The sequence below is a fragment of the Haliotis cracherodii genome, unplaced genomic scaffold, assembly GCF_022045235.1.
Source record: "Haliotis cracherodii isolate W230 unplaced genomic scaffold, xgHalCrac1.p SCAF_10, whole genome shotgun sequence".
Taxonomy (NCBI): Eukaryota; Metazoa; Mollusca; class Gastropoda; order Lepetellida; family Haliotidae; genus Haliotis; species Haliotis cracherodii.
In genome coordinates, this window is record NW_027266265.1 from 4,702,753 (window position 1) to 4,843,651 (window position 140,899).

A 140,899-nucleotide genomic window follows, 5' to 3' on the forward strand; every position below is an offset into this window, starting at 1 on the left:
GTGTTTTTATATTACTTTGTCTCCGAATCCGAAGACTCATTTCACAAAGTTGCACTTTGATAGAATAATTCTTCCCTTGGAACCTGTCAGCATGAGGATGAGGGCTGTAGGATGAGGGCTGTAGGATGTGGGCTGTAGGATGAGGGCCCACTGGAGCTGGGTGATTTAAGAACTCAACGAAACGTTTAGAAATTGTCACGAGAAAGATCTTTCTTGGACCCAAGCTGATATATTAAATGTACTATAAACATTACAAACATATGAATTTATCTTGGGCGTGTTCTTACTTAGATTTTGATTTGAAGTTCTAAAATGTCTTTTCACACATTTTAACCATATTGTGTATTTGATAATGTTAAAACTTAAAATGTGCAAAGATGAGAAAGACAATAGTCTAGATGCCAGCCGTTGGAATATGTCCGATAAGTTATATACCAATATTTCAAAGTTTTCAGCGATTTTGATATTTCTAGTGGATCAAAAAGGGCCATTATCCTACCGCTTCCTCCAAATAAAAACACGTGCTTGTTGAACAGTCGGAATCGCACAATGGACACAGTTAACAGCAAAGAATTCTTATGATTATGGAAAGCATTTTGTGGCTTTGATTTATTTGTAAGTAATACAAGAGGCGGGCGGCCTCCCTTATGACGCAAGAACGGTTTTGACCCAGGCGTTGTATTTGGCCAAGTTCGTGTAGACACCGTTGGTTCCCGCCAAGTTGCACACCTTAGGCCCGTATGATGTGATTCCGCATTGAACCCATTTGCTGCCGTATTGACAAAATAGAGGCCCGCCCGAGTCACCCTGTTGGGATGAAAATATGGATAATAGACAGGAGCATTTCAAAATGTAGCCATGTCAGTTCTATACATTAAACAATGGGTCATGACACAGTTCATTTCGTTCGCCATAACTGCTTAACATGAGAATAAGAATAACAACGATATAAATGATAATTACAGTGGTACGTCGATTATGAAGATGTTCATTTTGTTGTTGCTGCTGCTGCTGCTGCTGATGATGATGATGATGATGATGATGATGATGAAGAAGACAAGATATTATCTATTTTGAATTAAACCATATGTTCAAGTGGTGAACAATTGAATGGCCTTTGCATGTGTTTATGACGCTTGCCCCAGTTTGGGCAGAATGCGATTACCTTTTCGCGAACACCTGGTACCATCACTATAAGATTCATAAAACATGTTCACTTTATAGTCGGAATCGTACAATGGACCTTGGTTTTTGCAGAGATTTTCTATAATAGTGAAACACGTTTTGTAGTGAATAACTCATCACATATGTAGTGAGTGAGTGAGTGAGTGAGTTGGGTTTAACGCCACTTTTAACAGTATTCCGGTTATATCACGGCGTGTCAGCTTAATGTGGGGGGAAAACCCCAAGTGATGCAGTTCTCAGACGTTTACAGCTTCGGTAAAACCCACGAGCACGGGTATGGTGCTGACAAACCTAGAAACATAATCGGGGCGAACTGGGATTCGAACCCACAATTATAGGTTTCTGGCGTGTCCAGGGACGCAACTCTGCACAGCGAATTGCGGCGCCTCAGACGACTGGGCCACCCGTGCCTCCCCCCCCCCACCCCCCCCAATCACATATGCACAGAGTAAATGTTGACTTAACTTTTCTTTTATATGTGTGTATCATACTCACGTTGCAGGTATCGGAATTTCCAGTGGCACAGATCTGAGTGTTGGCGTCACTCATAGCGGGTAGTTTGGTAGGACACTTGGAGCCAGCGTAGGCCCTGACTGTGGCATCGCGGGGTGCATTGGGGAAAATCACTGTATAACAAATAATAATAATAATAATGATAATATTGATAATAATATCACACATTTAAAAATATAACTACTGTTCACTCCCTACATTTTGTGAATTCTAACCTTGGTGTCCGCGCGGTGATATTGCTGCAAAATTGCTATGAGAGCGGCACACAACACATACTCACACATTCACTCAACTATACTCAGTCGCCCGCTGGTGTGTTTGAATCCCGTACTGAACCCAATGCTAATCTTTCGTCTGTCAACACCGCTCGATGCTCGAACATTTAAATACCAAACTGCTTGCACATTATTCGGGAAACATGTGGCAATTGCTATCCAAAACGTATTCAATTAAATGTTATGGTCACCAAATGACTTAGTTATCTGGGTTTTTTTCACAATGATTCGGATACCTTAAAAAGGGGAAGGGGTTGCCGGGTAGCCTAGTGGTTAAAGCGTTCGCTCGACACGCCGAAGACCCGGGTTCGATTCCCGACATGGGTACAAGGTGTGAAGCCCATTTCTGCTGTCCCCCGCCGTGATATTGCTGAAATATTGCTAAAAGAGTCGTAAAACCATACTCACTCACTCAAAAAGGGGATGCGCACCTCTGCACCGAATCTGTTTGTTTGTTTGTTTAACGCCACACAAACAATATTCCAGCTACATGACGTCGGCCTGTAAATAGCCGAATCTGGACAAGACAATCTAGTGATTGACATCATGAGCATCAATCTACACAATTGGGATACCATGACATGCATCAAGCAAGTCAGCGAGCCTGACCACCCGATCCCGTTAGTCGCCTCTCACGACAAGCATAGTCGCCTTTTACGGCATGGGTTGCTGAAGACCTATTCTGGGTACGATTGCGGGTTTCACCTAAATGAATATGGTCTACGACATGCGTCATTTTCATGGCTCACCTCTAATTGTAGATGACAGGGTAAGGTTGAAAGATCCTTCCAAGCGGTGTTAAACTCGCTCAGTCACTCACTCACTCACTCACTCAGTCACTCACTCAGGCGTGCACTTCAAAACTCTTACGAGTATTATCCACGATCTTCTTGGCTCCCCATCCAGCTACAACGCACTTTCGGTTGGATATAGTCTTGCACTGCTTCCATCGAGGGAGGCAAACAGGTTCTGCGTTAGTCACGCCAGCGATGGGCTGAGTCAGCGTCAGAATGGAGATGTCGTTGACTGAGGGAAACAAGGTGACCAAAGTCGCCATTATGCCAATACAACGATATACTTTAATATAGACTTACGGCAGTCTTAGCGCTAAGATGATCATAGCTACCATACTTTAATATAGACTTACGATAGTCTTAGCGATAAGACGAACGTAACTACCATTCTTTAAAATAGACTTACGGCAGTGGTAGTGTAAGATGATCTTAATTGCTATACTTTCATACCGACTTACGGCAGTCGTAGCGCTAAGATGATCGTAACTACCATACTTTAATATAGACTTACGGCAGTCTTAGCGATAAGATGATATTAACTACCATACTTTATATAGACTTACGGCAGTCGTAGCGATAAGATGATATTAACTACCATTCTTTAATATAGACTTACGGCAGTCGTAGCGATAAGATGATCTTAACTACATTTCTTTAATATAGACTTACGGCAGTCTTAGCGATAAGATGATCTTAACTACCATACTTTATATAGACTTACGGCAGTCGTAGCGATAAGATGATCTTAACTACATTTCTTTAATATAGACTTACGGCAGTCGTAGCGATAAGATGATCGTAACTACCATACTTTATATAGACTTACGGCAGTCGTAGCGATAAGATGATCTTAACTACCATACTTTATATAGACTTACGGCAGTCGTAGCGATAAGATGATCGTAACTACCATACTTTATATAGACTTACGGCAGTCTTAGCGATAAGATGATCGTAACTACCATACTTTATATAGACTTACGGCAGTCTTAGCGATAAGATGATCGTAACTACCATACTTTATATAGACTTACGGCAGTCTTAGCGATAAGATGATCGTAACTACCATACTTTATATAGACTTACGGCAGTCTTAGCGATAAGATGATCGTAACTACCATACTTTATATAGACTTACGGCAGTCTTAGCGATAAGATGATCGTAACTACCATTCTTTATATAGACTTACGGCAGTTTTAGCGCTATGATGATCGTAACTAACATATTTTAATATCGACTGACGGCAGCCGTAACCATAAGTTAATCTTAACTGCCATACTTTAATATAGACAAAAGATGTTACATTCCAAACCAACACACTCACTGACTTTCCTTGAGTCGTATTTTGGGTGGTTTGTGACCTTCTCTACCTGATATACCTTCTCCCCATCAACCTGAGTGATGTCAAACTCGGCCACACCCACAGACAGGTCACTCGCTGTTGAACCTCTGGCAAAATACAAACCGTTACACAGTTACACAAAAATAGGGTCAATTATGCACAATTATGCATGTGTGTGTGTGTGTGTGTGTGTGTGTGTGTGTGTGTGTGTGTGTGTGTGTGTGTGTGTGTGTGTGTGTGTGTGTGTGTGTGTGTTTGTATGTATGTACATGTAGGTATATGTGTTGGCATGTGTGTGGGTAGGTGTGTAGGCATGTGTGGGTAGGTGTGTTGACATGCGTGTAGGCTTTTGTACAGGTATGTATGTAGGCATGAGTGAGAATATGTGTAGCCACGTGTGTAGGCATGTATGTATGTATTTGAGTAGGCATGTGTGAATATGTGTGTAGGCATGTGCGTGTAGGTATGTGTGAGTATGTGTGTAGGCATGTGCGTGAGTATGTGTGTAGGCGTGTCTGGTAGGCATTTGTGTAGGTATGTGTGTAGGCATGTGTGAGTATGTGTTTAGGCATGTGTGAGTATGTCTGTATGCATGTGCGTGAGTATGTGTGTAGGCGTGTCTGGTAGGCATTTGTGTAGGTATGTGTATAGGCATGTGTGAGTATATGTGTAGGCATGTGCGTGTAGGTATGTGTATGTGTGTAGGCATGTATGTGAGTATGTGTGTAGGCGTGTCTGGTAGGCATTTATGTAGGTATGTGTGTAGACATGTGTGAGTATGTGTGTAGGCATGTATGTGAGTATGTGTGTAGGCGTGTGTGAGTATGTGTGAAGGCGTGTGTGAGTATGTGTGTAGGCATGTATGTGGGCAGGTGCTGATGCTTACTCTGTGCAGTGAGCTGCCGTCAGGATGTGTGTTGGGTCAATGATGCTGGCTGTGCAGATGACCCCACCCCTCCTCATGAGGGTGGCCAGGAACTTGTACTCCCCCTTGGCCACCGTCTGCCCATTGATGACCCGGAGTGACACCAGGGTGGTTCTCAACTGTCTGGACACGGTCGGGTCAAACTTGCTTCCACACTTCCCTTGAAACAAAGGTAAACCTCTTTCTCTGCATTTGAATAGTCTCAAGTGAAAGACTGATGTGTTTCTTACATAGCATTGTCCATATACCGTACTAAACATAAATGTTGCCCTAGGTTAGTGACGACTTGGAGCGACTGCATGTACCATCATGTAGTGGTGTAACCGCTACTTCATTACTACCTTATTTTATTTGAGTTTCGTCAAATCGCATTTACACTGAATCGTTTTTGAACACACTCCTGAAATATAATCATTTTTTAGGTAGTTTGGTATGCTGAATGTTTGTGGGCAGTTCTAACACAGAGAAGTATTTAAATACTAGGGAATGTCTGGGAATGTCAACCATCGTGAAATGTACAATGCTGAATGTATAATGTTATAGTATACTGTTGAATGTATAATGTTGAATGTATGGTGTTGAATGTATAATGTTATAGTATACTGTTGAATGTATACTGTTGAATGTATAATGTTGAACGTATAATGTTGAATATATGGTGTTGAATGTATAATGTTATAGTATACTGTTGAATGTATACTGTTGAATGTATAATGTTGAATTTATAATGTTCCATTCATTACTCCCACACATCAGTTGTAAATAAGCATTTCACAAAAGTAACCAAACCGTTGTAACTGGGCTTCTTTGTTGTAGTGTCGGGCTTGGGATTAGCGGTTGATGTACTGCTAGGCACTGCTTCCGTTGTCGGCGTTGTCTGCAAGCCCAGTACAACAGTCTCGCCCGAACCGTCCTGTGTGATGTTGGCTCCTGTGCAGGCCTGCGTAATGAGGGTCTGCAGATAATGGAACCCGTCGATGTTGCCAAGTGATGTCGCTGTATCCAGGAGGCTCCGACAGAAAGTTGACTGCTCACCCTCGAGCCCGAGCTGTATGATTGCTGGAAAGGGTTACAAAAAATCTTGAAACGGGCTAAGGTCCAAGAATGTCTCTTGTACAATGTCGTTTCCAACATGAATGAAGTAGGGAGATGCGTTCCTGGTATCATCAACTTTTGATAGTGATTCATGCGTGAGTGAGTGAGTATGGTTTTCCGCCGCTTTTAGCAATATTCCAGCAATATCACGGCAGGGGACACCAGAAATGGGCTTCACATATTGTACCCATGTGGGAAATCGAACCCGGATCGTCGGCGTGACGAGCGAACGCTTTAACCACTAGGCTACCCGATCGCCCCCTTAGTGATATGCTTGTTTCATCCGGAATTCGCACAATGTACTCTGCTTATAGGTAATGTTTCTTAGAATTATGGATGTTGGAACACACATCCCCAACGTTTCTATTAACGGTGCCCGAACGAAGCCAAGATGAACGGTAAGTTTTCATCCGACCCCAATGCAATTCAGTTCGAGGAAATTACATTCAGTCACAATCATTATTTTATTATCATTGCAATTCATGCGTAGTGCCTCCTTGCGTGTCATCGAACCTCGACACCGGGAACCGTTGTTCGTAATACCAATCACTGGATTTTCTGGTTCAGACTCGATTATTTATAGGCCATCGTCATACAACTAGACAAATATACACACCAACAAATAAAATCAAACAAAGCATCTATCAGATGACGCCAACACTGCCCATTTACATAAAGTAATTTTAGCACTATTCTAATCCCACTTTCTAATCCTTCTTTCATATACTTGCAAAAACCAGCTACATGGATACGGTCTGTGGCATCTGAGCACAATTATATCACATAGCCAAAAGGAGCTCTCACACTTTGCCGAGGTGGTTGCCGAGCTTAACTCGGTAAGGACTCGGGAGGAGCCTACATATATACGAGTATCATAAGAGTACGCTAAGAGTGTGTTACGAGCCTTATATGGGTCCGATAGGAGTCAAATAGGAGTCTAATAGGAGTCTATTAAGAGTTGCATACGAGCACCTCGATACGAACTGTACGAGTTTGGTACAACTTTGGTACGACTTTGGTACGAGGTGGCTCAAGCTGCTAAATAATTCGGCGGGAATTCGTCACATGATTTAACGGAGGCTCGTATAGTTCGTATAGCTCATATTAGACCCGGTCAACTCGGCAATAAATTGTGCAGACGATCCTCATACGAGTTCTGTACGAGCACCACGAGGTAGCCCACGAGGGTACTACGAGTAGGGCAAGTATGTTACGAGTTTCTTACGGGTTTCTTAGGAGTTGGCTGGCGGCCCGAGTGTTTTGAGCAGTTCTCTCTCGTAGATCAGTACGAGGTATCCCGAGTTACCCCGAGTTTAATACGACCTTGCTACGAGCTCCATACGAGTACCCCCGAGTCAGCTCGGGTCCATACTCGGGACGCAACTCGGCAAAGTGTGAGAGCCCCTTAACGAACTACTGACGTACAGGGTAGCACATTTCACTTACTTCTCTTGGTATAACCCTCTAGAGCTTGCATTACATCCTGACTGCCGTATGCCCTCAAAGTGTTGATGGCGTTCCAGAAGTCTGCAGCCTTGCCATCCCAGACCTGTAACTCACGCCGCAGTTGACGGAGTAAATCTGAGGCCACCTCCTCAAACGTCTTTTCGCTGTTGGTGACGTCGTCGTAGTAGGCTGTGATGGTTGTGTTGAAGAACGCCTTCAGGACGTTGTTCAGCTTGGCCACGTCGCTACCAAACTGTATCGTCAGCCTTTTCAGGTACACGGAGTCAATATATTGGGAGACTGTAAAGACATCCTTGTTGCCGAGGACGTGGTTGTAGACCGCCTCCACTATGGGGATAGGGAGCGAGGAGAGGCTCTCGAGGACACGAGTGGCTACACGGTCGGAGCTGGAGTACAGGTCGAGTTACAAAGAGTCATCTTCCCGAAGCTCAGGTGTTAACTGACTATAAAAATCCTACCCTTGCCGAACTAGGCTGGAATTATGGAGATATATTTGGGCTGGACAATCGAGTCTTTTGCAAAGTCCAATCAAATTCGCGCAACTAAATCGACATCCGGTTCGTAAACTGCCGTGCAGATTTCGGTCGATTGCAGGATTTGCAAAGCATGTGTACCGACAACAAATCGTCAACTGATATTTTCCAAATCGTTTATTGTTTTTAATCAAAGTGCTCATGTGATTTGATGCACTTTGTGATGTAAGACCCTTTTTATTACAATATAGATCTTGATTATCGATCAGATCGTCTTAACTGAGCGACGCCATTTTATTTGAAGCAAATGCAAGTGACATGAGAGGTAGAATCTGATTGGTCAATAGAAGGGACATAGAAAGGAAGTAACTCTTCATAGCCACTGGTGGCGATACGATCGAGCCCAGAAATTCCAGCCCAGTTCGGCAAGGGTGGAAACTGGACTTTTACAGCCAGTTCACTACAGCAAAGAGTAGGTTCAAACCAAAGATTAAATCACTGGAAACAGTGAACATTCTGTCAATTCTGACATAGTGCCTCCCGAATCAGTACTAGTATTAACATCTCCATATGTATAATAAAATCATTATTGCAGAATCCTGCTTTGTTAATCAGAACCTTTGTCAATTGTGACGATTTCCCTGAGACGGATACCGTTCAGATTGCCAGAGATTGAGTTGTGCATTGTACGAAATTGTTACGGAAGTTATTGTTAGTTTTCACATGAAATTGTCTTTTAATATAATGATCGTCAAGCTCTGAGGTGTGATTCTAATATGACTGATAGACTTCAGTGTTCCTTAACAGATTGGAAAAGCAGCTCCTCGTTATCAACAACTGTCTACGTGAGCAGCAACAATCTACATGAGCAATAACTATTTACTTGAGCAACAACTATCTACTTGGGCAACAACTATCTACGTGAGCAACAACTATCTACTTGGGCAACAACTATCTACATGAGCAATAACTATCTACTTGAGCAACAACTATCTACTTGAGCAACAACTGTCTACTTCAGCAACAACTATCTACGTGAGCAACAACTATCTACTTGAGCAACAACTGTCTACTTCAGCAACAACTATCTACGTGAGCAGCAACAATCTACATGAGCAATAACTATTTACTTGAGCAACAACTATCTACTTGGGCAACAACTATCTACGTGAGCAACAACTTTCTACTTCAGCAACAACTGTCTACTTCAGCAACAACTATCTACTTGAGCAACAACTATCTACTTGAGCAACAACTGTCTACTTCAGCAACAACTATCTACGTGAGCAACAACTATCTACTTGAGCAATAACTATCTACATGAGCAACAACTATCTACGTGAGCAACAACTATCTACTTCAGCAACAACTGTCTACATAACAACAGGCTCAATCACTGGATTGTCTTGTCTAGACACGATTATTTACAGACTGGCGTTATATAGATGGAATGTTGCTGAGCGCAGCGTCAAACAGCGAAAAAAACAAGCAAACACGAGAAACAACTTTCAACAAGTACAACCTTAGACAAAAGCAACACCTATAGACAAGATCCTTGGTTATCAGCCAACAACTGTGTCGCAGAAAGGTGTTACTCACACGCATGACGCATCTGCCCCGCAGGCTTGTAGGGCAGTTTCAGCGCTCGCTCTGTACAGCTGCACTGCGTCAAATGCTTGGAAATCATCAAATGTTGCATATGCAGTCGCAATGACTGTTGCAAGTATAACTATGCACATACGGGCCATCGTTGCAAAGTGAAGTAACTGTATGCCGTCTTCAGCTTTTAAAGTAAATACAACAATATGCACAAATAATGGGTCATTTGCCTGTTAGAATCCAACAATTGCCATATGAGAGGCAGCTGTGTGCATGTTTGGATAGGGGGTCGAGATCGTTCAACGTGTTTACTTGCAAATCCTAAATCCATACTTTTTAAAAAAGTTTTTGTTTCTGCCATTGTTGGTTTACAATAAGACATGTGTCTGAGATACAAAGTTGTATACCTATCTTGCTTTGCCATTTTACAGGTTTGCATTATTTACTTGTTGTAATGATTTGTTGTGAGAGAGAATGTTTGAAGTGACACCGCTTTGAACAGTATTTCAGTTATATCACATTGTGTCAGCTTAATGTGGGAGAAAGTCCGATGTGATCCATATTTTAAACGTTTGCCACTGGCAGAGGTATGGTGTTGACAAACTACAATCATAATAGGGGTGTAATGGGATTCAAACCCACGATCATAGGATCCCGGCACAGCAAAGGAACAGAACTCTGCCCAGGGACTTGTTGACTCTTATGTCGAATTGGCCACCTGTGACTACAGCGATGTGATGCGGTTGGTAAGGTGTGAGTTACTTAAAGCTAATTATCTTGGAAGATGTGCAATGGCAGTGGATACAAAAAATGCTGATCACAAATACATAAACATTGGAAACAATTGTCAAAAGGATTCTGTGAAATATGTAAATACGTGGTTTGTACTTCACTAGAATAGTGCAACCGACACAGCAATTACATGCAAATGAAAGACATCTGAGCAAATACAACTGATCGATCTAGTTCCAGTGCGCGATGGATCGTGGATAATCCAGTCACCAAATACGCTGCGCAGAGTTATGTTGATTAGGGGTGACAGGATCCTAAGATCTTGGTTTTGAATCTCTCTTCGCCATGATTATGTTCTTTCTTTGTCAGCATTTTATGCGTATCCCCGTTCTCCTTGCTTTCAAAAAAGTCATCAACATGTGAGATCTAGATCTCTTCGACATAAGCTGACACGTCGTGAAATGCTGATAAAATCGTCGTTAAACCAAACTCATTCACTCACTCCCGGGAAGCACGGGTGTCCCAGTCGTCTAAGGCGCCGCGATTCGCTGTGCAGAGTTGCGTCCCTGGACACGCCAGAAACCTATGATTGTGGTTCGAATCCCAGTTCGCCCCGATTATGTTTCTAGGTTTGTCAGCACCATACCCCTGCTCGTAGGTTTCAGCAAGGTGGAAAATATATAGAGAATCTCAAAAGGGTGTCTTTTGATATCAATTATATCAACGATTGTTGATATATTTGATATCAAAAGACACGAGAATGAGATTTTATTAACTTTTGCAGTTTGCAGACTGTAATAAGCAGTGTCTTAAGTGTAAAACGTACTGCTAACAGCTTCAGTAGCAGAGCCATTAGTGATGTCATTTGATTGTGACGTCATGGTAACAATGAGATCAAATTGGTCTGCAAACTTCAATTTCATTGCAGCGATATATACAATCTGTATATCTCCTGTAGGAGCCAGTTTGGGAAACTAAAAAATGTGAGGGAGGCATCGTCTTGAGTTTTCCTTTCAGATTAAGCTGGCACACCGTAATATAACCGATCAAATGTTCCAAGCAGCGTCAAACTCAACTCACTTATTCTCAAAATGTTCATCTGAGAATAGTGCGCTGTTTAATACTCACATGCATTCTTGCACTGAGCCACAACCTTGTAGGTCGTGTTTCGCCACGTCCAGGTAGCAGGACACATGTTTAAAAGCGTCGTAGTCGCTGGACCCACACATCACAGGAACCATTGTCTGCGCCATTACTGTAAGCAACGCTATCACACACACCATCACCATGTTGAAGGTTGACACGGAAATGAAGGTAAATGCGAATTTAAGTCCGTAATCTTACAAAATGTCTGACAAAATTACAGACATACCACTCCTTACTGATGCTGTAAGACCTAAACATAACGGATCCATAGATATATAAACAAGTGCTGTACAAGGTGTATACAAAACGTGATTCTCCTCCACACACGAACATAATGATCTCCGGAAAGCTTAATCTTTTTATATTCTCAGATAAAACACTCTCGTTTCATGTCAAAGCGTATTGTCTGCTTAACAAATATATAACGTCAGCGCCCGACAATAATCAGTCTCGATTACCTACAGAAACAGGTTTCAGTGGGTGGCAGCATGGTTTGTGCTTGGTGTATATATCACCGGGATTAATAAGTAATGGCGTACAGTTGGAGTGTTGGAGTCTTTGACAGTCGTGCATCTACAACCGTCTTTAAGTCAATTTACTGTAATCGTCATCAAAAGGTTTGTTTGTTGTTGTCTTTTTGTTTTTTAAAATTTATTTTACATTAGGTGCCACGATTTTACAACAGCTTGTTCAAAGGAATGACGAACATGTTACGGTAAATTGAAGACTGTCTGTCCCGAGTGAATGAGTGTTAGGTCTATGTTCCACCTCTACTCTACACGATGAAGGTAATTGTGAATACAATAGACCGTGTACGTTCTACGTTCCAGCTATACCATGACTGTGATAGATAATACAATGGACAATGTAAGTTCCTCGCTCCAGCTATACCATGACTGTGATGGATAATACAATGGGCAATGTAAGTTCCTCGCTCCAGCTATACCATGACTGTGATGGATAATACAATGGACAATGTAAGTTCCTCGCTCCAGCTATACCATGACTATGATAGATAATACAATGGACAATGTAAGTTACTCGCTGCAGCTATTCCATGACTGTGATAGATAATACAATGGATAATGTAAGTTCCTCGCTCCAGCTATACCATAACTGTGATAGATAACACAATGGACAATGTAAGTTCCTCGCTCCAGTTATACATGTACCATTACTGTGATAGATAATACAATAGACAATGGAAGTTCCTCGCTCCAGCTATTCCATGACTGTGATAGATAATTCAATAGACAATGTAAGTACCTCGCTCCAGTTATACTATGACTGTGATAGGTAATACAATAGACAATGGAAGTTCCTCGCTCCAGCTATACTATGACTGTGATAGATAATACAATGGACAGTTTAAGCTCTATGCTCTAGCTATATAAAAATGTAATAGTGAAATTACAATGGACAGTTTAAGCTCTATGATCTACCTATATAAGAATGTTATAGTGAATACAATTGACAGTATAAGTTCTACGCTCCAGCTATACAAGAATGTAATAGTGAATACAATGGACAATGTAACCTCTATGCTTTAGCTATACCATGATTGTATAAGTGAATACAATGGACAGTGTAAGTTCTACGCTCTAGCTATACCACGAATGTCATAGTGAATACAATGGAGAATTGCACGCTCTATGCTTAAGCTTTACCATGACTGTGATTATATAGAATGGACAGTGTAAGTTCTACGCTCCAGCTATACAACGAATGTAATAGTGAATACAATGGACAGTGTATGCTCTATGCTCTAGCTATACCGCGAATGTAATAGTGAATACAATGGACATTGTATACCCAGTGCTTCTGTCTGGGCAACATGAGAGTTGTGTACTGAAGCATTGTCTTGCAGGAGACGGACACCCTTGGTCAGCATGCCACGCCACTTAAGCTTGATAGCGTCCCGCAATTTTCGCAGCAGTGAAGCATAATAAGCTCCTGTAATTGTGGTACCCTTTGCCAAGAAATCCATCATCACTACTCCGTGCTGGTCCCAAAACACCGTGAGCATGACCTTGCCTGCAGAGGGTTGGACACGTGCCTTCTTTGTAGGGGGGGGGGGGGGGGGGGTGACTCCACATGCTTCCATTGCATCGACTGAAATTTAGTCTTAGGACCATAGTGATGGACCCATGTTTCATCCTGTGTGATAAATCTGTCAAAAAAGTTTGCCTGATTTTTTTGGCACATGTCCACAGACCCTACACTGATCTTGACATCTTGTGCTAACTGGCGAACAGTTATACGTCGGGCTGCCAAAATGGCGGTCTCCACTTGATGGATAGTGAATGGGGGCGACCAGGAATGGCAGCTGTTTCCACAGATGTCCGACCACAATTGAACTGGCGATGCCAGTGTTTAACAACGTCATATGATGGGGCATCTTCCACATAAGTTGCTTTCATTTCATCGAAAGTTTCTTTTGGTGTGACGACCTTTCAAATATAAAAACCTAATCACTGCTCGGTATTCTACTGGCTCCATTGTCAAACCCTACCCGATCATAACACCTGTAAAAGTGGTAAGATTAATAGTTCGGTGCTGCAAATTCAGACATAACCCATAGATACATGTATCATTACACATGTGAAATTTCAACCAGATATGATTACCCTAAGTGGTTTAGGGGAATTCTTTAATGAACACCCTCGTATATATACATAAATGTGCAATAATCGTGAACGCTACTTTAAACCCAATGTCACCTAACTATACCTAGGGTTTTGTCTAAGTTTGCGGGAAGGATCAGCTGAACGTTTTTCCTGGAAAAGACACGTCCGTGTGATCTCCGGAGATTTGGTGTTTACCGTATTGTCCCATACTGCTGAGGTGAGTTTCAACAAAGTCGAAGTCATCTGCTCATAAAACAAATACTCGTACTGAATACAAGTTGATTTAATCAAGCGATTCTCGCTGCTATTCCCATATGTCCTGGCATGTTATGCGACGAGATATGAAATCAGACCCATTCTTGTACGTTTTTGTATGATTTGAAATCTGTATTACAATCGTGTCATTCTTCAGCAAATATATTCGTGACCAGCGTTAAACGTTGAGTCAGCCAAATCAATGGAAGTCAGACCGACACAGTATACATGTCCAGCCTACGTTTTAAACTGGATTCATATTACTCTGCAGAGTTGTAGGAAATTGTGACCCTAGATGGACCAGGCTTACGTAGGATAATGAAAAAACCGACATCCTTGTTACGTATTTAATACTTCATCACATTTCTACCTTACGTTGTGATTGATACACATATTTTTACGATGGACAAGTTGTTTCTAGGGTTTTTTCTGTCTATTTTGTATCAGAGAGGTGTAATGCAGAGAGGACATTAGTCAACCTTGCAATGCCACAACATTCCACCAAGCGCTTTTAATTAGCGAGTCATCAGTAACGGGAATTGCTGAAATGAATACGTTTCGAAAGTCATTCCACTCGATCTCAACCCACAGGGAAACACCCTGAACTATTCTCGCCTTGAACAAAAAATCATCTTCATTCCCTAAATTTCATATATTTCTCAGTTTTTATATTACAATTGTTATAAATAATGATACTCAGCTTCAGTTAGACAACATTCTCAACCGTAATTTCATGTTGGTGCCCCGATCAATTAAATATATCCCCCGATTCATGTTGTGGATCAGAAACCTATGATTGTGGGTTCAAATCCCGGTTCGCCCCGATTATGTTTCTAGGTTTGTCAGCACCATATCCGTGCTCGTGGGTCTAACCGAAGTGGTAAACGTGTGAGACCTGCATCACTTTGGGCTTTCCTCTCACATTAAGCTGACACGCCGTGATATAAAACGTTGTTAAACACCACTCACTCACTTACTCACTCACTCACGAACGAACGAACGAACGAGCGAGTGAGAATCTTAAATGCAATTGTGTACCTGAAAGGAAATAGTTACATACTTGCAAATCTTGCATTATTATTCACACAGGCCTAATTGTTTCATTTAATCTTCGGAAACGCAACGACGTGCTTTGATAATCTGCCGGGCAAACGAAAGTGTACCCCAATGTAGGATGGTGACTAAAACTGAAACAAACGTGACATGGTTGTTCGATGGAGCTGTATTTCCTACGGGTATCATAGTTGTGTTTTGAACCTTACGTTTGCAGTGCTTCGGCGACTGCTGTCATCCTAGTAACGTTTTGAAAACGTTTGTAATTTTGGGGTCAAATGCAGTGTTCAAGTGTATTCTTTTGTCTGCCGGGCAGTGTATATTTTGTATTGTGTCGTTCAACCTTATTGTGTTCCCACAGCTGGTAACACAAAGGGAGCTGTTCAGTGCTTTTGTATTCATAGCGCTTAGTCATATGTTGTGAGTCAGTATGTGGGTTGGATTTATTTTGCTTTAAACAGAATACCAGTTTTAATAAAAACTATGCAGGACTGGTTATTACAGTAGAATGAGTGAGTCAGTATGGTTTTACGCCGCTTTTAGTACTCCAAAATATAATTTGATTTAGAATTTATAAAAGAAAACAAATTCGCATAATGCACTGCTGGTGGGTATCGTAGACATCTTATCTTTAAAAATCAATAAATATGCTTTTGGGGCACAGATTTAAACATGGTAGAGTCTTTTGGTTGCAAGTGTATTTCTTACTCTGTCTTCATTGAACCAATTGATTTTGACACAAAAGTACCGCGCCACAGATTTTAACTTTCCAATAGTCAAATTTTCCTTAATATTCAAGCAGCTCCAGCATTTGGTGTCTACATTTCACAACTTTGAAATGCATTCGAGTATACTCTTTCTGCGACCATCATAGACAGCAGGCTCCAAAGTTGTTTGATCAAGCTTACAACATTCAAGGCCTCAGTTAATCTGTCAACAACTTTTATGTTGTATGATTATACTTATGCTCCGTGTTATTTATGTCAACAATTTCCTTGCATGTGTTTGTGACGGGTGCCATCGGTGGGGCAGGATAGACTCACCTTTTCGCGAACACCTGTATCATCACCATGTGAAAGTCTGTGACTGAGTATGGTTTTACGCCGCTTTTAGCAATATTCCAGCAATATCACGGCGGGGGACACCAGAAATGGGCTTCACACATTGTACCCATGTCGGGAATCGAACCCAGGTCTTCGGCGTGACGAGCGAACACTTTAACCACTAGGCTACCCGACCGCCCCCTATGTGAAAGTGATTTATAAACATATGCTTATAACATAGTAGGAATCGTACAGGTATGGCAGCAAATATTGTTGCGTTTATGCTTCCATAAACCGACGCGGATTTACTTAATGTGCACAGCTAGTTTTACGTTCTTACTCCTCAAACGCAAAAATTAAGTCGAGTCTTAAGCTTTGGAGGGACAATCGTTGAACAGACAGAACAACGACTCCATCTTTATTGAGAAGCTGGTCACATGAGCCGCATGACAGTTCCCGGATGTTCAGCTGGCAAGAATTGACTGGATCCACCTGTTGTAGGCGGGTACCTTCGTGTAGATGGCCTGGGTATTCTTGGTGTTACACAGCCTGGTACCGTAGGACGTAATACCGCACTGTACCCATCTCCCGCCGAACTTGCACACCAGCGGACCGCCAGAATCGCCCTGAAGTGTAATATTTATCATCAGTCATTATATTTATTGAACATAATAATGTAGCCTTACACAAGTCTCGAAGGCATAATTATTAGTTAATATCATAATTATGAACACACAATGCCCATCCGTCAAAACTCGCCCCTTTTCCGTAACCTGCAAGACGATTCGTCCCCCTATCGATGAAGTTATGTGCGAAAATAGACAAACCAATCAGAATACGTGCATGACTTTAAAGAATCTCGCAGGAATTTCTTTTTACTTTACATATGTCTTACATTTAAAAATATACCCAAAACACAGTTAAAATGTGTTCAATCACAGTGTATAATATTGTAAGTACCCGAGGTGATTTCAATAGCATCCGGAATATATATGACATTGGGGAAATATACGTGAATTGCGCCACGAGTTGACAATTCCTTTAGCTATTCCCGTCTGCGGTTAGACGGAACCCAGTCGCAAAAATAGCCATGAAAGGGGTACGGGTCGCTATTCGGCTTGTCCCGGAATAACACGAGTTGTTAACGAATGACTCAACGCCATTTAGACAGTGGTCAAATGGGATAATATTTGGGATAACACTTTCTTAGGAAGTACAGATTCTCGTATGTTTTTGGGTAGAGTCCCATCCGGGATTCGAACCCGCATCCTCAGAGTGAGGCGCCTGAACGCCAGCACAGAAAGTCAGCGAATCTAACCCACTCAGCCACCGAGGCTTCCACAAAATGAAAGTCCGACAACTGGTAGTCTAGATCATATACTTTGTGTACCAACTCTGACAAGTGTAAATTGGCACGGCTCCCATAGCCGAAAGCTATGAACACACAATGCCATTTAGGCAGAGGTCAGATTAACAAACGTTGTATTTGTGATAACACTTTCTTAGTGAAGTACAGATTGTAGTACATTTTGTGGTTTCGAATCTGGGTTCGAATTCCGGATGGGACTCAACCCAAAAAAGTATTAGAATCTGTACTTCACTAAGAAAGTTGTAATATAATTTCTAGATTATATAAATAATAATAACAAGTTGTCCTATGAGAGACTGGAGTCCTTAGACTAGATACTGTCCACATATCTAGACTTGCCTATTAGGAGGATAGAATTACTACACATCCATGGACTTTCCTTTCAGTGCAGCCTTGGAGCAAGGTTAATAATAGTGATGAGGTAATTGTTTCATTTGTAATTTCAGACAATGATAATTTTATACAGAAGCACCATCATAAATTAATTATGTTGAGAATGTGGTTTAACTGAAGCTGAGTATCTTTTTTGTAACCATTGTTCAGTTACGTTTTCGGGCTTCAAAATACAGCATCAAAGTTGACTGCTTTAACAGATTAAAATACAGCTTGAAAATAAATACAACACACATATTTCATACAGTACATTCGTAATACCTTCGATATGTGCTGCATTTGAACTAGCCCCTGCATTCGTTCTGTACGTGCATGTAATTAGAATTAATTAATGCGCGATCTTTAATTGTGCACTGCAGAAAGTAGGGCAGTAAACTGTCAATTCATTACAGATAACCTACAGATGAAATACTAGAGTGACGTCATAGCTGAATTTTAAGAGATGCGTTATGACATTCCTGTTGAACGACAGCTTCTTTGAACACAATGGCAGCGAAACACCACACGTCTTGTAAATTGCGCTGTCTGTATCTCAACGTAATTAGGCAATATGATTCAAGCAGTCTCAGTCGCCAAGAATGTCTTATGATGTTAAATGACACACTGAGATTTAAGTTGGCGAATATGTGGATCCTCTGTTAGTGTCGAGGGCCTCGGAATACAAAGATACCGGAGAATCCTGGTGGTTAAAACATCCCTGGACATGGCAAGACCCGGGTTCCATTTACAACTATACATTGAGTGAAGTCTCCTAGCATAATATGACTTGGGTGCTACTAAACATTCATTCACACAAGTTATTCAATTTTTAGTATTACAGAGTTCCATTTGAGACATAACTATTCAAGGTGAGGTACAACAGGGTTTAACGTCACGTCGAAGGTTACTGCACTTAAATAGCGACGTGCATGCACGTGTGTGTGTGTGGCTGCTTGTACCAGTCCGAACTAATGCCGGCTTTATAGTGCCAGCCCACTGAGATACCATGCCGCAGTTTAACATGAATACTCCACTCAGACACAGTTTTCTGACTCCGAGCCGACAGTCCTTGTTTAAGCCCCTTAATGCCTAGCGTCAGGCAGCGTTGCAAGTACCATCTTTTAACGTCTTTTGGCATGACGGCCGAGAATCGAACCCCGGACCTTCCGCTCTCCAGGTACACTTTCTGTCCACTCGATCACGGATGCAGTCACAACTGTTCGAGCCATCATCATGATAGAGAAGATACACTCACCTCACAGGTGTCGGACGCCCCAACAGCACAGATCTGAGTCTTCTTGTCACTGGGGGAAGCAGCTTGGAGGGGACAAGCCGTCCCATCATACACCTGGACAGTAGCGTCGAAGGGGGAGCTAGGATACGTATCTGGAGACAAGTCAGGAACATACCTGTATCCTTTTTCTTTTGGGATTTGTTTGTTGTCATGCTACACATCTATTTGTGTTTAAATAATGAACATTACTTTAATCTGCATACATATGGTTTCTGTTATCTAGCCATGCAGCTTGTACGTGCATATTATATAGGCGTTGTTACATCTATAGAAGTCTAATGGGGTCAGATTTAACATAAAGACTAGGCTTTGAAAAGAAGTATATGCGCCTATGTGGAAGTCGTGGGTGGCATCTGATCATCATCAGGGTTCAGGAGATATCTGTGACAGTAGCACAATAACACAACCCTGTTACCTCATCATAACGTAAACACAAGCCTGTTATCTCATCACAACGTCAATACATGTCTCTGACCTCATCATAACGTCAACACAAGCCTGTTACCTCATCACAACGTCAACACAAATCTGTTACCTCATCATAACGTAAACACAAGCCTGTTATCTCATCACAACGTCAACAAAAGTATGTTACCTCATCTTAACGTAAACACAAGTCTGTTACTGCTTCACAACGTCAACACATGTCTCTGACCTCATCATAACGTCAACACAAGTCTGTTACCTCATCACAACGTCAGCACATACCTGTTACCTCATCATAACGCCAACACATGTCTGTTACCTCATAATAACCTCAACACGTCTGTTTCCTTATCCCTACGCCTACACAAGCCTGTTCCCTCATCATAAGGTCAACACATGTCTGTTTCCTTATCACAACGCCTACACAAGCCGGTTATCTCATCATAACGTCAACACATGTCTGTTACCTTATCACAACGTCAATACAAGTCTGTTGCATCATCCATAAGGTCAACATAAGTCTGTTTCCTCGTCACAACGTCAACACAAGCCTGTTATCTCATCATAACGTCAACACAAGCTTGTTACCTTATCACAACGTCAACACAAGCCTGTTTCCTCATCATAACGTCAACACAAGCTTGTTATCTCATCATAACGTCAACACAAGTCTGTTACCTCATCACAACATCAACGCAAGTATGTTGCCTCATCATAACGTCAACACAAGTCTGTTACCTCATCACAACGTCAACACAAGCCTGTTATCTCATCACAACGTCAACACAAGCTTGTTACCTCATCACAACGTCAACACAAGCTTGTTACCTCATCACAACATCAACACAAGTATGTTGCCTCATCATAACGTCAACACAAGTCTGTTGCCTCATCATAACGTCATAACATGTCTGTTACCTTATCCCAACGTCAACACAAGCCTGTCGCCTCATCAAAAGTCAACACAAGCCTGTTACCTCACCATAACATCAACACATGTCTGTTACCTCATCATAAGGTCAACACAAGTCTGTTTCCTCATAACAACGTCAACACAAGTCTGTTGCCTCATCACAACGTCAACACAAGTCTGTTACCTCATCATAAGGTCAACACAAGTGTGTTACCTCATCATAAGGTCAACACAAGCCTGTTTCCTCGTCACAACGTCAACACAAGCTTGTTACCTCATCACAACGTCAACACAAGCTTGTTACCTCATCACAACGTCAACACAAGCCTGTTGCCTCATCACAACGTCAACACAAGCTTGTTACCTCATCACAACGTCAACACAAGCTTGTTGCCTCATCATAACGACAACACAAGTATGTTGCCTCATCACAACGTCAACACAAGCCTGTTACCTCATCACAATGTCAGCACATACCTGTTACCTCATCATAACGCCAACACATGTCTGTTACCTCATAATAACCTCAACACGTCTGTTTCCTTATCACAACGCCTACACAAGCCGGTTATCTTATCATAACGTCAACACATGTCTGTTACCTTATCACAACGTCAATACAAGTCTGTTGCATCATCCATAAGGTCAACATAAGTCTGTTTCCTCGTCACAACGTCAACACAAGCCTGTTATCTCATCATAACGTCAACACAAGCTTGTTACCTCATCACAACGTCAACACAAGCCTGTTGCCTCATCACAACGTCAACACAAGCCTGTTGCCTCATCACAACGTCAACACAAGTCCGTTACCTCATCATAACGTCAACACAAGTCTGTTTCCTCATCATAACGACAACACAAGTATGTTACCTCATCATAACGTCAACACATCTGTTTCCTCATCATAACGTCATAACATGTCTGTTACCTTATCCCAACGTCAACACAAGCATGTTGCCTCATCATAACGTCAACTCATGTCTCTGACCTCATCATAACGTCAACACAAGTCTGTTTTCTCGTCACAACGTCAACACAAGCCTGTTACCTCATTATAACGTCAACAGAAGGCTGGTAATTCAACAGAATGTCTACACAAGCCCGTTATCTTATCATATCGTCAACACAAGCCTGTCACCCTATCAGTTTAGTATTTCACTGACATAACTGTCTGTAACTTTTGAATTAGTAATGATGTACTCGTGACATATATCACCAGCCGGGTCCACCTATATGTGTCACTAGCCGGATCGACCTCTGTAGGTTGAAAGGGACCTATAAGTCTCACCCGGAATCCCCGGGGTAACAAATCAGAGAAGTGACATACTTGAACCCCCCTGCTGTGAGATGGCTCCCCACCCTGCGACAACACAGTTCCTATTGCTAAGGTTCCCGCACTGCCCGTTGACTGGGAGACACACGGGTTCGGCGTTCTTGATACCGGTGATAGGCGTCTTCAGCGTCAGGATAGCGATGTCGTTCACTGAAGGCATAACCATTTAAGAATATTTACTCCATTTGACGGCGGTTTGCAAAGCGCAAACCTTATACACGGATGTTGATTTAAGCCGCAGCACAATTAAAGCTAATTAAAGTGAATGTGGGTATGCTGGACCTAACAAACCAATGGCTGATGGTATGAGCAACGTTATCGCTATCGGGTCACATTGACCCACAGTCTGGTAACACTGACCCACAGTCGGGTAACACTGGCTCACAGTTTGGTAACACTGGCTTACAGTTTGGTTACACTGACCCACAGTCAAGTAACAACGACCCATAGTCAAGTAACAATGACCCACAGTCGGGTAACACTGACCCACAGTCGGGTAATACTGACCCACAGTCGGGGAACACTGACCAGAGTTTGGTAACACTGACCCAGAGGCGGGTAACACTGGCTCACAGTCGGGTAACACTGGCCCACAGTCAGGTAACACTGGCTCACAGTTTGGTAACACTGACCCACAGTTGGGTAACACTGACCCACAGCCGGGGAACACTGACCCACAGTCGGGTAACACTGACCCACAGTCTGGTAACACTGACCACAGTTTGGTAACACTGACCCACAGTCGGGTAACACTGGCCCACGATCGGGTAACACTGGCCGACAGTCGGGTAACACTGGCTCACAGTCTGGTAACACTGACCCACATTCTGGTCACAATGACCCATAGTCCACTGACCCACAGTCGGGTAACACTGACCCACAGCCTGGTAACACTGGCCCACAGTCGGGTAACACTGGCCCACAGTCGGGTAACACTGACGCACAGTCGGGTCACACTGACCCACAGTCAAGTAACACTGACCCATAGTCAAGTAACAATGACCCACAGTCGGGTAACACTGGCCCACAGTCGGGTAATACTGACCCACAGTCGGGGAACACTGACCAGAGTTTGGTAACACTGACCCAGAGGCGGGTAACACTGGCTCACAGTCGGGTAACACTGGCCCACAGTCAGGTAACACTGGCTCACAGTTTGGTAACACTGACCCACAGTTGGGTAACACTGACCCACAGCCGGGGAACACTGACCCACAGTCGGGTAACACTGACCCACAGTCTGGTAACACTGACCACAGTTTGGTAACACTGACCCACAGTCGGGTAACACTGGCCCACGATCGGGTAACACTGGCCGACAGTCGGGTAACACTGGCTCACAGTCTGGTAACACTGACCCACAGTCTGGTCACAATGACCCATAGTCCACTGACCCACAGTCGGGTAACACTGACCCACAGCCTGGTAACACTGGCCCACAGTCGGGTAACACTGGCCCACAGTCGGGTAACACTGACGCACAGTCGGGTAATACTGACCCACAGTCGGGGAACACTGACCAGAGTTTGGTAACACTGACCCAGAGGCGGGTAACACTGGCTCACAGTCGGGTAACACTGGCCCACGATCGGGTAACACTGACCCACAGCCTGGTAACACTGGCCCACAGTCGGGTAACACTGGCCCACAGTCGGGTAACACTGACGCACAGTCGGGTCACACTGACCCACAGTCAAGTAACACTGACCCACAGCCTGGTAACACTGGCCCACAGTCGAGTAACACTGACCCACAGTCAAGTAACACTGACCCACACTCGGATAACACTGGCCCACAGCCTGGTAACACTGACCCACAGTTTGGTAACACTGACCCACGATCGGGTAAAACTGACCACGGTCGGGTCACACATTCGATTCATCTGGGGTCATACAAAATAAACACAATGCTTAGACAAGGTACAAGACTTTAGGGGAGGGAAACTATATTTGTTTCAGTTGATTTCATCAGTTAACCAATTAAAACTTCAAGTATTTTCAATAAACAAGTGAATTTGTCTGGAACAGAAATGAGAATCCCTCCTGGGAAATTTCAAGTCGCAACGTGTAGAGCCTGCATGAGCGGATCGAGAAGGGATTCTGGTGAGTGCACCCTCCCCTTTTTAAAGTATACTTGCCATGTTGACGTTACATAAAAACACACAACTATATTGTTTGGTGACAAATCTTCAATAAAAATAATTTATTGATTAACCTTTGGCTAAATAAACACAAACGGTTTCGGGAATGATTTCCATTCATTTTATTAACTTTTAGGTGCACCCCACTACTTTTACCTGACATTTGTTCATCCTTGAACTTACCGACTCTGTTATCGTTGTGTTGAACTTACCGATTCTGTTATCGTTGTGTTGAACTTACCGATTCTGTTATCGTTGTGTTGAACTTACCGATTCTGTTATCGTTGTGTTGAACTTATCGATTCTGTTATCGTTGAGTTGAACTTACCGATTCTGTTATCGTTGTGTTGAACTTACCGATTCTGTTATCGTTGAGTTGAACTTACCGATTCTGTTATCGTTGTGTTGAACTTATCGATTCTGGTATCGTTGTGTTGAACTTACCGATTCTGTTATCGTTGAGTTGAACTTACCGATTCTGTTATCGTTGTGTTGAACTTTTCGATTCTGTTATCGTTGTGTTGAACTTACCGATTCTGTTATCGTTGTGTTGAACTTACCGACTGTGGTGTCGCTGTGTTGAACTTATCGATTCTGTTATCGTTGTGTTGAACTTACCGATTCTGTTATCGTTGTGTTGAACTTACCGATTCTGTTATCGTTGTGTTGAACTTACCGATTCTGTTATCGTTGTGTTGAACTTACCGATTCTGTTATCGTTGTGTTGAACTTATCGACTCTGTTATCGTTGTGTTGAACTTACCGATTCTGTTATCGTTGTGTTGAACTTACCGATTCTGTTATCGTTGTGTTGAACTTACCGATTCTGTTATCGTTGTGTTGAACTTACCGATTCTGTTATCGTTGTGTTGAACTTACCGATTCTGTTATCGTTGTGTTGAACTTACCGATTCTGTTATCGTTGTGTTGAACTTACCGATTTTGTTATCGTTGTGTTGAACTTGCCGATTCTGTTATCGTTGTGTTGAACTTATCGATTCTGTTATCGTTGTGTTAAACTTACCGATTCTGTTATCGTTGTGTTGAACTTACCGATTCTGTTATCGTTGTGTTGAACTTACCGATTCTGTTATCGTTGTGTTGAACTTACCGATTCTGTTATCGTTGTGTTGAACTTATCGACTCTGTTATCGTTGTGTTGAACTTACCGACTCTGTTATCGTTGTGTTGAACTTACGACTGTGGTGTCGCAGTGTTGAACTTACCGATTCTGTTATCGTTGTGTTGAACTTACGACTGTGGTGTCGCTGTGTTGAACTTACCGATTCTGTTATCGTTGTGTTGAACTTACCGATTCTGTTATCGTTGTGTTGAACTTATCGACTCTGTTATCGTTGTGTTGAACTTATCGACTGTGGTGTCGCTGTGTTGAACTTACCGACTGTGGTATCGTTGTTTTGAACTTCAGGATTGAATTATCGTTGTGTTGAACTTACCGACTGTGATATCGTTGTGCTGAACTTACCAAGGGTGTTATCGTTGTACCTGGGGTGCTGGGTAACCTTCCTCACATCGATGATCCTCTCGCCGTCCTTCTTGGTGGAATCATGTTCTGCTATTCCCACTGACAGATCTCTTGCCCTCAAACCGCTGAAGACACGAAGTTAGTTACACATAAGTGTACATTTGGTTGGGTTAACAGAGTTTATTACCATCGTGCTTTTGTATACATAATAACATAATAAGTATTATGCAAAAACGCTAAAAAAACAAACACATATACAACACAAGAAACCCAAACATCAGAATACATTTTCTAAAAAATAGCAAATGGTTGAATTTTCCTGTTACTGTTTGGGAATAAGAAATAGGTTATATTTATTTTATTCTTGATGTAGTACATGTTAATATGTGGTCAATGTGCTACAATCTGTATAAAGTACTGTTATACGACCGCTCCATGACGTACATAGTGCAGTGAGCTGCCGTCAAGACGTGTGTCGGGTCTATGATTGTGGCGGTACACACAACCTCCCCTAGGTACAAGAACGACACAAGGAACTGGTACTCTCCCTTTGCCACTTTTTCTCCATTGATGACTCTCAGAGCCGTTGCGGCTCCGTTGCTAAAGACAGTGCCACATGTTCCTGAAAATACACAGCTGTACTATTAGCCCGGGTAAAGCTCTGTGTGTGTGTGAACAAAGAAAGTTCAGGAACGATAAAGGATAAATTACAGATATCGATTGCATACTCCTATGATAAATGGTAAATGACACACCGAGTAGCAAAAGAAACTATACCTCTCAGTTGATTTTATCACAAGTTTGATATTCAGTTGAAATATCTTAAGTTAGCGATATTATATCCAAAAAAGGAATTGTACTGGTGCTTAGTCAGCATTCAAAGAATACTTCTACATTGTTGTATTTTTTTATAATTTGATATCATTTGGTTTAAAAAATTGAAAGATAAAAAGCAGTTCGCATTTTATATAACCTATAACTGCTGATGGATATCTTTAGTCTGTCTTACAGACCCTGATACAAATATATATCAAATACAGCCCATGCAAGTCTATAATGTTTGGCAAGTCTAGATCACTGCAGTATCAGGATGAAGAGAGTCACTGGGCTCCTTTTATTATGTTTTTATTAAGATAACTGAACAACTGTTTTTTTATGTAAGATGTGTTCATTTCAGAGACTAGATGTTAGTCTAGGATATCTTAGACATGTTATGTTTGAAAATCAATACATTTGCTCTTTTCGGCACAAATTTCCAACATTTCAAACATCGGTCATTTCTTACCCAAGTCTTCATTGAACCAATATATTTTTACACAAACATACTAAACCACAGATTGCATTTTACAAACTGATGCAGGAATGAGTGATGGTTAAACAGACATAATCAAATTTAACGATGATTCTTTCAATTTTCAGTTGCATTAAAAACAAACTCGGTATAGTTTCCTTTGCCCTCGCCTTATAAAGTACAAACAGTTTGGATAATGACAATGTCCACGTCGATGACGTGTTGCTGGCGTCTGCTCGTCTGCAATCACTAACAACGTACCAGCGACTACCGTTACTCTAACGAACAACTGTAAATGGTCTAGCCTCTCCGTCTTGATGCAATTCAACAACGCCAGAGAATACCCAGTCTCGATTATTAACGAAAGAGATTTCGTTTGACGTAAAGTCTCAGTGGCGATGAAGTTATATGAATGAATCACTGAAAATAAGTGATGACACCAGGTGTTAGCGAAGTGTGTAAGTTGTACTGCTGTCCAGGTAACATCCATGATACAAATTGCTTTAAAAAGTAAGAGTTATCGTTTACTTTTAACGATACCCACTGCAATCAATGATGTAAATTGTTGTTAAATTAGTGAAAGAATATATATCTTACTAATTGACTATCAAACAACATAAAAAACATATTAATCTAAATTTTGGCCAACGATTTGAAGCCAACTGTTATTTTCTGATGGGGTACATTTCGTGCGCCCAATGAACCCTAACGTCTCTCTGTGCTTACGCGTGGAAGGTTTCGCAGTTGTTGTAGTCGTCGTCGTCGTCGTCGTTCTTGTCGTTGTCGTTGGTTTCTGTGTTGATGGCGTTGTGTCTTGGTCGGGCAAGATGACGATGCCTGAACATGCCTGGGAGATAAGCAGCTGCAGTAGCGGGGCTTGGTCGATGTCTGGTACAGCGTCTGCCATGTCCAGTAGACTCTCGCAGTACGAGGACGATGTACTGGTACCGAGCTGTATGGTCGCTGAAACAAACAGTGAACATACAGGGATGAACCAGTTGGTTCTCTCTGCTTTCAACTTAATGTGTGTGTTTTGTGTGTGTATGTGTGTGTGTGTGTGTGCGTGCGTGCGTGCGTGCGTGTGTGTGTGTGTGCGTGCGTGCGTGTGTGTGTGTGTGTGTGTGTGTGTGTGTGTGTGTGTGTGTGTGTGTGTGTGTGTGTGTGACGTAGCCCGCCTACACATGTTTGTAATAGAGCTGATTGCGGTGTACCACAAGAAACATTGAACAAACTAGACGACCTATTCACCTTTCTAATGTCTTTCTCATAAGAAACCCCACTCAGACACAGAATACTGACTCCAAGCCGACCAGTCCTCGTTTTATCCTCTTACTGCCGAACGACTGTCAGGGAGACAACAAGTGCCCTCGATTATCATGTAACATTAAAAATTTGTAATTTCTATAGCGCTAAACGTCGTGTAGATTCAGATATTGCCTCAGACTTTCCATGATCAATGTTGCGATTTCTCTGGAATATGTTTATCATTTTCCTAGTAGAACAGCATCATCGGTGCAGGGGTTGCATATCGTACTTTTCTTAAAACGTTTCCCAAAGATTCATCGTGAATATTTTCACGCTACCCAACTTCGGACTCAGAGCCTTCAAAAAATCATTTGAAAATGATCCGGTATCCGCTTTGTCGATACTGGTTTCGTTCGCTGGCGGCATGAATCCGTCAAAAGAAGACCTTTATTTACGGTGTCAGGCTCTATCGTTTTGGACTGATCGCTGTGTCTATCGGTAATATACGGTAAATTTACATGGCGTCATCATAGGCAAGGATTCATCTCAAGAATTACGTCATATAACAACTGAACTGAAACACGGATATGACAACACTGCAAACATGACGTCATGTAACAATGAGATTCCGCTCCGGGTTAGAGTCCCCCCATAGATCTGAGTCCTACGTGTATAACAAAGAAGGTATATGCAGTTTAGAGTGAGTGAGTGAATGAGTATGGGTTCATGCCGTTTTTAGCAATATTCCAGAAATATCAATAAATAAAATCGACAAAACCCTTTCTATATTCATAAGAAATATCTGCTGAAATCAGAGTCCATTGTACGATTCCGACTACATCATGAGCATGTGTTAATGAATCACTACCAAATAGTGATGATACCAGGTGTTAGCGAAAACGTAAGCGTATGGTGCCAAATCGGTGACACCCGTCACAAACACATGCAAAGGTAAGTCAATATTCTACCTGCAAAAAACACGAGAACATATGGTACAAAGTCAAAATAAGGAATTACATCGGACATGATTTTTGTCATTGATGCGTCAGGTTTGGAATGTCCTCCACATGTCTACCAGAAACTACCTGAAAGCTTAACTGAGGCCATGAATGTTGTAACCTTGATCAAACAACGTTTGAGCAACAATCGTATGACAGTTTTTGAAATCTTGGTAGAAAGAGCATGTCCGAGAGTACCTCAAATGTTGTGAAATGTAGACACCAAAGGCTGGAGCTGCAAGAATTTTGCTTGACAAAGAGGGAAAGTTAACTATGGGAATGTTGAAGACATCCCTCTCGAATACAGTCTTGTGGAAAGTGTTTTGTCATTATGAATCTTTATGCATAGATGTGAATATGAAACAGATGCATGAGACGGTCCTACTGGTATCCTTTATTTCTGGTTTTGGTTGGTAAATCAGAAATGGGCTTCACACATTGTACCCATGTGGGAAATCGAACCCAGCGATTCGGCGTGACGAGCGAACGCTTTTATCACCAGGCTACCCCAACGCCCCGCTTTGGTAATAAGATATGGCTTACATATCATGGCCTGATATTTACAAATGATGAATATAATCATGCAAACGTAATTAAACCCCCTTTCAAAATTATATTTCTGACAAATATCGGCAGCGTAGCGTTACTCGAGCTTAACTCGTTACTCACCTCGTTTGAACCTCGACTGTAAATGCGGACTAATTGCATTGCCAGCTAGTGGCAATAACGCCAATAGGACGAGGCAGAGGCTTGTCATCTTGCCGAGAGTCTACAGGTGAGTGTTAAAGACAGGAACATGGAACATGTGTGTATATACCTTACCTCGCGGTGAGTCACATGTGAAGACCATTTATTGGTTCAGTTACACAACAAACAGACCTTGTCATACCATCCTTTTTTGTGAAATTGTACGAGGTCAATAGCCTGTCGACTTAATTACTGCATGTTGTTCAAAGTATGAACAATCTTATGTTTCTCTGTCCAAGAACCTGATAAACATGACGTGCCTTTTCACTTTTGTGGAACCGACCATGTTTTTCGTAAATGTTAATTAAAAGAAAATTCCGTATTCATCTATCTTCGTGTATTCGAATGGTTGTAGGGGCTGTTGGGTAGTCTAGTGGTTAAAACGTTCGCTCGTCACGCCGAAGACCCGGGTACGATTCCCGACATGGATACAATGTGTGAAGCCCATTCCTGGTGTCCCCCGCCGTGATATTGTTGGCATATTGCTAAAAGCGGCTTTAAACAATACTAACCCACTCACTCACTCAAATAATTGTGGGGCAGATATGACGTCAGTCTTGTAACCATGGTCGTGATCATATTTTGATAAAAACTCATTTTAGTTTGTCAAATGTGTGAATACAATATGACATTTATGACTGAAATTCATCAAGAAAAACAGTCATATGCCATGACAAACTTCTGGATATTTGGGAGGAGCTCGTCCTGACAGTGTTTCCCTTGCAGTTTAGGATGTTCACCAACAAATCCGAGTGTGGCAACCCACATATATGTTCCAATAACAATCATCATTATGGTTAAGACAGACTACATGTATGTGCCTCAGGTATGAAGTAAAACAACACTCTCCAATTACAAAATGCACGTAGTATTATATGGCAGTGTATTTTACTGTTAAACAATTATTGTAACTGAATAACTTTGTAACTGTTGAGATCCGGTAGAGGTTCATTGCGTTGTATTTGGACAGTGACTAGTTGTCAGGAATGTAGTACTTTTTTGATATAATCAGTTTTGAGGAAGTTACTATATTAAGATGCGTGTGTGATGTGTAAACTTCCGGAATACCGTGATAGACTGTGATAAAGCGTTATAGAAACATATGTGATGGTACTGTGTGGAAATTTCTAGTAGCTTGTTAGACAGTATATAAAGGGACAAGAGCGTTCCTCTCGTATCTCTCACACATTTCGTTATATCAAGACCAGCTTTCGTGTGAAGATCACCCCGGATTCCCTGCCTGGAGCCATCTCGGAAGCTTGACAACCGTCGCCGCGGGGGTGAACATAATATTATCCCTTACTTTATCACCACTTTTTTTTTTGTATTTGAAACTGACCACTGCCATCATTTTATGTATTGCCATTGAGTATTGTACTACCACTCTATTGTGTACTGCCATTGTAATTGATGTGCAGTAATTTGTGTTGAATTGTTTTTTGTAATACATTTGTTGGTTGTCTTTTAGTCTCACACTAAGTTATTTTACATACAGATTTCTGTGTTAGCACATCATTTCAATTCTACAATCGACACGTAACAAAGGCTATATCTATGTAGGTAATGGTCAACAAGTAGGCTCATTTGTGTCGTCTTCATTTATACAGAGGAGCAAAAGAAACTATACATCTCAGTTGTTTTTATCATGTTTGATTTTCAATTGAAACTATCTTATATAAAAAGATAAACTGTACTGGTGCTTTGTCAGCATTCAAAGAATATCCCTACATGGTTATATTTAAAAATATATAAATTGATTTAAAACCTTAAAATTAGATCAGATTCGTTTAATACACAACTGCTGATTTTGTATGATATTATCTCTGAAAAAAATCAATATGTTTTTTTTCGGCACAAATTTACAACATCTCAAACATGGGAGTGGTCATGTGGTTGCAAATTCATTTCTTAGCCTAATCTTCATTGAACCAATTTATCCTTCTACAAACTTTTGCAGGAATGAGTGATGGTTATATGGACCTAATCAAATTTAACAATAGTTCTTTCAATTTTTAATTACATAAAAAACAAACTCGGTGTGTATACGGTGAAACACCGTCACCTCGGACGTAAAGTCGTGACGTCGTACTTTGCCGTTCAGATAGATACCAGATCATACCTCAATTTCTCTTTGGGTCGCCTATATACAATTAAAGGTAAATCACACTGGTTTTCTTATTTCTTATTTTCTTATACGAGGCGGTCTCACTGGTTTCTTTTATTTCTGGTTCATAGGGGTAGATACGTGGATGGGAATTGGCTATTTAACCATTATTGAGCGATATCAGATCACCGATGTACCTTAAGCTTAAGTTAAACTTCTTGGTCGAATTAACATGTTTTGATTTTGCCAATCCGAGAAGAGATTCCAATTCTTATGAATGACGAAACAGACCAGCAATTTGTGTCCTTTGTGATGCCTACTTCCTGCCTTAATGTCTCAAATATCACATAGATGTTATCAATGAGAAATGTTTTCAGATGACATTAATTTTGCTTCCATTTTTAACAAATTATCCTGGGCCTCTGAAGATAGATATTTAACTTTATTTATGGTCATCACGTTTCGAAACAATGAATGAAGTTTTTCCTTAGGTTTGCCGATAAGTTTGCTTGTTTGTTTGTTGTTTAACGCCGCTCTCAGCATTATTCCAGCTAAAGGCGAAAGTCTGTAAATAATCGAGTCTGGACCAGACAATCCGGTGATTGGCATCATGAACATCGATCTACGCAATTAGATATGATGACATGCGTCAACCAAGTCCGCGAGCCTAATCACCCGATCCCTTTAGTCGTCTCTAACGACAAGTACAGTTGCCTGTCACGGCGAATATGGGTTGTTGAAGACCTATTCCTTCCCGGATCTTCACGGGTCTTGTCGTTAACGGTAGTGGTGTACAAAGTTTTGACAAAACTGGTTCTTTAATTGATAGTCATTCTTCATACACCTCAAGACACACAACAATATCCACGATACCACTAAGTTTTACCCTCGTGAATACTCAAGCATGATTTGTCAATATACAGTAAACTACGGTTATAACGAACACGCTTATAACGAACTGACGGATATAACGTACTTACTTTTTTGGTCCCGACTTTTTGCTGTGGTTATGCTGTATATATGCATATAACGAACTACAGGTATGACGAACTAACATTAGTAGTCCCTTTAAGTTCGTTATAACCGTAGTTTACTGTAAACATATGCCATTAACGAGTGAGTGAGTGAGTATGGTTTTACGCCGCTTTAAACAATATCACGGCGTGGGACACTGGAAATGGGCTCCGCATATTGTACACATGTGGGGAGGCAAACCCGGGCTTTCTGCTTGACGAGCTAATCTCATCAAGGAGGTTTCCGTAAAAATGATCGTTTATGGAACTAAAATCGAAATTGGAAATATTGTTAGATAATGACCGTTGTTGTTATTCCTACTGGAAAGGGTATTTGGCGTTCCCGAACAAACAATTGAAGCAAAACAAGTACGGTTTGCGAGTCACACAATCCACACATGCAGGTGTACTGTTCCCAGGTGTGTGGGTTTGTAAAACCACATCTCCCACAAATGACATTTCAACATGGCGAACATCTGTCATTGGTCCTCCTGTCCTATGGCAAACAAAGCGGACTGAGGCGTTGTTGATACTGTGTGTATACCAACACTTGCATCACAGAACTATGTTCACAGGATCCTGACTCACCTGTTTGATTTCTATTCCAGCTTGATAAAGATTTTTGTTTCGTTATTTCTGGAGAAGAATTAGATTGTCTGTATTTGATTGTCCTGACAAGAAGTATGCGATGACTGCTTACATTTTCAGCTGCGTGCACATACCTACGAAGAGAATGTCATTTGCCTTCATGGTAATACTATCTCATTATCAGCGCAATGTATTTATTTGTACAGAACAGGAACATGTAAATTTTTTCGCTTTTTTTTAGTTTCACAGACAGAAAATGTCAAATAAGTTTTCAAGTATGTTTGGTAGTATATTGTGTTGACATGAACACTGCTGCCGTTTCTACTGTTACTGTGGCAACTATCACTACTACAACTACTTCCTCTTTTGCTGCTATTAATGCTGGTGCTACTACGACGACTACCTCTTCTTCTACTGCTGCTACTACTACTTCTGCTACGATTACCGTATTGCTACTACTACTTTGGCTAAAGCTACTACTACTACTTCGGCTAAAGCTACTACTACTATATCTTCTTCTATTGCTCATGATGTTACCAATACTGCTGCTACAACTATATACTACTGCTACTACTACTGCTACTATTACTCCAACTACTATATACTACCACTACTACTTATACTAATACTTATACTCCTCCTCTTCCTCCCCCTACTACTACTACTACTACTACTACTACTACTACTACTACTACTACTACAACAACAAACAAACATTGTTGTAACTCAGATAATCCTCACACTAGGCACTCACAAACGTATTTTATCCCGCCGCGCTCACACAGTCAAAACACATACACACAGTCCACACCCATAAAGATACAGACACAGACATAGACAGACACACACACTCACAAACGCACACACAAATGAAAAAAACAACACACAAACAAGCAAACGCAGTCAAGATACGCTGGTGTACAGAAAGTTTATTCTCTTTATTTTCTGATGTCTTTATATGGGTGTCAATGTCCCGTCAGATATACTTATAACCACACAGACCATGTCTACGACGCTACCACTGGGGATGCACGCAGGTGATGAAGCTGTCTGGATGCGCATCAGGCTCTCGCCTTCATAAAGCATCCCCGCTCAGTGTGATATGACGCTACATCCTCCAGTGGCAGTGTGATATGACGCTACATCCTCCAGTGGCAGTGTGATATGACGCTACATCCTCCAGTGGCAGTGTGATATGACGCTACATCCTCCAGTGGTAGTGTGATATGATGCTACATCCTCCAGTGGTAGTGTGATATAACGCTACATCCTCCAGTGGCAGTGTGATATGACGCTACATCCTCCAGTGGCAGTGTGATATGACGCTACATCCTCCAGTGGTAGTATGATATGACGCTACATCCTCCAGTGGTCGTGTGATATGACGCTACATCCTCCAGTGGCAGTGTGATATGACGCTACATCCTCCAGTGGTAGTATGATATGACGCTACATCCTCCAGTGGTAGTGTGATATGACGCTACATCCTCCAGTGGCAGTGTGATATGACGCTACATCCTCCAGTGGTAGTATGATATGACGCTAGATCCTCCGGTGGTAGTGTGATATGACGCTACATCCTCCAGTGGTAGTGTGATATAAAGCTACATCCTCCAGTGGCAGTGTGATATGACGCTACGTCCTCCAGTGGCAGTGTGATATGACGCTACATCCTTTAGTGGTAGCGTGATATAACGCTGCATCCTCCAGTGGTCGTGTGATATGACGCTACATCCTCCAGTGGTAGTGTGTTACGGCATAACAGTGATACGTATGGCGTTTTGCAGCAGACAATAGCATCTTCAGAAACACCACTTGATTGCCCCGTGTAGGATGAGGATGCCAGCCAGCAACAGAAGGCTCGCCTGTAGTCCTGGAAATAATTAATGTGTAATTATGATCTAACTAATGTAAATAGTTGTATAGGGTAAATTTGACTCACAAAGATCTTTAAACTATAGTCCTAGGTGTAACTCAAGTTACGAGTGTTTGGAACTGAGATAATATTTTATTTTCCGTACTAAAATTGTGATCGCTTTGTGAGCGAAATATTTTACACTACTAATACTACTGCTACTACTACAACTACTGCTACTGCTACTGCTACTGCTACTGCTACTGCTACTATTGCTTATACTGGTATTACTACTCAACATACTACTACTACTTCTACTCATACTACTACTACTCATACTACTACTACTCATACTACTTCTACTCATACTACTACTTCTACTCATACTACTACTACTACTACTCATAGTACTACTACCCATACTACTACTACTACTTCTACTCATACTACTACTACTACTACTACTACTACTACTACTACTCATACTACTACTCCTAACCTCCGTGGTCTAGTGGTAGAGCGTCCGCCCGGAGAGTGGAAGGTCAGGGGTTCGATCCCCGAACGCGTCATACCAAACGACGTTAAAAGATGGTACTTGTTGTTACCCTGTCTGGCGCTCGGCATTAAAGGGCTAAAACAAGGACTGGTCGGCTCGGAGTCACTATACTGTGTCTGAGTGGGTTATTCATGTTAAACTGCGGCATGGTATCTCAGTGAGCTAGCACTATCAATCGGCATCAGTCCGGACTAGTACAAGCAGCCACACACACATACATACACGTGCATGCAGGTCGCTATATTGGTGCAATAATATTGGACGCGACGTTAAACCCATTTCACCTCACCTCACTACTACTCCTACTACTACTACTTCTACTTCTACTAGTACTACTCATACTACTACTATTCATACTACTACTACTGCTACTATTCATACTACTACTACTACTTATACCACTACTTATACTACAACTACTACTACTACTACTATTCATACTACTACTACTTTTACTACTACTACTACTACTAGTAGTAGTACTACATTAGAGATGAGCACATACTAGTACAATCGCGTATCGAAGTAAAAACTGTATTTCATGATTATACAGATGACGTCATAGAAACATCAGCACATCGTCAGTACTGATTATGTCTATCACGTTTATTAAATATACTCAAGAAAAGGGCGAACTTAAGTGAAATTCGAATTATCGACCTCGGAATGAGCCGTCCTTGAGACCGTGCGCTCACATAGTGTCAGCTTATGATATCGATACTTACCACTGGCCTGACTAGCTGGAGGGATCGTTCCTGAAACAAGAGTGGTCATTTTAATTATACGTTTGTATAATAGAGATTAGGGATGGATATACTACCCGGGTACCTACCCCTTATCACCCGACCCTACCCGGGTACCCACTGTAGGTCTCAAGAAATAGGTCCAAAATGTGCGATAGGGCATATAGCTACCCTAGCACTGGCAAATCGTATTTAGATACATGTATTAAACAATCTGGTCATGCATACACTGAAGTTGACTCAAGTTATATCTTTATTCAAAGATATGAAAAGTCAGAAGGAATGCGAACATGTGTGACTTGCAGTGTAATCATAGAGTTGTAGATACTTTTTTTGTCATTAAACAATATGCCACGTGGCTATCCACGGGTCCGGGTAGTCCTGTAGGTACCGGGGCCTACTCAGTACCTACCCGACCAGGGTACCCGAGTTACCCGTCCCAGCCCTAATAGAGACACATATATAATTAGTGATATAATTGATGAGACAATTGTTTATAACATACAGAATATATCTCCCACATTTTCAAGAATTGACTTTTTTACGTTTATAACCCATAAATGCAAATACATGTTGAATTTCAACATATCATTTTAGATAAATAACTATGTCAACAATAACAACTTAACTGCTTATTTAAAGATTTAAGCACAAAATTGTAGACAGAAATACGAAATAAGTGACAATACAAGTCCCGACAATTCTGTTATCATCCAATCAGGAAACAGTAGTTTGTTAGTGAGCGTAGCTTATTTTGTCGGGTTATGTCAATAAAAACGCAAAAAGAACTGTTATTTCGTCAATCAAATACCGACGGAATCACTTGTAATGTATGTTTTATGTATGAAATTCAGTTGGGAGAAGCGCTACTAAAATGTCTGACGTTGAGAGGTCTTACAGCCGAATTGCGAGGTATAAGAAATATATTTCCAGGAGCTTGATTGCTTTTTCAGAACCCCTCCCCGAGAAAATCAAATGGTTACCCCCCTATTATCCAGTCAGGATATACACTGTAACTTGACACCGGGTGTTGAAGGATTCTCAAGTAGTTCACATGATATGTATACCACACACGGTGTATTGGAACATATTTACATGTACATTAACCAACGTTACCTGTTAGTACCACGTTCAGCAGCGTCACAGACCCCGACTTCGTACCCATCACAATGATTGCCTCCCTCCCTGTAGGACTTTTGTCCTTTGGCAAAAATCTGAATGGGGGAAAATACGGAGGATACAGAGAAAGTGTTGTTGAAAAATATCACCAATCATTTTAATCAAATCACATGTGACGTCAATATTTTGTCAAATGCTCCATGTCGATTTACTCAGCAACTGAGGAATGATAGTGACGCCAGATCTCGCCGCATAAAGTTCGTCTATTACAAAGGCCGCTTTTGAAGACATGTTGGTTTGTGCAACTCGTGAAGATCCGGGGTAGAATAGGTCTTTAGCAAGTCATGCTTGCCGTAAAAGGCGACTTTGCATGTCGTAAGAGGCGACTAACAGGATCGGTGGTCAGGTTCGCTGACTTGGTTGATGCATGTCATCGTATCCCGATTGTGTGGATCGATGCTCATGATATCAATCTGTGGATTGTCTGGTCCAGACTCGATTATTTTACAGACCGCAGTCATAAAGCTGGATCGATTCTGAGTGCGGCGTTAAACAACAAACAAACACACCTCATAAATGTACGTGACCGTCTCTTTCAAACAGTGTTGGGGAATGAAAGACTTACATGATGTGTTCTGGGGCGACGCCCTTTATTGCCTTGTTGGTAAACATACTTCTCCACGTCAGTGATGTGTTTTTCACCCCAGCCCAGATACACTCGAGTCTTGGTTTGATTCCGTCAAGGATGGAGTAGACGCTGATAGTTCCTGGAGCCTCGTTCCCGATGAAGATCAAAGAGAGTCTACCAATTGCACCAACTGACACGCTTTCCGGTTCAGGACCCTGTCACATTATTATTATTATTATTATTATTATTATTATTATTATTATTATTATTATTATTTACAGATAAAAATAAAAAATGCAGCAAAAAGGGTTTGTGTGATCCTGGCAAAGTCAGGCTGGTTGGGCTCATCATCAGCTCAGGGCCCTTGACCCCTCTACACGCAACCCAGACAGCGAATGGGACTTCTCCCAGGAAGCGCTACCTTGTCAAACCCTCCAACAACTTTTCGGAGAATGTGAAGACTCCCCAACACTGCAGCCTTCTGCATTACCCAGATTGTCAGAAGGGCTGTATTCCTGGTAGCAAACCCGGGTACTCTCGAAATGTCAGTCAACAGATTGGGAGGTACCAAACCTAAGGCACTGAGAACAATGGGAAGTCGGACATCTTGGTACTTGGGTTGCAAGCGTGACATTTCGAAAGCGAGGTCCGCATGTTTTCCATGTTTTTCCTGAATCTTGTCAATCACATTAGTGTCATAAGAACAGAAAATTCAATGATCAGGGTTGTTGGCCTGGATACGTCTGAGGCTGTGAACGGGCCTATTCCAAAGAATTTTGTATATATCATTTTCCATGACGCCCTCTACATATTCTGGGTCGTACCATGGAAGGACCTCTGTGTCAAAAACGCAAGCATGGCAAAGACAGTAATAAAATGATCGACCTACTCAGTCATGTCGCCTAAGATTCTGTGTTTGTGCCAAAGATGGGCATCCACTGACAATGTGTTGGGCAGTCTCATTAAATTCATTACATAACCTAAATTTCATATTTACATTTTGATGCAAAATCACACAGTGACGGCTTTGAGTTAGTCTGTCCTACAAACCCTGATACAAATATATATCAAATACAGCCCATGCAAGTCTATAATGTTTGGCAAGTCTAGATCACTGCAAATGAAGAGAGTCACTGGGCTCCTTTTTATTATATTTTTATTAAGATAACTAAACAACGTTTTTTTTTATGTAAGATGTGTTCATTTCAGAGACTAGATGTTAGTCTAGCTTTGAGTGGGAAGTCCTGGTCCTGAGCAACAAACAGAAAGCCTTCTGTTTCACTTTTTTTCAGGCCAGCCGACTTCATCCAAGCAAAGGACTCTGCAGGGTTGCAAATCATCTGAACACACTGCACATAAACTCCGACACACTTGACTGATCTCGAAGGGACTGGAAGGCTGGGAACGAGGTGGGTGGGTCAGATTAAGTACGAGGAACTGTGACAATTGAATGAGGGAATATATGTTTGAAATATATCCAGCTTATAATACTTCTGACACAGATCTGTGTTGATGTTAATGTGGTAGCGCACAAAGCACACCAGCTAAGTCAGTTCATCAATCATATGCGGGTTTATCATACCACTAAAAAATAAGATAATTATGTATATAAAACACAGTTGACTTGCCTTTGCGTGTGTTTGTGGGGGGTGCCACCATTGGGGCAGAGCACGTTCAGCTTTTCGCAAACACCTGGTATCATAACTATTTCATAGTGGTTCATGAACACGTGCTCATGATATAGTCGGAATCGTACAAGCGACTCTGCTTTTAGCAGAGATTTCTATTGAATGTGGAAAAGGTTTTTGTCGCTTTATGCCAAGTCAGATTAACAATAGTGATATGAATGAATCGGACACCGGGTGTCCTTTGACAGTTAATTTAGTTTACTTCTTTGGGGTTTTATATATTACTTGACACTGGGCACGTGATTCATTACTATTGGAGTACCAAGTTCACAATTCCGGTCACGGTGTGCATACGACACGCCAACTTAAGTCTTCATCGGAGTGGTCAGGGCGGACGTCGGAGACGTTAAGCAACTTAATGAAACCAAGGGAGGTGCTAACAGGTAAAGGATTATATACTCAGTAATTCATCATAGTGTATCACATTCGTGTATAAATGAGAAATCTAAAGCATGTCTGATGCACCAACCATTTCACCAATCACCAATGGTTATCTTTCAACCAGCCCCCACCACCACACACACAGTAGTAGCAAGACCAGGGGCTCGTTCGAACCAACGATCATAACTGGCTTAAGGGGCGTAACTCTTCACGGCGAATTGTAGTGAGTGAGTGAGTTGGGTTTAACGCCGCTTTTAAGAGTATTCCAGTTATATCGCGGCGTGTCAGCTTAATGTGGGAGGAAAGCCCGAAGTGATGCAGGACTCAGACGTTTACCACTTCGGTGAAACCAACGAGCTCGGGTATGGTGCTGACAAACCTAGAAACATAATCGGAGATTCGAACCCACAATCATAGGTTTCTGGCGTACCCAAGGGACGCAACTCTGCACAGCTAATCGCGGCGCCTTAGACGACTGGGCCACCCGTGACCCCCACGGCGAATTGTAACCCCTACCCCCACCCTCGTGTTGAGGAAGTCTTAACACATCCAACAGCTCGTCCTAAACTTTGTTTATTACTTTGTTTTGTTTTCCGAAAATATAACTCGTTTTGATGACAGTTCTTTAGATTTTACTTGACGGTTCAGTGACCCTGTCAATATCAAGGGTAAACTTGGTTCATCTGTTCGCAGGTAATTATAATACGTTCCCCGAAACGACATTTCCTTGAGTTGAATGTAGCTCAAAATCCACAAGCTTCCCATTCTCATAACAAAAGCCGACAGCTTGGGTGCACTCAGTCTCGTGTGCAAGCTGACACGTTGACAGTGGGATACACTGAATCAGTCACTCGGAATATCTCCAAACATACCGATCAACAATCCGATCGAATACACCCCGTTTACTCGATGATGAGACGAATCACTTTGGGAAAGCTTTTCATCGGTGTGTTCACCGTGGCACTGACAATATTTGTGTTCGTTTCCTTGAGTGACACAATATCTTCACGAAACAAGAAGGAAATTGACGAATTAGTCCATGCGGGTAAGTCAATATATGATGTTACGTTTCGTTGCAATATATAATTTATAAATATTTCACCTGTGGAATTTAGAGGTATATGTTACATCCAATCTGTGCAACTCCCCATTGCATGCATTGGACGGGCCGTCTGCCCAATGCACGCAATGTGCAAACAATTATTTGCTCATTGCATGCAAATGTAGCAGGTCGTGGAGTCATCCTACAGATGACATCCTTACCTTGTCAGCCTGCTGACGGGATTAACCTCTTCGGTCATGTGGACAAGACGTCCGCCCTCGGATCTGTAGGTCCGTGGTTCGAATCCCATCACGAGACTCGGAACTTTTATGGCCGCTACACAAATCTATTTATCAAAATATTTCACAATATGGACAAGCAGCTTGTTCATGTCACGCAATGGGCAGGTACAGTCCGTTTGACTCCAAATGAGAACGATGAATTGCAAAATAACTCGAAATCCAGAAAAGTGTATGAAACAACAATACGATGCTTGACCATGAATACCCTTTACCCAACAAAATCTGAATTTTGTTTATTTTAAGACCTATGACGGATGAAGTTCTTTAAGAAACTATCATGTAATTTTGTATAGAAATGTGTACATGACACGTAGGGGGGACAAACCGTGGAAGGCACAGCGCAAGCACGCATGCACTGCACGTTCTGTGGTAGGGGAAATGACAGAGCGTTAGAGGGGCCGTCTCATGATAATTTCTGTCGCAATCTGACTAGCTCATGCCATAGATCTCGTCGTCGGAACTGCTGGTGCCTGAACCGACTGCCACTATTATAGGTTGGACTGTTGCTGGCCGTAGTCCATCTCGTGACCAATAACGTTGCTCTATCACGTCAACGACTGTGGCCACACAACGCCTCCATGTTTCTACTGTTACCCGACCAAGGGATTCCTTTACGAGTTGGTCAACGTCTCGTAATTTGAACGTTGTGTTCGATCGTCCAATGTCACTGCAAACACGAAAACGTCGTTTTTTCCGTACATGGTCATTGGACGGAAAAACGACGTTATTTGGACGTTTTCAAACAATCGTTTTTCCGTCCAAATAACGTCGTAATTTGACATCGGAATTTACTGGGAGAGAACGATATCATCAAGCTCCTCCATTTCTTGATTGAAATTGTCAATCAAGCAACAGTGTCTACCGGTATTTCTACTTCTCAGATTTCATTGGTCAGTTCTCGCTTGTTAGATTACAGGCCCCCGTTTGACGCTGCACTCGAAGCGCTTAGCGGAAGTATTGAAATCAATCGTTCTGCGCATGCGGATTACTTAGTGCCTTGTCCAAATTTTCCGATCTGTGCATTCGCGATTTCGCATATTGTTTCCGAGATTTCATGTCACCACTATTTGACAATGATTCATAAACACAGTCTCGTGAAAGTTCGGAATCGTACAATTCCAAACTGGTAATGCCTATTCAGACTAATGCTTAGTCTCTAAAACTGTATAGTTTTGAAAGAAACAAGTAACTCAATTTAAATTGAAGAGGAGCCCCATGGCCAGTGATATGGGAGATTCCGAGATGAACCTATTCTATGGCTATACTGTATCGTGATGTCTTCAGAAATACAAATTTCTTTCAATATTTATACTACGAGATAGTAAGGGTAAGGCTGAACGTAGACAATATCGCTAATACAGATATAACGTATTTGAATGTTAATACTAAAGACAAACACTCATTACTTTTGCAGTGACGATATAACACGTATACACGTTTATTGGTAACTTTCGTCAGTTTTGCTCTTCATTTTAATAACTTTGTTTTCACATACACATGTAGCAATACCCGACAAGCCTGTCATACATAATTATGAGGCAGTGTTCAATCTTGTACTGACTTACTCTGGTGTTTCTGAGCGAAGCTTATTGGCTTGGGTGTTACACCCCGTTTTTCTGGTAATCCTATTATTACTGTATTTTTTATGTGATGACACCCTGTTTTCTGGATCACGGCTCCGTGATTATCCATAACAATTAAGATGAACATTCAGTTCAAGTAAATGATGAGTTTGTTTTGACGCCACAGTCAGTCAAAGACCAATGCTGTGAGGTTTGATTACACACTTCTTCCAGGTCGAACATCGTGGATCCTCATTTTGAGAATCAAAGTTCATATGCTAATCCATCTGCGAATACCGCCCCGCTCAAGATCACCTTACTTGTTGCTAAAACTATCATCTATACCCCACTCTCACCACCCCCCCCCCCCCCCCCCCCCCCCCCCTTAACCCCACACCCCACCAAACACACACACCTAAAAAACCTGGACAGGAAATACTGCTGATAGCCTCTGGTCAACTCCGCGCTACCGCAGAATGTTCGTCCAACTCTGCAGGGGCATTCTAGACTAACATTTAGTCTCTGAAATCTTATATTACACAATATCCTTCTTGACTCTAAAAATAAAAAAATTCCCTATGCTGATTTCAGAATAGAAATGCTGTGGAATAGAGCTAGCTTGAGCTGGCTAGACTTGTTTTGTATGCATTTCTAGATTATTATTTTTTCATAAAATAAATATATTCCACGGTCATGGTGCAGGACTAGGGGCATTCAAACACGCTGAAATGTTTTCGCCTTGCATCCAAGATGGTGGACAAGTGAAATCGCATAAAATTTGGCTATTATAGGTCGCTGCCTCTTTTTTGATTACCCAATAAAGTCACTTCAACATCCAATTTCCGATACAAGTAAATGAATAAGTGAGTTTTACGCCACAATTAGTCAAAGACCAACGTTGTCTGGTTTGATGACACACAATCTACCAGGTAGCACATTGTGTACACCCTATCCCCATTTAAGTCTCCACTGTGCGTATTCCTGGTGACGAAAAGGCACAATGTACCTAGGAATCTCATTAATACATTCTCTACCTCTAGAAGATTATATAGTTAACATGCTTATCCATCTCCAACTATCATGCCGCTCAAAAATCCAGCAGGCCCACATTCACACACACACACACACACACACACACACACACACACACACGACACACACGACACACACGACACACACGACACACACACACACACATTGTTTCATTCAGTATCAGTAAGAAACTAGAAATAACTGCCTTTGTTCTGTGAATCTCACCAAGTTTCAGCTTTCGCCTCTTCATTTGTGGAATGAGGTTTCACATTTGTAAAATGATCTCTATTATCTGTCTGTACTATCAACTGTGCCCTCACCCCCTGCAGCCTTCCCGTCCCATATTGCCAAGCAGGTCACCCACAAGGAGGAATACGGCCCTCCATCATTCCAGTTGTACCGTGCCTAGCACAATATCTTGTGGTGCCTTGCTGTGGCCAAACATTTTGGAACAATATGGCAAACATTGATATGTAAACAGCAAATTTAATTCAGTTTTATTTCAACAAAAACGGAAAAAAAATCCTACTTATTTTGTGGATACCATAACAATAAATCAAACCAATAGATGAATATCAAAAATATTTAGCAATTCGATAGTCACAATTCCCACTGTTTGTCCAAAGTGAAATGTTCTTCATGAATACTGTAAATCATGAAATTAACGCAATAATAAATCAGCACATTGATGCGAGTATAGAACCCTGGCTTAAAATGCGTCATGACATTTATGAGAGTAGCCTTTCAAAAATCACCGTAGACTCACAATTGAATAATGTAGTATTGGCTGATAGACGTTCGACCGAATACTATCATTTGCCAACTTCAACTGTTCATCTAATTTCCATTAATGTATGTTACATAGTTATTATGTTCATGGGCTTCATCACTGAATGTATAGTGTGGAGGACTACTTCAGTTGAGGATAAGTAACATGAATAATGATATTATTATGCTATTATCATTATTATTCCTTCAGATTATTAAAAAAAGTCATTATGTTTTCATATTAAACATAGAGAAAGAGGTATGGAGATTATGGAAGATATTTTTAGCACAGGATTTGTTAACATAATTCTTAAAGATACTATGTTTTGTTTGTTTGTTTGTTGTTTAATGCCAAACGCAGCAACTTAAGGATATTACAACATACATACATTTAGGTGTTTTTAAAAAAAAAATTGTATTATTTTGCAAATGTTACAGGGATCTGATAAGTGATATAATAATATTCTTAAAAGTATGAATATGTTAGATTTATCAACCAGAAATATTGCACACCAAAGGATAATCATATTTCATGACACTATTCTACGTCGAAGTCTACGATATTTGTGTATGCTATTGCTACATGATTGGTTATGACACGGATACGTCATGATAAAGCAATGAGAAATTGATATTTGATGATATAAGATAGCTACGCGATAAGTCGCAAAGAACAAAGAAGGAAGCGATATTTATTTCACGATAAAACATGTTCTCTCATGACGTCATTTATGGAGATTCGAACATGCACTAGCAACTTGAAAACGTCGTAAATTTAACCTTATTTTGGAGAGGTATGTGTCTAGTGTGTTGTTTCCATTAGATGTAGCTGGGGAAGGTAAATAAGGGCAGTGCCCGAACAATCGCACCCGAAAGTGAGAGCGAAATGGCAATCGGTATTGGGAGAAAAGGTACAGATAATCGACGAGAAATTGTGAGAATATGACCAAAAACCCAAAGAAAGACCAAATTCAAACCCTCCTGTTTATAAAATGGATTTATCTGGCATGGCCGCGGTCGGATTCTATTCAAGGAGTCATCATTATTTAAGTACGGGTAAATATTTTAAAACTTGTACTTTTTCCTAATTTAACACCCTTAAAAGAGGCTGTAAATAATGTGGATATCTCATATAGAAATAAACGAGTCGTGGTCGTTGTTTAAAGTACAATAAACAACTCCCACTCGTCGTTTGTTTCTTAATTACATGACCATATACACTAACATTATATATTTTCATGTTTATCGGTCAACAAAAGCGATATAAGCATTTCCATTACCATAAGAAACGCTTGCCAAAAGTAGCGCCAACTGCACGATTACGACAAGACCAGGAGCATGTTTCATGATTTACCATAACAATGATGACACTAGGTGCTCGCAAAACGCGAGCTCATTCCGATCCACTAGTGGCACCCGCAAAGGCAAGCTAATTGTTCACCCGAAAAGGCAGAGAATTGCATCAGACATCATTTTGGTCATTGATACGTCAAACCTGGAAATGTCGTCTACACATCCAACACAAAGCCCAAGCAAGGACCCTAATCCTTTAAACCCGCTCAAAGTTCTGTTTATTACATAGTTTTTACATTTTCCCCTAACCTAAAGTAATCTATACTAGTTCTGAAGTAAATCGTATTTACCCGTATGAATCGTCTTATGTCATTTATTGCCGATAAACAGAATATGCACACTTGCTAAAAGTAATGTGTGATAAGTCACGCACCAGACCTATACTCTCGATATACATGCTGCGCTTACTTAAAAAAACTATTCGGTTAACAAGATACGTATATTAAAGTGCCATGCTTTCCTGATGTGTTATCATTCTTATTTGAAATAATGACATAAATAGTTACCACTCATCTTTCAATATTTTCCAAGGTTGGGTTATCACGAACGTATATGAATATATACAACAGCTGTACTTGCTTATCTTTATACTTAAAAGCATCAGGTTTGTCTGTCATACAGACCCCGAAACAAATATGTCCAATACAGCCCAATATTTGGCATAATGAAGGTCTCTCGGCTCCTTTTTATTATATTTTATAACTATTGTTTAATAACTGTTTTTTTCTGTCAAATATGTTCCTTTCAGAGATTCGATGTTATTCTAGCATCAGGTCTGTGGTACGTTCACTACATCAGCGTTGACATTAAAACGATATTTACATATATAAATACATACAGAGGATATGCTTAGCATTTGTCTTTTAAGGAAGAGTGCAGGACGACTTGTTTTATACATTTATATATCTGGACATATATGTATGGACATTTGGATGAATATAGATATACCTCCTTATAGATAGTGTTCGTAGACGATTGTAGAACGTGCATGAAGAAAATGGAATAATTATGTGAGTAATCGGGTCAAGACCACGTTTATCAATATTCAGCTATATTGCGATATTGGTTTCCAACATACAAGACGGACCATGAAATTATGACTTGAATTTGGAACTCGCTTTCTGGTGTGATGTAACACCCCATAATCTCCTGTAGAAAAAGAGCTTAAAGCACGAATAAAGGTCACGAGATGATACTGATGTATACATCTGGACATATATCTGCGTAGTATTACTACGTTCAGTATATATGTATGTTGCGCAAAAGGATATTGTAGGATTGACGCTGACATGCGCATATAACCTATTCACCAGTGGTGTAATATTTAATTCATTTGTATTTTGCACATATCGATAGGAACATGGAGAGTCTGTCTGAAGATATACAGACATGCATGGGATCTTTTGGATAGTTGTACCTCACGGCTAGACGAACGCTTAGTCTCTGAAAATATATTTTTTTGATTAAAACGAGAAACTATATTTAAATTTAAAAGGAGACCCAGTGGGATGGAAATTTCAGCCTGAACCTGTTGAACAGCTAGGCTTGTTTCATTTGGGGCTATAGCATTGCAGTGAGGCCTGGGGGGAAGGGAAAACCTGTTTACACCCATCAGATTACAGTCACTACTTCTCTCTCCAAACGAAAATAAAATACGTGTTTCTTCTTAATCCTTCTAATTTTCTATTTAGATACATGTTTTAACTTTAAAGTAATTATATGTATCTCATGTTAAAAAAATGTATTATTGGTATCTGTGGTGTTGGTACCGTTTTGTCGCCATTGTGTAGCTTTTGTGGAGTTGCTATGAATATCAAATACATGTCTTGAAATATGGACTTGTAATAGAACCCATCATTGAACTATTTGCAGTCTAACCCATCTAATTGGCTCGTATGGACATATTATCCATCTACTTATACACACTTATTATGGACATATACATAATTTCATTGTACCTTATTATTAAAAAAATACCCGTGAAGATCGGGGTTTGAATAGGCCTTCAACAACCCATGCTTGTACAAAGGCGACTCACATTATCGGGTGGTCAGGCTCGCTGACTTGGTGGATACATGTCATCGTATCCGAATTGCGTAGATCGGTGCTCTTGATGATGATAACTGGATTGTCTGGTATATTGCTGAGTGCGGCGTTTAACAACAAACACTATTATTAAACACCTTCCAACAACGAGAAATTAAACTTATATTTTCTATATATTCTGTTATATTTATAACATAATTTTGATTCATAATTTAATTATTGCGTTGCTTTCTTGCCTGTCATTCAATGTACATGTTCAAACCCCTTAACTTTGAATATTTATTTTTTCACAAATGGTTACGTTAGTGAGTTGCCTAGATCTCTCGTTACCTTCTCACACGAACAGATTAAAATAATTTGTTTTTACTATCATATTTCAGTTTATTTAATTCATGATACGAAATTAATAATTCAAATATCACAGTAAAGATCATATTCGTTTATATCACTATCTGATGTTAAGGTTTTATTGCAGAAATTATAATGAATTCAAAATGTAGAAAGATACACAATTTGCCATTATTTGACTTTTAAACTATACAAAGTATAATATAATGATGAGAATTCCTGTAACGGAAAGTATTTAAGAAAGAAATATTAGTCGATTAGTCAGATATGCCCTTCAGTAGTAGTATTGTTTATCTCCAGAGAGAGGTTTACATTGTAGTTCTCATTATTTGTGGATAATTAACCAGCAACATAGAAAATATATATTCTACCATAACGAAAGAATACAGAGTATACAATAACTCGCAATTGTTCAAAAAGATATTTCAAATCACAATAACATATCTTATATAAACAGAGGTGCTAATGGTTTAATCTCTACATTGTGCCCATGCTCGTGATCCCTTGTTCTATTCATCAAACAGCCCAAACCCGAAACTCCACAACATATCCGATTACACTGACCCAGTTCTCCAGTTCTCCAGTTCTCCATGCGATACTGCCGCTCTTGTACGTCTCCTAGTCCATAGAGAATAAATTTAAAAGGAATCCAACTCAAATCTAGAACTATTTGTCAAGCCTAGATTGCCTCAATTCTATCCATGAAAGTAAGCGTTAATAAAAAATATTGTTCTTGGCTGCTTCAGATTATATTTTGTAGATACATATTTTTAACTACGAAAATTGTACTGACACCGGCACTGTCCCTATTGAAGCTATTTATAGCTCATACCACACAATAACAAGACCAGTTAGTCCCCCGCCGGAGCGCCTGGAGTTTGGTTATATCATCTAACATGGCCAACTCTGCTCTTAAGTAAACAAGAAGTGGTCCTTTATGATCATGCTGGGTTTTGGTCCTTTGCTTGAACAATAATGTAACTTAACTTCTTTTATTGAGTCGTTTATTTGTAGATAATTTCGTACACAGATATTTCAGCTAACATGGTAATTATAATCATAACTTTTTTTCAATAATAATGGTATGCACAGTTCTTTATGTTGTTCTGTACACGGATTCCCCAGTGGCTATATTGCATCATATAGAATACTCATGGATGTGTATGCCACTGTACCAAATTAATTATAATCATATTCTTTAATCCCATTCAGACCCGACATTTTAACAAGAACACACATAGATCTAGTTCAAAAACACTAGACTGAAATTAATCCAATATGATTCCAAAATTATTAGATATATCTATGATTAATTTCATTGTGTAATAAGAAAACAAATGTCAAATAAATGGATTTTCATGTGAATAAAATCCAGAGGCCAAATATCGGAACCAATGACAGACCCTATCATTAAACACGATTGTTAAGGATACTGGGCGCTCAATAATTCCGCTAAACCACCATTTCACAATGGGAAAATACGGGGCATAATCGGCGATATCTACTTCATCAAATTTGCAAAATGAAGATCGTATCATGTATACGATTTCGTGATAACAGTGAGCTGACACGAAATATTAACGCACATATCACTGTTGAAAATGCGGTGTGTGTCATTGTTTACATTTCACCGATGTGACGAACACTTTCGAGTCTCGAAACAGCTTAAATAATGTTTTCCTTCACTAAAAGAAACAACGGACGTTATTCTCGTGACATATACATTGCAGGAGCATTCATGAAAATGCTAAGAAACATATTTAACCTCCCGTTCTAGCGGTTTTCTATAGTAAATACATGGCGTGTCCGCCATGTTTGTTCGTCTGATGGAGGCGGCCATTGTGCAGTCATTGCCTGGGTCAGTGTAGCGCCAGCGCAGCATACCCGGGGAACCAGGCTGCTTCAATTATCCAATTGATTTGATTAGAATATACTTGCGTCAGTGTATTTTATTATCGCCCCAAACCGTAATTTAAACACATATAATAACAGATCATATACACGCATGGTGCCTTCACTTACTACTAGCTTTAATAGGCCATCCCGGAATAAAATAGTTCCCCCAAAAGCGAGGAACATCCCTTTTAGTCTGTTTATAAGAAATGTATTCCAAACAATATCCTCAGTGGATGAGAAGATCTGTTAAAGAATTGCCTCAGTAAGTCAATCACAATGACAGAGCGTCGTAATACATTTTACATCAAGTACAATACGTTAATATGGCCGACACGATAAACGTGACGGGAGATATTTCCGAAGTTGTTAATAAACCTGTGGCGATTTCAAGCCTTTGTCATCACTAATCAATTGGCCGATCATTGAAAGGTGATTGTAAAGATGTGTGAAATAGATACTTAGGTAAATTCATAGATTGCTGTAGATTGTCACTACGATAGTTTGGATGTTGTTTTTGTTTGTTTATATTTCTCTAGGATGGGTTGTAGCGAGGGTATCCTTAAACGGGCTATGCAACCAAACTCTCTGACTTATCCCAGAGTAAGCTAAGACGCTAAGTTCAAAATTAAAGGGTCTAAATGACGAGAAACAACGCTTCTGTATGAATTCGTACATGTACCAGGGAATTCCCAGGGTTTTCCCAGGAATGTGGAAGTGGTCAGTGTTTATGTCATTTCAAGAATACAGTCACGTGAAAAACGTCATGTGACCGACCTCTCGTTCAATGGAAAAGCCGTATATCTTGTAAACTTCACATAACAAAATAGTTACTGTTATAACCAAATGAAACACAACCCATTATCCGATAGAGGTAACTGTGCATAGCGGAGGGATATGTTATCACAATAAACTTGGTAACATGGTTTGGTTTGACTTCTTGGCGGTGTCTGAATTCCTTTAACATGTTACATATCCTAAAACTGGCTTATCAGCAAATCTCGCTGCACTACGCGCGACAGATACTAGAGCAAGGCATGCCAGAAATACGAAACCTAAGGCTTCCGAAAGGAAGCCTTAGGCATCACGTGCGTCGGGGTACCAGCGCCATCTCATTGGTCGTTAACAGTTGTACAAGGTGGGGCAAAAAGCATCGTTTTTCCGTCCATTTTACGCTTGAAAAACTTGACCCTTTTCCGGACACTTTCTAGACGCTCGCCAATTAATCAATTTTAATGAATTTTTAGTCGTTTTTCCGTCCAATGACCATATACGGAAAAAACGACGTTTTCGTGTTTGCAGTATCAGATAGCCTCTCCTTGAAAAACAGAGTCTGGGCCAACTTGATATGGCACTTCGCTTGGTTGACACCCATTTCTGCACCGTCCAGCAGTACAGAACCATCAATAAATTCAACACCGACATTGAGATCATGTCCCACCTCCGTAGTTCGTTTACGAAAACTGTGAAAAGCCTTTTTATATCATGAGTCTTGGCATGCTTCACAAAAGGATCATCAGACAATTAAATGTGTGCAAAAGTGCACAAAACAATTTCACCATGAAGAGCTCAAACTTTAATCAAACCACGCCCTCCCATCATGATTAGTAAACATAAGCGATTGAGGGAAGAGCGAGGGTGGTGGGATCTATTGTCTGACATGATTCTCCGCGTGAGGGTGTCAATACCCTGAATTTCTTGTTTCGTCCAATCAACAACACCAACAGAATATGAAAGGACGGGTACAGCATAAGTATTTGTGGCTCAAACTGATTTTCTTAAGTCAACATATGTACTCTGACCGAAATATTTCCTTGATATGGGCATTCTGGAGTTTGTCCCTAATCTGCATCCCTAAGTACGTATAGGCCTGACCTTCCACGAGATGGTCAATAACTCCTCCTCCAAGTAAACTGACTGATCCTCCCTCTTCTACCTTGCCACGTTCCAGATGAAGAATATAGAAGTACCACGACATTTATCACCCTTCCTTGTACTACTACTACTACTACTACTACTACTACTACTACTACTACTACTACTACGAACTGTTACTTTGTGTTTGTTTGTAGTTAACGCCACACGCAGAAATATTCCGCCTACATGACGGCGGTCTGTAATCGTGTCTGGACCAGACAATCCACAATACAGTGATTGACATCATGAGCATCGATCTACGCAATTGGGATGACATGTATGAACCAAGTCAGCGAGCCCGACCACCTTAGTCGCCCTTTACGACAAGCATTTTCGCCTCTTACGTCAAGCATGGGTTGCTGAAGATCGACTACTACTACTACTACTACTACTACTACTACTACTACTACCCTCTCCGGCGACGTCTTGTCTGCGTCCTGTGTGGGCGTGTTAGTGCCATTCACATCCCCGTTGAAGAGGTCGGGGTATAGATCGGCGTGTGTCCTCTCGATGTCGTCCCCGCTGTCGTACACTTGCTTCATGGATGTGGCGTTCCAGATGGAGAAACTGCGACTGCCTAGCGTGACGAACTTGCTGTAGCCACCAGTGACATTATTCTCTCCGTTCTGAGTTGTGAACGTCAATCTCCCTGAACAACACAGACGGAAGAACAGGCGTAAGGGACAGACCATTTCACCTTCTGTGGGGGGTAGATTATAGATTTTCTGACAACAAAATACATTGTTGCAAGGTGTTATATGTAGAAAATATATTGTTGTTCATGGTTTGAATTAAAAAATATATATGTTTTATCAGATGTAGCTCAAACCATATCTAGTAAAATCCCGACCGCCTCTGTGGTCTAGTGGTAGAGCGTCCGCCTGGGGAGCGGAAGGTCCGGGGTTTAATCCCCGGCCACGTCATACCGAAAGACGTTAAAAGGATGGTACTTGTTGTTACCCTGTCTGGCGTTCGGCATTAAGGGGCTAAAACAAGGACTGGTCGGTTCGGAGTATACTGAGTCTGAGTTGCGTGTTCATGTTAAACTGCCCCATGGTATCTCTGTGGGCTAGCACTATAAATCGGCATCAGTCCGGACAGGTACAAGCAGCCACACACATGTGCATGCACGTCGCTATATAAGTGCAATAATGTTGGACGCGACGCGATTTTGCTAGATATGGTGAGGTGAAATTGGTAAACCATATCTCGCAAAATCCCACTCCCACCATGAGAATGCAGTTCACCTACCTAAGGCGCCGCGATTCGCTGTGCAGTGTTGCGTCCCTTGATTGTGGGTTCGAATCTCGGTTCGAAGCATCACTTCGGGCTTTCCTCCCACATTAAGCTGACACGCCGCGAAATAACTGGAATACTGTTAAACCCAACTCACGCACCCACCTACCTAGCATGGTATCGTTGGCCAGCCATGTCTTCATCTCGCTACTCAGAGAATCTGCTGTCATGTTGTCTGAAACAGCGAATCAGGATCAGGATATTCAGTTGACAAGAAACAGGATTTTAATAGTAACATCATTTAAACTGTGAATACCCATGGCGTTGAAATGGATAAGTTCACGCTGTCGTCAGTTTGATTCATATTGCGACTCTGTAAGCTTAGCAGATTTCTGTTCGTTCCGACTGAACGCATTATGCCGGACATTGTACTATTAGTTGTCTTTAACCTTGTCTCTCGTGTGGATTGGGTTAGAATTGATCTTCAGCAACCCTTGGTTGTCCTCACAGGGTTGAAGCTGTGGTCAATGTCCGTGGATCATACACACGTTTCTGACGTGTCTGTCTTGCAATAGACTCTGCACTCCCTAGGGTGTCTATATGACACCTGATATGGTCTGCTGATATCATGACAGTTACACGACAAAAAAAGTTTTTCAATGTTTTCTAATCCTTCAATTTCTGGTCTTCGGTAAAATTCCTTTCTGCTCATATTCTTTTGGAACACAAGATAAACTTGCTTTGGGACAACTTTTGCATCACATGAGGTTTACATATACGGCTTATAACAATCGTACATCTCGTTATAATAGTCATCATTTAGTGCCAAAAGTAACAGCTCACAAATATGGTGGGTGGCGCTTAACCTTTGTGCATGTGTATATTATGTAAGGAATGACATATCACTTCACAAGAAACTTTGCACACGTAGCATTGATGTGACGGCAGGTGAAGTCCGTGAACTACTGATTTATCATTGAATACAACATGCTTTGAGGACGTGAATAATTGTGGAAACATAGACCATTAATGAATATGGTTGATCCCACAAAAACAAATATATTTCTTACTTTCCACAAATTCTCTCCCTCTCATTTCCTCTTTCCATGATATCATATCGCTGTAGTCGTAGTCGTCGCCCTCGTTGGCTGTGACGATGTAGTTGTTGCCGTTGTGTGTCATGTACTCAATGCCGTCAGGGAGGTAGTAGCTGGAGATAGGCCACGCCCTCATATTGATACCTGGTACATCACAACACGATCACAAAACGCTCCTCAGGTACCCGCACCAAGATTTGTTCAGGCCACGGCAAACTGATTCATATTTGAATGTTGAGAAGAAGTATGGTCGCGAAACTATTTCTTGTAATGTAATTACCTCATTGGTTGATGAAATATTAATTATTAGACATGACAGATGTATCTGTCCTACTTCCAGGGTCGGGGGGGGGGGGGGGGGGGGGGGTGGGGCAAGGGGGCACGGGGGCACGGGTGGCCAAGTCGTCTAAGGCGCCGCGATTCGCTGTGCAGAGTCGCGTCCCCTGGATACGCCAGAAACCTATGATTGTGGGTTCGAATCCCGGTTCACCCCGATTATGTTTCTAGGTTTGTCAGCACCATACCCGTGCTCGTGGGTTTCACCGAAGCTGTAAACGTCTGAGACCTGCATCACTTGGGGCTTTCCTCCCACATTAAGCTGACACGCCGTGATATAACTGGAATACTGTTAAAAGCGGCGTTAAACCCAACTCACTCACTCACTCACTTCCAGGGTCGGAGAGGTTGCCTAGTGGCCAGTGCCACACCCAATACCAGGGTTAGGTTAGCGTGTTGTGAAATGTGTGAATCCGTTCCTTGGTGCCCCGTTCCATGATATTGCTTGTTTTTTGCGTTAACAGGGGATGTTTTGGGAACTTTCAGTATTCAATGATGGCGCTCAGTCCATATTTGGTAAACCCGGGGGTTAGTAAATTGATCTTCAGCAACCCATGCCTGTCGTAAGAGGCGACTAACGGGATCGGGTGGTCAGGCTCTGTGCCTTGGTTGATGCATGTCATCGTATCCCAAATGCGTAGGAATAGCATGATGTCAGTTACTGGATTGTCTGATTCAGACTCGATTATTTACAGACTGTTGTTTTTGTTCTGTGTTACCTGTTACGATCCGGGGTAGAATGGGACTTTAGAAACCCATGCTTGCCGTAAAGGGCGAATTTGCTTGTCGTAAGAGGCGACTACAAGGTTCGGTGGTCAGTCTCATTGACTTGGTTGATGCATGTCATCGCATCCCGATGTCAGTCTGTGGATTGTCTGGTCCAGATTCGATTATTTAACAGACCACCGTCATGTCGCTGGAATACTGCTGGGTGTGGCGTTAAACAATAAACAAACAACCTTTTAACAGACAAATGTTGTGCAGGGGTTACATACTTGGATATTGCTAAAATCAGCGAAATACCGAACACACACAGACACACACACACACACACACACACACACACACACACATACACACACACGTACGCGCACGTATGAGGAAGGCATTAGAAAGGTAAGTAGGTCGTCTAGTTGGTTAGATGTATCTTGTACTTCACCGCAATCAGCTGCCCTTATTACATGGAGACATGGTTTCAGGGTCACTCAGTGCACTAAGTACAACATCTAGAACTCTACTTGGAATGGGCATAAGACTTAGGGGCATCATCCCCCGTTAACTCCCTTATAACGTACCAGAAATGTACGGAACCCGGAATCTGCTGACATCATGTCGCTTAAAGCCAGACCGCATCACAGAACGGTAACAGAAGTCATAGAACTATGATAATTGATGTTATAGCAGTTGTGGTCATGTTGCAACACTATCACAGTTGGTTCTTAAACTATAAAATGTTATTACAATGTCCCAAATAATGTCCGAGTATCCAGCTACCGGTACCTACCCCCATCCTGGTCGGACGCGTCCATCAGGAGGTTACTCCAGCTCTTCACTCCGAGACCACGGATGCTGACGATGTTCCCGGAGCTCACGTCCAACATAGCCACGGCGTTGCTGCGCTAGAACAAAACACATGGTTACAGATCTACTGTTTTCTGAACTGACTCTGCAATAAGATCCAGGAGGCTGGCGTTTTGTCTAGATCAGCTAAAATCTCAATGTGATCATCTTTACCATTCAATCCGCTTCTGGATTTAGGGTCAGGATGGGTAGAGGATCTGATGTCACAGTGTTAGATCTTACTAACACATTTTCGTGCGTGCGTGCAAGATTACTCATGGTTTGTCTTGTCGGGCGTCGATTGGCCCCCGTGATATGACTCACTCACTTCCTGAACAGGATGTAAATGTATTACATAGAAATACTTCATTGGTCAACATTTATCCTTCATCCTTATCCCGGACCGCCTCCGTGGTCTAGTGGTAGAGCGTCCGCCCGGAGAGCGGAAGGTCCGGGGTTCGATCCCCGACCGCGTCATACCAAAAGACGTTAAAAGATGGTACTTGTTGTTACCCTGTCTGGCGCTCGGCATTAAGGGGCTAAAACAAGGACTGGTCGGCTCGGAGTCAGTATACTGTGTCTGAGTGGGGTATTCATGTTAAACTGCGGCATGGTATCTCAGTGGGCTAACACTATAAATCGGCATCAGTCCGGACTAGTACAAGCAGCCCCACACTAACACACGTGCATTCACGTCGCTATATAAGTGCAATAATGTTGGACGCGACGTTAAACCCCATTTCACCTCACCTCACCTTCATCCTTATCCCAACGTATCAATGGTATAGTGGATAGAGCCCTTGCGTGGAGAGCAATAGGGCGGTGGTTCGATTCCCTGACCGCGTCTTACCAAAACGTCAAGATGGTACTTGCTGGCCACGTGCTGGTCAAACTGCGGCATGGTATCTCAGTGGTCTAGCACTATAAAACTGACCATGGTCCGGATTAGCACAAGCAGACACGCACACATCGATATGTTCGCGAAAACGTGTACACGGCGTTGAACCCCCTTCATCTCAGACCACATCATCCTTGATCTGCATGTTCATGATCGTGAATCATGCAACTCAAAAAATACCTGCAGACCAATATACGCCGTCTTCCCGTCCGGTGTCACCGTAATCTTGTTTGGGTCGACGTCGTTGGAGAAGTTGTTGTGACGGTCCCGGTACACAAACCTGGCTCCCCCTCTGAGCAGCTCGCTGACCCTGAATGACGTGGACAGTGGGTTCAGTTAGGTCTGGAAACCTCGGACATCAATGACGCTGTTGTCAGTATTAATAATCAGGGCTCCCGATAACGTTTTGACCAATCGCATAGTCACTCACATGTTGTCATTCTCAGTGGGTCTTGATATAGGTTTTCTATGGGTATTCAGTATATTTGTACTCCCTCTGTGCATGTGTAAGCCAGTAAGTGTAATATTTAAAAAGGAGCCACAATTCAACTACAATTGCTGGTCCGTGAGGCATGTACCTTGCATTTGCCCCAGCACTGCCTTAAGTGGGTTACATGCAATAGCGCGCGGTATATATCAAGTTAAAATAAATAAAAGCGACAAAACCCTTTTCATAATCGTAAGAATTTGATTCCGACTACACCATAAGCATGTGTTTATGAATCACTATCAAAAAGTCATGATACCATGTGTTCGTGAAAGGCGAGCGTACTCTGCTCTACCGGGTACCGGTAGCACCGTCACAAACACATGCAAAGGCAAGTCATTTGTTTAATAGAAAAAAAACACACTTTTAAGCAAGAGTTGTGCGACGTTCTTTGAAATCTTCACACTGGAAAGAGCACGCTCGCTTGTGGGAACTACTTCGAATCTTTGTTTTTTTTATTGACTTGGTATGAGTTTCACACATAACTATCAACGGGTATCGGAAAATATACCTTTAGTTTTAGTTTTGTCACGAACGAACATATAGGTGTATTGACCGAAACTCCTCGAAATGTACATATATATAAGTATGTTTCACTATACCCCGGCCAGGTGCATCAACATCCATTTACAGTTTCTATTCACGGTGATGATCATCCTAGCTGACACAGGTAATTGAAACTGTCATAAAATAGTGGGAAAATATGTTTTTTAATACAGTCCCAGAAACCCTGAACTCATGCATGAACGTGCGTAGCGCGTATGCCATCTCATTTACAGTGTGTGTGTGTCGTGTGTCGTGTGTGGTGTGTGTGTGTGTCGTGTGTGTGTGTGTGTCGTGTGTGTGTGTCGTGTGTCGTGTGTGTGTGTGTGTCGTGTGTGTGTGCCGTGTGTGTGTGTCGTGTGTGTGTGTGTGTGTCGTGTGTGTGTCGTGTGTGTGTGTGTCGTGTTTATCGTGTTTGAGCGCTATAAAGGATATATAGATACATATATCTATATAATCATACCTATATATCTATCTAACATCCATATAGATCCATCTACATACACTCTTCAAAAAAAGAAACGCACAGGTAGTGTGTTGTTCTTTGCAAGTTATGGCATTCGTAACTCGTGGTAGTGGCCTTAAAAAAGGTAAGCATACGAGGGTTGTCCCATAAGTGTCCGGCCTCCATAAGTAATTTGCGATTTATAAAAAAACTGTTTTACTTATTTTTCAACATAATCTCCCTTGACCTCAATGCACTTGTTCCACCGGTTCTCCAGCATATTTAACCCGTCAGAAAACCACTTTTTCTCACGTGACCCTAAAAACTCCTCTACAGCAGTGATGACCTCCTCATTTGTCCCAAATCTTCGGCCCCTGAGTGCAGATTTGAGTTGAGGGAAGAGGAAGAAGTCAGAGGGGGCCAGATCTGGAGAATAGGCTGGGTGAGGCAGGATCTTGAAGCCACATTCATGTGCAGCGCTCACTGCTACTTGGGCTGTGTGAACTGGTGCGTTGTCCTGGAGGAGCCAGACACCTCGGCTTAGTTTACCTCTGCGCTTTGCTTTGATTTCATTTAGCAATCTGCGCAATTCATCTGCACAATATGCACCGTTAATGGTGGAACCCTTCTGTAGATAATCTATCATGATTACACCCACGGAGTCCCAGAAAACGGAGGCCATGACCTTGCCACTGGAAGATGTGCTTTTGAACTTTTGGGGTATTGGTGACGTTACATGCTTCCATTGCATGCTCTGACTTTTTGTCTCTGGGTCAAAATGATGAACCCAGGTTTCATCCTGAGTAACAATATGAGCCCTGAAAGCACTGGATCTCTCCGAAATTTTTAATCCCAGAAGCTGTTGACTAATCATGACCCTCTGACGTTTTTGTTCTTCAGTCAACATTCTGGGCACCCAACGGGCAGACACCTTGTTCATGTGTAAATGTTCATGGATTATTCGTTCCACTGATGTTTTACTCATGTCATGTGCAGTAGCTAACTGTCTAACAGTTACTCGTCTGTCCTGCATTATTGTATCAAGAACAGCTGCAACTTCATCTTGGGTAGTCACTTCACAAGGGCGACCCGACAGTGGTCCGTCTTCAGTGCTGCGTCTGCCCCTTGTAAATTCAGCACACCACTGTTTGGCCGTACTATACGAAGGAGCATTGTCACCTAATGTTTGTACCATGTCATCGTGAATTTGCTTTGGTGTTAACATTTTAAATGTAGATACTTAATAACGACTCTACATTCGGTCTTCTCCATTTTTTCCAAATGTGAGCGGGTCATGCTGTTTGATAGCAATTTATAGGAACTTGTAGCACGTGGGATTCATGTTTTGCATGTCATCCACGTGCAGAGACACTGTTCTAGCAACAGGTGCAGTTTGGTTGAGTTTGGGCTATCCGTTCATGTTGAGGACGGAAACTTATGTGACACCCCTCGTAAGTCAATAACTTGTCATTCAATCGCAACTTTTTTCAAGTTCGAAAGTTTCCGAGACTCAGCGCTGCCGATCGGAACATTGCCGTAGGACGTATTCAAAGAGGGGAATCGCAGTCTTCTGATGCACGCGCGTCACTTCAATATCCACCACAGCACAGGATCGCTACATTCGACTGTTCCTCCACAGCTGCGGAGACTGCAGGACGCATCTCTGGTTTGAGGAGGATATGAGACTGTCAGAAACCATCTCCACGAGGCTGGAATCCGACCCAGAAAACCAGTTATCGTACCTGTTTGCAACAGAACCATCGACAGCGACGCTTGCGTTGGTGCCATACCTTTCAGCCTATTGTTTCAACAGGAAAACGCACCACCGCACACAGCTTGTGTCACGGTAGACTACCTTCATAATGCTAACATCAACGGCTTGCCCTGGCCGTCGAGATCTCCAGATCCCAACCCAATCGAACACCTCTGGTATGAACTCGCCGCAGACACTCCAACAACTTCCTAACGCGTTACAAGTAGAATGGTGCAGAATTCCGCAGGACAGAATTCGTACAACGACAACATGTGTCTATCGAGCATCAAAATTTCATATTTATATCTATGATATTAAATAAAATATGTCGACTTTATTAGGTACAATAAATTTACTAAAAATCTACCTGTGCGTTTCTTTTTGTGAGGAGTGTAGATCCGTCCATGAAAATAGTAGTGCTACACAACTGGGATACCATGCTGATATCATACTAGGTTGCTGGGAATGTAATTGGAATAGTTCTACGAGGATATGCCCCTCCCTGTTTGATATTAAGAAGGACATACAATTTCATAACAAACTCAGACGTTGGTATTTCTGGTAGTTAGGAGTAAGTACACCCACCTACCGTGCATCAAACTTTGTGAAATCCAATGTTGTGATGTCAACGTTGCTGGCGAAGCTCCCAGCGTATCTGGCTCCTGGGAGGCGGACAAGAAGGACCTTGCCCTGGGGGTCAATGAAATCACTTCCGGATTTGTAAGCACTTCCTCTGACAGTGACAATAGCCGTCCTACACCCAGAAAGGAATCTCACACAACTCGGGTTCTCGCCAACTGTTGTAGAAAAAGATGTGTGAATACTTGTCGTGAATATATTTCTGAAACTTGTTGCCATGGATTCTCAAAAACTATTATTTTTTTAAAATCACAAACATTCAAAAGGCACCAGTTCACCAATAGACCTATCTATGTACCTAGTTTGGAGAAGAAATATTGTACGATTTTCAAGATCTGCCCCGGAAACTAGCAATACCGCCATTTGCAGTCTAAATGAAAGATGTTGCAATGGAAAGTATTGCAACAACATGCATACATGTAGTATATATTTTTTTCAAAACTCCCAAAATATCAAAAGGCAACAGTTCACTGGACCTATCTACATGTATGTTCCGAGTTTGGTGAAGTTTGTGTGTGCGTGCGTGCATGCTTGCATGTGTTTGTATACCAGTTCAGATTAATGCCGGTTTTATAGTGCAAGCCTGAAATACCATGCAGCAGTTTAACATGGATACCCCACTCAGATACAGAATACTGACGACTAGCCGACCAGTCCTTGTTTCATCCCCTTAGTGCCGAGCGCCAGGCAGGGTAACAACCAGAACCATCTTTTAACGTCCGGGGATCTAACCATCGACTTTCCGCTCTCCGGGCAGATGCTCTTTCGGCTAGACCACAGAGGCAGTCCAAAACATGACGGGACAATGTGCAGTTTACAAACTGCGCCACTTACAATATGATTTACTGTTAATATAAAAAACAAAACAAAAAAAACCCGTTGAACCCTCTACCTTGGGCAGAGAAGACCTCTTCTGTTGGTCTGCTTGCGTCAAACTTTTTGAATATCTTGACGGTTCCGTTGGGTGGGTAGGCGGTGTCATGGGTTGTCTGGATGAAGTGGTTGCCGCAGCTGGAGATGTCGGTGTACTCCACGTTACCTTGCGGGGAGGAGTCCGTGCGGACGGGGGCGAGGTTCGGGGGGTTCTTCATGTCAATCACGAACCTGCTTAGCCCACCTGCGATCAGGATTAATTGGAAAGTGAGTTTAGTTTTATGCCGTTGTCAGGGTTATGTATTTCACCATGACAACCTGTAAGATGTAAAGAGTACACGCAGCCGACTGGGTTACACAGAATGTGGTTGCGCTATCCCCGGAACACATTTAAAACATTTGTTATGGGCGGCTGTATGCGACTCAAAAGAAATGAAACAACAGATTCTTTCATATTACTTCAGTTAATCTGTCAATCCATGATATTGGTCTAGTTAATCTGTCAAGCCATGATATTGGTCTAGTTAATCTGTCAAGCCATGATATTGGTCTAGTTCATCTGTTAATCCATTATATTGGTCTAGTAAGGCTGTCAATCCATGATATTAGTATACTCTAGTTCTTCTGTCAATCAATAATATTGGTATAGTCAATCTGTCAATCCATGAAATTAGTCCAGTTAATCTGCTAATCCATGATATTAGTATAGTTAATCTGTCAGTCCAGGGTATTAGTTAATCCGTCAATCTATGATATTAATATAGTTAATCTGTCAATCCGTTAAAATTATATATTTCACCTGTCAACCTATGATATTAGTTTAGTAATATGAAAGAATCGCGAGTTTTCTAACTACTTTTGAATAGTATAATTATGTATATACAAAGAAACCGTCTACACTGACCAATGTCAGTGACAGAATCCCGTCACACCTATTATTGTACAGAAAGACAGAGAGAGAGAGAGAGAGAGAGAGAGAGAGAGAGACATAGAGAGAGAAAGACATAGAGAGAGAAACACATAGAGAGAGAAAGACATAGAGAGAGAAAGACATAGAGAGAGAAAGACAGAGAGGGGAGAGGGAGTAAGAGAAGGAGAGAGTGTGTGTGAGAGAAAGAGTCTCTGTGTGAGACAGATTGAGAGGGGGTAAGAGAGTGGGAGAGAGAGAGAGAGAGAGAGAGAGAGAGAGAGAGAGAGAGAGAGAGAGAGAGAGAGAGAGAGAGAGAGAGAGAGAGAGAGAGAGAGAGAGAGAGAGAGAGAGAGAGAGAGAGGGTGTGTGAGAGATTGTGGGGGAGTAAGAGAGTGGGAGAGGGAGTAAAAGAGAAAGACATAGAGAGAGAAAGACACAGTGAGAGGGGGAGGGGGAGAGAGTAGGAGAAAGAGAGTGTGTGTGTGAGATTGGGATGGAGTAAGAGAGAGATGTGCGCTGATCACGACGTCAAACCTGTTCCGTCCCCGACCCTCACACTTACCAACAACGTAAAGGAGCTTGGTGTCGGCATCGTAGGTCGCACGTTGGACAACTTTGTAATCCCACTCTCGTCCAGTTGTCGGCAAAAACACAGTAGCCACCTCCTCGAGACTGACATTAAAGTTCCCACTAACCAAAGTCAAGGCAAGGACGAGAACCAACCACCGCTCCATGGCACCACGACTCTCAGACATGTGTCTCACGTCGAACACAGGACTCAGTGACTGAAATGGATATGGTTGGCCTTGAAGAATACCAGAGATATGGTTCAAGGGGGCGGTTCCGTCTGTGAATGGGAAACAATGTCTTGCAAACCTGTACTTATCAAGATGAAATTGACATGAGATAGGGCGTAAATTGATACTGTTTTAAGTATCACTAGAGGACAGGATATGTTTCGCAAATAGTCACGTGAAACATGCAACAAGATAAAGACAGAACCCAGTCAAAATTGTCAAGTGCGCATAGGTGACAGAACATTCACTGCGCGTTAACAATACATTGATGTCAGCGATGTCCCTGACGTTACGTGTTTCGGGGAATATAAATATTTAGAAGTTGGTTTGATGGTTCTTGTGGAACCGAAAACCTCAATCGCATATATATAAGAATTTGTTCATCACTGATACTCCCTACAATACACTGAACTCCAAAAGAAACGCGAATTTGAAGAGGTGAAAGTAACATGCTATAAACATGAAAGTTATCAACAGAAATAAGTTAAAATTGGCAGGGCAACATTTTTATTTTCATTTAAACGTGAGTGAGTGAGTTTGATTTTACGCCGCTTTTAGCAATATTCCAGCAATATTACGGCGTGGGACACAAGAAATTGGCTTTTCACATTGTATCCATGTCGGGAATCGAACCCGTGTCTTTGGCGTGATGAATTTCACTTAAGACAGCATTTCATGAATTGCATGTAAGATTCAAGGTCACGTTGACGTTTAAAAGTCTTTCTGAATCACATTCTGGCCGCTGATTGGTCTGTGGTGAGTCCCTGGCGTCATTCGAGCAGTTGTGGTTGCACGTAGGAATCAATCTTGTCTATCTGACGTCACACGCTGTCGGTCACTTAGTGGGCAATACTCTGTAGTGAGGGTCAACTCATGATGTTCCTAAAGCCTGTAAGTTATGGATTGATGGACACCAAGGTGTCACGCTTCTCGTAACATGCTCCACCCAGCTTCAATGAAAGCGATAGTCCTCCTCCGGTTTTCACGGTTAAAGCGTTTGATTGTGACGTTGATAACGTGAGTTTGGTTATCAAAACGATATATCAAGTTACAGGTGTTCGAGTTGACCTTGGCTGCATGGTGAGAAGCAGTATAAGATTCAACGAGGCTGCGTAACATCTCGTGTATCGAATGTCTGTATCCTATCACTACACCGACGAGTGGAAATGTTACGCTGTTATCACACAGTGATATGTGATATATGAGGTATCATATGACCGCGCGGCTATCACCTCACAGGCTTACCATGATCCTTGAAGGAAGAGAGAGGAGAAATGTAAACATTTCATTTGACTAACATCTAGTCTCTTAAATGAACAGAAAAATCTTACAGGAAAAAACAGTTGTTAAATTATCTTAATAAAAAGATAATACAAAGGAACCCAGAGACTCTCTTCATTTTCAGGTCTGCTGTAATAATTCCATTACCATATTATCCGTATTCCTGGACCCTATTGTTTACAGGCTGTAGTTTCTAAATGCTTTCATATGGTGTCCTCCCATCTGTCAGACATCCCAGACACTTTTAGAAATGGTTGATTGATTACTAATCCCATGCCTGTTATCTTCGGTTTAAGTGGATTCAGCCCTTTCTTCACCCATTTCGCTGAGAGCTCACTGGTCAGTAATCCTAATTAGTAGTAGTTCTCAGTGTATTATATAGTCACTGTAATTCGTTTTCTCAGAAGGCTTATAGTACTTCCTTCCTTACTTACTTTGGAGATTTAACGAGCGCTTTCCGACTGATGCGTATTTCGCACACGGGCCCGGCCAGGCCATTTAATGTGTTTCCGAAAGGGGCGAAAGTGGTCTGTGGTCTATGTTAAATGTAAACGATCGGTTACTTACTTACTTACTTTGGCTTATAGTGCTTATAGTTACTTTAATCCCCTTTTCATTGGTCATAGTAGTAGTTCTAATGGTTTAACCTCGGTTTGCCGGCACCGTGAATGTTATGTATTGGAGAACAAACCGCAACAATCACAATTTAATTTCTGACTTTATAAGTTTATATATTTTGTATGTATGAACACATGTATGGTTTATAATGTATGCTGTATGTACATGAGAAATAAAATAACGAAAGTCATGTTGCCCTCTTTTAAATCCCTTTTTAATCCTCATAATCCCTCTATTGTACACTTGTCAGTAATGGTTGGGTAATTTTTAACCCAGAACAATAGATGCCGGTGTCCGGTATAAACTCTACCCCGTACTAATTCTCCCCCCGGAGATTTTATACCGGTACAGATTCTCCCCCGGAGAATCTGTTCTGAAATATAATCTCCCCCGGACGGATATGTTTCGCGCCCCCCTCAGTATAAAGTCTCCCCCCTGATTATTCGGTTTGTTGCAATGTCTTTAAGTACTATATTCTTTAAATAGTTATCTTTAATGTAAGGAGGGTTACTTTAAAAAATAGATTATGAAATATGGTCATAATGAATTGATATTTCAACATATTTTATTTAGTAGCTGTACCTTCCATCCTAAAATAATTATAAGACATAATCATACCAAACAAATTTGAATGAAATGACTCTAATGTAACAAATACATGTACGGTTACTGTTGTAACAGAATTCAGAAATCTTATTAATCCTCGCAAACATTCGGTTTTAACACTAACTACGTAAACACTGTCAATATATCCACGTGCGCCTCCAGCTCAGGCTGTCCGTTATACTCTGATTTTAGATCTAAAATATATTCCTTAATACAGGCTACGATATGAAAATGGTATCAGTGTAATATCAGTGGCTAGAATATCATGATGCAAGCAGGTTTCTGTTAAACATACAACATCATAACTATCTAATTCAGCACTGATCAAATCTGTTTTGTCTTTAAGACTGCGTACGTTTAGATATATAATCTTTAAATCTGTACTATGCAAAGGTCCTGGATTCGGATGGATATCACCGCAGCAGAAGAGCAAAAGTAAAACTAAGAATGATAATCGGAAATTATATAAGCAAAGTAACCCAAAATATAGTGAAATGTGCATCATCTTCCCGAAATGATTAGCATGTAGAATAGATTAAAAAACACCCACTATCAGCCTGTATTGAACAACATCAACCGGCATCGGCAAAGCAAAGTGAGTGAGTGAGGTAATGCTTTACGTCACATCGGCAATATTTCAGCCATATCGTGACGAGACAAAGCAAAGTGATCATGTAATTGTTACAATCGGGCTGGCGGTGAATCTGAGAAGGGATTCATACGTTATATACAACTTTTAAAAAATATGATTATGAAAAACGAAAGGAAAAGTGCCCCCCACCCCCCCTCCCACACCCGAAAAGAAAAAAAACCCGCAAAATCAATAAAAATAAAAATAAACAAATAAAAACAAACAACCACACTCACACAAGTAACTAATGTATATTTAGATAAATATATAACCCAGAAAAAATAAAGGAGAAGAAAAAATAAATAACAAATACATAAACAAATAAACATTAAAACCTAGAGGAATATGAAAATGTGTAATGCTAAAGCACGAAGACACGATAAACTGTACCAACATTACAATGTTCCCCGTTATGTATGCTTTACCTGGGTAAATCATATGTCATCATATGTCCGTTAAAACATAAAACCAATATTTATGAGTCTACATATTGATATAAGACTTTATCACTGTATCCAATTCCAAAATTTGAGATATAAACTTTCGGACAGTTCAGTTCAAAATTCTTCAACCTTTAATACATCACAGGATTTGTAGCCAGACGACAGGAATCTACAGTCTTGACTGTGTGTTTTCTTTGATGAGAATGTTTCTCACCGACCTTAGCGTGTAGGGGTGTGATATCCTAGGCAGGAAATGACAGTGTTTTGACATTAATTAACGTGTTGGACATCCCTAATTAACCTTTACTAATTCATGTTAAACCAACACAGGATCTTTTCTGGAAGTGGACAATCGCGAATGCCATAGGGCTGACACTACATGTGTTAATAACTGTCCTAGAACTTCTAAAGTTACTAAACAATCTTTATACTTAACGACTAGCATATAAACTAAACATCGTCTCTATCAGAAGCCAGCTAAACTGGAAAAAAATCTGCGAAGTTATAAATAACTGTACAGATGCTAGAACGGTCTGGCGCAAAATCCACGCCATTAGAGGTTTAAAACGACATAAAAAAAACTAACATTAACAACTCAACCAACCCCGCCCAAAAAGCAAATAATCTCGCCAACCACTTTTCAGCCGTTAGCAGTAACACCAACTTCAGCCAAAAATTCCAAGATAAACTTAAAACAAAAAACTAACCCACAAAAGAACCAAACAATAACAATCTAGAAATAAACCAACCCTTCACAATGGAGGAGCTCCTCTACATAATCCAAAACAGGAAAAAGGGCACAGCCCCAGGATTTGACCTAACTTCTTACCAATAAATAAAAATCTCCCGCTAAAACTACTCCAGGCACTACTCAAACTATACAATCTCATCTACCTAAACGGACAGGTTCCTACTCCCTGGAAACAGGCCCTAGTCATACCAATCCCTAAACCCAATAAACTAGCTAATCAAGCTAACTCATATAGACCAATATCCCTAACTTCAAACTTATGCAAATTAATGGAATCAATGGCTAAAAATAGATTACAACATTACCTAACCCAAAATAACATCAACTATTGAACTGCATGGCAAGTATTTATAAAACGATTCTGGGGGCGATTATATTTCGTGACACCGGCAAACCGAGGTGTCCCCGTTCTAATTAGTCTACCTAGATTGGACTAGCCCATTACAGCACAAGTAAGCTCACTTTTTGAGGAGACCACTAAGCCGCATTAGGGAAGTATTTCATCCGCTTTTGTATTGTTTTTTGTCACGCTACATTACGCTTTACTATCTTGACATTCCACCTGACCCAGTTCGCAGACCCACCCGATCATTGCATATACAGAAAGATGGCGCGGGTGAACGCTGGGCTCGCTACGCTCATATTCACCTCAGTGGGACTGTTGCTTTTTATGAACTCATTTTACAGAAGTAATGATACAAATGTGGATTTAAACCAACTTTCTGACTCAGGTGAGTTGCTAGATAATATATCTTCCTCCATTTAGTATTAACCTTCCCGTATCTGGGGGACAGGAAATCACGCGTTCTTGTTTGGGCACACCCAGTTGAACACAATGGATAGTGACTGGCTAAGCTTGGGAGAGAAATGGACACACAGTTAACCTATTTTAGTATGAGGAAGAGAATATAAGGATGTTAGACTAACATCTAGTCTCTGAAATGAACACATCTTACATAAAAAAACCGTTGTAAGACAGACTAATATGGATGTCAACTTTTTTATTATGAGGAACATAACGTTTCGGAGTATATGCTTCAATTTGCCCTATGTTATGTCCATTCTTTCACCTATCAGTGCTAATTAGCCCGGCCTACCGTTTGCCCAGTGTCCATTACCTTCTACTTATTTATGATAACTTAAGTACTTGCTTACATACCTTCAGTGTCAATTACCGTAAAGCGTTGGCTTCCATTGTCTATCGCTAATCACCTATCAGCGCCAATCATCTGTTGGCTTCCCTTGTTAGTTTCTACCCTTTGTTATTTTTCACCCTTTTATCTTATCAATTTTGTTGTCCTGACATGTACATATATATGCTCTCTGCCTCATGGCATTCATTCACCTGATGAAGGAGTAAGCATATACTTCGAAACGTTGTGTTCCTCATAATAAAGAAGTTGACATCCATATATTCTCTTCCTCATGTGTATCAGTTCTAAATGCCTTTCAAAGACCACACTAGTATGTTGAGGATACTCTACCATACAGTGCTCGCCTGTCAGTTAAGAGACAATAAGGTTATTGATAAAGGGAGAGTGAGAAAAAAAACAAATGACTAACGTGTCATGTTTTGCACAGTACCTACAGCATTAGCACGAGGAAACTGTTAAGAATATACAAAAGTGTGCACTGTAATGTACTATTCGCATATAATACACAGAATATATCGACTCGAAAGTGTTACTCGCTGTGTTACTAATGTTCATTGAGGATGTTATTTGAGGACAAGGTGTCAGATTCCGATTCTTTATTTCTTCATAGACCACCGACGGTGGTACAAGAGCATACATAAAGTACAGAGATAAATATAATATGTACATCAAGAAGGCTGTGAACTGTGTATTTAGATTTAGCATTCGAAGTGGTAAATACAAATAATACATATTTTGATAGACGTTAAAGCTCGTTTAGTTTAGTTGTTGAAAATAGGCTTTTTAATGGAAACACATTTGACCATGTTAAATATATGCTAGGAATAAGTGAATGTCTTTTGTTTTCCAAAGCTTGACATCGAAATAGATAATGAAATTCATCAGCTATTGCCGGGGAGTTACAGAATGAACGCAGACATTGTGCTATGGGTACATTATTCCAGCGGCCGGTCTCACTGGGAAAGTGTGGTAATTAGTGCGAAATTTTAAGAGTGGGTAATAAACCGATTTAGGTAGATAATGATAGTTTTCAAATAATGACATTTCTTTTAGATGTTTATTTTAGAAATCTTTTGAACTCGACAATATTGAACTTCTCCAGGAGTGTAGAAAATGATCGGTCAATATTCTTTCCATAGACGAGACTAGCCACTTGGTGTTGAAATTACATGACATAATATATGCTTGGGTCAGGCCAGAGGAGCTTGACAAACATTCTGAATTATATAGTAAGTGAGTATGGTTTGACGCCGCTTTTAGCAACATTCCAGCAATATCACGTCGGGGGACACCAGAAATTATATAACCAAGCGTGAATATTGGAGTTTACGTTAGCATCCATCTTAATGAATTGATGTATTAAAGTCGAAAACTTATTTTGTGGAGATCGTATAATATGTCTATGCCAAAAACCTATAATTCTCTTAGCTACTCTAATATTAAGGGGCCCTGTCTAATCGCCATAGACCATAAAAGAAGGAATACATAATTTTAAACCAGTCGTGAAGGAATATTAAATGAACTTTTCCAACCATATTCAAACATCCCAAATTCCAACACTTCGTGACCATACAGAAAGATTGGTAACACCATAACATCAAATGCTTTAATAATACAATCGAGATTGATATTTCGGGATTTCCTCAGGAGACAGTGCATACATTTTGTGGCATCCTCGATTAGAATTTTGACGGCAAATCCAAATTTCCTATTTATAGTGAATTTTTTGCCTAAATAATCATAGAAGTCTATCGTTTCTTATTCTTTATTTTCGAAAATGAAGGGGGCGAGTTTTTTCTTTGTAGTACCACTGACAAAAACAACAACTTTAGTTTTAGATATGTTGACCGATAGTTTCCATTTTCGACAGTATAATAAGAGTGAGTTTAAAGACGTTTGTAGAGAACCAGAATCGGTACCAAATAGAACTATGCCATCGGCGTACAGCAGTAACAGGAACTGTACACAGAGAGTAAATGTTTCCTCTGACAGCGTTAACTTGACACCTTGACAACAGTTTTATATCAACCACGACTCGAGGTCGTTTAGGAATATTGAAAATAGTAGGGGAGATGGATTTTCTCCCTGACGAACTCCAGTGTAGCTTCAGAAGAAGCAAGAAGTGTGCTTGCCTTTTTGAGCACATGGCTTAATGTTACTGTACATGTTTTTAACTAACCCGTAATTCCAGAATTTAACCATTATCAACCTCCAAACATTATCAAAAGCTTTTGAAACGCCAATGAATTCACAATATAATTTCATTTATTATTTTTTAACATATATATTAGCATATTCATGCATGAGTATAATCAATGCCATTGTTACTTAAAGTATAAACAAATTTGGATCGGGGTATTACATTTGGGCGGAAATGGATTACGTTTGTTTTTTTAACGTTGACTAGCAAGCGCTAACGGGCGCACCAGTCGCGAACACCCTCAAGCATACGTTGCAAGCTACACTCGTCCGGGGCTATTAAATCAATAATGTTTGCATAAAGAGTCGTTTACTTATACTGAAAATAATGTCGGCGACAGGACACAACCCTGTCGAACTCCAGAATAGACTGGGAATATATCAGTGTGACTGTTGTTTACACGAACATATGATTTAGTGTTGTTATACATTGACTGAAATGCATGAAGAAATCTACCATTTATACCTAGACACATAAGTTTGTACCACAGACACTCTCTATTGACAGTGTCAAATGCTTTTTTTATGTCAATGAAGCATACATAGGTAGATTGTTTTAAAAATGTTCTGCTATTGGTAATTGAGTACAGAGTATACAAATGTTCTTGAGTATGCGAAACCCGTTCTGTTCGTTAGCTAGAATGTTATTACTTTAACCATGTATTTAACCGCGTATTTAAAATGTCAGAATAAAGTTTACATGGAATTGATACGAGAGATATGCCTCTATACCCGAGAGGGTCACGGGGATTTCCATCAGCTTTTTTAATGGGATTAATGATACAAAAGGAACCTGGCGGTAAGGTTGCTGTGCAGCGTCACTGGACCACGTAACAAATAGCACCAGCAAACACTCGCCTTCCGACGCGCCTGCGAGTTTGTTTGTTAGTTGTATTTGTTACCTGGTCCTGTGCTTCATGGATCACCAACTACTGTTCACAGGACGTCTCTGCTTCAGGCAGAGTCCCTTGCACGGTTCCTACTCTATCATAAGCTTGCGTTTATGAATCACTATCAAATAATGATGCCAGGGCGAACGACTCCTACCCCACCGGTGTCCAATATTTGTGTTTATTGCACCAATAAGATTGTTGCCATAATTACAATGGCCGCTAACGAGATGTACACCCCTTTTATATACATACTGAAACAATATTTTATTCATCAACCGCTCGGCTTTCTAAGGTTGGGTGTTGTGGGTGGGGTGGGGACTTTTCAAAAACGATCAAAGCAATGGAGCAATTTGTTCGAGCTAGACAAACTTCATACTCAGTAAATACATCGGTGTTCATGCCTCCATTGTACGTAATCGAGAACCACTGATGCTCTAATGCAAATACTCTTCTTATGTCAATACATTATTTGGAAGGGAACGTATCTGGTATCAATCACATCTCTTGATTCAGAGTACATGAGCCTATTTCTACAGATCGCTGTATACTTATGTTACCATGTGACGGCCATATTGGAAAGGGGAGTCGTATTGATATATTTTTTTAATTTGAAGTTTACACGATATACGGCTTTTCCATTGGACGAGAGAGCGGTCACATGACCGCGAAATTGACGTTCATAAGTGTATGTCTCATTACTGCATGTCATGTTATATCTTCTTTAACATTAATATATAAGAAATTCAAATTCTAAAATGTTCATTCTATTCACAATCCTTTGGAATACTTTGAAAGATATCGTGAATCCTTTACAATATGGATAACATATGATTTTTTGAATATAAGACAATGGCCTTAGTATTTGTAAACAATCGCATTAATTATACTGTTTGTTGGGGCACTATTCCTTGAATACTCTTGCAGGATAGTCGACTAGGCTATATCTATGTTCATATTACCAAGAACTAAATACACCACGTAGGATGCTCAGATAACGTAACTGACCCTGTCTTCAAACTTCATGGGCTGTAGACCATTGTAGTCAAGAGTATGTACATTATAAGGACAGTAGCCACCTGTGAAGGTCATGCTGTTCTGAACAATGAAATGCATCTTTTGGAAATTAATACAGCTTTAAATACAATTTTTTTAAAAGTCAAAGCCTGTGGCATTGATAATATAACTAATGAACACCTAACACATTCACAGGTGTTAAAGAGTTGCCTGTCTTGTTGTTAAAGTATTTTCCCGATACCCGTGTTTTCGCAGAATTTTGGTTGAAAGGAGTTACATTTTCCTTGTACAGTGGTGGCCCCAATAGTTATCGTGGCTATAGGTTACACACAACCAAATGTTTTCCCATAGACTTCTGAAGTAACGTTATATTTTTTTTACAAAATAACCGAGCATTCAACAGCTATTACCTGTACGTATGTGCACAGTTTGGCCTTAGAGCAGCAATAAAAACATAAATAATGACTATCTTAGCCAGCTCCTTTTCCGAGTACAGGAAGCTAAACACACCACCCCTAGTTTCGCACCAAACCGTAAAACCATACTCACTCACTCACTCATCAGCATAGCGCTGTCATATAGCTGGAATATTGCTGAGCGCGGCGTTAAACAACAAACAAACAGAATCATCATCATTTCGTTCAGGAATCACTAATCAAACTGAGATTATACCAGGTGTTCGCGAAAAGGTGGGCGTGTCCTGCCCCTGCGGTTGCACCCGTCACAAACACATGCAAAGACACGACAAATGTTCACCCAAAATCACGTGAACACATGACACAAGCCAAAACAGGGAACTGCACTGGAGGCCAGTTACGTTTCATTTTTGTGATAGATGTTAGTTTAAATGAATCCAATTTAGTTTTCGACCCTGTTATTCAGCCACAGGTCATGTTGACACTATGGAGCATTTGTTGATTTTGAGGGGGTGTTTGATTGTGCGCGTGTGTGTATGTGAGTGTACGTGTATGTGTGTGAGTTTGTGTGCGTGCGTGCGTGCGTGCGCGTGTGTGTGTATGTATCTATGTGTTTGTCCTCGCCTACAGTCAGCACTTTAAACGCCTGTATCCCTATTGAACCAATAACATAATTAGAAGCGGATAGCAGTTTTAAGCTAAAAAAACATCTCCGATATGATATGTCACACACCTATATGTTTTAGGCTAAAAAAACATCTCCGATATGATATGTCAGACACCCATGTGTTTTAAGCTAAAAAAAACATCTCCGATATGATATGTCACACACCCATATGTTTTAGGCTAAAAAAACATCTCCGATATGGTATGTCACACACCCATGTGTTTTAGGCTAAAAAACCATCTCCGACATGATATGTCATACACCTATATGTTTTAGGCTAAAAAAACATCTCTGATATGGTATGTCACACATCTATATGTGTCAGGCTAAGAGCATCCCTGATATTGTATGTCACACACCCAAGTAAGGTTCACGGTTATAATACACATTTGATGGAATGACGCACCCCAGTATTTATTTTATATTTTGGACCCCACCCTTTGACAAATACTGGGCCCGCCCTTGACACAGCTTTTCTCAGTGAACACAGTCCATGAATCAGACACCAACCCTCAGGCATAAATCATTGAAGCAAACATTACTACAGGAATAAAAATTGTTCAGCCCGAACCGTCACCCAGATTCCCGAGGATATGAAGCAGCGTCCCGAATGAGACACACAAAGGACACTGTTCACACCAACTAATATGGGGGTGATCCGAGGTGAAGGTCAGTGTCAAGTGACATGCACACTGCTTGAGCTTTGGCAAGACCAGTAGACTCGTTATAACACGCTTTATAACGATATTTGTCCTCTTATCGAGAGCACGGACCCATGTACGAGCTTGTGTATAACTCAGATAAGATCGTGTCACCACGGGAGTAAGAACATGTTGTAATGAATACCAAGACATAAAAGCCTATTTAAACGGTCGTGAATGTAGCTGAATGATCGGACCATAAGAAAATGTCAACGGGACCTGAACAACATCCTTTACGATGGCGTCAGAAGATCAAAATGGAGTAGGGGGTCAAACGACAAAGTCAATAACGGGTATGACCACCCTGTGCGTGAATCACAGCAGTGCATCGGTGACGCATGGAGTCCACCAAATGGGCATGGAAGGCCTGGGGAATGGCCTGCCATATCCTCCTCAAATCCTGTGCCAAGTCACGGACGTTATCTGGAGGATGTGGAAAACTACGCAGACGGCGCCCCATTTCATCCCACACATGCTCTATTGGGGAGAGATCTTGAGAATTTGCAGGCCATGGCAGTAACATGACATTGTTATGGTGAAGGAAATCCATTGCGACCCTAGCCGTGTGAGGACGAGCGTTGTCATGTTGAAATGTCAATCCCGGGCCATGACGTTGCAGGAAAGGAATGACCACAGGCCTCAGAATATTATCCCTGTAGCCAACACCGGTGACATTGCCCTGAACAACCACCAAAGGGGTTCGGTGCCGTGCTGTTATCCCACCCCAAATCATCGCAAAGCCACCTCCAAAAACGATTCCCCTCCACAATACAGTTGCGTGCATAACGTTCTCCCAAACGCCGGTAGACACGTTGGCGCCCGTCACTGTGGGAAATGTTAAACCTCGATTCATCTGTAAAGACAACATTTCTCCACCATATTCGAGGTTGGCGAACATGATTTAGACACCATCTTAGACGGTTGCCGCGATGACGGTGTGTCAGGATGGGACGTATGGCAGGGCGTCGTGGTCGAATCCCGTACTGACGTAAACGCTTCCTGACAGTGTTAGGATGGATACGGCGCAGTCCAGGAATTGTCTGGGACGTCGTTACTGCCGTTTGGAACCTGTGTCGGAGATGTGTAACTCGAATCCATCTGTCCAGTCCTGGCGTCGTTACTCGGGGGCGTCCTGAACGTGGGTGGTCGGCAACGTCATTTGTGTTCTGATAACGCCTCACCAATGCCGATATCGTGTAACGATGGCATTGGAAATGTGTTGCCACCTGTTGTTGCCTCATTCCCACTCGAATCATTCCAATGGCTTCATGATGCTGTGCAGCTGTCAATCTTGGCATGATTTGTTTGTGATTTGTTTGTTTGAATGGCCACAGATCATGCTTTCCAAAGTGACAGCGAATTTTGAGTTGCACATGCTGTGTACAGCTGCACAGGATGCACGTGCAGTAACACATTGCACGTCCATAGGCCCCCATCAATGACGTCATATCGCATGGCACGTGCATGAGCGTTTGAATGTCTCCAATAATTGTTGTGTTGAAACCTATATGTCATATTTGGACGGGGTGCCCTTATGCCCATATTTTCTCCATATATAAATATATATATATATATGCATCACATAGGGCTTTCCTCTTAAATTAAGCTGACACACCGTGATATAACTGGAATTATGTTAAAAACGCCGTTGACATCAACTCACTCAGTCACTCTGTTACTATTGTGTGAAGCAGTGGAGTTAGACACACGGGAGCACAAACATATAAGAAAACCGGTAAACAGTAACACCACTTGATGGTAATGAACGGTGACACCGCTTGAAGATAATAGACGGTAACAACACTTGTTGGCAATAGACGGTATCAACACTTGATGGTAATAGACGGTAACAACACTTGATGGTAATAGACGGTAACACCACCTGATGGGAATAGACGGTAACATCACTTGATGGTAATAGACGGTAACAACACTTGATAGTAATAGATGGTATCAACACTTGATGGTAATAGACGGATCACCACTTGATGGGAATAGACGGTAACATCACTTGATGGAAAAAGACGGTAACAACACTTGATGGTAATAGACGGTAACAACACTTGATGGTAATAGACGGTAACACCACTTGATGGTAATAGACGTTAATAACACTTGATGGTGATAGACAGTAACGACACTTGATAGTAATAGAGGGTAACAACGCTTAATGGTAATAGACAGTGACAACACTTAATAATTATAGACGGTATCAACATTAGACGGCAATAGACGGTCACAACACTTGATTGAAATACACGGTAACACATTCAAGCAAATACTAACATGATTGCTATCAGAAGTAAAAGTGAAAAATAGCAACCACACAACATGCAGGTCCGGATTTGTGATAGGAAGAAGAACGGATAGCTCTGGTTAAAAACAATATGCCAACAGAAATAAAAAAATAAAAACGAATATGAGTGACATGCTTTCACTATGAACGATCTGATTTATTGAACCAGGGCGGTGGGGTTGCATGTAGTTAAAGAGGTACTGCCGGAACCGCAAGAAAAATTATTTTCACTCAATAAATACGAATAGGGCTTTGAAAATAGCATGTATCAAAATAACGCAAATCTATCTAATCACCTATCCTGAATGACATTGTGATTTACCTGACAAGGTACCTTTCACAGATGATAAACTTATTCGCGTGTTGGCATGCATGTAAGGCAGGGCGGGACAACTTCGGAATGGCCAGGAGTCCGAACTTGACCACACAGAAGGAAGCGATGAAAGTATGAAACGGCCTATGACCTGAGTTTAGTACACCTGTCCCAGGGTTATGACTTCCGGGTGCCCGTGAGTCGCACAGTCTACATCATAGATTATTCCAACAGTGCTTCGGCTGTTAAATTGTTCGTTCTTGGCACCGAAGGCCTGGTTCGGTTCCCCACATTTACATGTTGTCGATAGAAGTATATGTGTCCCAAAATCCTCTTGGTAAAATACATTGTTGCAAGATGCTTTTGTAACAAAAATAAATAGTTAGGCTTATGGTTATACATTAAAAAAACTATGTTGTTTTGCAATTGTAACTGAAAAACATATCTAGTATATCTCCATGAAAAATCCGAGGTAACCTGGCGGTCGGCATAAGGGGCATTGAGGGGTATTCATGTTAAACTGCCGCATGGTATCCGAGTCTATTGTATGCTAACTGCTGAATCTTTTTTCGTCAGTAGTGGACAAATTGTACAACAGGCTGAAGAATGACCCGTCCTTGCACTCACGAGACCTGAAGCAAACTGAGGCCAGGCTACCCGCACCCGAACCCAGCAGACGGGGCTTCTCAATCACGGAGTGGTGGCAGGCTAGCGCGATACTCAAATGGTAGGTAGTCCCAGATGTGACAACAATAAAGTAATTTAACAGAAGAGTGAGTTGGGTTTAACGCCGCTTTTAACAGTAATCCAGTTATTTTACGGCGTGTCAGCTTAATGTGGGATGGATGTCCGAAATGATGCAGATCTCATACGTTTACCACATCAGTGATGGTGCTGACAAACCTAGAAAATAATCGGGGCGAACCCAGATTCGAACCCAGAATCATAGAAGGAGAAGAAGAAGAACACATCAACACAAAACATAACACTACATTCCCACCCTTCTACCCATGCCTCCGCTCAGCCAGGTGTTAATTCAACTAACGTAAAGCAATTTGGAAATTGATAGATAAATAAACTGTGATAAACCGGTATGTGAGTACAAAGAGGCAATTGACGTTACTGATAGAACTGATAAAGAGTTATAGAACGGATAGAACTGATAGAACTGATAGAACTGATGGGGTTATATAACAGATAGAACTGATGGAGTTATAGAACTGATGGAGTTATAGAACAGATACAACTGATAAAACTGATAGAGAGTTATAGAACTGATGGGGTTATAGAACTGATAGAACTGATGGAGTTATAGAACAGATACAACTGATAAAACTGATAGAGAGTTATAGAACTGATAGAACTGATGGGGTTATAGAACTGATAGAACTGATGGAGTTATAGAACATATAGAACTGATGGAGTTATAGAACAGATACAACTGATAAAACTGATAGAGAGTTATAGAACTGATAGAACTGATGGGGTTATAGAACTGATAGAACTGATGGAGTTATAGAACATATAGAACTGATAGAGAGTTATAGAACTGATGGAGTTATAGAACAGATAGAACGGATAGAACTGATGGAGTTATAGAACATGTAGAACTGATAGAGAGTTATAGAACTGATAGAACTGATAGAACTGATAGAACTGAGGGAGATATAGAACTGATAGAACTGATAGAGAGTTATAGAACTGAGGGAGATATAGAACTGACAGAACTGACAGAACTGACTCTCACTTGCACTGACTTTCACTTTGTGACGGTTCATCGGAGTATGACCCTTCACGGAGTTTGGGCTGTCACTGGAATACAAGTACATAATTGTAATAGCACACCATTAGCCAGGCGGCATCTTGACACCGTCAGTCGGCCTACCTGCCCACCTGCCCGCCTGTCTAACCTGCCTAGCCTGTCTAACCTGCCTAACCGTTCTCCTGATCAACACAAAACATTCTAGTTTCAACTACCAGTCAAGTCACTATCAGACTGCTGTATCCCGCTACATGCTTCGGTAGCCATGAGAATAAAAACAAATCTTTCCGCTCATATCTTTATAGGAGGTTAACCTAGATCTTCATTGAAAACACAGTATGTGAAGCTCAATTCTATCGTGACAAAAGTAACCCTATTGACCCTCCGCTCGGCTATGTGAAATCTTGACTGTCTCGTAACAGTTAACCCGTGTACCATGGCTACGCCGTGTTCATTGGTGAGTGACGTAAATACTTCATACTTTCGTCTGAAGAAGACGTATCGTAACAACGATACATCCCACAATTTCCAAATTTCACACAATAAAAGTTCAGTCAAATCCCGAATTGAAAAAGTACAAGTTAAAAAGCATTTATGTATTTCCAAATTTCTCACTGTAAAAGTTCAGTCAAATCCCGAACTGAACATGTGCATGTTATAAAGCATTGATTTTTGTTAAAAGTAACTAATAGCTTGAGAAAGGTATTGAATAAACGAACTTGTCCAAAACGTCTACGGAAGGTACTTTGTTCACAATGCGCATTGGGTCTTTAGTGCGTCTCCTCAGGATGTCAATATCCATTAAAGGGACACTGATCTAAAGCAATTCTCCGGGACTGGTTGTTGCCTTTGTTATTGTTTTTTCCCCGTGAGTACCCGGGTGATACAGTAGAAATCTAGACTAGTTCGCGACCTGTGCTGCGCAATTCGTAAGCGTATTTGTCACTTTTATTGATAGTATAACGGCGTATGGTCGCATTGATCAATAAAATGAAATACAGTTTTTGAAATAATAAGGAAATGTAGGTATCTTTGTGGGTAGCATCGGTACTGGTGACCAAGTTTTGATAAGTCACTAAGTCTTGCTTGGTAATTGTGCGATTTTCGTTTACACTATTTTGACTTTCAACACAAAGTAAATATTTCTACTGAGTATTGCTTATTTTATCGTGTTTATATTTTTACAGTAAAAATGTGCAAAATTTTCACTTTGAAAATTTATTAAACGCCTAAATATACAGTTATTTTACAAATTGACTGAAAAATATGTCCATCTGTATTATCATAAAACGAGTTCCAAAGATTTTTATGTTTAATATCATCACCAAGAGACTGTAAATGTTACGATGAAAAGTACATTTCTATATTGTTTGGCTTCTAATCCAACCTACATACTAATCTATTGTGATGTTTTTAGGACCTTTTGATCGTCGTAATCAATTTCAGTCAATCTGTTAAAGAAATGGACAGATTTTTCAGTCAAAATGACTAAAATGATTAAACATTTTTATAAATTGCCTGAGAGAAACACATGAATCTGTTGAATGCTACAGCAAATGAAGGAAAACAGAAGGCAAATATCATAATTATAACCTACCAAATTTACGTGTATAATTTTAGGCAGCTTCCTTGTTCGAGGAATGTATCCGTGAATATCCACACAAAGTAACAATGTCCCACACGTCTGCAGCTGTACAAAGAAGCTTATTCGATGTCACGTGTCTCTGTAACAATCAAATGTTTAAAAATATATATCGTCTCGGGATATTATAACCCGTGTTCGTTTCTCAACTGATCACATTGTTTCAGGAGTTTCACAAAGGCGTCAAGTCTCAAAGGTTGGCTGAGAAAGCACAAGTGACAACTATTTTCATAACGTCCACGGTTCCTAAAAAAATCCATGAGTTAGATAACAATGAGCAATCAATCAACGTATCATCGGTTAAGCCTTTGAACAAAGTATGTTGTTTTTACATCGGCACTTCACGCCATGATATGAGTGTATGCCCTTTGTTTTAGTAAACCTAGACATGTAAACACTCACTTTTGACATATCAACTGTGCAAATTAACAGTGATTAATCAATCAACGTATTTTCTGTTATTCCTTTGATGACAAGGAACGATCCGTTGATTCACTAAAAAGTAAATCAACTGATCATTCATCTCTTGCTGGGCTGCTAGGTTATGGGCCGGAAGAGCGAAACCTAGCCATAATCAACTCTAAAATCTCTTCGTTTTCGTGAAGCTACAGTAAACTGGTCACGCTACAGTAAACACGGGATCTTGCCATACCGTGACTCACCGGAAAAACACAGAAATGCGTATACCGTAATTACAGTAGTAATTTATCTATACGTGCATATTACATAACACACATTTCCCCTCACTTCAAACCTGGATTTAGATTGAATAATTACCCCAGACACAATAAATGCCAAATGGGAACCTTTGTCAGGTATTCTGAGTGGTGCTACCACTAAGTATACCTGTAATAAATTCATTAACTGAGCATCAAGTGAATGACGATAAATACACAAGTGTAGGGTTATACCAGAAAACGTGGATGACAACAAGGGAGTAGCAATCGTATTATCGACGCTATCCGAAATCCGAAAATGCTTTCACTGCATGGATGCTTTTTTATGATTAAACTATAACCATCTGGGGTATTTCCAAATGACGACATCCGATGAGCTCCGCCGTTCTTTTTGTCTGTTTGTTTTAGGCTGAAGAAATTAATTAGCATGGCCCTTTTTAGAAATCTTTATAGATCACGGTTAACCGATCAGCGTTCCAAAATGCTTAAAACAAATATTGCCTCCTAGTTTATTTAGCTGTTCTTGCAGACGGTAGCCCAGTCTCTTGTCACGCTCAGTTGCGTTGCGTATCATCCGGGTACTCACTGGGAAGAAACAATAACAAAGGCAACAACCAGTCCCGGGGAATTGCTTTAGATCAGTGCCCCTTTAAGCTTGTTTGTTCTCTCTCTCTCTCTGCCACAACAAAATTCCTACAATACTGCATTATCATACACTTTTATTCACGATTGACATGTCTGTCATATATTCTCATCACTTTATAGTTATTAGCTCGTGCTTATTTCTATTTAAATACTGTTGATTTAGTGATGTGGTTCCTTAAGAGGTCTCTCTGTACTTTTGACATGGTGGTCGTCATGGAGACCCGTTGCTGACCTCTTGCTTTAAACAAACATTGTATTTATTTTAACAAAACCATGAAATGGATTGGTACACAAGCGAATCGCTTACCTCAACAACGCTTTACTCATACTACATGATACAATTAATACACCAGTAAAGGATGAATGCGACAAATGAATGATACATGCCAAGCTAGATACACGTATGTATTTTAGCAGTTTATATTAACCAATTTTCATTTACTTAATTGAGAATCTGCCAGGTTGAAGTTTTGAACAGAATCTCATATTTGGATTTGATATCCCTTACTCAAATACGAATTTCCGAAAAGCACTGTTTCTAAAGAATAACCGTGTTGGTAAAAATAATAAAGTTCCAACAAAAAAAATCATAAAGTTCTGATGACTCGTACCCCGGACAGTGCACATACAGTTCTGAGTCTAGTTTAATTTCACAAATGAATTAGTTTGTTCATTAGGACCGTATCCTAAATATGACAACAATAAGCAAAAGTTGGTAAAATAAATGACGTGTACGTAGTTTCTAATGTAGTTCGGGACGATCTTTATAATTTCTTAAACAATTAACCAGAGGACATTATTTCATTGCAGTATTATCACTGTGCATTGTTCATGAACAGTTACTTTGTAATGTAATATCTAGGTACTTATGACTTTGTACATCTTTGATTTCTGTGTCATTCATATATAAGTTAGGTTTGCGAATAGGGTTTACTTTACGGGTAAATTGAATACGAGGGCTGGTCAAAATGTTCAACGCATAACAAATAAAACAAACACTTTTGAAAGCGTTTTTTATTCTTTTTATTAACATGATCTCCCTGCTTTTCAATACACTTCTCATATCGACAGTGAAGCTTTTCAGTTCCGGTCAGATAGAGGGTTTTCTGAAGATATTATGTAAAACCATTCAAGGCAGCTTTGAGGTCATCGTTGTAGTCATAGCACTTTCCACGAAGGGGTTCTTTCGGTTTAGGAAACGGGTCGAAATCACTTGGTGCCAGGTCTGGCGAGTACGGAAGGTGATGAACTCTTCGAACACACAATGTTGCAAAGCAGCCTTTGCAAGACGAGAGGTGTGCGATTTTGTTTGTTTGTTGTTTAACGCCGCACTCAGCAATATCCCAGTTATGTGACCGCGTTCTGTAAATAATGGACTCTCGACCAGACAATCCAGTGACTGACATCATGAGCATCGATCCACACAGTCGGGATACAATGCCATGCATAAACTAAGTCAGCGAGCCTGACCACCCGATCTCGTTGGTCGCCTCTTACGACAAGCATAGTTGACTTTTACGGCAAACATGTGTTGCTGAAGACCTATTCTACTCCGGATCTTCACGGGTCAGGTGTGTGAAGAGGCATTGTCATAAAGTGGTATTCACTCGAGCAAAATGTCATTCCTCTCAGTTTTCTCTAGGGGCGATGAAGCAAATCAGCATAGTAGGCACTAGTAGTCGTCTTTTGACTAAGTAATCAACAAGGATCACACCCTTTGCATCCCAGATTACAGTGGCCATAACGTTCTTCACTGAACATGAACACTTGAATTTCTTTGGTACCGAAGAAGTGGACTTTGGCCATTCCATGGATTGACGTTTTGACTCGAGATAATAGTGGTAGTCCCATGTTTCATCGCTTGTTACTGGCAATGTCAGTTCATATTTTCTTTAAGATCAGAATTTAGAAACTTTGGCACCCAACGAGCAGATATCTTATTCACCTGTAAATGTTAATGAATACTAGTTTCAATGGATCAATGGATTAGACATGTTGAGCAATGGTAATAAGTCTGTCTGGCAGTATACGTTTTTATCTATCTCCTTGATTGAATCTTCATTGATGGAAGTTGAGGGACGTCCAGACCTAGGGTCATCATCAGGGCTTGTTCTCCCAGCCTTCAACATAGCCGCTTAAGTCTGACGATGGAATAGCTAGGGCACTTATCCCCATGCACTCGTGCCATTCGGTCATGAATTGCTTGGGGACCAACCTAAAGTCAAAAACCTGATGACTGCTCGGTACTCGTTCTTTTCAATTTCTCTGACCTTTTGGACCCCATCACGTTCAACTGACTGTCACTAATATACAGTCGGCCTCAACAGATTAAATACACTTACAATGTACCACACTGACAAGTTCACTTTGTTAAAAGATTTGAAAGTTAGTCAAGCTTTGAGCTTTTTGATCAGCCCTCGTAAACTGTCAGTCAAAAGAAAATATACACACATGCTTGATGTTAGCTATTAATAAACAAGAAATGGCTACACGATGGTGATGTATTTCATACGGGTATCACATTGTGTTTTGGAACGTCCGTTTGTAGTGTTTTGAACCTGATAACGTTTTGCTAACGTTTGTAATTGTTTGGTCAAATCCTATTTTCAAGTGCATACTTTCTTTTGCCTGCATTTTAGTTTGCAATGTGATATTCTGAGAAAATTGTCAAAGAATAAATATGATCAAACTGATTAATAAATGTTGACCATTCCAAACTCTTTCATATTTGCAGGGACTGGGAGAAACCCTACGAGTACACGTGCAAGAATGTGTCTACAGCGGGAAACTGGTACATGTGTCAAGACAAGCCATTCACTATCGCCAAACCTTGTTTGGTGTATTCCTTTGGGTAAATAATCAGTGTGTTTGAATGTTTGCGTTACATGTTGTGAGTGTACGACTTCAGTGTTACTCATGAGTGAGTGAGTGGGTGAGTTGGGTTTAACGCCGCTTTTAACAGTATTCCAGTTATATCACGGCGTGTCAGCTTAATGTGAGAGGAAAGCCCGAAGTGATGCAGGTCTCAGACGTTTACCACTTCGATGCTGACAAACCTAGATACATAATCTGGGCGAACCGGGATTCGAGCCCACACTCTTCGTTTCTGGTGTGCCCAAGGGACGCAACTCTGCACAGCGAATCGCGGCGCCCTAAACGACTTGGCCACCCGTGACCCCGTGTTTCTCGAGCTCGCGACATGAGTCCGACAGATCACCAGTATGAGCATGAGACTGATTTGAACTGAACTGAACCTTATTACCTTCAGACCGTGGTCCAAGAACACGTACACACACAAGTAGTGATGCAACATAACAAATAATAATTCACACAATATATTATTTAACCTGTTATCTAAACAGGTAGTACCTTTTAAGGTATTTTCTATTTCATGTCTCCATACTTGCAGATATTAATCATGTAATCTTGTGGAAATAACATTTGTTTGCAGAAAGGTAGTAAACCCATGTTGAGATTGGCCATATATTACTGAAACCCAAATTGTTCAGATTGTGTTTTACAAAGTTAATCCATTCATGTTTGTAATGTTCAGATTCATATTATGACAATAACATTAAAAATACAACATAAGCCAACTTATTAGATTTACTTTGTACAGGTTAAGACCAATAACATAATATACGGTTTGTGACGTCAGTAAATAAAGGGGATGAACCCAATTCTCAATATAACATTTTCAAGGGTGTACCTATTTTCACAGACAACAGAACTTTCAGAAAACATTTACTGTAACAAAGCGTACATGGTTCACTTGGGTAAACTCTGACATCCTTTCTAATCCTATTGGAATGCAATAAATATATACATGTATCAAGAATTAAGAAAAAACAATTCTCATTTGAAAACTTTATGCAGACTTTAATCGATACATTCAGATAAAGAAATCAATTGCACACAAACATAATACAATTAGACAGTTAGACACAAACCAGTAGCGTTACATTACAGTGTCCCCCGCCGTGATATTGCAGGAATATTGCTAAAAGCGGCGTAAAAAACATACTCACTCACTCAGGTACACATTACAGTATGTCAGTATACAGTCTCGTTCGCCGCGTCCAGCTTCCATGAGCTTCAAACACTGACCTATTTTCATATCAAGATCCACATTTCATGTTCTCCCTTTACCTTCCAGGATCTACAGAAACTGGGACTTTGACAACCACATGCGCAGCATGGGATGCGAGGTCCACTCCTTTGACCCCAGGTACGCTATGAATGGCATCTCCCTGACTGATGAAGACTGGTCATTGTTTGCAGTTGTAAGGCGTTGTCAACAGTAACCCTGACAAATCTCCATGGCCTACAATGAAAGCATTGTGTGGCAGTTACATCGACTGACCTCCCCCTTTGGCAACCTTTTTTGGATGATAAATGAATATTTATGCAAATATATGAATCCGTAGACGACGCATTATGTTGCACATTGCTTTTGACAGTCTATCTGTGACATCACTCAACTGCTATAGCGTTTGGGAAGTAATTTGAATATATCTTTCAAGGGAATACTTTTTAGAATGTTGTTTTCTGGTTCCAGCATAAAGAGCGAGGACCATGTCAAGGAAAATGGTGTTGTGTTTCACAAAATCGGGCTAGCAGGTTTTGACGATGACAAATTTGAAGCGAGGAGGGATTTTTATGTGAGACATAAACAATACTGGAAGATGAGGAGACTGTCGACTATCAAGAAGGAGTTGGGCCATGAAGAGGTAGTGTACTATTTGCCACTGATAGTGGTAGTATACGTTTTGCCGCAGATACAGGTTGTGTGCTAATTGCCCCAGATACAAGTTATGTACTAATTGCCGCAGATACAAGTTGTGTACTAATTGCCGCGGTTACGTATACATAACATAGGGACTGGTTCGGATGCCAGATAACAATGCGATTCTTCAAGGTTTAAGACAAATCCTCTGGCAGGGAAATGTCTGCTACATGAGGTTTAACAGTATATTGTTTTATATGGGTAGATTATATAAAGGATACTTATCGGTTAACGAGGGTTACCAACTAGAACATAGAAACAAACCCAACGCCCCTCATATCTAAGCTGTAATTAAAGCTAGGCTTCACCAAACATTTCGAGATGCTAGAAAATACGAGACAAGAGAGAAAATACAAGATTTGTGACTTTTACCGATAAACGTAATTGAGTTAGAGATGAACATCATTGAGTTACAGATGAACATAACTGAACTACAGATGAACATCACTGAATTACAGATGAACATCACTGAGTTAAAGAGATGAACATCATTGAGTTAGTGATGAACATCATTGGGTTAGAGATGAACAGCATTGAGTTAGTGATAAACATGATTGAGTTAGAGATGAACATCATTAAGGTAAAGATGAACATGACTGAGCTACCACCAAGAGGAACACGAAGGACATGCACATTGCCAACACCTTGTCTGTCTATTCCAGAGATCACTGGACATCTTGAAGATGGACGTGGAAGGCCACGAGTGGTTGGTTCTGAAGGATCTCCTTGAGACCGGCATGTTGACCACGGTCAAGCAGTTCCTCATCGAGTGGCATCTCTTTACTGACTTCCCCAAAAGGGCTGACTACATCGGCTTCCTGAAGGCCTATGACGCCATGAAGAAACTAGGGATGGTTACATTTAAACATCAGTTTCACCATCGTATATTCGATGAGTCGAAGTTGAGACTTCAAGCTGATGCTGGGTATGTTAATACGTTGTTCGACCAAGGACAATGATATGTTTTACTTCTATCATAGATTGATCTGAATATGTGCATATTACATTACATCAGACCAAGGCTTAAAAAGAATTTCTGTCGGTATTTGTGTTCATGTCTGGATGGTAATTACGTTTTCAGAGCTATGTATTGTATCATGACAAAATCCTACTTCCTCATTTTCATCTTCGCTGTGTACTCCGATGCAATTTTACCTCAAAATGTCTGATACAAGGTTCTAAATGATATGCATTTGCTGTTATGACCTTCAACCTTACACATGGTCGTTATTTTAACAAGATTTGAATGTGAGTTGAATATTCTCACCTAAACAACGTATTGTATTATATAAATGCAACAAAAAGAATCGTTCAAAATAAGTCACTGACGTAGATGGAAGTATATCATGGAATGAAGGCACAGTATCCGTCCCTATCAAGAACGCTCTGGCTCCTGTCTCGTAGTTTGAGGTATTTCGATTTGAAAAATCTTAAACTATTTCTACCCCGTATGTAATGACCAAGAACATGCGGTAAATCAAATTTACCGGCAATAAAGGCTTTTGAATAGCTGGTTTCTAGACGGGAAATAGTACCATCGTAAACAAGCTGTTGTTGCAGTGGCCCATCATTTCCAAGTTAATGCAAATTACTGTTATTTTGTTTATACATAGTTTTTATTTCGCTCATTATGTCAGATATAAATATCAGTATTGTATCATGTGATATTGAATTCATTGAATTGTATACACTGTTCTGTGGCCCTCAACAACAACAACAACAACAACAACAAAACAACGTTTATATTTCGCTTCTAGGTCATAACTATGACATATTGAAGGTACAAGCGAAGATATATTATGTGCCCCTTATATATGTATTGTAATTAAGGTGGACATTTAATTCACAAAGTTATATTTAAATGACAAAAAAAGCCTAACTCATGCACAGCCCCTGTCAGTTTTTTTTGGTGGTCATCGATCAATTGATGCCAATACTGTTTGTCGCCTTCACAATTACATTTACGTAATTTTTAGTAATTTATATTTAATTTACCAAATGAAAAATAGTTTTATAAACAAATGAAAAAATGAGTTTATTCATATGTTAAATATACACTTCCTACAGGCCGTTCAGAGACACATTTATATTGTATAGTTTTTTCTCAAAGTAGTTACTTCGTGTACATGTCTTCGTATTGATATTTTTGTGCAATAAATGGTTGGTTTCTTACAATGTACTGTACTGTATTTATTGTTTATTGTATATATATTGTGTTTACTGTTTACGGTATATGTAGTGTACTCAATGTAAACGGTATATGTACTGTTATTACTGTTTACTGTACATGTAGTGTATTATCTGTCAACTGTAGGGACCATGTATGTTCACTGTAAATATATATAAACTGTAAAAAGCGACTTTGCTTCTTCCGCAACCCATCCTTGCCGTAAAAAGCGATGATGCTTGTCGTAATAGGGGACTAACGGAATCGGCAGGTCAGGCTCACTGAGTTAGTATATGTGTGTCATCGCATCACATTTGCGTATCCCATCGTACCGGATTGTCTGGTCCAGACTCGATTAATAAGAGACCACCATCATATATGTAGCAGGGACATTGATGAACAAACAAAACATCATCAGCCGATTGTTCTCTTCCTCTGTCCCCTCCACATTCTACAGCTGTAACGTCACGTATTGCGTGATCATTTAACCTTGCCGTGAATTGAGAATTTTCGCGATATTTTAGGTAAGCATCTACTACTGACATCGCGGGAGCTCTCACGGTCAGATATATCGTTCAGAAGACCACCGCTGAACACCACTCATCGTTGACTTTTCATTGTCTGTTATACAAAAAGCTTGACATATACATCGATCTTTTTTTAAAAAAATGATATCCGATCCATGTTAATCTTTAAGAAGATTTCAAACAGAGTCATAAGACTTTTGGTCAAAAGATCTTTGATCAGGTTCATTCAAGGACATTTCCTAATTTGTGTGTGACGGTGAGTGAATGAGTTGGGTTGTGATTAGTAGTCAGTGTACCGTATTACCTTCCTTGATGGTCAGTGGTCAGTGTACCGTATTACCTCCCTTCATGGTCAGTGGTCACTGTCGTATTACCTCCCTTCATGGTCAGTGGTCACTGTCGTATTACCTCCCTTCATGGTCAGTGGTCACTGTCGTATTACCTTCCTTCATGGTCAGTGGTCACTGTCGTATTACCTCCCTTCATGGTCAGTGGTCACTGTCGTATTACCTTCCTTCATGGTCAGTGGTCACTGTCGTATTACCTCCCTTCATGGTCAGTGGTCACTGTCGTATTACCTCCCTTCATGGTCAGTGGTCACTGTCGTATTACTTTCCTTCATGGTCAGTGGTCACTGTCGTATTACCTTCCTTCATGGTCAGTGGTCACTGTCGTATTACCTCCCTTCATGGTCAGTGGTCACTGTCGTATTACTTTCCTTCATGGTCAGTGGTCACTGTCGTATTACCTCCCTTCATGGTCAGTGGTCACTGTCGTATTACCTTCCTTCATGGTCAGTGGTCACTGTCGTATTACCTCCCTTCATGGTCAGTGGTCACTGTCGTATTACCTCCCTTCATGGTCAGTGGTCACTGTCGTATTACTTTCCTTCATGGTCAGTGGTCACTGTCGTATTACCTTCCTTCATGGTCAGTGGTCACTGTCGTATTACTTTCCTTCATGGTCAGTGGTCACTGTCGTATTACCTTCCTTCATGGTCAGTGGTCACTGTCGTATTACCTCCCTTCATGGTCAGTGGTCACTGTCGTATTACCTCCCTTCATGGTCAGTGGTCACTGTCGTATTACCTCCCTTCATGGTCAGTGGTCACTGTCGTATTACCTCCCTTCATGGTCAGTGGTCACTGTCGTATTACCCTCCTGTGTTGTTTGTGGTCAGTGTACCGTATTGCCTTCCTACATGGTTAGTGGTCAGTGTACCGTATTACCATCAGTAACGGTCAGTAGTCACTATACCTTTTTACCTTTCTTTCTGGTCAGTGATAATTATACCGTATTAACTTCTTGATGGTCAGTGGTCAATGGTCAGTGAACTGTATTAACTTCCTTGATGGTCAGTGGCCCGAATAGCAAGGGCGGGCGGACATGCCGTCTGGGGCGCCGCGATTCGCACAGCGCAGTTGCATCTCTCAGCTACAGGAGTGCCCTAACCAAATGAAAATGAGTTCGATTCTCAGAGTCGCCTTGCTTATGAGTCCTGGTTTAATAGCACCATACCCGTGCTCGTGAGAGAGACGACACGCCTTGATGTAACTGAAAGTCAGCAAATTTGATCACTTCAGCCTGTCAAGGTTCGAGCCTACACTATTCAGACCAATGGTTGATAGCATAACCAGTTGTTTGGTTGCATTCTCCCACATCCAGGTGAGGTGAAATGGGTTTGAAACGTCGCGTTCATTACTATTATTATTATTATTGAATGTGCTTGTACTCATCCGGACGAATGCTGGTTTTATAGTGCTAACCCACTGAGATACCATGCTGCAGTTTAACATGCATACTTGGATAAACTGTGAAGATCCGGGTAGAGAATTGGTCTTCTGCAACAATGCTCCTCGTAAAGGGCAACTGCTTGTCGTAAGAGTCGACTGAAAGGATCGCGGTGGCAGGCTCGCTGACTTCGTTGATGCATCGATTATTTACAGACCGCTGTCATATAGCCGGAATATTGCTGCGCGTGGATTTAAACACTAAACAAACAAACAAAACACACTCAGATAGACTAACATATAGTCTCTGAAATGAACATATACAGAAAAAAACAGTTGTTCAGTTATCTTAATAAAAATCTAATAAAAAGGGAGCCCAGTGATTCTCTTCTGCAGTAATCTAGACTTGCCAAAAATTATAGACTTGCATGGGCTGTAGTTGATATAAATGTATCAGGGTCTGTAAGACAGACTAACACTCAGACAGTATACCGACTCCGAGACGATCTCTTATCTTACCCCGGGCCCTCAAATCCTAGCGCAAGGCGTGTGCCATATTTTAACGTCTGTGATAAAATAGACGCAGCGAAAGGGGTCGAACTACAGACCTTTCGCTCTTAGGGCAACGTGGGCGGTCCCACAACATCGAGCAAGGTGACCTTTGCTCTCAAGAATCCCATTTCAAATTATTGCACATGTACGCAAGCGTGAGATATTTTACGTCCGCTTTCTAAGGTTCAAGGAAAGTATGTCTGAAACATAAAATTGTCGATAAATGTTTCATATATTTTTTTATTTATTTACTTTGGGTGTTTGTGTGTGTGTGGGGGGGGGGGGGGGAGGGGGGGGGGGGGGGGTATAAGTAAGATAAAACATTTCCTCTCGGGGTTTTTATCTGATCAGAAGGATAAAAGGATAAAACCTCGGGGCGCTCACGCTTTTAAATCTCATAAAAATCCGAGGGGAAGTGTTTTATCTTCCAAAGAGCTTCACAGAAGACCCTTCTCTGACACAGGGTGATGCCGGGTTAGAGTTGATCCCAAGCAACCCATGCTTGCAGTACAAGTCGTCTAGATGTATCGTTTGCCGGTCCCGGTAACATGACGTCATCGTACCCCATCCGTGTGGACCGTTGCAAAAAATATCGGTCGCTTGTTTGAGGACATTTCACGGTTCACCAAAAGGATCTACAAATATAACCCAGTGATAAGCCACGTATAAAGCAGAATAGATGGTATCATAAGTATAAACATTAATATACATGGACGGATACAGAGGGGGGTGCGCACCCCTCCTTTTTATTTCGAAAAAAATCTTTATTTCTGTATAAATTACCACCAAAGACAATAAATAGATCTTAATTGTGCACACCAATGATGTTCATGACACCAATGACTGGAATTGTCTGGTCCAGACTTATTTACAGACCGCCGTCATACAGCTGGAATATTGCTGAGTGCGGCGTAAAACAAACAAAGTACATCAACGATTAACACGATACAACTCCGTGCAGTAAAATTGGGAACAATCAAAAGAAGAAATCTACAAACCTATCTTTCATATTATGGATATTTTCGTTGCGAGAAACCGTTTCAGTATCACGATCCGATAAATATTGAGTCACCTCGCAGAAACTACTTTTAAAGCCATACAATCGATACAATGTCTGCTTTCTCAATAAATTGTTTTCTCACACCGCTATTAAGAATCTTGCAATTCCATTGGTTAATCCATACCACCTGACGAAACAATTCATTCCAATATGTAGACCCCGAAATCATGTGACTGACACTGACCTCGAATATTTACTCGTCACGTGATCAGTATTGACCTGTCACGTGATGAATAACACCTCTGCTAGACAGCAAGATGGCGTCTGGTACGAACATTTTACGGTTCGCAGCTAAGTTAACATTACTGTTATGAAACAGAGGACGGCTTATAGTGTTCATAAATTTTAAAGTAAATTTCGGTAAAACAAAACATATGATCACTCTTGGCGAGTTGACTATTGCTGACTAAAGTATTCTATAACACCCATGCACTCACTCACCAAGAATGCAGCATTGGACATAAAAGCGGCGCAAAACCATACTCACTCACTTATTACCCGGAGACAAGAGCTGTACAGCTCAATGGAATGTGCAAGTCTAATTCTTTTAACCCAGTGGTTAAAGCGTTAGCTTGACACCTCGAAGGCCCCAGTTCGATTCCCCACATGGTTACAATTTGAAAAGCCCATTTCTGGTGTCCCTCGTCGTGATATTTCGAAAACAAGGACCCTCGGACCCGACCCCTGCAGCGGTGTGACCGGACCGAGGCGGCGCCTCGGGGGACATATTGACCAAGATTAATGGCTTGTATAGCGTGATGTACCCAAAGAATGTACACAAAGGATCCTATGTATGGGTGTTTCGGCAGACAAACGTAGGTGCAAAATATGAGACAATATTAAGATAAATGGAGCGATTCTCTCTAACGCTATTTACACGCGGCTTTTAAAGCTACTTCATTGCGTGAAAATATGTCTTTATCGTCGGTTATATAAAGAATGACATAATTTGATTAAGAGAGTATTGTCCTCGTTACCTCCCGTATCTTAACTATATACAGTAAACTACGGTTATAACGAACACGCTTATAACGAACTGACGGATATAACGAACTTTCTTTTTGGTCCCGACTATTTTCTGTAGTCATGCTTTTATAGCGAACTACGGTTATAACGAACTAAAATTAGTAGTTCCTTTGAGTTCGTTATGACCGTAGTTTACTGTATTAGGAATACAAAATACGCGTTATACTCGTCAATGTCTGCAAAGTACAAATTTTATTTCTAACATATGATATTTATGAAACGCACTAGACTACAATTTTCTATCTGTATTAAAATATATAAAATGTAATATTTACGTTGTATTATAATAATGCGTCAACCATGTGCTTCACAGCATTCTTCCAATAGCACTTCAGCCAAACAGCATTTATACCTTAAAGCGTATATGTAGACTGTCGTTGGTTTCTTAATATACATGTAAACTTGAGTTCCAACAAGGGGTAGAATGTGTTGCTCCCTGTCAGTGTGGCTGTTAGCCCGGAAGGGTTTAACAACTTTGACAGCGAAAATAACTTCCTCTCTATATTTGGACGCCAACATGCCACGGGGAAATTCAAAATTGTTTATTTGGCAAAAACAAACCATGAAATGGTACATTGCTGACATTTTTGTCATTGACGTGTCACGTACAATAAACGTGGCGGCAGGGTGTGTTATGGAAGAATTTTTTTTATGACGTGTCGGATAGTCACGCTGCTTGACTTGGCGTGTCCAACCATATCATGGCCCTTGCGGAAACTGTTGATGGCTCAATTTGTGAAATTTCGGTAAAACAAAACATATGATCACTCTTAGCGAGTTGACTATTCTATAACACCCTTGCACTCACTCACCAAGAATGCAGAATTGGACATTAATACCCAGATAACCTAATTCGTCGTATCCCTTCCCCATACCGGGATTGTGGCTTAAAATATTGCTAAAAGCGGCGCAAATCCATTCTCACTCACTTACTACCCGGAGATAAGAACTGTACAGCTCAGAGGAATGTTCAAGTCCAATTCTCGTGACCCAGTGCTTAAAGCGTTGGCTTGACACATCGAAGGCCCCGGTTCGATTCCCCACATGGGTACAATTTGAAAAGCCCATTTCTGGTGTCCCTCGACGTGATATTGCTGGAATATTGCTGAAAGTGGCGTCAAACAATACTCACTCAGTCACGTGTCGCCAAGTCGTCATGCTGGATGAGTTAAGATCTGGGAATCGAACCCACGAACACAGATTACTTGAACGCCGACATGACTGTGAAAAGAAAGCAACAGTCCCAGCGAATCCAGTCACTGAACGTCAACATGGGTCAGACCCGTGTCCAGAGATGCAGGGTAAAATATGTCCTCAGCAACCCGTTGTTGCCGTAAAGGCGAGTATGCTTGTTGTTAGAGGCGACTAACGGGATCTGGTGGTCAGACTCGCTCGTTGATGCATGTCATCGTATTCAAATTGAGTGGATCGATGCTCATGATGTCAATCACTGGATTATCTGGTCCAGACTCGATTATTTACACACCACCGTCATATAGCTGGAATATTGCTGGGTGCGGCATTAAACAACATGGATCATGGAACGTGACATGCTGTGGTTGTGTTATGAACATAAATTCTCAGTGTCAGACCACCGTGCAGATATGTTGTCCCAGATCAGCTTTGGGTTTTCCATAAGCTGGCACGCTGTGAAATAACTTAAATACTGCTCAAGCTTGGTATTATCTCACTCCCTAATCATTCTCATGGGTCAAACTCTTTCTTATCAACTCATCGGGACCACAATCCACCGTGTTATCGTTTGATATAATATTCAATTTTACATTTCTTTGTGTTAAGTAACATTAGTAATATATATAAAGTTTTAGTATGCTCATCCTTTTCAAAGTAAAATCCTTAACTAGACTAACATCTAGTCTCTGAAATAAGCATATTTTACAGAAAAATAATAAATTATAGTTATAAAATATGATAAAAAGGATCCCAGAGAAATTCTTAATTTTCAGACCTGATACTGCAGTAATCTAGAATTGCCAAATATTATAGACTTGCATGACTGACTACTCTCCAACCTAAGATAGAAGATGTACTATTAATTATTTCATGAATATTAATTAATAGCGTATAACTGTCACACGTCGTCGGGAAGTAACAACGTCGTTATCCGTGGTATGTCGTCCCTGCACATGTTTCTAGCACCAAGTCATGTGTAGCTTTTCAAATTGCATTTCACGTGGCAGATACAGGTTATAAATGTCTTTGTCGTTTCCTTTTAAACAAACGTATACAGCGGTTTGTATATTCTTGCAACGTAGGTACATGTATAGAGCAAGATGCCTGTTTCAAAGCCACAGTTCTCCCATGGTGACAGAGAACATAGGGGCGGTCGGGTAGCCTGGTGGTTAAAGCGTTCGTTTGTCACGCCGCAGACACGGGTTCGATTCCCGACAAGGGTACAATGTGTGAAGCCCATTTCTGGTAACCCCCGCCGTGATATTGCTGGAATATTGCTAAAAGCGGCGTAAAACAATACCCACTCACTCACTCAGAGAACATGGATTGGCATACTTGCAAAGGGTGTTTACTTATACTGAACATGTACATATCCAATAACATTCAATTGCATAGTTACGTTAATAACACAATGAATGCAGGGTGTTCATTGTTAAAACTGACAACACATACATTGTGAATACACGTAATACAAGTAGTAAAGAGTTCATGCATAATACAGCTGTTGCTCCTGTGATATAATCACCTACAATCGGCGATAATATAACTTGTACACAACTGATGATAAATGTGGAGCCGATATTTATTTGACGTTGATAATCAACCATCATGAATGTCAGCTAATGTTTACTCGAATGAATACTATTCAAAAGAACAACCCCCGTTTTTTCACGATAACCATGACATTAAATATATGAAAAAGGCGCCGGAATTCGCAGTGCAGAGTTGTGTCCCTTGGGCACGCCAGAAACCTATAATTGTAGGTTCAATACCAGTTCTCCCCGATTATGTTTCTAGGTTTGTCAGCCCCATACCCGTGTGTTTCTCCAAGTGGTAAACGTCTCAGACCTGCATCACTTCGGACTTTCCTCCCACATTAAGCTGGTGCGCCGTGATATAACTGGATTACTGTTAAAAGCGGCGTTAAACCCAACTCACTCACTCACTTTCCCGCTGTTACACCGCAGGACATTTGCTACTGTTATGTTACCCACAGAAGAATGTTTCCAAACACTACACTGGAACAGAGATTATCGAAACATAGCAAGCATTAACTATCACCTTCGTTGTACTAACATAACTTGGATGATATTGGAAATATACAAGTTTAAGACGTGTATTCTTCGGAACTACGTGTGAACATAAATTGTCAGTGCAAGAGAATAAGCCGTCTAGATCTCCAGCCGAAACAGATTTCATTCTATAATACATGGATTTGAACACAACGTGGGGTTTAGGGTTGCAACATTCACTCACTCACTCAACCACACAACGCTACTCACAACTAAACCACAAAACACTAAGGAAACAGATTTACGATTTCAGGAGAAACGTGGACGGAATTATCACAAAACTATGTCCCTCAAGCCCGTGTCTATGTCAGACGAATCCTGTTCCGGTAACATGTCGATGCTAGATTGAAGATCAGATGATATATAGATATAGATATAGATAATTGAACCTTTATGAAACTATACGTATCGATACAGTATGAATTATATTGTGTATCGTTAATGTTTTGTATACATTTGTTTCTCATCGACTAATTTTGAACATGGCAAATTTATCATACATTTTTTAGTTTTCAATTGATACTTTTATCGGGATTATTCTACAACTATGCGTACTTCTTCGAGATGTTTCCTTCACGTGTAATCCAATACATAACATGAAGAGAGCGCGTAATCTGCTTGTAACAACCGAGTGACACGTTCACGTCTTAAAATTGGCAACATTATGCAATATGGTTTCAGAAGTGATCTATGATTGGTATCAAACAAGGCAATACTCTAATGCTATCAGTATTATCAACGAAGCATCATTAATAACATTGTCAACTGTTGGTATTGTGTCTATTGAAATATCGCAACAATTGCTCCGAAAATAATGTGTTTTTGATTTAACGCAGTGCTTTCTTATAAAGGTTTCCTGGAATTCATGACTTTATCTATACAAATAATTTGCCCGCTGCCATCACGATTTGTACTGTCGAAGTCAGTATCGACACTAAAATTGAACATAACATAATGTAAAAAAATTCACTCACTCACTCACTCACAATCACCCACCTACCTACCCAGGCACTCGCTCAAGGCTTACTCACTTACACAATCACCCATCTACCCACTCGCTCGCTCATACACTGGTACATATCATACAATTTGAGTTTATACACAAACAAAATGTTTCGTTTGTTCAATTCAACCTTCTTGGACTACAAGACACCGAGACTTGTCCTAGTTCCAGTGAGGATACTGCTTTCAACATGGCATATCACACCCTTCTCTTGATCGACAAATAGTTCATGCATTACTCCTTCGTAATAAGTTCCTGCTTAGAAAAACTTGGTTTTTGCGTTTCCTACACGGAATCAGGCCAACAGCTTCCTTTCGGAATGTTTTGCTGCTTAGAGTAAAGACAGTCAGATCCAGGGCGTAACTCGACAGAGCAGCAGCATCGGCAAACAAAAGTGGTATGGATTTGATATCGTAGCTGCGCCATCGTCCAGTCAGGGGGCTACTGTGAAGCCACGTCGACCTGTCCGATGGTCCGAGATAATACGAGAGATGAACGAGAGCATACACAAGTTCACTTATTGCGAGGTAAAGGGAGACAACCAGGAATGGCGTATTAAAACTGGCTTTTGCCGGTTTCATCATGGATCGTCCGTAGGCTGAACTGTGTCGTCTAGCCTTGCTGAGAACGGCTATCACAAGAACATTTAATATAATCACACACAGAAGTGGGGTCACAAAGAACAATATGATGACACTGAATCCATAAATCCACAGATATCTGGATGGGAGGTGAGTTCGTAAGTCACACGTGTCTGATACAGGGTCCATGGCCCACGTGTAGCCTTCCAATGTGCTGAGTAGTAAGGACACCGCTGCAAGTAGTATGATCACTCTCTTCGTCCGCGTTATAGTGAGGATCTTCCCTCCGAGCATGGGGTGGCAAATTTCGATATAACGCTCAATCGACATTCCCAGTACGAGGAGAATCGCTAGAATCTGCACAGCGAGGAACACAATATGGACGAGTTGACACAGACCTTGGATGTTGACCGAATGTTGGGTCTCGAGCGCGTGGGTCAAGATGACCAAGTTGTCCACTAAACTCAGGGCGATGAAATAGCATACGGGTGACACCTTCAGTCGGGAGCGCACCCATACTACTGCTGTGAACGTGTTGCCAATGACACCGACCACGTAGATAATCCGATAGACGTAGACGGTCATGACGTGGGTAATGTCCATATCGAGGTAGGACGTCACGTTGCCATCAACGGATGTGTTGTTCATCGTGATTGACGTGTTGAGGAACATGACGAGTTGCTGTCGAGGGTCAAAATCTGGAAGGGAAAATGAAATCAATTAACTTCATTACGAAGTTGGAAGATACCCACGGAAACATGGTATCACCACTGCTACATTAAATAAAAGGCGACAAACCCATTTCCATAACTATACTCACCGCCAAAAGAAACGCGAACCATAGAAACATATCGAGAAGTATGTACGTCAAGAAGGGATGTTTCCAATGTGTACCACTTAAAGACAAAACTAACTATCAGTCAAGTGTTACCACAGAGTGTCTTTATTCTTATCACGATATGCTAAACGTGATTTCCAAACTTTACACTCTAATCCTGCACGAGACAAATGGTGCATCGCGAGTCATGGAGCTATGACGTCACATGAGATGTGTTCATGAGCATCGGTTCACACAACATACCAGTATGTTCGTTTTGCATCGAACCAGTCCAATATCCCTCGAATGTGAGTAAGTCTTCATATCTTAACCAACGTGTATGGTCTTCGCGTTTCTTTTGGTGGTGAGTATATAAGAGTCCATTGCGATTCCGACTATATCAGTGGCTATTACGTGAATCGTGAGTGTAGTTTCAATATTAATTTGTCTTTGCCGCCTTTTATCATGTTATTACCAAAATAAGAGCGACCTCTGCCGCTGACGTATCCGAACATCTCTACTGTTGTGGTCATTCTCCGGGCACAGACGAGATTTCATCTCTTGTGTTATATCCTTCCCCTGTTTATTGCTAACGGTACATGGATATTTGTTAGGGCTGTCTCAGGAACAGGAAGAGAGCATAAATAACATCACGAAACTGTTCCATCACAGAGAAACGCGTCCTGTATCTGAAACTGCCTTGGTATGGAAAAATAAATATATATTAAAGGGACGTTAAATTGTTGGCAGCTTGGTACTTTATAAATGCTGACTACTAAAAGTGAGGCACGACTGGTTGATAAACGTGGTCAGTTGAAGCTTCGGACTTATCTGGGAATACAAATACTTTCTCAATCGCAAAGTTAAGATAACGTGGTACTCTGTAGTCGACATGCTCTATGTATTTATAAATCAATGATTAAATATAACAATAAACTCCACTGTAGAGGATTTGCCTCTGCATCATGTGCATGTGGTTCGTTGTGATGGCAGCACATAACGGTACATATGTTTTTTGGGCGACGTATCCAGGAGTATTGAACACCTGCCAAATGCCGAGTTAAAATATAATTCACGAGATGCAATGTTATCAATGATACTCGCACATCCAAACACACGCTCTCTAATCTCATCCATTAGCAACAAATAATATAACGGATTCCGACATATGAACAACAAGTGAGTGTCGTGATGATCACAACTCCTATATTATTTTCTACCCCAAAACATCTTGCTCCGAAACATTAATGTCTGTACACATGTAGACAAGGACAGCAAATGTATGTGTGTCCTAGGTATGTGTTCTATCGTTCCTCGTCGGTGACAAAAAGTGTTAAAGAAGTTTTAAAAAATACCTTCTCTCGACCGAAATTCCTGGCCTCCGCCCAGCCATTTATAATAAGATGATCGGCCGACGTCATATTACACAATTTACTCACGTACAGACAGAGTATAAACATTCACGTCACATAACACCCGCACAATCAACATCAGATGGAACAACCAACAAAAAAGATAACCGACTACTTACACGGTAGAGTCCCTTTCGGGACAAAGGACGGCTTATTTATGTATGCTGGTCAACACGTACACAATAAGGTTGACCGTTGGCCGTGAAGTCGGAGCAGGATTGACCAGTACGCCTGACCGCAGTCACTCACATTACAACAACCGTCCACACTAACCATATGTTAGAAACACTAAAGGATGAAGGCGTATATCAAGCCTTAATTGATGTCTCTTATACCTATAAATAGCACATGGTGACTTCCATACAGTTTATTGGCGGTGGTAGTGTGACGTCATCACGGTACCACGAGGGGCTTTTGTTTTCTAAGTTATGTATTCAGGACTTGGCTGGTATGTGATGCGTAGGGTTACTTACAAATATATATATATAAAGTCATAACCAGAGTATAAGCACTGTAAACAAACATGGATAAAAACGCTTGGATGGAGTGTAATATCATTTACCTTTGTGCAAAATGTCGAATAGTATTTTTGTTTTTCTCTTGCTGAAATCATTTAAATGTAAAAATATTCAAAGTGTTAAGGAGGTAATTTTGTAATTATTACAATTTTGTATAATTTATCAATTTTAAAAATATGATAGGATAAGTAAAACACATGCTAATTTCTTACCGAATAATTTCCCTTATCTCGAGCTGGTTAAAACCGAAGTATCTGATGTTTCGACGCATGCTGTTACTTCAAGCATGACTTGTTAACTTCAAATATGTGTCAAAGCGACCGACGCAGGACAGTCATTGTTTGAATGAACATTTTATTCCAAACACTAATTACCATGCAGCCATGACATACGTCTAGCATCACTTAATGGCCATTACTTACACAATACTAACCCCCCTTGTTTAATCCCACCATTGTAGTGTGATTTACTGCCAGCCACTCTGAACGAGCTGTTAAACAACGTCACTTTTCATTAATTAATATTGTTTATATATGTGACTTAATCTGAGTAAGAAGACCTTGGTTATATAAGCATTGATCCAGAGACAAAAGGGACGAAATTAGCTGTGTTGACAGCTACTCGAACTATATAGACAAAGCAGCCAAGGATAAAAATGAAATGATATCAATACACGAAAATAGAAATCATATGAATACAAAAACAGAAATTATGTGAATAACAAACTCACAATAGATACGTCTACCCTACTCACACACACACGAGTCCCAAAGAGGGACAGGTCAGCCGCACTTGCTAAGGCAGAAGGCGACCTTTTATACACTTAAAGCAACAACAACATGTCCTGTGGATTGTTAAAGCTACGAAACTGACGGTCGAAAAGAGGCCTCATTCTTAGCCAGGGTTTAAGGCAAGTTGCTCCGGGCACCAACGCAGCCATTACCACTAAGTACTGACCTGACATTTAGTGTTCTTTTTGTAAATGTCAACCTGTCTGTATACATAAGCCAACTAGTATATAACCTCACCTTCCTGCGATGTTGTCACTTCCTATCGAGCGGCCCGTTGCAAATTATGTTCAGATAATCTATTAAAGTTGATGTATGTATTCATGTATATACACTTTATTCAGATGTATTGTAGGCCATAGGCCCATGACACAATGGTTACAGTGTGGTGATGGGAGCTGGAGATCCCAAAAGACTTTGCCTTAAATTCATAGCTTTTAGAATATACATGGCTAGTTTCTTAACAGTAAATGGGTTGGTGGATGACATTAAAATATTGTACTTATGTCTTGTCGGGAACTCATAATAATTCAAGGATATATATTCTGACCTCAAAACTTGATAACAATCACAAATTAAAATAAAGCGATACTCATCTTCGATATAATCATTTTTACAAACAGTACAAACTCTTTCTTCTCTAGGTTCCTTATTATGTCCACCTGATTCACAGGAGGGCATATTAACACAATTGAGGCAATGTACATGGAATACAATACCTGTGTGTAATATTGGGTCTTTGGACGTAGTAATAGGGCTTCCTTCACATACTAAGCTATTTTTATGAGTACACAGTCAGTTTGGCTATTTAAGAGATAGCTGAAGGTAACACATGGGGTGTGACAATCTGACAGGAATATACGTTTGTCTTAATGGTGCATAAAACAGGCAGATAAACACAAAACGGACTTCGTCCTCAATAGAACCATTGTTACATATCCGACAAAAGCGTTGTGAGTAAACAGTATCCTCTCTCCTGCCCAGATACCCTGTATAGATAATCTCTACAGGCACGGCATACATTAGTCCTGCACCATGACTGTGGAATATATATATTTTATGAAAACAATTCGAGAAACGCATACAAAAGCAAGTCTAGCCAGCTTTAGTTAAATCAGCATAGGGATTTTTAAATGATTTTTATAGTCAGAAGGATATTGTGTAATATAAGATTTCATTGACTAAATGTTAGTCTAAGCTTACCTCTATGTGCTCTATTTCTGAAAGCTGTAACCATATAAGTCCGTGCTGTAACATAATATTCCATATCCAATAATGTTTTAACGTGTGAATATACCTTAATTTACAAGACTCATACATTTTCATCGGGATACTGTTTGTTACAAACGCTGTCGAAACAGCTGAAAGAAACAATTAACACCACCAATATTCTGCTCGTGCCACACATAACCAAATCCATACATTTCGAATATATATTCAACATGAGTTGTCCAAGTAATTCTATCACATTCTCCGTTGCATGAGCGTGTGATCCAACGGCAAACGCGTTGTTGCCTGCAGGTAGGATTATACACCAGCGTTATAACGAGCTTGATGAGACAGTTTACAGGTACAGACATTATCAATGTTTCTTCAACTTTTTTTTAACGACATGCTGGAGATGGGACTGGTCCCCGTTAACAAAACTCCAATGTGATGTCTGTGGGTGAGGTGAAATGTGTTTAACGTCACGTTCAAGATTATTGCATCTAGAGTCAGTGAGCTTTTACGCCGCTTTTAGCAATATTCAAGCAATATCATAGCGGGGGACACCAGTAATGGGCTTCACACATTGTACCCATGTCGGGAATCGAATCCGTGTCTTCGGCGTGACGAGCGAACGCTTTAACCACTAGGCTACCCGACCGCCCAATTGCATCCAGAGAGCGACGTGCATGCACGTGTTTGTGTGGCTGTTTGTACTAGTCCAGACTGATACCGGTTAGACAAATGCTAGCCCACTGAGGTACCATGCCGCAGATATCCAACTGAGACACAGTATACTGATTCCTAGCAGACCAGTCCTTGTTTTTTTCACGACAAATTCATTGACAAAACTCATAAAACAAAACAGGGTAACAACAAGTACCATCTTTTAACGTCTTTTTATATGATGCGGCCGGGAATCGAAACCCCGACCTTCCGCTCTCCGCGCGTGAATAATATAAGTAATATTTTAATACCTTTTTCAGGATGGGCAGTTGCACATGTGGTACAAAACACAGGCAATTTATTCGATAAGGTCCAGGTGGTGTGTCAATTGAGAGTAAAAGCGACAAAATCCTTTCCAACTCCGAATACATCATAACCAAGCCTTTATCATTTGATTGTGATTCATGAACACGTGCTTATGAATCTTATAAAGAACGATAACTTTAGCAGAGATTTCTTGTTATTATGGCAAGAGTCATGTTAAATATATCAAATAGTGATTATACCCAGTGTTCGGGAGCAGATGAGCGTATCCCGACTCCGCGTTACGTGTATTAAGTAAGAACATGATTGGTTATCACAACTGATTTCTCTCCATCACAGCAGTGTTCGTACAATCTTAATTGAAATCACCAGTCGAAGCTTAATTTAACGACTGAAGTCGGGATGTGACTCACCGAATTATCTCCTCCCTGTCGGCTTGACCGCAACCATTCATACATACCCTGCGAGCACCAGCGTTTTGAGATGTGGTGTTGTAGGTCATGGTTTTATCTCTTAGATTGCTGGAATTTGGGACGTGGATATTATCTCAATTCCTATGTAATAAATGTGTTTACGACGACAAAGGGGTAACAAGCAATTGCTGTTATCCAAGGCATCCAGAACCACAAGGCGCTCCCTACATTACATCATCAAACTCTACCTCTACACTGTAGACACTGTAGACCTTACGATCGGAGAGCGTGGGTTCGATGCCCGGCCGCGTCATATCAAAATACGTTAAAAGAGGTTACAAGTTGTTACCCTGTCTGGCGCTCGACATTAAGGGGCTAAAACAAGGACTGGTCGGCTCGGAGTCAGTATACTGTGTCTCATTGGGTATTCATGTTAAACTGCGGCATGGTATCTCAGTGGACAAGCACTGTAGATCGGCAACAGTCTTGACTAGTACAAACAGCCACACACAAACGTGCCTGCACGTCGCTGTATAGGTGCAATAATCTTGGACGTGACGTTAAACCCCGTTTCACCTCACCTCACATCTACACTGTACGTGATTACACGGGTGTGTTGCAGTCAAACCGCGAATAGTTCCACCATTGTCAAAGGTGAATCTGGGCAAATCTTGCATTTGTTTTAACAGACGTTTTGAGGCAACATAACATTGCAGTAGCGGCATGGCCGACTGTTCCCATGTTTGGGATGAAGACATGTTTGGGATGAAAAGGAACGACACCTACGACAGGACCCGAATGAGCCGGTATGGCTAGCTCATTTGGGGGAATTTGTGGTTGACATTTGGTACAACTTCCTAGGCTGTTTTCTATCACCTGGTGTCTCCCATGCACCGCCGCTGCCTCGATACAAATGTGTATCGACACAAATGGTGGTAACAACGGATATAGACATTGTCATTGCGTTACAGCACACGTCTTTTAGGGCTTTTGGTTCATTTCTCCTGTTACCAGGTATGGGTTTTGTCAATGAATTTGTCGGGATAAAACAATGTTCAGACGAATGGCAAATAATATGTTGTTATTTTCAAAAACATACACTAATATGAATATATGAAGCACAGTTATTTTTTGCCGTTAGTATATATGTCTAAAATGATCACAGTAGTGTCATATTGTACCTTTAACATACCAAAATATCTGATATATGCTGTTCTCCATACCAACAGAATATCATGCATTAAATGGTTAACCTAGAATGTTATATACTGATGGCAGTCTGTTTACTGCTCAGATCACCAGTCTCGATACTTTTACAAGATATATTTACCTACTGTAAGATTGCTCAATCTATATATCTACTGCAGTAGAGTTCAGTCTATCGGGGACGGTGGGATAGCCCAGTGGTTAAAGCTTGTCTCTCGTCACGCCGAAGACCCGGGTTCAATTACCGACATGGGTACAATTTGAAGCTTTTTTTCGGGATATTGATGGAATATTAAAAGCGGCGTAAAACCATACTCACTCACATGTTCTATCTATCTACTTCTTAGATTAGCAAAGTTCATATTCTAATTATTCGCTGTTTTATACGTGTAAGTTCATCCACTGATATTCAATATTCTAGAACAGAGGATATCTCAAGTACTTAAAGCACCATGGATGTCAAAATAACATCCAGGGCGGTCGGATAGCCTTGTGGTTAAAGCGTTCGTTCGTCACGCCGAAAACCCGGGTTCGATTCCCGACATGGGTGAAGGCCATTTCTGGTGTCCCCCGCCGTGATATTGCTGGAATATTGCTAAAAGCGGCATAAAACTATACCCACTCACCCACTTTCAATAATATCAATGCATGACAGCAACATGCCTCGGTAACCATTAGTAACGCAACCCTCACCATTGCATCCCCTGTCACTGCAGATACACATACCCTCGAACATACACTTCTAGAAAGCAAGGGTTGCAACAGACAATGTAAATATAAAACGCCAAAGCCAGATAATTATCTTTTGGGAGTAAAAGCCAAAATAACGGTGCAAAATATATATTATTATATTAAACATTTTATATACGCAGGTATCCAGGTACTAGTATCTGCTCAAAAGCGGTTTTATTTGTCCCCCGACCAGTGGACCCGTTTGCATTCCAGTTATAATTCTCAGCGTCCCGGGGAGTATGCAACACAAGTTGCCTACGGTAGCTAAAAGGTTTGTACATCCACCTCACATATCGGATAGCTGGGTGAACTAACTACATTTGAACTAAGTCACTTGCCCAGGGTGACACCACAAGTTTTGACACTTGTGTTTCGGGTGTTTGTACGTATTCGTGTTTCCACCATCTGGTCATCTACCATCGGACGAGTGGGTTGTTGTGACTGCACAGGGTGAATGTACTGTACACTAGGGGCAGTGACAACACTGTAAAGACCTGTAAACATTGTTGGTCCCAAGGCTGAATAAGTTGGTCACGAACGGGATACGATCTCAACACCATGCGCTTACCAGCATGGCGCTTTTGATAGCTTGCCCACTCCGCCTAATATATGATTATATTTTGTTTGTTTGTTGTTTAACGCCGCACTCAGCAATATTCCATCTATATGACGGCGGTTTGTAAATGGATCAGACAATCCAGTGATTGACATCATGAACATCGATCCACGCAATTGGGATACGATGACATGCATGAACCAAGTCAGCGAGCCTGACCACCCGATCCCGTTAGTCTCCTCTTACGACAAGCATGGGTTGCTGAAGACCTAGTCTACAGGTCACCAAAGATATGAATGAAAATCAGTGATAACACCTGATGTTCGCGAAAAGGTAATGTCTTGGCCTACCTGGAAAGCAATGCCACTCGCTCGATTTGAATAGAAAAATTCATGACATCGTTCATAATTAATTATAAATTGTTGACACTCTTAACCACTGGTTTCTTTGATCCAGGTTCAAATACAGTAAACTACGGTGATAGCGAACCCAAAGGGACCACTAATTTTAGTTCGTAATAACCGTAGTTCGTTATAAGGATATGTACAGCATATATACAACAAATGACCGGGACTAAAATATAAGTTCGTTATATCGATCAGTTCGTTATAAGCGTGTTCGTTATAACGTAGTTTACTGTAGTTAAGCCAACCATGACATAACATGTAGCTAGGCTTCCGCTGACTACGATGTTACCGTTACTGGTTAACTCACAATGACATACACTCGAGGTGTATATCATCAAGGCAAGTCCGTATGTTGCACTTCCATGTCAAACACAGGCTATAATGCTGGCTACACGGTACGTTCCTGTAAACATGTCAGCTCGGCACAGTTCATCCGTAAACCTTTGTACATGTAAAAGAAACAGGTCACGTTATCCTAACATTAATTAGCTGGATTCTCGTCCTTGCAGACTTGACCTCAGGAGTGAGTGAGTGAGTGAGTGAGTGAGTGAGTGAGTGAGTGAGTGAGTGAGTGAGTATGGTTTGACGCCGCTTTTAGCAATATTCCATCAATATCACGGCGGGGCACACCAAACATGGGCTTCACACATTATACCCATGTGGTGGGGCTCAAGAGGCCCTAATGTTCCTCTGACTGCAGATCCTAGAACTCTACATTATACATAAATAATAACATAAATAATAACATAAATACATACATAAATAAATACATAAATTACAACATACTACATAAATATGTTTAGTGGAAATTGATAAAAGTGGAAATCTGAACACGACCTGGCTCACAGAAATCTACTTCTGTAACATATGATTATACATCAGCGAAGAACATGTGTCATGTAGAGGAACATGTGTCTGTGTCCTTGGACTCAATCTTGATTCCACACATTTCTATTTCGTGTACTTCAATTGGACAGTTCTGTGTCCTGCATTCTGTATTACTAGACAAACGATACGCACATTTTTGTTTGTATAACTCGGCAATTCATCATGCTAACTGCATACTTTGGATGTGTAAAACATGGAGGGGGATGTGGTGGTGTTAGTTTGTAAATTTAATCAGAACACGTGTGTGGCTGCTGTTTCACATTTGTGTGATGAGGTGTGTGTGGTTGCTGTTTCACATTTAGGTGATGAGGTATGTGTGGCTACTGTTTCACATTTGTGTGATGAGGTGTGAGACTGCTGTTTCCTCTTTTTGTGATGCGGTTTGTGTGTCAGCTTTTTCCAATTTGTATGATGAGGTGTGTGTGATGAGGGGTGTGTGGCTGATGTGTGGCTGCTGTTTCCCATTTGTGTGATGAGGTAAGTGTGGCAGCTTTTTGGATTTGTGTGATGAGGTGTGTGTGGCTACTGTTTCCCCTCTGTGTCATAAGGTGCTTGTGGCTGCTGTTTGGATGCATATGAATGTACATTTTGTGCCATTTATTCACGTACACAGTATGGGTTCCGCATTGTAGGTACATGTGTATATCTGGTAAAGCAATATTAAAGGCATTATCGTATTCGTTGTCATTTAACAAGTGGATTTTAAGTTGTCGATACTCACAACTTGAACAGTGAGACTGCGTTAACCCACATACCACCCGTTCGAGTGAAATCTACGTTAATCACATACCACCTGTTCGAGTGAATTCGACCTTAATCCACATACCACCTGTTAGAGTGAAGTCTACGGTAATCCACATACTACCTGTTCGAGTGAATTCTACGTTAATCCACATACTACCTGTTCGAGTGAAGTCTACGTTAATCCACATACCATCTGTTCGCGTGAAGCCTACGTTAATCCACATACCACCTGTCAGAGTGAAATTTACGTTAATCCACATACCACCTTTCAGAATGAAATCTACGTTAATCCACATACCACCTGTCAGAGTGAAATCTACGTTAATCCACATACCACCTGTCAGAGTGAAATCTACGTTAATCCACATACCACCTGTCAGAGTGAAATCTACGTTAATCCACAGAACACCTGTCAGTGTGAATACGACGTTAATCCACATACCACCTGTCGTCGGGCTGGACACACCCAGGGATAACGGTCAGTGCCATGTGGAATCCTTGATATATATGTTTTATAACGACCTACGTTATATGTTCTCGTTATCAATTCCAACAACCATTATATCTGTATGTGTCTGTCTGTCTGTCCGTCCGTCTGTCTATATTTACATCAGTAGCTGTTTGGAAGATTGTCTCATGGTATGTGTAATTCGGAATTGAAGATAATCGAAATAATTTCAATTTGTGCATGTGTATTCAATATCTAAAACTTCAATCAACAGTATATGCTACTTGTAATCAACAAGACGATACTCAGCTGGTAAGTGTATTATCGCCGACATGTGATATTAATTTAATACTACCATAACAACAGGTGCATCATCACCACATCTAAAGTAACTACAGTAAACTACGGTTATAACGAACACGCTTATAGCGAACTGACGGATATAACGAACTTACTTTTTAGTCCCGACTATTTGCTGTAGTTATGCTGTATATATGCTTATAACGAACTACGGTTATAACGAACTAAAAATAGTAGTCCCTTTGAGTTCGTTATAACCGTAGTTTACTGTACAACGAAATTAGCATATAGTATATGATTTATGATACTATCTATAATCACGACGTCAGTAGTCGCTTGTCTAAATAAATATACGAATAAAACGAAATATTCCCCACCATGTAAATATAACTTCACTTTAACGCTCAGACGGACAGCCTGTAAGTGAGCTAGCATCATCATGGCACACAAACCCTATACAATACATAATTCCTTCCTCTGACATAGATCCTAAATATAACATGAAGTGAAACATAACGGTACTATTACAGACACTCACCGGATAGTCCCGTTACCCTACAACTCCGCGATAGAACTCTGGGCACTGCGCTGTCTCTGCAGCGATGTCGAACATATATATTCCCCACATATCCTCTCCGCAGCCAATCTTCTAACGGTATAACACACAACGTCATCACGGGTCAAGTCACGACGGGAAAAACTATGGCATTGACAGTTATCATGCCTGACTAACTTTCCAAAGCCTTTGTTCTTCTTAGACATTGTGTCGTCACGTTTGTAATTAAGGTGAAATGTCGTTCTCTCGAATCTTCCTGTTATCCGGATTTCGAGATAATGAAATATGTATTTTGGGTTTAGGCAGGACTCGAGTATCACGAATGAAGTAACTAAGCAGGATCAGCTGGATTAGGGAGACTGTCGAGGCAAGTGCATGTGTACCCAGCCAACCATTTTCCCTGCTTCGTACCACACAAGAACGTATCGACTCATCCGACTTCGACATATGAGGGGATCAATGATAGCAAATCATTCCGTCAGGATCATGACGTCACAATTTGTTTCTTGTGAAATTGTTTGCTTGTTTGTTGCTTAACGCCGCACTCAGCAATATTCCAGCTGTGACGGCAGTCTGTAAATAATCGAGTCTGGACCAGACAATACCAGTGATGTATCATGAGCATCGATCCATGCAATTTAGATACGATGACATACATCAACCAATTCAGCGAGCCTGACCACCCGATCCCGTTAGTCGCCTCTTACGACAAGCATGGGTTGCTGAAGACCTATTCTACCCCGGATCTTCACGGGTCGTGAAATCATTAAGATATTTGGAATCCTCATTTACATGTACAATCTGCTAATTTGTGGATATACACAAATGTCGGTCTCGAAATGCAACAATAAACATTGATTTGACAAGGAACAGTTTCAACAGTTAGCAATAAAAGTGTTGTCATTGTCAGATATAAAAGTGGCAGCTCTGGGGGACCGGCCACTTGATATCCTGGGAGGGGGCTGAGAGCTTGTATAGAGATAAGATATTTCTCAAGCTACAGCTACAAAACTAGATATTTTTTATATTCAAAACTATAAGCCTGACTTCTTCTAAAGAAGTAAAACACATCGCAACAACGTTATGTTTGTGGCAGGCAATGTCTTTTGTTCAACAGTCTAAAGCATAATGATTTTGTTTTCAAGAATTTTCAGAGGCAATATATTTTTTTGGATAAAACCCCTGCATTTACCTCACTTAGAAAAGAATGCACTTCCTTTATATTTCAACATTATAGTTTCAGATTGAAAGGTTATTCATTATATATTTTAAAATGTCAAATATATGTCGTAATATACTGGTTACAAAATTTAATAAGAGACATCTAACTTCGGGAATTTCATAAAATATACTTTTTAAGGATTATGATGCACCCCAAAGAAGCAGGGGCGGTCGGGTAGCCTAGTGGTTAAAGCGCTCGCTCGTCACGCCAAAGACCCGGGTTCGATTTCCGACATGGGTACAATGTGTGAAGCCCTGGTGTCCCCCGCCGTGATATTGCTGGAATATTGCTAAAAGCGGCGTAAAACCATAATCACTCACTCACCCCAAAGAAGCAGTGCTCATGAGAAATCTTGCATACCCCCAGAAAAGTAGAGAAAGAAACGGTCAAAGGGTGTCATCACTGATTTTCAGTGACCTATTTACATTTCCACTGCTATTTCACCTTTTACGACCAGTTGAATCATTATTCTGTTTCTTTGGATTATTCTCTAACACTAATATCTGATATTTGAGTGAACTAGTCTTGACCAATATCAACATGCTACTGGACTGATATAGTGTTGTAGTGTTGTAGTGTTGTACTGTTGTACGCACACGCAACATTTGCATAACTTTGTGCCATAAATTAAAACAACTCAGCATTGCATCAGATGAAGACAGGAAGCAACTTCTGTGTTTACTGTGATCAAATGCTCCTCCGTTGGGTGTATAAAAGCCTTGAAAAATAGAAAATAATATCGTTGTTTCCACTGATCAAGTTTTCATCCGAGAAGCAAAAAATCTGACACACTTTAACAAGGCACTCAAGACCTCTTCAAGAAAACCTTTGACTAGGTAAGTAATTATTGAGTAATTCTTAATTCGAAAAGTAACTATACAAATTCTAAATATAATATAATTTGATTTAATGTTCTACTTACTCCTATATGCCTTCAAGGGAAGATTGGCTCGGGTGTATAAGTAGTCATAGCAACGTTTCTAAGTAAATCAAGGGCGGTCGGGTAGCCTAGTGGTTAAAGCGTTCGCTCGTCACGCCGAAGGCCCGGGTTCGATTCCCGATATTGGTACAATCTGTGAAGCCATTTCTGGTGTCCCCCGTCGTGATATTGCTGGAATATTGCTAAAAGCGGCATAAAACCATACTCACTGACTCATGTAACTCAAAACCATTTTATTCAGTCTGAAATAATTCAACCATTCCACTATAACTACATATATCCAATGGTTCACCTACCAATTTACAGGTCTATAACTAGAAAGGATATGGACAGCAGGATGCAGTGCATTGTCCGCTTTCGTCCAGCTGTATATAGGATCACCGGGTCCACGACCTTCACGGACAGTGTCTGGCCGCACTTGACATAGTTCACGCTATCAATAATACCCTGGACTGTTCCCACCCAACCGAGCCGCCAACTAATGAACTCGTCCAACTATCTCAGCTATGGCGCTTCAACCTCTCGTCATTTATCAAGACATCTTCTTGAATCCTACTTATCAATCATCTCCTGATATATGCTACAGAGTGCGGTATTATGCCTACCAGTGTTGTGGAAATTAGGCGTGGTGTAATCCTAAGTAAAATACTGACAAGGTACAAGGGGTTCAGTGACACACTACTACAATGTCACCTAATAAATGGCCACCAAGGTCACACACAACCATACGTAACGTCATCAGAGTACACGTGAACGCTGGTATGGTGATGAACTACACTAGATTGGACGTCATGTCATTATTAATATCAACTAACTTCATAAAGCTGGATATTTTGTCTTTTCATAACAAAATACAAATATTCTTGTCATGCTAACTATGTAGGGGGTACGTTTCAAAGTTTGCAAAGGTCTAGACTACATGGGACTTGCTTCATGACTCTTTGTGATGTCTAGGTGGCGACGCCTTGCGTCCTGTATTAATACATTGTATTTATACATTCCCAAGTTTAATTTCGAGAACATGTCTAAACTATCTCCACGGGACCTCTACTTGACTGTTGTTGGCTAAATGTATGTATAATCTTCGTTGGTAATAGTGAGTGAGTTGGGTTTAACGCCGCTTTTAACAGTATTCTAGTTATATCACGGCGTGTCAGCTTAATGTAGGAGGAAAGCCCGAAGTAATGCAGGTCTCTGACGTTTACCACTTCGGTGAAACCTACGAGCACGGGTATGGAACTGACAAACCTATAAACATAATTGGGGCGAACCGGGATTCGAACCCACAATCATAGGTTTCTGGTTGCCCAAGGGACGCAACTCTGCTCAGCGAATCGCGGCGCCTTAGACGACTGGGCCACCCGTGCCCCCTTTCGTTGCTTTTTCTTTTGTATTATTCCATGTGTGTCTACTTTTCAGAAACACGTTTAATGTTTTTTTGTCTTTTTTTGCGGTTTCAGTAAATGTCAATTTGCTTTTTTCAAATAAAGATTCAGTTCAGAGAGTATGCTCCAATTTATATCTAGCTGACGCAAGTGGCCATATATACCTGCCTTGATCCTACAACTTTCTTCAGCTGAGATAACGACACGGACAGAAAATACCTTCTTTGTCTTATTGCCATTTTACGCCATATTCGTACTATTTCAGTAACAAATCAGCGAAAAGTGAATGCAACACCTCCCCACAGTATAATCGTGTTACAGCTATTTGTTATGACGTTTAAAGACATTCCGTTTGCATATTCTTTGCTCGGGATTAGATTATCACTTGTGAAAAGGTTCTCGAAAATGTAAAACGCCAAGGCAGAGGAATAATTTGTATCGGTTATCTGTCGAAACAGATTCCGTTTGGCGTATAGGCAAAATAGCGGTGAAAAATGATATGAATGGATCACTGAAAATCAGCGATGACACCAGGTGTTCGCGAAAAGGGTACCCATGACCTGCTCTTCCGGTATCGCCCGCAACTCACACACTATTATTATATGAAATGCCCTACAGCAAACAGACTGTGAGATTTTCGGTCTGTGTGCACGGAAACTATACACAACCTTGAGTTTGGGTCATAATGTATTAGCTCTGCATCCTGTTGTGTGACATTTGACAAACTATAAATACTGGAATACAAAAACATTGATAAAAGGGACATAACATATGTGTTTACTACACGGAACACCTGTTGCTTGACGAAACGACACAGAATCTTACTGACGTCACCTCCATGATGTATGTCAGGGGCGGAGAGTGGACACAGGAAGCGGAACCAGGACAAGAACCAGGAACCAGGACAAGAACCAGGAGTGTTCCATCTCGCGTTGTTCCCGGATGCCTTTGCGTCTTACAAAAAGATACATTAAAACTTCTTAGCAGTTCCGAGAAAAAAAATTGATAGTACGTGAAATCTCTTACACTCGTTAGAGGGCAGCACGGGTGGCCCACTCGTCTAAGGCGCAGAGTTGCGTCCCCTGGGCACGCCAAAAACCGAAAATTTTGGGTTCGAATCCCGGTTCGGCACAATTATGTTTATAGGTTTGGCAGCACCATAACCGTGCTCGTCGGTTTCACCGAAGTGATAAACGTCTGAGACCCGCATCACTCGGCAAGCCTCGGAGTTTTCCCACTTTTATCAACTCGTGTTGTTATATTTGATATCAAAAGACACTTGGGTTATATTGTGTACACCAGTGCATCTCACCACTTTATATATATCTGTAAATGTAGTGTGTGTGTGTGTGTGTGTGTGTGTGTGTGTGTGTGTGTGTGTGTGTGTGTGTGTGTGTGTGTGCATATGTATAAAAAAGCAACAACCCAGATTAATTACTATAGCTCTCAATCATCAGAGGTGAGGTGAAATGAGGTTTAACGTCGCGTCCATGTTTAATGCACTTATATACCGACGTGCATGCACGTGTGTGTCTGGCTGCTTGTACTAGTTCGGACTGATGCCGATTTATAGTGCTAGTCCACTGAGATACCATGCCGTAGTTTAACATGACTACCCCACTCAGACACAGTATACTGACCCCGAGCCGACCAGTCCTAGTTTTAGCCCCTTAATGCGGTATTATGCCGACCAGTGTTGTGGAAATTAGGCGTGGTGTAATCCTATGTCAAGTCCTGACAAGGTACAAGGTGTTCAGTGACACACTCGCTTCTACGACTAGAGGCGGTCTCTATCATGAGAGAGAGAGAGAGAGAGAGAGAGAGAGAGAGAGAGAGAGAGGTGAATGAGTGCATTACAAAAAAGAGAGGTAACTGAGTGGAAAGGTAAGTTTGTTTACAATATAAAAATACAATCACCCAACATGACTGACTCACGTCCGATATAACTGACACATATCAAGAATGATCAAGATCAGATTGAGAGCTGGTTGGTTTCTTATCGTACAAAAAAAAAATTCCTGGAGCGCAGCTCATCAAGTGACAACTGGTTTAAGCAACGTTTGGACCTTTCTGTGTTCAGGGCCGTGATAATGCACGCGACACCTGATTATGTGGCAACCAAACCCATTTACTCCATCAACCGTTATACCTCAGGATCCTACAACACAAGGTGCGACTGTTTGCTTATCACGTCAGATGACTGGAAACAGTCAGTGTTAGCAAACGACTCTGTTGATATGAAAACATTAAAGTCTGATGTGCCTGGTGTTATCCCCGAGAGGCCAGAGTTCACGTGAAAGCATGTTAACGCGTATGCGAACAAATTTTATCAGTATAGAATTACGCACCGAGGAGTTCACTGTTAAAGATTCCTGACATTGGCGTAAAGGAACGGAGATTGCACCATCCAGTATCTTAAAATATTCTATCTCGCTATAAACAGACGTCGTGATCTGAGGGTCTAGGTAGGGCCGGGGTATTAATATGTTGTGTCTGGTTGTTTTAAGGTTATTGAGTGTATTCTTTGGTACACCGATTCTAAAGGAACTTAATGTTCATGGCTTAAAGATGTGGTTTTTTGCCAATCAGTGTGATGATGAATACTTAATTAAGAAATTAAGTTGTTTATCGAACAAGGAAACACTGTAGGGAGAATACACCATGAGGAACACAGCCTTTCTGTACGTAGCCTCTTTTAAGGATGTCAATAAAATGTACAAACTTTGACATCCGGCAATGCCGGACAAGTCCCTTTTAGGAATAGGGGGATTAAGTGTGGTATTTCCAGAAAACACTCACAATTTGCAGGTCGATTATCTATACCTTTTCTCCCAATACCGATTGTCACATCTGCGCTGTCCAGCTACATCTATGGGCAACAACTCACCATCCACTCCCTCTCAAACATAACGTCATCCAGTATACGACGTCATCAAGTTGCGAGCGCATGTTCGAATCTCTAGAAATGACGTCACGATAGAACAATGTTTAATTGTGAAATAAACCACGCTTCGTTCATTGTTCTTTGCGATTTATTGGGGTTTACTCACTATGTTAACAATGACGCCAATGTGAAGCGTTAACCATAAATGAAGCGAGTTGCCTTGTGTTTGGAAATATTATGCTTGAGATTTACATTCATAAGAAGAATTACAGTAAACTACGGTTATAACGAACTCAACGGGACCACTAATTTTAGTTATATAAGCATATATACAGCATAACTACAGCAAATAGTCGGGACAAAAAAGTAAGTTCGTGATATCCGTCAGTTCGTTATAAGCGTAGTTTACTGTAATTAGCGCGACGTCACTGACCCTGACATACGTACCAACTAGTCAATTTGTCGAAAACATCCAGTCACATTTTTAGGGAATATCAAAATTTCAGTCAATATGTACATTGCGCAATTTCAGTCAATATGTACAATATACATAGTGACTGAATGTTTCGGTCAATATAAATATTGCCTGATTATAAAAATAAACTGTAACATATATCATGTATGTAGATCAATAAATGAAGGCATTTTTCTGTACTGAATTACACTACAACCAGATAAAATATTAATCTTGTTAATAATAAACCAAACCAATATAATCATGTAAAACGCAGCACAGAATTGATGAATAAATATTTTGTGAATATATATTTATTATATTCATATATAAGAACTGCAAAGAAATATAAAACATAAAAGCCAGAAAAAAACAGTTTCGATTATCCGACGATACAGATTCCTTTGAGCGTAAAAGACAAATAGCTTTGGGCATTATATGAAGACAGCAGGTGTTGGCGAAAAGGGTAAGCACGTCGTGCCGCACCCGTAACACCCGACACTCACATAATTTGCTTAACAAGGTTTGTGAATGTTGCCTGACACGGTATGGCAGCACTCCTGCCACGACGACTTGTAACCATTGTTTGCCACGGTCAGCTGACGCCACACGGGGAAGCATTTCAGATATTGTTTTCTCAGTAAACTTCAGACGGCATTTGCTTTCATTTTGGACAAGTTGGCCCAAACCTCTGAAGATAGCTATGTCTATTGTCACCACGTTTTGTAACTTAAGTTCTATGGATCAAGGAATGAAATGTTTCACTTATGCTTTCTTTGTTTGTTGTTTAACGCCGCACACAGCAAAATGCCAGCTATATGACGGCTGTCTGTAAATAATCGAGTCTGAACCAGACAATCCAGTGATTGATGTAATGACTATCGATCTACGCAATTGGAATACGATGACATCCATCAACCAAGTTATAGCCTGACCACCCGATCCCGTTAGTCGCCTCTTACGACAAGCATAGTCGCCTTTTACCGCAAGCATGGGTTGCTGAAGACCTTTTCTACCCCGGATCTTGAAGTGTCATTTCCTTATGTAAGTCATGTGGGATAGCGGTGTACAAAGTTATAAAATCAAATGTTTAAACAGAATTGAATGTGTGTTTTTTTTCTGAGGTAAAAGGTCAAGATAATCCTTTGAGATTTGTGAATCCACATGCCATTAATTCCACTTGTCTTAAATACTTTCTGTGAATATAAAGAAAGGCCTTCCTTAATTGTAATAAGGATCATAGTTGAGACCAATCTTTGAGACCGAGATTTGGTGATACATATGCTGGAACCAGCAATCCATCTCCCTTTGTACGGATTTGTAAGCGTCATTACCCCTGCTTCTCCACCACCTTCTTCACCTAGGCACACAAAGGCACCTTGTGGTGACAGGTAAGTTATGTGTCTTACTTGTTACAATTGCGCACATCTACGTGAATCATCAATCAAACCAAAAACAGGCAAATGAACCGCTGAGGACATTTTAAAAGTGCATGGGCTTGCCGTGTCGGTTTCGTGTTTTCCAACAAACGTAATAGTCCAGTCACCCAATGGCAAGTAGAATAGTTCGCGGTGTTCAGAACAGGACATTGCCAATCATTACGACAGTAAGTGTTGCTATTTTAAAATATAATTTGTTTTGTTTGATTTTAACAAAAAATTATTACTTTTATAATAATACAATACATTGAAAGAGCAAGAATTATGGGCTAGAAGAAGACGGAATATATCTTTTAAGAATCCATACAACTGTTTGAAAGCATATTGGCCAATATGGAAGGTTTTTTATTGCAATGCGTCATAAATTTAATTAACTCTTCATGTAGGGAACAGGATAATACGGGGCATGGGCGTATATACGCACTCAGATACGCACACCTGACGTTGCAATTAGTGGCGGGCTGCAATAAATGAGGTTGATTATATAATGTATTAGCATAGATAAATTTAGATTATTGAGCACGAGCAAGTTGGAATCATGGAATTTCAACTTAATTACTTGTCTAATGGAATTTATAGAACTAAATCAAACATGCCTTCAGCAACAGTCTCCAGCAATCCATGTTCGCCGTAAAAGGCGAGTATGCTTGTCGTAAAAGGCGAGTATGCTTGTCGTAAAAGACAAGTATGCTTATCGTAAGAGGAGACTAACGGGATCGGGTGGTCAGGCTCGCTGACTTGGTTGATGGATGATATCGTATCCAAATTGCATGGATCGATGCTCATGGTGTCTATCACTGGATCGTCAGGTTCAGATTTGATTATTTTCAGACCGCCGTCATATAGCTGGAATATTGCTGTGTGCGGCGTTAAACAACAAACCAACAAACAAACAAACTATAAATGTTTGAACCTCGTTGATCCAGACGGTCCCGTTTCCAGTGACATTGTCCAAATCAGCAAATGTCCGGAATAACGAATCACGCATGTGTATCCCTGTATGAATATATGGACGTTGGGCGTCCAGAAAGTGCGGTTTGGGATTAACAGGGTCCAGATACACGAGATTTCACTCATCAAACAGAAGCTACTCGCTGAAATTGTGACAAGACACATGTTGTAATTGGTAGGGCGGTCGGGTAGTCTAGTGGTTAAAGCGTTCGCTCGTCACGCCGAAGACCTGACATGGGTACAATGTGTGAAGCCCATTTCTGGTGCCCCCAGCCGTGACATTGCTAGAATATTGCTAAAAGCGGCGTAAAACCACACTCACTCACTCATTGTACTTGGTAAAGTCGTGAACAAGGGATACTAGCTTATACAACAGATTCACGTTTAATATATACACTCTCTTGAACGAAAGTGTGAACTATCATTCACTTTGTGGTACAGGGAACCTCTAGACAATGCCGCTGAAGAGTTTTTTCTTTTACTCTGATAATCATCTACCTTCTGTTCTATGTATCACTTTGGACTCAAGGGGATTTTAATACCCTAATCATTGAACACATGAACGTTGTGCATGGACATTCGCATCAGCAACCGTTAAACAAAGACATGTTCTGATGACGACCAGTGGGTAATTACGGTGCATCGGCACCGTACAAGAAGCGTTCGTGATAACGGAAAGACTACTTGCATATGAGCACGATAAGAAACTTGGGTTCATCAAGAATGTAGTCTGTGTATCTGGCAAGTGTCTGGCTGAATGAAGATATGCTTCGTACAAAGATCACCTGTTTTCAACGCGGGATATTAACGTTAATCGGGATAAACTGTGTTTACTCCATGAAGATCCGGGGTAGCAACCCACGCTTGCCGTAACAGGCGTGTTACGACGTAAATTGTAATAAAAAAGTAAATTGTAATACTTGCAGCAAATTGTTATAATTTTGACGTAAATTTTAATAACAACGTAAATTGTAATAATATTTGACGTAAATTGTAATACGCAAATTGTAAAAAAAATTGACGTAAATTGTAATAATCTCAACTTGCGGTAAAATGTAATACCTTATAAGTTTAGTGTCAAAGGCGTTAAATGACTATAACCTATCCTTGTCAGGGTTGGTACAGGGTTTATCGTACAATCGTCATTAAATATGACTTAGTGTGGGGTGTGAGAACTTTTTTGAAACTTGATATATCGAACATAGTTGTATATATATAAACTCACTGGAGTGTTATTTCTGTAGGATAAGTACGTGGTTATCAACACAATGTATTTATATATAAAATTATATGTTTGGGATGCTTTCCTTGCATTTAAAGTGTGTTAGCAGTAGTTGAAAAGAGCGATTCAGCATGAAACCAAATTTGACATGGGGTAAAACAGTTGTTACATAGTGTATGAAATACCCTCTGAAGACATATATTGCTGTCTCAAATTTAGAAGTTTTAACTCAATTTCAGACAAAAAGTGATAAGTGTAGGTAAATAGAACTAGGTAAAAAAAATCGGAGCAAAATATAATTTGACTTTTTGGTAAGTCACCAGTCATTTCATTGGAATTTTAAGAGAGTATGTTATTACAGTACTTGATGTTAGCCCAACTTACTTTAATCCTCTTATTCTTTCAGAGGAGGTTATGTTTTCAGGGGATTAGTGAACGTATATATTTCGTATCAAGGTTTCTTGGCGCAATCCACCAACGATTGTCGAGTTTAATGATCTTCAAGTACGTTTCAAGGTCAAAGAGAAAATTTACTTTAGTGACAAACATGTTTTCATTATAAATTATCAATTCCTTTCTATTTGGATACAAGCAGATCTATTTCAGCAGTTGATTGCAAGAAATTTATGATAATTCGTCTACTCTTTGAAACTGTACAAGAGTTATCCGAAGATACCGGATGTTATTTGTGTATGCACGGGATCTGTCAACTCATTTGTTGTATTTGAATTCTTCGTCAAAATAAAATGAATTGTATAAATATGATTAAATTCCCTCGTTTGTTTCAAGAAAAGGATCATGTACTCCTTATCAACTCGTATAGCGTTTCCACTGCAAATCGACACACTGGTTGACCAGCCTGTGTTTGTACCCTTCGTCATCACTCGTTCAGTCGTGTCGAACTGGTCAACGTACTGTTGAAGCAAGTCATGCAAAAAACATCTAGAATAGCCTTATAAGAGTATTGAACAATTTGTCACAATTAAGTTATTTGTCGAATATACGGTTGTGTAAACCATCATTTTGAACCCGAGGATGGATCTTTCAGTCATTTAAATTTATCGATGTTGACACCACCCTTTAATGACGATTGTACGATAAAGCCTATACCAACCATCCCTAACTTAACAGTTTTGTACGTTTGTCATCATACACAGTATTTCTCGAACTGTACATGTGAAACGCAAGCTCAGCTGACAAAGATCATTTCTAGTCAATTGGCGTCTTGGACACTACGGTAGTAAGGTTATTACAATTTACGTAAGAATTTATTACATTTTACCGCAAGTAGTGATTATTACAATTTACGTCAATTTTTATTACAATTTGCGTATTACAATTTACGTCAAATATTATTTAATTTACAATTTACGTTGTTATTACTATTTACGTCAAAGTTATAACAATTTGCTGCAAGTATTACAATTTACCTTTTTACCAAGGCGACTATGCTTGTCGTAAGTTGCGACTAACGCTATGGGGTGGTCAGGCTCGCTGACTTGATTGATGCATGTCATCGTATCCCAATTGCATGGATCGATGTTCATGACATCAATCCCTGGATTGTCTGGTCCAGACTCGATTATTTACAGACCGCCGTCATAAAGATTGAATATTGGTGTGCGGCGTTAAACAACAAACAAACAAACAAACTCCATGAGTAGAACAAAAGTTAATTTCTATTGGAAACAAATCATGTTCAGCTTCTCAGTTGTAACTATCTGTTAGTATAAAGGGTACCTTCCTGAAGCGACTGATTGAACCATGCTGCGATGGTACCACCGCCGCTGGAAGGTTTAATCTCACCAAGCGGTTTAACATTACACGACCCCTGGTCGCCAGGACTCCTAGCTGACGTTTTTGTTTTCTTAAAGCGTGTGTCAACCACCGGTCGTTGACTCTTGATTTTATAAATAGAATTGCCTTCTGTTTTGTTTGGGGAAACATGACATGACCCTAGCATGCACAACCTTGAGGCTTCATCTACAAATCCATAGGTCTTTACCCTGTCAGACTGATGGAACTTTCCCTGAATGGTAAGCGTCATGTTCGTTTCTGAGAAAAGACTTTAAAATGAGTCTAAGCATTATAGGCAACATTCTGCGATGTACAATAAATTGATTGCTTCCTTTTTATTTTATTTTCATAACCTATATTTTGAAAGCGGCGTAAAACCACTCACTCCTTCACGATGATAGGTCGTAGGTCGGCCAACCTGCCTGATCGCTGTCCTAGGGTCACGTCCCGACACGAATAATTCTACCCTCAGCTACCAGCAACATCACGGTCAGACTGCCACGTATGTATTACATTACATGTGTGGTCAGTCTGCAGTATCCGCATCTCATACCATGATTCAGTGGTCAAAAGGCCAGCTACTTTCTAACTTTTATTACTGGCAACTGACCCGCACTTGACTCTGTGATGCTGGTCATTGTAATAACAGCCCACATGCTGTTATTTAATTTGTATTTACTACACTGCATAGTATAGTTACATCTCTGTATTTTAAGGTGTAGGACAAGCTTTCAGAAAAGAAAGCAAATGTCACCTGAAGATTACTGAGATAGCAATATAGGAAATGCTGAACTTCATAATTGATAGACCCGCGAAGATCCGGGGTAGAATAGGTCTTCAGCAACCCATGATTGCCGTAAATGGCGACTATGCTTGTCCTAAGAGGCGACTAACAGGATGGGGTGGTCAGGCTTGCTGACTTGGTTGATGCATGTCGTGGTATCCTAATTGCGTTGAGCGATGCTCATGATGTCAATCACTGGATTGTCTGGTTCAGACTCGAATACGTACTGACGCCGTCATATAGCTGTAATATTGCTGATTGCGATGTTCAACAACAAACAAACAAATTATAATTTATAACATCAACGTAAACTTGAGGTAAGACATATTTTCAAGAAGTTCGCATCTACATGGGCATATCTAATGTGCAAACCCTTCTTGCTGATCTGTCCCTTTGTGCATATGAATCGGATATGCTCGGATTGGAAAAGTCAAAACAAACAACGTAATTTGGCCAAAAAGTTCAACTAAACCTTAAGGTATATCTATGACCTGATATCGTTCAATAAGCATCAAAGAGTACTAGTCAATTCCCTTTCACTGATTAATCCACCAGAACGAGATATAAATATCAGTTGAGACCGCCTCATCTGTTTCATATTTACATCTATGCATAGACATTCATTGTGACATAACACTATCCACAAGACTGTATGACAAGGGGAATGACTTCAACTTTCCTTTTGTCAATTTTCCCTTCATGTCGAGCAATATTCCAGCAGCTCCAGCCTTTGGTATTTACGTTTCACATATTTTGAGGTACAATCCAGCATGCTCTTTCTACCAAGATTTCACAGAGCGTCATACAGCTGTTACTGGAAAGTTGTTTGATCAAGTTTACACCATTCAAGGCCTCAGTGAAGCTTTCAAAATGTTTTAAGGTAGACGAAAATGATGTCCGATGCAGTTCCCTATTTTGACGGGTACCATATGTTCCCGTGCTTTTTCAGATGATCAATTGACTTGCCTTTTCATGTGTTTCATAAAGTGGTTAATAAACACATGACCATGATACAGTCGGGATCGAAAATCGACTTTGCTCTGCTCTGATTTTTCTTATGAATATGGAAAGGTTTTCGTCGCTTTTATCTAGCACTTAGCACTCACACAAGCCACCCAAACACAAATAGGAAAGTTTGCATTAATAATTATAGTTACCAGCAAACACAACATCTTTCTTATCCGATACATCTACATAGAAGAATAAGGGTATAGAAAATATATAACAAATAAAGAAGTCTGGGGGATATAAGCAGAATGTTTGTATTTAACTAGTTTACTTACAAATACATACAAGTTGATGAAGATGATGTATGTGTTAACGGTCGGTTAACATGAGTTCAGCCAACTACGCTTGTTATATACGTACGTAATGCGTTCAAGGTCGCAACAGGTCAGAATCTATGACACAAATCGCTGTTTATATACAAGTATTTGCCTCACCTAACTAAATAGGCAAATACGTAAATACACGATTTTCACAAATAGTCGAGCACACGTTTTCTTCTGATCGTTTTCCTTTTATTCGTGATGTTTGGCAGCGTTTATATGCAGGACATTTTATCTATTTATTATCACGTTGTTGGGGAAATGATTTAAGCCATATGAAAGCCTCATTAATATTTTCCTTTCCTTTGTAATCCATCCTCTAAGTGGAATGTTTGGACTGCCTTTATCTCAGTGGTCACGAGACCTTTATGGAGGGCTAGTGATGGTTGTTAAACGTGCAGGCATTTCCATACACATGATTGTGACAAGTAAAAAACACTCCAAAATGTCTGCTACAAACGACACGAGGGGCAACCTGCCTAGATCTTCCACGCTGTGTATATGTCATCCAGGAGACAGACATGTTCTGCAAGGCCCGGGCTAGGTGACAGGGTACTCACACATACATTACCCGGAGAACAGGCAAGAATTTCTTAACAATACAATTATTGTTATACTGTTTGATTTCATCCATTTGAAATAATAGCCAATGTTTCGAATAAACAAATAAACACAAGTTTATGTTTCCTTTGGGGTTTAGCTTTTCCTTGAAAGTAATTTATTTATTTATTTATTTTTTCATTTATTTATTTTTATTTTTATTTTATTTTATTTTATTTTATTTTTTTTTTATTTTTATTTTTTTTGGGGGGGGGTTGTTCTGAATGTGAAGCTGCTTTGAACTATAGTTTTAGTTAAATGGCGGCGCCTCAGCTAATTGTGGGGGAACATTATTCCTGTCATAGACGTCCTCTCAAACGGTAAAATTACCCGTGAAGATCCGGGTTAGGATTAATGTTCAGAAACCCATGCTTGACTCCCTCGTGAAGATCCGGGTTTGAATTGGTGTTCAGAAACCTATGTTTGATTCCTTTCGTGAAGACCCGGGTTAGACTTAGTGTTCAGAAGATCCGGGTTATTGTCAGAACAGAGCAAAGGGGCAATTGTGGTATGCTGCAGTTGGGAGCCAGACATGAAACCATCATCATACACTTTGGTTGCACAAGTGCAATAATCACCTGGGTGACAGTGGACAGACCCAGGTCAGGCAGACCACGTTGGATGTGGCAGCGTAATGATGTGTACTGGGATTTGTAGTCACAAACGACGAACCTTGTGTGATGTCCCACAATATTTCAACTTTTAGGAACCACCAACAATTTCATTTTTTGCACGAATACCTTTTCATACAGGTTGTTCAATTATAGGAACGTGTTGCAGAACGTTGACGTGGCAGCTCATGATGTAAATTCCACTACTTGTGGCTGCTAAGGCTCATCCTACTGCTATCAACTTGTAGGTCATAAAAGCACAGGTGACTTCTCTCTTGTTGACAATAACAACCTTCGTCAGTTATTCAAATTTGGACCAAAAAACCGTGATCAGCTTCCTACCAATAGGTTGGTTGGTTGGTTGTTTAACGCCGCACTCAGCAATATTCCAGCTATATGCCGGCGGTCTGTAAATAATCGTGTTTGGACCAGACAATCCAATGATTGATATCATGAGCATCGATCCACGCAATTGGGATCGATGACTTATATCAACCAAGTCAGCGAGCCTGACCATCTGATCCCGTTAGTCACCTTTTACGACAAGCATACTCACCTTTTTCGGCAAGCATGGGTTGCTGAAGACCTATTCTACCCCGGAATCTTCACGGGTACCTACCAATAGGGATCACAACTTTAAAATCATGGGTGTTATCGACGCATATCCCAAAACATGGGCCAAAAGAGAAGAGGAGTTTCCTGAATGTCTTTCAGAGTTTAAGTCAGTGCGCGATGTTGTCATTAGTTAAATGCACAAACTTAAAAAAAGAGGAAACGAAATTGGAATAAACCCATTCTGTCCCAGCCACCTGTCACCCATAGTCTGGTTGCCCTACATGAAAAGTTTGTAGTTGTTCCCACTGACAAGGACTCAGATAACATAACCATTATATGTAAGCATTAATTGTTTGATCAAAGGACTTTGTTAACTGAATAACAAGTCTGCCAGAACGAAACATCAGTACTATCAACTTTTGACTTGACACTAAAACCTGAAGACATGTCCATTCCTCTTTTGTACAGGATTCCAAAGCTCTATAAAAATCCGGACAGCCCACATGCTGTTATTTAATTTGTATTTACTACACTGCATAGTATAGTTACATCTCTATATTCTAAGGTGCAGGACAAGCTTTCATAAACTAAAGCAAATGCCATCTAAAGTTTACATCTATGTAAAACTTGGGGGTTAGATATTTAGACAAGAAGCAGGCATATCCACGGGCACAAATTGTGTTACACTTCTTGCGGATTTGTTTCCTTATGCATATGAATCAGAATATCCGCTCGGATTGGCAAAGTCAAAACAAGGTAATTTGGCCAAGTTTGAATTAAGCTTCAGGTATATCGATGATCTGAAATATTTCAATAAATAGCCAATTCCCTTCCACTGATTTACCTACCTGAACTAGTATTAATGGAGATCAGTTGAGACCGCCTCATCTGTTTCATATTTACATCTATGCATAAAGATTCATAGTGACAAAACACTCTCCACAAGACTACAACAAGAGGGATGACCTCAGCTTTCCAATAGTAAACTTTCCCTTCCTGTCGAGGAATATTCCAGCAGCTCCAGCCTTTGGCGTTTACATTTCACAACATTTGAGATACACTCGGACATGCTCTTTCCACCAAGATTTCAAAGAGCGTCATACGGCTCTTTTTATCATTCAATGCCTCAGTAAAGCTTTCAAACAGATTTATGTTAGACATGTGGAGGACATTTCCAAGTTTGAAGCATCAGTGACGGAAATGACTATTTTGACTTGTACCATAAGTTCCCGTGTTTTTTTCAGGTAAACAATTGACTTTTCTTTGCATGTGTTTGTGACGGGTTCCATAGGTGGGGCAGGATAAGCTGAACTTTTCGCAAACACCTGGTATCATCACTATTTGATAGTGATTCATAAACAAATGACCACGAAATAATAGGAATCGTACAATCGACTCTGCTTTAAGCAGAGAAATCTATTGAATATGGAAAGGGTTTTGTCGCTATTTTTCACAGCACAAGGTTTGCATTCAGACTTTTCTTCATCAGATCCCACGCATCATGTTTCAACATGACGACGCAGGATAACACACAGCACGAATCGTCCGTCATTTTCAATAATCTCAACGTTTTGCCTTGCCTATGTGACCACCTTGATCGTCAGACTTGAACACCCTCATGAAAACAGAGAATGGCGCTGAATACCGAATGACGCACTCCGGCGGCTGAAGAATTTTGCAAGATAAAAAAATGTTCAAGATATTTAACATAACTATCATCTCCTTAAAACATATTTCAGGTGAATAATTCAGGTGAAATAAAGGATTGATAGTAATCCATAAACATACGTATCCTTGGTAACATCGTTCTTTCATTACCGTCAAGGGGGCAGTCGGGTAGCCTAGTGGTTAAAGCGTTCGCTCGTCACGCCGAAGACCCGGGTTCGATTCCCCACAAGGGTACAATGTGTAAAGCCCATTTCTTGTGTCCCCACAGAGATATTGTTGGCATATTGCTCAAAAAAGCGGCGTTAAACCATACTCACTAATTACCGTCAAGCAAGATGGCGCATCCGCTTCAATTTTCGGTGAAATAGTTTCTGTAAACTTGTCTAATATTTGAATATTATTACGTTGGAAGAGCTTATACCAATATTCCAGCAATATCACGGCGGGGTACACCAGAAATGGGCTTCACACATTGTACCCATGTCGGGAATCGAACCCGGGTCTTCGGCGTGATGAGCGAACGCTTTAACCACTAGGCTACCCGACCGCCCGCGTTGGAAGAAATGCGGAAAGATGATGTCAACTGTCTATCATGCCGCAGGCTCATCACAGACATATTCAAACCACTGTGTTCGTGCCACTGCAGTCACAAAATTGTCTGAAGCGGACTCTGGTACTTCCGAATTATGTCTGTCTCTGGACAAAGGATTGGGTCAACTGCAGTCTACCACAAAGGAATGATCAATCCTTTAAAGGTTTCAGACCACATGAACAACTGTTGTTCACCTTACGGCATTTACTAACATACCGCAGTTAAAGAAAACGGCTGCTATATTGCTCTTACTCCGCCATGTTCGTCTCACGGCGACGCCATATCACGCCCCAGGCCGTCGACTCACGTCGGTTACGGTATTACGTCGCGCAACCAACTCTCTGAGCACAACATTCCATGGCCAGCAGTTGCTGCAGTTTTCTAACATTAGTGAGTTGCAACTTGTATGAGAGAAAACACCTCAACTCACAATAACCAGCGATACCGAACTTCGGTTGGCTTTGTTTACGTTTCTTATCTCGGCCCCACAATGCTTTTGTGGAATGTTTCGAGTCACGTGATTTATTAATTAATATGAGAATCTAAATTACAAAACCTACTTATTGCTGCATTGGAACATGAATAACCGTAAACTGAACGGATAATGAAATATGACGTATTTAGATAACAAACGACCTATTCTAGTAGTGTTGTGTTATGTTCAAAACGTAAGTATGTCCCTTAACATAAGGGTGCAGGCAATTAGGTGGAAGAGCCCGTGAGGTGGCCCTGTTCGAGGATTGTACATTTACGTCACAGCCCCTACGGATTTGATTTTAAACCCAGCTCCAGTAATCCAGGTTAATCTTAAATTCGTAATTTTAGAAAAGAAATAAAGTTGGCTCCATCCCTATGTGTAGTGTAATAAAGTATAGTTTTGCTTTGATCTGTTATAATTAAAGCACGAGAACTTGCGGGAAGAGCAAACTTTATTTCTTAAAGGGGCACTGATCTAACGCCATTCTTCGGACTGGTTGTTGCCTTTGTTATTGTTTTTTTCCCCGTGAGTACCCGGATGATACGCAACGCAACTGAGCGTGACCAGAAACTGGGCTACCGTCTGCAAGGACAGCTAAATACACTTGGAGGCTGGAGGCAATATTTGTTTTACGCATTTTTGAATAAACACTGATTGGTTAAATGTGATCTATAAAGATTCGACAAAGGGCGCATGTTAATTAATTTCTTCAGCCTAAACAAACAGACAAAAAGAACGGCGGAGCTCATCGGAAGTCGTCATTTGGAAATACCCCAGATGGTTATAGTTTAATACTAAAAAAAAGTAACCATGCAGTGAAAGCATTTTCGGTTTTCGGATTGCGTCGATAATACGACTACTACTCCCTTGTTGTCATCCACGTTTTCTCGTATAACCCTACACTTGTGTATTTGTCGTCATTCACTTGATGCTCAGTTAATGAATTTATTACAGGTACAATTAGTGGTAGCACCACTTAGATTACCTGACAAAGGTTCTCATTTGGCATTTATTGTGTCTGGGGTAATTATTCAATCTAAATCCAGGTTTGAAGTGAGGTGAAATGTGCGTTATGTAATATGCACGTGGCAGCCCAGCAAGAGATGAATGATCAGTTGATTTACTTTGGTAAATCAACGGATCGTTCCTAGTCATCAAAGGATTAACAGAAAATACGTTGATTGATTAATCACTGTTATCTTGCACAGTGGATATGTCAAAAGTGAGTGTTTACATGTCTAGGTTTACTAAAACAAAGGGAATACACTCATATCATGGCGTGAAGTGCCGATGTAAAAACAACATACTTTGTTAACTGATAATACGTTGATTGGTTGCTCATTGTTATCAAACTCAGTGGATTTTTTAGGAACCGTGGACGTAATGAAAATAGTTGTCACGTGGCCTTTCTCAGCCAACCCTTGAGACTTGACACCTATGTGAAACACCTGAAACAATCCAAGTGATCAGTTGAGAAACGAACACTGGTTATAATATCCCGAAACGATATATATCTTTTAGAATATTTGATAGTTACAGAAACACGTGACATCGAATAAGTTATTTTGTATAGCTGCAGATGAGTGGGATATTATTCCTTTGTGTGGATATTCACGGATACATTCCTCGAACAAGGAAGCTGCCTATTTATACACATAAATTTGGTAAGTTGTAATTATGGTATTTGCATTTTGTTTTCCTTCATTTGAACCGATTCGTTCTTGGTTCTCTACGTCTTGGTTGGGAAATTCTTCAATGCGCGATAGACGTTGTTTTCACAGGTCATTTCCTTTGTAAGCGTGTATAGATTACCGTCAATTTGTAAAATGTGATTCTCTCAGGCAATTTATAAAATGTGTAAAATGTAAAATGTCATTTTGACTAAAAAATCTGTCCAGATTGATTAAGACGATCAAAAGGGCCTACAAACATCACAACAGATTATTCTGTAGGATTAGAAGCCAAACAACATAGAAATGTACTTTTCAACGTTACATTTTCAGTCTCTCGGTGATGACATTAAACATCAAAATGTTTGGAATTCGTTATCATAATAATACAGATGGAAATGTTGTTCAGTCACTTTGTAAAATAACTGAATATTTAGACGTTTAATAAATATGTTACATATTTTGACAGTAAAAAAATATACACACTATAAAAAAAGCAATGCTCAGATGAAATATCTACTTTGTGTTGCAAGTCAAAATTGTAAACGAAAATCGCAAAATTACCAAGCAAGTGACTTATCAAAACTTCGTCACCATTACCGATGCTACCCACAAAGATACCTACATTTCCTTATTATCTCGAAAACTGTATTTCATTTTGTTGATCAATGTAACCATACGCTCTTATTACTACCGGTATCCATAAAAGTGACTAATGCGCTTACGAATGGCGCAACAGAGGTCGCGAGCTAGTCTAGATTTCTGCTCTACATCCGGGTACTCACTGGGAAAAAACAATAACAAAGGCAACAACCAGTCCCGGGGAATTGCGTTAGATCAGTGCCCCTTTAAGTCTGAATCGTTAAATGGATTTCTCGTGATTATGGAAATGATTTTGTCGCTTTTAATCAAATTTAAGCAGGATGTCTTTAAAATGTTTCAACCATGCATTCTCTATTCAAAATCCTTTGTCGGATGTTTTACATTTTTCACTTTGATACAAACCCGTGTCGTGTTTCTCAGATGACTGAGTCCAACACGCCAAGGTGAAGGTTGTACAATCCCATCTGATATAGCCTGAAGGTGCCCGGCACATCGCCTGTCCCGTGACCTTCCTTTAAATAGCAGGCTACATTGTTTTACTGTAAACATCAAGCCTGTCCACCGAATTCAGATGGAGTAAACACAATAACATAAAGCACGTGACGGTTTTTTATTATAGACGTTATAGGGTCGGAATCGTGCAGAGGCCCTTTTCTCAGAACATACAGTTATTATGATTATGGAAATGCTTTTAGTCGCTTTTTAAAATTATTATAATTTTTTACATGATCATCATCGTTAATATTGATATGTGTCAAAATGTGTAGACGCACTTTTATTCAGATGATTATAAAACTGTGACTAACCCTATACAAAACATTATGAAGAATTTATATTAAACTTAGTGAACTGAATTGTGGCTATCATATACATGCGAGGCATTGCGACACTAGAAGTTGAGTTACTAGACGGGAAATGTCTGACAGTTTGAAATCGGATAACAAAGGTAGGTTAGGTTGTCAGAAAGCCTCGGGGATGACATCCCATTTTGTGAGTGAATAGGTGATCTTGTGACAGGAGCCACAGGGGAGACAGGATACCCCCCCCCCCCCCCCCTTCTTGCGAACACCTGGTATCGTCGCTATTTGAGAGAGAGAGAGAGAGAGAGAGAGAGAAGAGAGAGAGAGAGAGAGATTCTTTATTTCCTCCAGATGTCATTCCGAAGATTACAATGAAAACATATTCAATCACACGCAGTTAACATCCAGATTGTGAGTAAATTTTGTTTCAGCCCCAAATAAGACTGATAACATATCTGTTTCGTCTTGTATTTCAAAATCAACATATTTTTGAACGTCAAGTACGTCAATGAGAGAAGAGAAAAACGCATTTCTTTCTGATTTCTTTCGAACCGTTATGTAGTCATCACCAAGTATGTCATCACCAAGTATGTCATCACCAAGTTGTAGATCGGATACAGTACTGAAATACCAAGGATTATAAAACGGGGTAACTCGTACCTCGCGCATTTGATCCTGGTCACGACTACGGGACGTAACTCTACACACTCAGATCAATGGGGCAGCCAGTATTACCATGGAAAACGTTCAGACAGTTGGGTAAACTGAATTACAGAAAGTCACGTTACACGGAAATCTGACATAAGTAAAAGATTGCAGAAATTTGCAGTACCGACATGACTAAATGAACGTCACATCTCACCAGTTCCACAGATGGATAGATGGACAGATGGATAGATGGACAGATGGATGGATGGACAGATGGACAGATGGATGGACAATACAATACAAGGGACAACTACTCTCTGTCGAACTCCGATGTAAACAACGTTGCTGTTTTTTTACCTCGAAACAATAATCAATATTACAAATCGATTAGACGATACTCAAAGTATCAGTGTTGCGAGATTTACCAATAATTATTCTTTGCAAGCATACTCAGTCTGTTTTAAAATAATCATATCGATGCTTATACATATATGTAAATGTATGACTAGAGAAGTATATATGTACCTCTAACACCGCTGTTTGTGGTGTGAACGTACTATGGTCTTCTACTTATCAGTCCTAATTAACCCCGGCCTCCCGTTTCTCCATTGCCCATTGTCCATTACCAAGTCTGGGCCTTCCGGTGTCTATCGCCATCACGGATCAGCGCCAAATACATGTTGGCTTCCCTTGTTACGTTTCCCCTTTTGTTATCTTATTTCTTTTCTTCATAAATATATTCTCTGCCTCATGGGATTTATTCACCCGATGAAGTAGTAAGAATATACTCCGAAACGTTGTGTTCCTCATAATAAAGAAGTTGACATTACTTCTCTTCTTTATGTGTATCACTTCTAAATGCCCTCGGGTGGCCCAGTCGTCTAAAGCGCCGCGATTCGCAGAGTCAGAGTTGCGTCCCTTGTGCACGCCAGAAATCTATGAGTGTGGGTTCGAATCCCGGTTCACCCCGATTATGTTTCTAGGTTTGTCAGCACCATACCGGTGGGTTTCACCGATGTGGTAAACGTCTGAGACCTGCATCACTTCTGGCTTTCCTCCCACATTAAGCTGACATGCTGGGGTATAACTGGAAGACTGTTAAAAGCGGCGTTAAAACCACACACTTTCTCACTCTAAATGCCTTTCAAAGACTTGGTACTATGGTTAAGTCGATGACCGTGTTGCACTCTACACAGCAGCCAAACATTAACCAGATGTACCCCAAAACACGAGATAGATAACATCCAAATAGTTAAGCAGTTCAACTGCACATATAACTAGTGGTGCACCCTAAATATCCTACACGTTTGTGCCACTGCCAGATTCAAAACGTTTTTAAGTTTTAAAAAACATTTGTGATCCGATTGAGTTGCGAACTGTTTCTCATTTGAACACACCCGTGCGATAAATGTTCACCACAGAAGCCTGGTGAAGAGAGAATGGGTTTAAAATTGAATCATTACAGATAGATGGGGGTGCCTGGAACGCGGCGAGAGTTACATGGTATCGATGTAAAGAGCGCGTTATCAGCTGCTCGGATGTTTTGTAGGCCAGTTAAGATATATCCTCGTCGTCAGAGGCAAGTGTTTCCTTTCATGTCAACGAACCTTGCCTATAACAGCCTCTGTTTCGTTCTGATGCCAGGGTTCTCAGATGGCAACAGCTTTAGCCCAACTTCAGATTGGATCTATGTGAGGAATGAAATACACACAGATGTCAATTTGAAACAGTTGGAACCGATCTATATCTGTCTGTATGGTGTACTGTGTGTGGTGGATCAGGGATGTCTACGTCACAATCAAAACATAGTTCCATAACGGCAGCATGTATAGTTGTTGATAGTATGAGGGCAGGATGTCTCCGAAAATTCTTGGAAAACAAAATTGCCTGCCATAAAAATGACATTGTTGGAGGTGCTTTCATTAAAGAAAATGTAGTCGCGTAGTTTTAAATAAAAATATATCTGGGTTTGCAGCTGCATCTGAAGAAATATCTAATCTACAAAATTCCGGCATCCTGACTGTCGTATAAATATATATGTGAGCACTTCAGGAATGCGACGTACAAACGATACGGGACTGACCGTGTCAACATGTTTATCTACGCTATGAAACTCGCCGCAAAAGGTACTACAAGATTGCTGATGCGGCGTTAAATAATATTCACTCACTCCCCTTCAAATTATGAAACAACATTATGCATCAGTCCGGATACACCCAAAAATTATCTACACCGTTGTAGCGAACCAGCAAGTGACCTCAGTTGACTAACTTCTTAATTTTAAGCAATGTTAATTGCTCACACAATCATTCGCTCACTCCGACAATACATATGCACATGTAAAAGCGTGGGCTTGATTCTATGATTCGATCATTCTATACCGTTGCAGCGAACCAGCAAGTGACCTCAGTTCACTAACTTCTCCTTAATTTTAAGCATAGGAACACCAACACGAACATATAAAATGTTAATTACTCACACAATCACTCGCTCACTCCGACAATACATATGCATATATAAAAGCGTGGGCTTGATTCTATGATTCTATGATGAATTAATTAGAATGAGTGAGTGAGTGAGTATGGTTTTACGCCGCCTTTAGCAATATTCCAGCAATATCATGGCGGGGAACACCATAACAGGGCTTCACACAGAATTAATTAGAACAGCACCATCCAACTCAATACCTTTGCCTTTATGCTGCTAATTGGGATAACTTCTCCTTAATAGATCGGCCACTGAGTTATTCATTCAACATTGTGTTATAATACTATTTATATGGGTACTAATAACTTGGCGTCACAGAGTAGGTAGCGCATCAGTTACCACAATAATGTCCGGTGCAATTCATTATTATGATCATTATGTTCCCGTGTTTGTTCAGGTGAACTTTGACTTGCCTGTGCATGTGTTTGTGACGAGCGCCACCATTGCAGCAGGATTGGCTGGTATCATCACTTCTTGATAGTGATTCATAAACACATGCGTGTGGTATAGTCAGAATCGTACAATGGACTATGATTATGGAATGGTTTTGTCGCTTTTGTTTCTCCACATATATACGTGCATAACGTATATCTCCACACATACGTGATTAATGAATATCTCTACATATACTTGAATAATGAATATCTCTACATATACTTGCATAATGAATATCTCTACATATACTTGGATAATGAATATCTCTACATATACTTGAATAATGAATATCTCTACATATACTAGAATAATGAATATCTCCACACATACGTGATTAATGAATATATCTACATATACGTGCATAATGAATATCTCTACATATACTTGAATAATGAATATCTCTACATATACTTGAATAATGAATATCTCTACATATACTAGAATAATGAATATCTCTACATAATTATACTTGGATAATGAATATCTCTACATATACCTGAATAATGAATATCTCTACATATACCTGAATAATGAATATCTCTACATATACTTGAATAATGAATATCTCTACATATACTTGAATAATGAATGTCTCTACATATACTTGAATAATGAATATCTCTACATATACTTGAATAATGAATATCTCTACATAATTATACTTGGATAATGAATATCTCTACATAAACTTGAATAATGAATATCTTTAAATATACCTGAATAATGAATATCTCTACATATATTTGAATAATGAATATCTCTACATATACTTGGATAATGAATATCTCTACATATACTTGAATAATGAATATCTCTACATATACTTGAATAATGAATATCTCTACATATACTTGAATAATGAATATATCTACATACACTTGAATAATAAATGTCTCTACATATACTTGGATAATGAATATCTCTACATATACTTGAATAAATAATATCTCTACATAAACTTGGATAATGAATATCTCTACATATACTTGAATAATGAATATCTCTACACATACTTGAATAATGAATATCTCTACATATAGTAGAATGATGAATATCTCTACATATACTTGGATAATGAATATCTCCACACATACGTGATTAATGAATATACCTACATATACGTGCATAATGAATATCTCTACATATACGTGCATAATGAATATCTCTACATACACGTGTATAATGAATATCTCTACATATACTTGGATAATGAATATTTCCACACATACGTGATTAATGAATATATCTACATATACTTGAATAATGAATATCTCTACATATACTTGAATAATGAATATCTCTACATATACTTGAATAATGAATATCTCTACATATACTTGAATAATGAATATCTCTACACATACTTGAATAATGAATATCTCTACATTCACTAGAATAATGAATATCTCTACATATACTTGGATAATGAATATCTCCACACATACGTGATTAATGAATATCTCTACATATACTTGCATAATGAATATCTCTACATATACATGCATAATGAATATCTCTACATACACGTGTATAGTGAATATCTCTACATATACTTGGATGATTAATATCTCCACACATACGTGATTAATGAATATATCTACATATACGTGCATAATGAATATCTCTACATATACTTGAATAATGAATATCTCTACATATATTTGAATAATGAATATCTCTACATATACTTGAATAATGAATATCTTTACATAATTATACTTGGATAATGAATATCTCTACATATACTTGAATAATGAATATCTCTAAATATACTTGAATAATGAATATCTCTACATATACTTGAATAATGAATATCTCTACATATACTTGGATAATGGATATCTCTACATATACTTGAATAATGAATATATCTACATATACGTGCATAATGAATATATCTACATATACGTGCATAATGAATATATCTACATATACGTGGATCGTGAATAAATAATATATTTTTGCCACCATTTTTCACAATATTTCTTGCTATGATAACAAATGAGGTTGATAACGGTTTTGGTGTACAAATTTGAAAAGGTTGCTTCACAAGGACTCGTGTGGTACTTAATATGAAAGACTGACCACATATTTCAGTAGCATTTTGAACGTTAACGAGTGCTGTATACAAGATATTAATGACCTCAACATCTTTTACAAGATGAACCTTCTGTGGCTGCAAGGCTTACAGTCGAGTGCCCGTGTCCATCCCTCTCCGCCACTGTGGGCTGTGATGTGACAGCTTGCCCCCAGTAATGGATGGTTACACGACCCCCACACAACACCGTGCCCATCAGGAAGCAAGGTGTGAACCGCGGTTGTCAGTGTGTGTTCCACGTGCTGGAGAACTCGCTGGACAATCCCGTGCAGACCCATGCTTATTGGAAGGCCAGGGACCAGGTGGTCAGGATCGCTGACTGGGTTGATGAATGTCATCGTGTCCACAATTGCGCAGATCGATACTGATGATGCCTATCACTGGATTATCTGGCCCGGACTCCATTATTTGAAGGCCGCCCAGATAGAGCTGGAACACTGCCGAGTTCGGCGTCAACAAACAAACAAACAAACAAACAAACAAACAAGACCAATGACCTGGACCTAAAGATACCGCGTTTGTTTTGGTTGATTCTGAATGAGACACTTGATATTAGTTGGGAATCGCCTTTATGTCGGTAGTGAAGGGGGTCATGAAGACGAGTTTCATGTTCTTTTTATATGTGAAAAATATAAAACGTTGAGATTAAAGTTTCTACCTAATTTAGATATCACACACAAAGACAATCAATTGATGATCAATTTGTTGAATTCGACCAATGAAGAAGTTATTAAATCTTTAGCAATGTATTTGAAACATGTATTTAGACTCAGGTGAATATATTATACTATGGTCAAGATCACGTTGATTTTTATGTATCTGTTACATCTGAACTGTACTATCGGCCATATGGCCTTGCATACTGAATAAACTGTCTGTCTGTCTATCTGGGGTCATATTACTGTCCATTTTCATAGTTTGCCGTGAGATCTAAAGTTTCGACTACCACCATTTCATCATCATTATGTATCAGCACTGTCATCGTCATCTCTCTACACTACCGTCTGTCATCATCACAGTCTCTCTGCTACTAGTCTCAGTATCAACATTATCTACTATCTACTACCAGTCTCATTATCAACATTATCTACTATCTACTACCAGTCTCATTATTATCAACATCAACATCATCTACTATCTACTACCAGTCTAATCATTAACAACACCATCTACCATCTACAACCAGTCTCATCATTATCAACATCAA

General features: G+C 40.5%; 5 protein-coding genes across 9 annotated transcripts; 1 reads left to right on the forward strand and 4 right to left on the reverse strand.

The window, feature by feature from the left end:
* Positions 1 to 565: 565 nt before the first annotated feature.
* Positions 566 to 9,847, reverse strand: LOC139445460 (serine protease 7-like). The gene is made up of 8 exons (XM_071226608.1): positions 9,670 to 9,847; positions 7,577 to 7,983; positions 5,825 to 6,094; positions 4,997 to 5,195; positions 4,093 to 4,217; positions 2,844 to 2,999; positions 1,681 to 1,811; positions 566 to 807 (listed from the first exon to the last, which is right to left on the reverse strand). The coding sequence occupies exons 1-8, from the start codon at positions 9,816 to 9,818 to the stop codon at positions 646 to 648; spliced, it is 1,599 nt and encodes a 532-aa protein (XP_071082709.1). The 5' UTR covers positions 9,819 to 9,847; the 3' UTR covers positions 566 to 645.
* Positions 9,848 to 16,893: 7,046 nt separating this feature from the next.
* LOC139445480 (chymotrypsin-like protease CTRL-1) lies at positions 16,894 to 30,165 on the reverse strand. The gene is made up of 7 exons (XM_071226624.1): positions 30,065 to 30,165; positions 27,879 to 28,115; positions 26,306 to 26,483; positions 25,862 to 25,986; positions 22,230 to 22,385; positions 19,522 to 19,652; positions 16,894 to 17,151 (listed from the first exon to the last, which is right to left on the reverse strand). Exons 1-7 carry the CDS (start codon positions 30,150 to 30,152, stop codon positions 16,990 to 16,992), a joined length of 1,077 nt encoding a protein of 358 aa, XP_071082725.1. The 5' UTR covers positions 30,153 to 30,165; the 3' UTR covers positions 16,894 to 16,989.
* Positions 30,166 to 34,757: 4,592 nt separating this feature from the next.
* LOC139453980 (mesenchyme-specific cell surface glycoprotein-like) lies at positions 34,758 to 64,627 on the reverse strand. The gene is made up of 12 exons (XM_071235447.1): positions 64,420 to 64,627; positions 62,967 to 63,191; positions 62,025 to 62,232; positions 58,388 to 58,517; positions 57,254 to 57,368; positions 55,387 to 55,557; positions 54,486 to 54,551; positions 53,491 to 53,729; positions 38,746 to 38,963; positions 38,118 to 38,215; positions 36,984 to 37,013; positions 34,758 to 35,720 (listed from the first exon to the last, which is right to left on the reverse strand). Exons 1-12 carry the CDS (start codon positions 64,610 to 64,612, stop codon positions 35,650 to 35,652), a joined length of 1,764 nt encoding a protein of 587 aa, XP_071091548.1. The 5' UTR covers positions 64,613 to 64,627; the 3' UTR covers positions 34,758 to 35,649.
* A 4,761-nt stretch (positions 64,628 to 69,388) lies between these two features.
* LOC139453981 (probable methyltransferase-like protein 24) lies at positions 69,389 to 90,289 on the forward strand. 3 transcript variants are annotated; one of them, XM_071235450.1, is made up of 6 exons: positions 69,389 to 69,436; positions 79,217 to 79,364; positions 86,098 to 86,214; positions 87,520 to 87,591; positions 87,922 to 88,093; positions 88,812 to 90,289. In XM_071235450.1, coding segments are annotated over exons 1-6 (807 nt in total). In that variant the 5' UTR covers positions 69,389 to 69,435; the 3' UTR covers positions 89,109 to 90,289. The 3 variants fall into 3 exon arrangements, with proteins under 3 accessions (XP_071091551.1, XP_071091549.1, XP_071091550.1); XM_071235448.1 differs by lacking the exon at positions 69,389 to 69,436 and adding an exon at positions 69,452 to 69,715 and having other exon boundaries at positions 79,214 to 79,364; XM_071235449.1 differs by lacking the exon at positions 69,389 to 69,436 and adding an exon at positions 69,452 to 69,715.
* A 7,563-nt stretch (positions 90,290 to 97,852) lies between these two features.
* Positions 97,853 to 112,058, reverse strand: LOC139445490 (neuromedin-U receptor 1-like). 3 transcript variants are annotated; one of them, XM_071226641.1, is made up of 2 exons: positions 112,024 to 112,058; positions 97,853 to 100,758 (listed from the first exon to the last, which is right to left on the reverse strand). In XM_071226641.1, exon 2 carries the CDS (start codon positions 100,730 to 100,732, stop codon positions 99,707 to 99,709), a length of 1,026 nt encoding a protein of 341 aa, XP_071082742.1. In that variant the 5' UTR covers positions 100,733 to 100,758; positions 112,024 to 112,058; the 3' UTR covers positions 97,853 to 99,706. The 3 variants fall into 3 exon arrangements, with proteins under 3 accessions (XP_071082742.1, XP_071082735.1, XP_071082750.1); XM_071226634.1 differs by lacking the exon at positions 112,024 to 112,058 and adding an exon at positions 104,799 to 104,838; XM_071226649.1 differs by lacking the exon at positions 112,024 to 112,058 and adding an exon at positions 102,409 to 102,491.
* Between the last annotated feature and the right edge of the window lie 28,841 nt (positions 112,059 to 140,899).

Excerpts from the sequence above, each read along its gene's own strand:
- LOC139445460 (XM_071226608.1), bottom strand. The coding sequence starts at position 9,818 with ATGGCCCGTATGTGCATAGTTATACTTGCAACAGTCATTGCGACTGCA. Across the intron at positions 7,984-9,669 it reads GGGGCAGATGCGTCATGCGT|CTCCGACCGTGTAGCCACTC; the intron begins GTGAGTAACACC and ends CCTGTACTCCAG. Across the intron at positions 3,000-4,092 it reads ATACGACTCAAGGAAAGTCA|TCAACGACATCTCCATTCTG; the intron begins GTGAGTGTGTTG and ends TGTTTCCCTCAG.
- LOC139445490 (XM_071226634.1), bottom strand. The coding sequence starts at position 104,832 with ATGGTTACAGCTTTCAGAAATAGAGCACATAGAG. Across the intron at positions 100,759-104,798 it reads CAGAAATAGAGCACATAGAG|ATTTTGACCCTCGACAGCAA; the intron begins GTAAGCTTAGAC and ends TTTCCCTTCCAG.
- LOC139445480 (XM_071226624.1), bottom strand. The coding sequence starts at position 30,152 with ATGACAAGCCTCTGCCTCGTCCTATTGGCGTTATTGCCACTAGCTGGC. Across the intron at positions 28,116-30,064 it reads ACAGTCGAGGTTCAAACGAG|CGACCATACAGCTCGGTACC; the intron begins GTGAGTAACGAG and ends TGTTTGTTTCAG. Across the intron at positions 22,386-25,861 it reads GTACAACGATAACACCCTTG|TGAACGACATCGCTATCCTG; the intron begins GTAAGTTCAGCA and ends TTATGCCTTCAG.
- LOC139453981 (XM_071235448.1), top strand. The coding sequence starts at position 69,592 with ATGGCGCGGGTGAACGCTGGGCTCGCTACGCTCATATTCACCTCAGTG. Across the intron at positions 86,215-87,519 it reads TGTTTGGTGTATTCCTTTGG|GATCTACAGAAACTGGGACT; the intron begins GTAAATAATCAG and ends TTTACCTTCCAG. Across the intron at positions 87,592-87,921 it reads GTCCACTCCTTTGACCCCAG|CATAAAGAGCGAGGACCATG; the intron begins GTACGCTATGAA and ends TTCTGGTTCCAG.
- LOC139453980 (XM_071235447.1), bottom strand. The coding sequence starts at position 64,612 with ATGTCTGAGAGTCGTGGTGCCATGGAGCGGTGGTTGGTTCTCGTCCTT. Across the intron at positions 54,552-55,386 it reads AGGGAGAGAATTTGTGGAAA|ACAACATGACAGCAGATTCT; the intron begins GTAAGAAATATA and ends TCGCTGTTTCAG. Across the intron at positions 35,721-36,983 it reads TCCAGCTAGTCAGGCCAGTG|GACTACAGGCGAGCCTTCTG; the intron begins GTAAGTATCGAT and ends AATTATTTCCAG.